Here is a 144,179-nt window from a genome sequence, read left to right as displayed (position 1 = left end):
CTTCTTTTAGCCAATTCTAACTCAGGACCATATAGATAAAATTTTCCAGCTTTACTCAAAATGACATGTAAACCACTATGTTGAATGAATAAACAGATTGAGAATGATCTCAGTGTGCAGTTAGATTACTGGGCTAAGTTAATACTCGGATCTCCTTATCATTCAGGCTTTTTAATTTTATCATTTTTAATGAAATAAATATTTTTCTTTAAGTCAACTTTTTAAAGACATATGTGGTAAAATGAACTAATTTCACATATGTATTTAGATGAGTTTGGCCAATGTATAGACTCATGCAACCACCACTCCCCTCAAAATACACAATGTTTCTATTATTCCAATTTTTTTTCTCAAGCTTGTTGTAGCTGACCACTACTCCACTAGACCTAGACAACTACTGACTGCAGATTAGATTTGCTTCTTTAACAGTTTCATTAAAGTAGAATCATACAGTATGTATTCTTTTCTCTCTTACTAAGCATTTTGTTTTAGAGATTAATCTATTATGTTTATCAGTAGCTTGTTTTCTTTATGACTAATAGTCCATTATTTGAATAGACCACTTTTTATCTATGTATTCACATATTGTTGTACATTTAGATTGTTTCTAGACTTGACCTATTATGAATAAAGCTGCTATAATATTGGTGCTCAAGTCTCTTGGTAAACACATGCTTTAATTTCTCTTGGTAAATATCTAGGAGTATAATGCTTCATTTATATGGTAAATGTTTAACCTTGTAAGAAACTGCCAAAATATTTTCTAAAGTGAATGTACCATTCTAAATTTCATCATCAATGTATGAGAGGTCTGCTCCACTTCTTTGCCAACTCTTGTTATAACTCTTTTTAATGTTAACCTTCTAATAAATATGTAATGTTAGCTCATTGTAATTTTAATGTGCATTTTTCTGATGATCAGTGATAATGAGGCATCTTTTCATATGGGCATTGGCTATTTTTATATCTTCTCTAATAAAAAGTTTAAGTCTTCTGCCAAATTAAAAACATTACAGGTTTTTTGAAAAAGATTTTATTTATTTATTTGAGATAGAGAGACAGAGATAGAGAGCATAAGATTTGGGGAGAGGGAGAAGCAGACTTCTTGCCTAGCAAGGAGCCTGATGCCAGTTGGCTCCATCCCAGGACCGTGAGATCATGACCTGAGCCAAAGGCAGATGTTAATTTACTAAGCCACCCAGGTGCCCCCAAAATATTATTGAGCTTTAAGAGCTCTTTTTGTTTTTCTGGGTACATGTTTAATGTCAGAAATACAGGATATATTTTTTCCCACCCCATGGCTTGTCTTTTCATTTTCTTAATGGCAATATTGGAAGAAAAGAGCATAATATTCAATTTAATAAAGCCCAATTTATTGCTTTTTAAAAAATGATTCATAGTCTGTGTTGTGTTTTGTTTCATTTACAAAATCTGATTAAGATTCAAGAATATTTTCATTTACATTTTCTTTTAGAAGTTTTATAGTTTGGACTTTTATGCTATGTCTATGATCCACTTTTTTAAACATAATTTTTGTGTATGGTTTAAGGTAAGGGTTAATAGTCTTTTCTTTTCATTATGGATATCCAGTTGTTTCAGCATTAGTTGTTGAAAAACTACCTTTCCCCCACTAAATTATTTTAGCATCTTTTTTGAAAAATCCAGCAATAACATGTTTGTAGGTCTGTTTCTGAACTCTCTATTCTATTTAATAATCTTTATGTTTATCCTTATGCCAATATTGCATTGCTCTGATTACTATAGTGTTACAGTAATCCTTGAAATCAGGTAATGTAAAGCCTCAACTTTGTTCTTTTTCAAAAATGCTTTGGTTAATGTAGGTACATTTTATTTTTATATAAATTTTAGAATGAACTTTAAACTGCTATTTAAAAAAAACAACAACTAAAACTAATAACCAAAGCAGACAAAAAAAAAAAGCCCCAAACCTTTCTGGCATTTTGAATGAGATTATGGTGAATCTATAGATCAGTTTGTGAACAGGTATCTTAACAATCTTCAGTATCTCAATTCATGAGTATGGTATATATATCTCCATTTATTTAGGTCTTAAGTTCTCTCAGCAATGTTTTGTAGCTTTCAGTGTGCAGTTCTTGTACATCTTTTCTTAAATTTATCCCTAAATATTCAGGTGTTTAGGTGCTATTATAATTTATTAATATGCATAATATATAAGAATATATTGTGTATATAAAATAGAACACATATGGAATGTGTATATATTCAAATTTTATTTCTTCATCTTTGTTGGCATATGAAAATATGATTTTTTCCACATTGACCATGTATTTTGCCATGTTGCTTAACGATAGTTCTTTTGGGAATTCCTTATAATTTTTTTGTATGTGATCATGTTGTCTCTAGTTTATTATTAACTATTAAATGCAAATATTCAGACCATTTACTTTTAATCTAATTTTTTAATTGTTGGGTTTAAATATACCATTTTCTTATTTTTTTATGTGTTCTATATGCTGTTTGTTATCTCTCTTCTTCTCCTTTATTGTCTTTTTATGGATTAAGTGTTCTTTTTTATCTTCTCTATTGCCTTACTTGCTGTACCTCTTTATTTTATTAACTTAGTGGTTACTCCAGGGTTTATAGTCTGCATTTTTAAATTATCACAATTTCCCAAATAGCATTTTACTACTTCTTAGACATATGTTTCACAAGTTATTTCCTTTAATCTTATATTTTACTTAAACATTTTTTATTATTTTAATTACAAGAATTAAACTGTTGATTCTTTTTTTAAAATGAATTGCTCAATCTTGCAATGTTTTGCTTTTCTTTCACTATTTGTCTTCGGGTGTGTTTCCTATATACACAATCACCTCTTACTGTGGGTCTCTGTTGTTTTCAGGATGAGTCACCATCATTCCTACCAGACTTTATCTAATCTCTCCCTGAAGTGCTGCAGATGTTAACTTGATCATCTTCTTTAGCAAGTTTATTTCTAAGATCATCTGCTCAGACTTTGAAGAAGAGGTATGCTATTGTATTTACTCCTTTTTAGACAGAGGGTACCAAACCATTTTTATATTATTATTTTTTTTTCATTTTTATATTATTTGTCTGCTTATTTGATTACCAATAAAGCTGCTACTGATGGGGAGACCCTTCAGCAGTGTGCTGTTGTTTTGTTTTTTGGATTGGTCCCTGAGGAAACTTGAAGAGGTTTCTCAGAGTCTTCTGATGTTGGACATGATACTCAACAATATTAGTTTTACCATATTCACTTCTGATTGAGGAAAACCTTTCACCTGATGTAGTCTTCAAAACAAAATGCCCCCATTCTATTACAAGGTATCAACACAGAGGCTTTTTCTGTTTTAACTTTAGGATGCTTTGTTGTTATGTGAATAGTGGTAATTTGGAAGAAGATAATGCTGAGTTAAATAGTTCAACATTGTGCAAAGTTGTTTTTCCTATAGGCCCAACCTTGGAATATTTGTATTTTACATATCTGATTCATCATACGGTAAATACTTAACCTGCATAGTATTTTTGTATGATGAGTTTTGAATTTTAACACATTAGCTAGGTCACTTTGGGATATAATTTAAATCCTCCATGCCTTAGTTTTTTCTTCTGTATAGTGGTGGTGATGATAGGATCTACCCCATTAGGTTGTTTTGAAGATTAAACAAATGATTATATGTAATATGTTTGAAAGAGTGCCTGACCTACAGTTACTACTCAACATATGTTAACAGTTATTATCTACCTATTATTATTTTATAAATATTATTTAGTAAGCAAGAAAGAGAAAATAGAAAATAAAAGAAGCCTAACCTACCTTGTTAAGAGAATAAAATGAGTCAATAAAGGAATTTTGTGGGATATTTATCAGGAAGGGCAGGAAATAAAAATGTATAATTGTTCTGCTTAATGGAGAAAGTCTGTCACAATACTTTTTAAACAACAGTAACAACAACAACAATAGCAATCTAAAATCAAATAATCCCTTTGGGAAGCTCAAGTTATTAATAGTTGAAAGTCAATTTGGATTTTCTTTTTGAAACAACCCCTTTACAAATATTTGATGTTCACTTATTTTCATTAGTTACACAATTTAACATTTATTTGCTTTTTACAAACAACAGGAAAACAAATTCTATTCAGTTTATGCTTATCTCTGTCCCACATCAGTTCTTTCCAATTTTCCTTTATTTGGAGTTTATAGTAAACTTCATCAAATAACATCTTTATTGGTTTGCCACCACTTGCATTGTTACATTTGGTTTTATTTTTCATATAATGAGAGTTTTTGGCTACACGCTCAAATTCATTTGTTATAGTAAATTTCCTCTTGTCTGGAGGATGTCTTTGTAGGTTTTATAATGGTAACCTTTCATGATGAAGATGGTGTAAACTTCCTCTCCTCTCTTACCAAATAAGAGATAGGCTGAGTCTGAGACAGCCCAGTGTAATGACCAGATGGTTAGTATAGTCTACTTGGGTTTAATATTTGCTTTTAATACATTGAAATTGTTAACGTGGATGTATGATTGGTAGATTTTTGCTTAAAGGTTATTAGTTATAAGAGCATTTATAAAGAGTATACTATAAATTAAATAAAATATATACTTCTAAATTTATCTTGTAATTTCAGAGGCTGTTTTTGATCACTGATTTATTCTCACTACTCTCAGGTATATGTTTTTATACTTCAATAAATTCCAGAGAGGTTTTGAGGATGCTGGTTACTTGAATAAACATAAATATGATGGAATCATTAAAAATGGGTTAAAGAACATAAAATAAATATTGAATTTGAGGTTTTAAAATGCTAAAAACCTTTCATTAAAAGTAATTACTGGGACACCTGGGTGGCTCAGTGGTTGTGTCTGCCTTCGGCTCAGGGTGTGATCCTGAGATTTGGGGATCGAGTCCCACATCGGGCTCCCTGCGAGGAGACCTGTTCTCCCTCTGCCTATGTCTCTGCCTCTTTCTCTTTGTCTCTCATGAATAAATAAATAAACTCTTTTTTTTTTTTTTTTTTAGGTAATTACTACATCAAAGTGCTCAGGTCAGCTCTGAGCTTCCTAATAAATGAAGCATAAAAGTACTCAAGAGAGACATATTTTTCTTAGAACATAATCTAAAAGGAATTTGCTACGTGGATTTAGAGGCATTGATATTAGCAGTAATTTTACTGAAGACAGAGAAATATTGATCATCTTGATACATAATATCCATACATGTCTTCCCACCTCCTGTTTGTTTGGTGAAGTTTTAATGAAATGTAACCTATATACAGAAAAAGGCACACACACACAAATCATAAGTATAAAGCTCCATAAATTTTCACAAAGTGAACACATCCATGTTACCAGCTTCCAGATCATTAAAAAATAGGATATTAACCAGTAGTCCCCAAAGCCCCTATTGTGCCCACTTGCCATCACAGTCTGCTTTCCCCAGATAAACTATTGTGAATTCTAGCAGTATATATTAGTATTGCTTATGTGCTTATTTCTTTATATAACAGTTATCAGGCAGTATGTAGCCTTCTGTGTCTAACTTCTTTCTCTCAACATTATGTTTGTGGGTTTTAGCTGTGTATTTGAGTGTAATTGTAGATCACCAATTTTCATTATTGTGTAGTTTTTCACTATATGAATATAACACAATTTATATGTACATTCTACTATGGATGGATACATGGGTAATTTCCAGTTTTTGGCAATTTTAAATAGTGCTTGCATTATAAATAATGCTGTAGATGACTGTTTGTGATGTATGTGTACATTTTTGTTGAGTTTTTATATCTAAGAGTAGAATTGCCCCATAATAGCATGTACATATACTCAGTGTTAATAAATACTGACAAGCAGTTTTTTATTTTACACTCTTCAGACAGTATCTGAGAGTTCCATTTGTTTCACATGCTTGCCAGGACTTGGTATTGACAGTCTTTCATTTCAGCCATTTTGGTCATGAGTGTCAGGTAGCATTTTTAGTTTCTGTTTCCTTTATGACCAATGATGTTATCTTTTGTTATCTTTTTTGGATGTTATCTTTCGTTAAGTGTCTGTTCAAATTGTGCCATTTTCTCATTGATTTATTTGATATGGTTCTTTATTAGCTGTCAGTTTGAGTGCAGGGCCACTGAAGGATCTTCACATACAGGAGTTCTACGCTCTTGATTACAAAGCAAGACATACAGTTTAGATATCAGGCAAAAATACAGAAAAGTTAATATTTTATTTTCAATATTGATGAGGCTGATATAAATTACAACCTAGTAGAGGGTTCTGTGTTACCCAGGTATAGGCTTAACTTGGAGAAATAACTATTCATAAAGACAATTCCATTCCAATAAGAATAGGTTGAGGCTTGGAAAAGGAAATTTCCCATAGGGCTGGATGGTATGAGTTGGCTACAAAATATGCTCTTGATAATAAATTACCTGTTGAATGGAGTTTCCTGTTGAATGGAGTCTCTTTCTTTCCTTCCTTCCTTCCTTCCTTCCTTCCTTCCTTCCTTCCTTCCTTCCTTCCTTCCTTCTAAATTACTTGTTTCAATAATGAATTTTCTGTCAAAACGATGATTTTGGCATAGATGATATGTAGATATTGAAGTAGATTGAGACCAAAGGCCTGAGGTTTATTAAGGTTAAAAATACCATGAAGGTTTGAAGAGATAATCAGTTTTGATACCATGTTGCTTACAATTGGCTCTTATCCTTTTTATGCTAAATGAATTAACATAATTAACATATGCTAAATATACACAAGAGTGTTTGGCACTTAGTATGCCCTGAGTATATTTTGATTGTTGTCATTATTACTACTACATTCTGTTTCTGCTGTTGCATCTTTTGTTCTTGGAGCTTGAAATTGAGTCTAGTTTGTGAACTTACCTGAGATTGTGTAACTTAATCTTCTGTGCCACTTTTGACATCTTGTAGGAAAGCGGGTCTCTGGTATGCGAGGTGATGTGGAGTCTCCTCCTCTTGCCTCCCGTCTGCTCCTGATCCTTGTATTTGACTTGCCATGAGACAGCCAGGGCTGGCGTCTGCCTCTCTCACTCTTGTATGTCCAGCATCTAGCCAGCACCTAGCCCTAACAGGGACCTAATAAATGTTTGCTGGACGTTTGCTCCACTGCATCTTTTATTGTGCTATCTGCTGCACTTGAGATGTGTGTGCATCTCATGATTCTAGGCACACACGGCATTTGGAGAAACTTGGCAGAATGGAAAAACTGTAGGTTTAAGAGTCACGTGAGTGTCACTTGGATCCCAGTTTGTCCTCTTTCCCTAGCTGTGAAACCTTGGAGAAATCACTTAAACCCTCGGAGTTTTAGTTTCCTCATCAGTTAAATATAAGTAAAAAATTTGCAAACTCCAAAAATTCCTGTAAGGATTAGGCATAAGCCATATAACAGATCTAGTACGTGCACATGCCTCAATAAATGGTACTGTGACTATCTTATAACTGTCATTTTAAAATTACTCAAACCCCTGCTTTGATCTTCCCAATTTCCTTTCTATTCCACATCCTTAAAACTTTTTTTCTGCATTACATTATTTCAATAAGTACTTCAAACTTGAATGTCCACAATATATTACATGATACTGATACCTCTTTGGTTGTTCTTTCTTACACAAGTATGCAGTAGGGAATGGGATAATTTTTAATAACATGGCTATTCTATCTTACCCTATAGGCTTCCTTCCATATACATCTAAGAGAGTTTTACCTTGTCCAGTTAGGTCACTGGGTCTCTTTTTTTAAGATGTATTTATTTATTTGAGAGAGAGAGAGAGAAAACATGAGTGGGAGGAGTGGAGGGAGAAGGAGAGAGAATCTCAGGTAGATTCTATGCTGAGTATGGAGCCCATCTCACTACCCTGAGATCATGACCCCTGAGCCAAAACCAAGAGCCAAATGCTTAACTTACTGAGCCACTCAGGCACCATAGGTCCCTGGATCTTTTGATGCAGAATCAGGACAGCTGGTGATGAGAAATAGTAGGGTGGCTATGAATTACCCAGAATTTATTTATTATGTATATGTGTTAAAAAACTTCTTTGCTATGCTTATAATGGTTTCATATGTATAGATCTCATTCCCTTAACAAATTGTGAGACTCTCATGAATCTGTGTCTATAATGTTTATTTCTTTTTTTGTCATACTCAGAACCTGGAATGGTGTTAGGTTTGTAGCAAGCATTAAAAAATGTTTGTTTATTTGAAATATTTAAACATACATTTATTGAAGAGATGTTTTTTAGTAGAATGAAAAAAAATGTTCATCTCTGCTTAAGGAAATAGTTTATCTCATGTAGAGCTCACTAGATACCACATTCAGAATGTTTCAGATACTCTTTGGTTATTGTCGGGGAGTCCAGAGCTAAATAAAGCTGAGCAGGGGAGAGCAGCTGCCAATCCTTTTTTCCTGCTTTCACTCTGACCTTTTACATATTTTTATACACATTTATTTATTTTAATTCCAGTGTAGTTAATATATGGTGTTACATTAGTTTCAGGTGTACATATAGTGATTCAACAATTCTGTACATTGGGTGCTCATGACAAGTGCACTTTTTTTAAAAGATTTTATTTATTTATTCATGAGAGACACAGAGAGAGAGAGAGAGGCAGAGACACAGGCAGAGGGAGGAGCAGGCTCCATGCAGGGAGCCCGATGTGGGACTCCATCCCAGGTCTCCAGGATCACACCCTGGGATGAAGGTGGCACCAAACCGCTGAGCCACCCAGGCTGCCCGACAAGTGCACTTTTTAAAAAAATTTTTATTTATTTATGATAGAGAGAGAGAGGCAGAGACATAGGCAGGCTCCATGCACTGGGAGCCCGATGTGGGATTCGATCCCGGGTCTCCAGGATCGCGCCCTGGGCCAAAGGCAGGCGCCAAACCGCTGCGCCACCCAGGGATCCCACAAGTGCACTTCTTAAACCCCGTCACCTATTTCATTTATCCCTCCATCCACTTCCTCTCCCGTAACCATCTGTTTGTTCTCTATAGTTAAAAGTCTGTTTTTTGGATTGTCTCTCCTTCTTTCCTTTGTTCATTTGTTTTGTTTCTTAAATTCTACGTATGAGTAGAATCATATGGTATTTTGTCTTTCTCTGATCGGCTTATTTTGCTTAGCATTATACTCTCTAGATCCATTCATGTTGTTGAAAATGGCAAGATCTCACTCTTTTTTTGTGGCTGAATAATATTCCTCTGTGTGTGTGTGTGTGTGTGTAACATCTTCCTTATCCATTCATCTACTGATGAACACTAGGATGCTTCCATAATTTGGCTAATGCAAATAATGCTGCAATTAACACACAAGTACATATATCCCTTCAAATTAGTGTTTTTGTATTCTTTGGGTAAATACAAAAATAGTGATTATTGGATCATAGGGTATTTGTAATTTATTGAGGAACCTCCATAATGTCTGCCACAGTTTTTGTACCAGTTTGAATTCCTACCAACAGTGCACGAGGGTTCTTTTTCCTCCACATCCTTGCCAACACTTGCTGTTCCTTGTGTTTTTTATTTTAGCTGTTCTGACAGGTGTAAGGTATTATTTCATTGTAGTTTTGATTTGCATTTCCCTGATGACGGGTAATGCTGAAAGCCTTTTTGTGTATATGTTGGCCATCTGTGTGTTTTCTTTGGAGAAATGTCTATTTATGTCTTTTGTCCATTTTAAAATTGGATTATTTGTTTTATTTGGGGTTTTTTTTGGTTGTTGTTGAATTGTATATTTTTTAAAATATATTTTGGATACTAATCCTTTAGCAGATCTGTCATTTGAAAATATCTTCTCCCATTCAGTAGGTCATCTTTTAGTTTAGTTGGTTATTCCTTTGCTATGCAGAACCTTTTTATTTTGATGTAGTCCCAATAGTTTATCTAGAAACATATTATTATGACTGATGTCAGAGAAATTATTGCCTGTGCTCTCTTCTAGGGTTTTTATGGATTCAGATCTTACATTTAGGTCTTTAGTCCATTTTGAATCTATTTTGTGTATGGTATAAGAAGGGGTCCAGTTTTATTCTTTTGCATGTAGCTTTCCAGTTTTCCTGCCATCATTTGTTGAGGAGACTGTCTTTCCCATTGCACATTCTTACTTCCTTTGTTGAAGATTAATTGGCCATATAATTGTGGGTTTATTGCTGAGCTTTCTATTCTATCGATCTATGTGTCTATTCTTGTGCCAGTACCTTACTGTTTTGTTTATAACAGCTTTGTAATATAACTTGAAGTCCAGAATTGTGACACCTCCAGTTTGTTTTTCTCTTTCAAGACTGCTTTGGCGATTCATGATCTTTTGTGGTTCCATACAAATTTTAGGATTGTTCTAGTTCTGTGAAAAATGCTGTAGGTATTTGCATTAAATCTGTAGATTGCTTTTGTTAGTATAGACATTCTAACAATATTTGTTCTTCTGATCTATGAGCGTAGAATATCTTCTCATTTCTTTGTGTTGTCTTCAATTTCTTTCATCAATGTTTTAGTTTTCAGAATACAGGTCTTTTGCCTCTTTGCTTAAGTTCATTCCTGTTTATTTTATTATTTTTGGTGCAATTTTAAAGGGATTAAAAATTTTCCCTTTCTGCTGCTTTATTATTAATATATAGAAATGCAATGGATTTCTGTACATGGATTTTGTATCCAGTGACCTTACTTAGTTCATTTATCAGTTCCACTAGTTTTTTTTTGGTGGAATCTTTAGGTTTTCTATATATAGTATCATGTCATCTGTTAATAGTGAAAATTTTACTTCTTCCTTACCAATTTGGATGACTTTTATTCCTTTCTCTTATCTGATTGCTGTGGCTAGGACTTCCAGTACTATGTTGAATAAAAGTGGTGAGAATGAACATCCTTGTTTTGTTCCTGGCCTTAGGAGAAAAGCTCTCAGTTTCCCCCCCATTGAGTATGATGTTAGCTGTGAGTTTTTCAGATAAGGCCTTTATGATGTTGAGGTATGTTCTCTCTGAACCTACCTTGTTGAGGGTTTTTATGATTAATGCATGTTGTACTTGGTTGAATACTTTTTCTGCATCTACTGAAATGATCATATGGTTCTTACCTTTTCTCTTATTGATGTGGTGTGTCACACTGATTGATTTGTGAATAGTGAACCACCATGCATCCCAGGAATAAATCCCACTTGATCGTGGTGAATGATTTTTCTAAAAAAGATTTTATTTATTTATTCATGAGAGACACACAGAGAGAGGCAGAGACATAGGCAGAGGGAGAAGCAGGCTCTCTACAGGGAGCCTGATGCGGGACTTGATCCCAGGAGCCTAAGATCACGACCTGAGCCAAAGGCAGATGCTCAACCACTGAGACACCCAGGTGCCCCTGAATGATTTTTTAAATGTATTGTTGGATTAATTTTGATACTATTTTGTTGAGGATTTTTGCATGTATGTTCATTAGAGATACTGGACTCTAATTCTTTTTTGTGGTGCCTTTATCATCTTTTGGAATCAGAGTAATGCTGGCCTTGTAGAATGAATTTGGTAGCTTCCTTTCTCTTCTATTTTTTTGGGAAAGTTTGAGAAGAGTAGGTGTTAACTCTTCTTTAAATATTTGGTAGAATTCTCTTGTGTAGCTATCTGATCCTGGACTTTTGTTTGTTGGGAGTTTTTTGATTACCAACTCAATTTCATTGCTAGAAACTAGTCTATTCAGATTTTATATTTCTTCCTGCTTCTTTTTGGCAGGTTATATGTTTCTAGGAATTTTTCTATTTCTTCTAGATTTTCCAGTTTTTTGGCATATCATTTTTCATAATATTCTCTTACAGTCTTGTGTTTCCGTGATGTCAGTTGTTATTTCTCCTCTTTCTTTTCTAATTTTATTTCAGTCATCTCTCTTATTTTTTAAATGAGTCTGGCTAGAGATTTATCAATTTTGTTGATCTTTTCAAAGAACCAGCTCCCGTATTCATTGATCTGTTCTATTGTTTTTTTAAGTTTCTTCATTTATTTCTGCTCTAATCTTTATTATTCCTTTTGCTGGTTTTGGGTTTAATTCGTTCTTTTTTTTCTAGCTTCTTTATTTGAGATTTTCTTGCTTTTTGAGGTAGGCCTGTATTGCTATGAATTTCCCTCTCAGAACTGCTTTTGCTGCATCCCAAAGATTTTGCACCATTGTGTTTTCATTTTCATTTGTTTCTGTGTATTTTTTTGATTTCTACTTTGATTTCTTGGTTGACCTTTAATTGTTTAGTAGCATGTTATTTAACCTCCATATATTTGTGCTTTTTCTAGGTTTTCTCTTGTGGTTGATTTCTAGTTTCATAGTGTTGTGATCAGAAAAGATGCATGATATATAACTTAAATCTTTCTGAATTTATTGAGACTTTTTTTGGCCTAATATGTGATTTATTCTGGAGGATATTCCATGTGCATTTGAAAAGAATGTGTATTTTTCTGTTTTAGGATGGGATGTTCTGAATATACCTATTAAATCCAGCTGGCCCTGTATGTCATTCAAAGCCATGGTTTCCTTGTTGATTCTCTCTTAAGATGACCTGTCTGTCCATTGATGTAAATTGGGTGTTAAAGTCTCCTACTATTATTTAGTATTATCAATTATTTCCTTTATGTTTGTTACTAACTCTTTTGTGTATTTGGGTGCTCCCATATTGGCATGCATATATATTTACAATTGTTATGTCTTTTTGTTGGATTGTCCCCTTAGGATTGTATGATTGGATTCTACTTTGTCTCTTGTTAGTCTTTATTTTAAAGCTATTTTGTCTGTTATAAGTATTGGTACTGCAGCTTTCTTTCCATATCCATTTGCATAATAAGTGTTTCTTCATCCCCTCACTTTCAATATGCATGTGTTTTTAAGTCTAAATGAGTGTCTGGTAGGCAGCATATAGGTCTTATTTTTTTATCCATTCTGTCACCCTGTGTCTTTAGATTGAAGCATTTAGTCCATTTATATTCAAAGTAATTATTATTATTTTTTTTAAGCATCTCTTTTGTTTTTTATTTATTTATTTATTTATTTATTTATTTTTATTTATTTATTTTTTTATTGGTGTTCAATTTACTAACATACAGAATAACACCCAGTGCCCGTCACCCATTCACTCCCACCCCCCGCCCTCCTCCCCTTCTACCACCCCTAGTTCGTTTCCCAGAGTTAGCAGTCTTTACGTTCTGTCTCCCTTTCTGATATTTCCCACACATTTCTTCTACCTTCCCTTATTTTCCCTTTCACTATTATTTATATTCCCCAAATGAATGAGAACATATAATGTTTGTCCTTCTCCGACTGACTTACTTCACTCAGCATAATACCCTCCAGTTCCATCCACGTTGAAGCAAATGGTGGGTATTTGTCATTTCTAATAGCTGAGTAATATTCCATTGTATACATAAACCACATCTTCTTTATCCATTCATCTTTCGTTGGACACCGAGGCTCCTTCCACAGTTTGGCTATCGTGGCCATTGCTGCAATAAACATCGGGGTGCAGGTGTCCCGGCGTTTCATTGCATTTGTATCTTTGGGGTAAATCCCCAACAGTGCAATTGCTGGGTCGTAGGGCAGGTCTATTTTTAACTGTTTGAGGAACCTCCACACAGTTTTCCAGAGTGGCTGCACCAGTTCACATTCCCACCAACAGTGTAAGAGGGTTCCCTTTTCTCCGCATCCTCTCCAACATTTGTTGTTTCCTGCCTTGTTAATTTTCCCCATTCTCACTGGTGTGAGGTGGTATCTCATTGTGGTTTTGATTTGTATTTCCCTGATGGCAAGTGATGCAGAGCATTTTCTCATATGCATGTTGGCCATGTCTATGTCTTCCTCTGTGAGATTTCTCTTCCTGTCTTTTGCCCATTTCATGATTGGATTGTTTGTTTCTTTGGTGTTGAGTTTAATAAGTTCTTTATAGATCTTGGAAACTAGCCCTTTGTCTGATATGTCATTTGCAAATATCTTCTCCCATTCTGTAGGTTGTCTTTGAGTTTTGTTGACTGTATCCTTTGCTGTGCAATAGCTTCTTATCTTGATGAAGTCCCAATAGTTCATTTTTGCTTTTGTTTCTTTTGCCTTCGTGGATGTATCTTGCAAGAAGTTACTATGGCCGAGTTCAAAAAGGGTGTTGCCTGTGTTCTTCTCTAGGATTTTGATGGAATCTTGTCTCACATTTAGATCTTTCATCCATTTTGAGTTTATCTTTGTGTATGGTGAAAGAGAGTGGTCTAGTTTCATTCTTCTGCATGTGGATGTCCAATTTTCCCAGCACCATTTATTGAAGAGACTGTCTTTCTTCCAATGGATAGTCTTTCCTCCTTTATCGAATATTAGTTGCCCATAAAGTTCAGGGTCCACTTCTGGATTCTCTATTCTGTTCCACTGATCTATGTGTCTGTTTTTGTGCCAGTACCACACTGTCTTGATGACCACAGCTTTGTAGTACAACCTGAAATCTGGCATTGTGATGCCCCCAGATATGGTTTTCTTTTTTAAAATTCCCCTGGCTATTCGGGGTCTTTTCTGATTCCACACAAATCTTAAAATAATTTGTTCTAACTCTCTGAAGAAAGTCCATGGTATTTTGATAGGGATTGCATTAAACGTGTATATTGCCCTGGGTAACATTGACATTTTCACAATATTAATTCTGCCAATCCATGAGCATGGAATATTTTTCCATCTCTTTGTGTCTTCCTCAATTTCTTTCAGAAGTGTTCTATAGTTTTGAGGGTATAGATCCTTTACATCTTTGGTGAGGTTTATTCCTAGGTATCTTATGCTTTTGGGTGCAATTGTAAATGGGATTGACTCCTTAATTTCTCTTTCTTCAGTCTCATTGTTAGTGTATAGAAATGCCACTGACTTCTGGGCATTGATTTTGTATCCTGCCACGCTACCGAATTGCTGTATGAGTTCTAGCAATCTTGGGGTGGAGACTTTTGGGTTTTCTATGTAGAGTATCATGTCATCGGCGAAGAGGGAGAGTTTGACTTCTTCTTTGCCAATTTGAATGCCTTTAATGTCTTTTTGTTGTCTGATTGCTGAGGCTAGGACTTCCAGTACTATGTTGAATAGCAGTGGTGAGAGTGGACATCCCTGTCTTGTTCCTGATCTTAGGGGAAAGGCTCCCAGTGCTTCCCCATTGAGAATGATATTTGCTGTGGGCTTTTCATAGATGGCTTTTAAGATGTCGAGGAATGTTCCCTCTATCCCTACACTCTGAAGAGTTTTGATCAGGAACGGATGCTGTATTTTGTCAAATGCTTTCTCTGCATCCAATGAGAGGATCATATGGTTCTTGGTTTTTCTCTTGCTGATATGATGAATCACATTGATTGTTTTACGGGTGTTGAACCAGCCTTGTGTCCCAGGGATAAATCCTACTTGGTCATGGTGAATAATTTTCTTAATGTACTGTTGGATCCTATTGGCCAGTATCTTGTTGAGAATTTTTGCATCCATGTTCATCAGGGATATTGGTCTGTAATTCTCCTTTTTGGCGGGGTCTTTGTCTGGCTTTGGAATTAAGGTGATGCTGGCTTCATAGAACGAATTTGGAAGTACTCCATCTCTTTCTATCTTTCCAAACAGCTTTAGGAGAATAGGTATGATTTCTTCTTTAAACGTTTGATAAAATTCTCCTGGGAAGCCATCTGGCCCTGGACTCTTGTGTCTTGGGAGGTTTTTGATGACTGCTTCAATTTCCTCCCTGGTTATTGGCCTGTTCAGGTTTTCTATTTCTTCCTGTTCCAGTTTTGGTAGTTTGTGGCTTTCCAGGAATGCGTCCATTTCTTCTAGATTGCCTAATTTATTGGCGTATAGCTGTTCATAATATGTTTTTAAAATCGTTTGTATTTCCTTGGTGTTGGTAGTGATCTCTCCTTTCTCATTCATGATTTTATTAATTTGAGTCTTCTCTCTCTTCTTTTTAATAAGGCTGGCTAATGGTTTATCTATCTTATTAATTCTTTCAAAGAACCAACTCCTGGTTCTGTTGATCTGTTACACAGTTCTTCTGGTCTCGATTTCGTTGAGTTCTGCTCGAATCTTTATTAACTCCCTTCTTCTCTTGGGTGTAGGATCTATTTGCTGTTTTTTCTCTAGCTCCTTTATGTGTAAGGTTAGCTTTTGTATTTGAGTTCTTTCCAGTTTTTGAATGGATGCTTGTATTGCGATGTATTTCCCCCTTAGGACTGCTTTTGCTGCATCCCAAAGATTTTGAACGGTTGTATCTTCATTCTCATTAGTTTCCATGAATCTTTTTAATTCTTCCTTAATTTCCTGGTTGACCCTTTTATCTTTTAGCAGGATGGTCCTTAACCTCCATGTGTTTGAGGTCCTTCCAAACTTCTTGTTGTGATTTAGTTCTAATTTCAAGGCATTATGGTCTGAGAATATGCAGGGGACAATCCCAATCTTTTGGTATCGGTTCAGACCCGATTTGTGACCCAATATGTGATCTATTCTGGAGAAAGTTCCATGTGCGCTTGAGAAGAATGTGTATTCAGTTGAGTTTGGATGTAAAGTTCTGTAGATATCTGTGAAATCCATCTGGTCCAGTGTATCATTTAAAGCTCTCGTTTCTTTGGAGATGTTGTGCTTAGAAGACCTATCGAGTATAGAAAGAGCTAGATTGAAGTCACCAAGTATAAGTGTATTATTATCTAAGTATTTCTTCACTTTGGTTAATAATTGATTTATATATTTGGCAGCTCCCACATTCGGGGCATATATATTGAGGATTGTTAAGTCCTCTTGTTGAATAGATCCTTTAAGTATGATATAGTGTCCCTCTTCATCTCTCACTACAGTCTTTGGGGTAAATTTTAGTTTATCTGATATAAGGATGGCTACCCCTGCTTTCTTTTGAGGACCATTCGAATGGTAAATGGTTCTCCAACCTTTTATTTTCAGGCTGTAGGTGTCCTTCTGTCTAAAATGAGTCTCTTGTAGACAGCAAATAGATGGGTCCTGCTTTTTTGTCCAGTCTGAAACCCTGCGCCTTTTGATGGGGTCATTAAGCCCGTTCACATTCAGAGTTACTATTGAGAGATATGAGTTTAGTGTCATCATGATATCTATTCAGCCCTTGTTTTTGTGGACTGTTCCACTGAACTTCTTCTTAAAGGGGAATTTTAAGAGTCCCCCTTAAAATTTCTGCAGAGCTGGTTTGGAGGTCACATATTCTTTCAGTTGCTGCCTGTCTTGGAAGCTCTTTATCTCTCCTTCCATTTTGAATGAGAGCCTTGCTGGATAAAGTATTCTTGGTTGCATGTTATTCTCATTTAGGACCCTGAATATATCCTGCCAGCCCTTTCTGGCCTGCCAGGTCTCTGTGGAGAGGTCTGCTGTTACCCTAATACTCCTCCCCATAAAAGTCAGGGATTTCTTGTCTCTTGCTGCTTTAAGGATCTTCTCTTTATCTTTGGAATTTGCAAGCTTCACTATTAAATGTCGAGGTGTTGAACGGTTTTTATTGATTTTAGGGGGGGATCTCTCTATTTCCTGGATCTGAATGCCTGTTTCCCTTCCCAGGTTAGGAAAGTTTTCAGCTAGAATTTGTTCAAATACATATTCTGGCCCTCTGTCCCTTTCGGCGCCCTCGGGAACCCCAATTAAACGTAGGTTTTTCTTTCTCAGGCTGTCGTTTATTTCCCTTAATCTATCTTCATGGTCTTTTAATTGTTTGTCTCTTTTTTCCTCAGTTTCCCTCTTTGCTATCAACTTGTCTTCTAGGTCACTCACTCGTTCTTCCACCTCGTTAACCCTCGTCGTTAGGACTTCTAGTTTGGATTGCATCTCATTCAATTGATTTTTAATTTCTGCCTGATTAGCTCTAAATTCTGCAGTCATGAAGTCTCTTGAGTCCTTTATACTTTTTTCTAGAGCCACCAGTAGCTGTATAATAGTGCTTCTGAATTGGCTTTCTGACATTGAATTGTAATCCAGATTTTGTAACTCTATGGGAGAGAGGATTGTTTCTGATTCTTTCTTTTGAGGTGAGGTTTTCCTTCTAGTCATTTTGCTCAGTGCAGAGTGGCCAAAAGCAAGTTGTATTGGGAAAAAGAGAAAAAGAGAGGAGAGAAAGAAGGAAAGAAAAGAGAAAGAGAAAATAAAGGGAAGAAAAAAAAACGAAAAAAAAAAAAAAAAGAAGAAAAAGAGAAAGAAAAAGAAAGGAGAAAAAATAGGGGGGTGGGGGAAGGAAACAAATCAAAAAGCAAAACAAAACAAAACAAAACAAAACAAAACAAAAAAGAACCACGGGGGAGTATCTTCTGATTCTGTGTACTTTAAGTCCCTTGGCTTCTCCTGGAAGTTGTCCGTCTAGCTGGTGTTCTGGGGGAGGGGCCTGCTGTGCTGATTTTCAGGTGTTAGCAGTTGGGGGAGCTGCTGTGCCCCTCCTGGTGCAGGGCTCAGTGGGGGTTGTTTACCCCGTGAGGCCGCAGGAGGAACAGCCCCAGTGGCGGGGCAGCTCTGGAAACCTGGATTCAGCTCCGGCAGGAACTCCGTCTGCAGGGCCTGGAGGCTCCGGGGCGGGGCCGCTGATCTGCTCAGCTGGGGCAGGAGCGTCCTCGCTGTCCTGGGCCCTCCCGGCCTCTGCCTGTCCCGGGGGAGGCCTGATCCTGGGCTGTGTCCCGGCGCCCTGTGCTCCGAGGTCTGCGCTGTTGGATTCGCGCTCCCGGGCCGCGCAGCCCCCTCCGCGGAGCCGCCGCCCGAGCCCCTCCGAGCTGCTCCTGGAACCGCGCAGCCCCCTCCGCACGGAGCCTCTTCCTTCTGCCCGAGCCCCTCCGAGCTGCTCCGGGTCCCGCCGGGTCCCGCCGTGCGCGCTGCAGCCCTTAGGGAGCTCGGCGCACTCTCCTGGGCGCGCAGTTGCTGTTACTGTCCCGGGGAGCCCGAGGGCATCCCCGCCCTCCTGGGTCCTGCTCCAACTCCCCGCGAGCCCCTTTCCGCCCGGGAAGGTCGGTGCAGCTCCTGCTCCTCCGGGACGGGGCTCTCCTGTCCTGGGGACACTCGCCCCGGCCTCAGCCCGGCTCCTCGCGGGGCCCCTCCCCCTTGGAGGCCTTTGTTCCTTTACTTCTTTTTCCCCGTCTTCCTACCTTGATAGATGCGCGAACTCTTCTCACTGTTGCATTCCAGCTGGTCTCTCTTTAAATCTCAGGCCGAATTCATAGATTTTCAGGATAATTTGAAGGTTTTCTAGGTAGTTTGGTGGAGACTGGTGATTTGGAGACCCTGCTCTTCCGCCATCTTGCTCCTCCCTCTTCTATTCAAAGTAATTATTGACGGGTATGTATTTATTACCATTTTGTTACTTGTTGTGTAGTTTGGGTCTTTTCCTTTCTTCTCTTGTTCTCTACTCTCACCATAAGTTGGCTTTCTTTATTGTTATACTTGGATTCTTTTTATCTTTTCATATCTCTTACTGGTTTTTGGTTTGTGGTTACCTTTAGCTTTGTATATAACATCTTGTACATATAGCAGTCTATATTAAGTTGATGGTTGCTCAAGTTTGAACCCATTCTTTACTCTTCTTCCCACATTTTAAGTATATGGTGTCATATTTTATATCTATTTATTTTGTGAGTCCCTTGACTGATTGTTTACAGATATACTTAGTTTTATTGCTTTTGTGCTTCCTACTTTTCTTACTTTTACTTATGGTCTTTCCTTTCCACTCAAAGAGTCCCCTGTAACTTTGCGTGTAGGGCTGGTTCAGTGGTCATGAACTCCTTTAACTTGTTTGTCTGGGAAACTCTTTATCTTTCCTCCTCTTTTGATTTCCTATCTTTTAAAAAACTCTACTACTAGGCATGTGTGCTTTACTACTAGCAGAGTGGTAGAAGAAAATTTATTAATGCTTATTTTTAGGCATTTTGCCCTTAGAAACTCTGATGAGATGGAAACAATTTTATTCACTTATGACAAAACATTGAAAAAAACTGTTCTTTTTTTTGGTGTAGGTGTAATTGGAAATTTTCTATTTTTAGTTAGACTAAACAGTAATTTTGAATTAATGTCCTCCTCGACCAAAATCTAACCCTCACCCTATGGCTACACGAAAGCCAGCTAACTAAGTGTATAGTTATTTCTTGTCTGAGGTGTCAGCTGTGTTGGGTTCTGTGACAGAATTGTGCTCTTGTCCTGGTCTCCACAGCCATACACTCTTTGCATAGTCAACTGGCAGTGAGGGGAAGAAGGGAGCTACATCACAAAGCAGGAGGAAAGCGGGCTGCTTACTTTCCATATTTCACTACAAACCACATGGTAGAATAATTCAGTGTCAACATAGCTCTCTAGAACCTGAGAGAAAACCAGGTAGCCTGAAAAAGGGCAGTGGATAGTGATTGGCTCCCATATGATGGATCTCTCATTTTGTCCTATATGAATTTAGATCAAGGGACCCATAGCTGTGTAGCTTTATACAATTGTAGGGATTTGTGGGGGGAGTGTTGTATACACTGTGGCCCTAATAATGGTATTTTCAAGATGCTTAGAGTCTTAAATGTAATAATTCATTAGTATGGCTGGAACATGTCTATATTCAGGATTCACTCCACATAAAATGCAAACATCTAGGACACAGTTTTAGACTATCATTTATTTTACAAATTCTAGAATATAATGCTCGAGCAAGAGATTTATAGTTCTCATTATAGACAGTCCCCAAGTTAGGAGGATTGACTTTAAGTTTTTCAACTTTATGATGTGGTAAAGTGATAGCCATTCTATAGAAACTATACTTGAAATTTTGAATTTTTATATTTTCCCAGGTGGGTGATATGTGGTATGATACTTTCTCATGATGCTGAGCATCAGTAGTGAGCCACAGTTCCTAGTCAGTCATGTGAACATGAGGATAAACAACTGATACACTTATGACCTTTTGTCCCCATGCAGCGATTCTGTTTTGTACTTTCTGTATAGTATTCAGTAAATTACTGAGATATTTAGCACTTTATTATAAAATAGGCTTTGTGTTAGATGGTTTTGCTCAAGTGTAGGCTAATGTAAGTAGTCTGAGCACATTTAATGTAGGCTAGGCTAAGCTATGATGTTTGGTAGGTTAGGTGTATTAAATGCATTTTTGACTGTGATGGGTTTATCAAGATATCAACCCATCATAAGTTAGGAATATCTGTATACCACTCTTTGCAGTTGCACAGGTAGATCAGGAAAGGATGCAACAAAAAAAATCTTCCATCATCTATTCTTTTACTCATCTAACAAATCTTTTTAGGTGCCTACAATATGCCACATAGAGGCAGGATGGCTCTGAATGATTGTGTGATTGTGAAAGATATGTATTGTAGTGAAGTTTCCTCACACAATGATTACATTAAAACTGAGGGAAAAAATCATATAATTTACAATATGAAGGACCTAAAACTTCTTTTTGTTTTCAAAGACATTTATCATGTTAAACATAATTGTTTCAAAGTGCTCAAAGACATAGCACAATAGTTCCTTTAAGTGGCAGTTACTTTTAGAAGGAACCAGACAGACTGGCAATCTTGTTTTCCTAGCCTAAGCAGAATAATTTAATAGTTAAATGATGGTAGAAATAAAGGAGACTAAATCTTGGTGAATCAGACTCCATAAGCCTATGGAAGGCACATAGTTATGTGATGGAAAATACACAAAATAGCCTTGGGGGCTTCATGGAGGCACATACCAGGGTCAGCCAAGCCATTGAAGGGAAGATGCTAGCCAAATTTTAAAATTAATTTTAAAATGAAGTGGGTGCTTAACTTACATGGGATAAAGAATTTATACATTTAGATGACAGAAAGCATGTTAAGGTATATATAGATTTCTTTTTCCCTGTTTTTTCTTGTATCATTTCTATGTATATGCTACATTTATCTACTTCAGAATGATAATTCCAAAATAATATCTTGGATGAAACATAAACATTTATTTCATTATATAGTTAGTGCCCTATTCCCTTGTCCCCAGAATTTTAGCGATCAGTGCCTATGCTTATATTGTAGATCTTTAATTGCAGGGCAGATATTGTTTCAGAGAGTAACTTAAGATAGAGCCATCTAGTGGCAACTAACCTGATTTACAGTCATGTGACTTCAATCCATAGAAGCTGGGCTAAGGAGTTCAATTTCCTTGATTTCCAAATTACTTGAATATCATAGGAACCTGTACATTAATATTTTGTTTAAACACTGTTTGGAGACATTTACTGGGAAATATAATATAGGGGCAATAAAAGCATTGCTATTGTGTTACACGTGAGCTTTCTATAGGCCATTGGGAAATATTTGTTCAGTGTTGTTTATTTTGGAAATATTCATTTCAGTTAAAGGTTATGTACTTAATCACTGCTCTGTTTGAATTTTTTTCCTTTTGATGTAATAAGCCATTCAGCTCAATGAAATTTATTTTTAATTTAACTAGACAGAGACTTCAAAGAAAAGAGGGTGGAGTTGCAAGCGAGTGAGAAAAGATGGCCAAGTTGATACAAAAAGTAGCAAAACAATGTAGGAAAATATCAACATGTCTTGCACAATCAGTCACTGAAAATGTGTCAGTAAGAGTGAAGTCATCTTGAAGCGGTACAAAAATAGCTGAAATAAATAATAAAAGAAAATGTGGTGTAACTCCTAAGCCCAACCTATTTCTATAGGAATGAGGTACGACCTCTAGTGTCTGAAAATTAGTTCAAATTACAATAAAGCAAAAAGTATTTGTTGTAGTCAAATATTTTCAGTAATAAAATTTAGCCATCTGGAATTATTTTTAAAGGACTATACTATTAAATCTTTTGAAATAAAGAATTTTCTTTTTAATGGGAAATCTGTATTTGATTGTAAAGATGGAACGCTATGTCCTTGGCCTGGATGTTCTTGAGTTGTAGACTTAACATATAGTAGAGGCTGAGATTCCAGTAAATTTATTTCAGGCATGAAATTCTGGAGGAATAAATACATACATGTGAAAAGAGGGGTGTAAGAATGTGATATCTACTTCTATCATAATGAATTCCATGTAAGTGATACCATCAGACTCCTTATTTTGTTGCTGTGATGCTGCGAAGATGGAGTAAGTAAATGATTCCTGTAATTAGCTATTGGCAAATCAGACTGTATAATAAGATGCAAAAGAGCTCAGTGGCAAGTTTATACAATAAAAGTCTGCCAAAGGACAATATTTTGCTTTTTTCAGCAAAGGAAATTCTGTCTCACTCTGAGACAACATGAACCTATAATACATGGAACAAATTTAAAAGGAGAACCTAAAATTCAAATAGAAGCCCGCTATATTTTAAAGGGGAGTCTATTCTGACTTTTTTGTTTAGAAGTTCTTCAAGAGGTTAGTAAGTGATGGTGAGTGCTGGTATGTCTTCACCTAAGGTCAAAGGTTTGTAAGATAAATCAGAAAGGTGGCATAGGACTTATGAACACTGATAAGATGAAGATTTGGTCTTTGGTTATAGAGTGTGTGGACTTTTTAGCTGTACCCACAGACAATGCCTCTCCTCATATCTCATTGCTGACATTCTGGCAGGGCTGGTGACTTTTAAAAGAATGAAGGATTGGAATGGGAAATGAAAGGTTGTGAATGAATTGCTTTTGGAATTTTCTCTGGTAGAAATCTCTAAAGGTTTCATTCTTTTTTTCCCTGTAGGATCCTCAGCATTTTAAAAAATATTTATAAAGCTTTTTGCTTTCTTTTTTTATCAGTAACGTTAGACAGCTGCAATACCTGTGATGGCCATTGAGAGAATAGGAAGAAGTTGGGCGTGGTACTATGGGGGAGTCACTCATATCTATGGTATGTAAGTGAAGCCAAACATTTCCCAATGACTGCCTAATTAATATTTGTAATTACTTTTTTCTGTTTTTAGAATTTTAATTCCAGTGTAGCTAACATATAGTGTTATACGAGGAGTTATAAGATGGCAGAGGAGTAGGGAGGTCCTAAGCTTGTCTCATCCATTGAACACAGCTAGATAGTTATCATTTTGAACACCCAAGAAATTAGTCGAAGGTGTGAGAGAACAAGAACTGCAAGTCTTTAAGTAGAAAAGCGATTACATTTTGGAAAGGAGGTGTAGGGAGTTGACTTGGGGGAAATATAGCTGTGGGTATAGTGGCAGGGAGGGGGGAGCCTGCTTATGGAGCTACCACAAAGTATTATAAGCAGCAAAGCACAAAATCTGAACTTTTAGAAGTCCACTATGGTGGGGGACATGCCTAGCTTAAAGGTACTCAGGTGGCAAAGAGGGGCAGAGTCCCAGGAGTGACAATGTGGTCTGAGGATCTCTTGGGTTGCAAGAAGAACAGGTGGTGCCTACGTGCTCCACTGTTCCCAGGCATAGGAGCATGGAAGCTGGCTGAGAGCAGTAAGTCTTGGTGCCGACTTTCTGCTCTGTTTTGCCATAAACCGTGAACTACTGCATGGTTGTGTGACCACTCTACTGGAACAGGCTGGTAAATGGCAAAAGTGCAGAGGGATTCCCTCTCCCCAGAGGATCAGTGCAGGTGTGCACTGTGGGAGTTCCTAAAATTTGGAGTTTTGAAACTCAGTCACACACCTGAGATAAAAAAGCTCAGACACAGGCAGGGTGAACACAGAGTTCTGATGGAAACTGGGAGCACAAGAAGGGTGATTGACTTCTCTTCTGTGAAGGCTCCCTGAAGAGTGGGGGGGGGTGCACTTTCAGCTCCAGGACTAGAGAGTGGGGCACCACCATATTCATCACACTCCTCAGCACTGAAAGCCTTCAGGGTACAAAACAATGCCACCTACTGGAGACTGGAGCCGCTTACACAAAGCCCCCCCTCTGTGCCTTGGAGGTGTGTTTCTACTAGGGCAAGTTCACCTGAGAATCAGTGTAACAGACTTCTTCTGCACAAGACCAACACAAACAACTCACTTATACCAAATCTACTGATCATAGAGTGCTGCAAAGCTTCAGTTATAGGGGAAATAGGATCTAGCTTCCTTTTTACTTTTATTCTTTATTTTTTTATTATAAAAATTATATTTTTTCATTTTCCTTTTTTCAATTCATTTTAAAACTTTATTATTTTAAATTTTAAATTCATATATAGGGATCCCTGGGTGGTGCAGCGGTTTAGCGCCTGCCTTTGGCCCAGGGCGCGATCTTGGAGACCCGGGATCGAATCCCATGTCGGGCTCCCAGTGCATGGGGCCTGCTTCTCACTCTGCCTGTGGCTCTGTCTCTCTCTCTCTATGTGACTATCATAAATAAATAAAAATTAAAAAAAATAAATTCATATATATTTTTTACATTGTGTATTATTTTGTTGTTTATTTTTATTTCATTTCATTTTATTTTTTATTTTTGGATCTAGATTCTTTTAACAAACCACACTCAGGATCTAGGGTATTGTAGGGTTTTTTTTTTGCCTTTTTTTCTTTGTTTGTTTGTTTTTCTTTTCTGGGCAAAATGATAAGACAGGGAAATTCACCCCAAAAGAAAGAATAGGAAGTAGAACTCACAGCCAGTGATTTAATCAATACAGATATAAAAGTAAGATGTCTGAATGAGAATTTAAAACAATGATTAGAAGAATGCTAGCTGGGCTTGAAAAAAAGCAAAGGAGACACTAGAGAATCCCTTACTGCAGAGATAAAAGAAATAAAATCTAGTCAGGCTGAAATTAAAAATGCTATAAGTGATATGCAAATCCAAATGGAAGCTATAAAAAACAAAGATGGACTAAGCAAAGAATGGTAAGTGATATAGAAGACAAAATTATAGAAAATAATGAAGCTGAATAGAAAAGAGAAAGAAAGTTAATGGATCACAAAGGTAAACTTAGGAAACTCAGTGACTTATTAAAATGTAATAACATTCATATCATAGGAATCCCAGAAGATGAAGAGAGAGAAAGAGGGGCAGAAAAATTTATTCAAACAAATTATAGCTGAGAACTTCCCTAATCTGGGGAAGGAAACAGGCATTTAAGTTTAAGAGGCACAGAGGACTCATCTCAAAATCAACAAAAACAGGTCAACATCAAGATATATCATAGTGAAACTTGTAAAATACAGTGATAAAGAACTCTGAAAGGAACTAGGGACAGAAGGTTCTTAACCTACAAGGGTAGACACATAAAGTTCTCAGCAGATCTATCCACAGAAACTTGGCAGGCCAGAAGAAAGTGGCAGGAAATATTCAAAATGCTGAGTGGGAAAAATATGTAGCCAGAATTTTTTATCCAGCAAAGCTGTCATTCAGAATAGAAGGAGAGATAAAGTTTCCCAAACAAAAACTAAAGGAGTACATGACCACTAAACTAGCCCTGCAAGCAATTTTAAGGGGATTCTGAGTGGGGACAAAAAGATCAAAAGCAACAAAGACTAGAAAAGATGAGAGAACATCACCAGAAACACCAACTCTACAGGTAATACAATGGCATTAAATTCATATCTTTCAATAATCACTCCGAATGTGAATGGGCAAAATCCTCTAAACAAAAGACAGAAGGTATCAGAATAGATAAAAACCCAAGATTCATCTATATGCTGCCTATAAGCAACTCATTTTAGACCTAGTGATACCTGCAGATTGAAAGTGAGGCGACAGAGAATCATCTATCATGCTAATGGATGTCAAAAGAAAGCTGGAGTATCCATACCTGTATCAGACAAACTAGATTTTAAAACAAAGACTGTAACAAGAGGTGAAGAAGGGGATTATATCACAACTCAGGAGTCCATCCATCAGGAAGATCTAACAATTGTGAATATTTATGCCCCCAATTTGGGAGCACCCAAGTCTACAAATCAGTTAATAATAAATGTAAAGAAACTCATTGATAATCATACAATAATAGCAGGGGACTTTAACATCCTACTTATAGCAGAAAGATTAACAGACAGATTAAGCAGAAAATCAACAAGGGAACAATGATTTTGAATGACACATTGGACTGGATGGACTTAACAGATATATTCAGAGCATTGTATCCTAAAGAAGCAGAGTACACGTTCTTTTCAAATTCACATGGAACATTCTCCAGAATAGATCACATCCTGGGTCACAAATCAGCCCTCAACAAGTACAAAAAGATCTAGCTCTTACCATGTGTATTTTCAGACCACAATGCTATGAGACTTGAAAACCACAAGAGAAAATTAGAAAGATCTCAAATACATGGAGGTTAAAGAACATCCTACTCTCCTCCAAGTACTAACCAGGCCCAACCCTGCTTAGCTTCTGAAATCAGACAAGATTGAGCATGTTCAGGGTGGTATGGCCATAGACAAAGTACACCCTACTAAAGAATGAATGGGTTAATCAGGAAATTAAAGAAGAAATTTTAAAAATACGTGAAATAAATGAAAATGAAAACAAAACAGTCCAAAACCTTTGGGATGCAGCAATAGCAGTGCTAAGAAGGAAGTATATTGCAATAAAGGTCTACCTCAAGAAGCATGAAAAATCTCAAATACACAACCTAGCCTTACACCTACAGGAGCTAGAAAAGGAATAGTGAATAAAACCTACATCATAAACTTCTAGCCAAACTTACCAAAAAGAAAAGAGAAAGGACCCAAATAGATAAAATCACAAATGAAAGAGGAGCGGATCACAACCAACACTGAAGAAATACAATTATAAGGGAATACTGTGAAAAAGTATATGCCAACAAACTGTGAAATTCAAAGAAATGGAAAATTCCTATAAACTTACAAACTACCAAAACTGAAATAAGAAGAAATAGAAAAATTTGAACAGACCCATAACCAGCAAAGAAATTGAATCTGTAATCAATCTCCCAACAAACAGAAGTCCTGGGCCAGATGGGTTTCCCAGAAGAATTCTACTAGACATTTAAAGGTGAGTTAATACCTCTTCTTCTCAAACTGTTCCAAAAACTAGAAATGGAAGGAAGACTTCTAAACTCATTCTGTGAAGCTAGCATTACCTTTTCCAAAACCAGACAAAAAACCCGCTAAAAAAGAGAATTACAGGCCAATACCTCTGATGAACATGAATGTAAAAATTCTTAACAGTAGCAAATTGAATTCAATAGTATATTAGATGAAAAATTCACCATGTTCAAGTGGGGTTTATTCATGGGCTGCAGAAGTGGTTCGATATTCACAAATTAATCAACATAGTACACCACATTAATAAAACAAAATATAAGACAAAACAAAAACTAAAGGAGTACATGACCACTAAACTAGCCCTGCAGGATGCAGGAAAAGCTTTTGACAAAGTACAGCATCTATTCTTGATAAAAGTCCTCAACAAAGTAGGGATAGATGGAATATACCTCAACATCATAAAGGCCATATAAGAAAGACACACAGCTAATATGCTCGGTGTGGAAAAACTGAGAGCTTTCCCCCTATGGTCAGGAACTAGACAAGGTTGTTCATTCTCACTAATACTATTTAACATAGTGCTGGGAATCTTGGCCTTAGCAATCAGACAATAAAAAAGAAATAAAAGCCTTCCAAATTGGTAAGAAGAAGTCAAACTTACACCATTTGCAGATAACATCATACTATATAGAAAACCTGAAAGATTTCACCAAAAAACTGCCAGAACTAATACATGAATTTAGCAAACTTGCAGGACATAAAATCAATGTGCAGAAATCTGCTTCATTTCTATACACCAATAATGAAGCAGCAGAAAAAGAAATCAGGGGATTTATCCTATTTACAATTGCACCAAAAACAATAAGATACCTAGGAATAAACCTAACTAAAGAGGTAGAAGATCTGCACTCTGCAAACTATAGAACATTTATTTATTTTTTTTAAATTTTTATTTATTTATGATAGTCACAGAGAGAGAGAGAGAGAGGCAGAGACATAGGCAGAGGGAGAAGCAGGCTCCATGCACCGGGAGCCCGATGTGGGATTCGATCCCGGGTCTCCAGGATCGCGCCCTGGGCCAAAGGCAGGCACCAAACCGCTGCGCCACCCAGGGATCCCCTATAGAACATTTATGAAAGAAATTGAAGAGGATGCAAATAAATGGAAAAACATTCCATGCTTATGGATTGGAAGGACAAATATTGTTAAAATGTCTATATTACTCAAAGCAATCTACACATTTAATGCAATCCCCATCAAAATACCACCAGCATTTTTCACAGAGCTAGAACAAACAATTCTAAAATCTATATGGAACCACAAAGACCTTGCATAGCCAAAGTGATCCTGAAAAAGCAAAACAAAACTGGAGGCATCACAATTTTGGATTTCAAGCTATATTACAAATCTGTAGTTATCAAGACAACATGGCACTGGCACAGAAACAGACACATAGACCAATGGAACAGGATAGAAAACCCAAAAATGGACCCACAACTAATGGCCAACTAATCTTCGACAAAGCAGCAAAGAGTATCCAATGGAAAAAAGACAGTCTCTTTAACAAATGGTATAGGGTAAAATGGAGAGCCACATGCAGAAGAATGAAACGGAATCACTTTCTTACACTATATACAAAAATAAATTCAAAATGGATAAAATACCTAACCGTAAGACAGGAAACCATCCAAATCATAGTTAAGAGCACAGGCAGAAACTTCTTTGACCTCAGCCATAGCAACTTCTTACTATGTATGTCACCAGAGGCAAGAGAAACAAAGCAAAAATGAACTATTGGGACTTCATCAAGGTAAAAAGCTTCTGCACAGAAAAGGAAATGGTCAACAAAACTAAACAGCAGCCTACAGAATGGGAGAAGATATTTGCAAATGATATATCTGATAAAGGGATAGTATCCAAAATCTATAAAGTATTTATGAAAATGAACACCCCAAACCAAATAATCCATTATTAAATGGGCAGAAGACATGAGTAGACACTTTTCCAAAGACATACAGATGGCTAACAAACACATGAAAAAATGCTCCACATCAGTCATCATTAGGGAAATACAAATTAAAAGTACAATGTGATACCACCTCACAGCTGTTAGAATGGCTCAGATTAATAACACAAGAAACAATGGGTATTGAGGAGGATGCAGAGATAGGGGAGCCCTCTTCACTGTTGGAGGAAATGAAAACTGGTGCAGCCACTCTTGAAAACAGTATGGAGGTTCCTCAGAAAGTTAAAAATAGAACTATCCTATGATCCATCAATTGCACTACTAGATATTTATCCAAAGGGTACAAAAATACAGATTCGAAGGGGTACACACACCCCAATATTTATAGCAGCATTATCAACAATTGCGAAACTGTGGAGAGAACCCAAATGTCCATCAACTGATGAATGGATAAAAAAGATTTGGTAGATATATACAATGGAATATTACTCAGCTATCAAAATAATGAAACCTTGTCATTTGCAATGACGTGGATAAAACTAGAGCATATTTTGTTAAGTGAAATAAGTCAGAGAAAGATAAATACCACATGATCTTACTCATATGTGGAATTTAAGAAAGAAAACAGAAGAACATATGGGAGGGGGAAAAGAAAAAAAGGAAAGAGGGAAGGAAACTAACCATAAGAGACTATTAAGGATAGACAATAAAGTGAGGGTTGATGGAAGGAAGTCGATGGGGGATGGGTTAGATGGGTGGTGGATACTTAAAAGGGCACTTGTGATGAGCAGTGGGTGTTGTATGTAAGTGATGAATCACTGAATTCTACTTCTAACACCAATATTGCACTGTATGTTAACTAAATACAATTTTAAATAAAAAATACAGTTCTATATTAGTTTCAGATGTACAATATAGTTATTCAACAGTTCTATACATTACATGGTGCTCCTTAAGATAAGTGCCCTCTTTAATCCCCATCAGCCATTTCATCCATCCCTTCATCCACCTCCCCTCTGGTAGTCATCAGTTTGGTAATTCATTTTATAAAAAATTATTTTTTGATAGTTGTAATTTTAAGCTTGACTTTAAGCTTAGCATTTTAAGCTTATCCATGGATTGGAGTTGTTTGTAATGCTTTTCTAGTACTCATCATTCTTATTAAATATCTATGCATGTTTTAAAGTCATAGTATCAAGGAATCTTAAGTAATATTGTCTGTCATACTCTGGTGAAAGGGTTAACTAACTTGTCAAAAATCATGCACACAGAAACTATAAGTGTTTCTGACTTAAAGAGGAAATAGAGAAATAGCCATGAATTTCCCAAAAAGTTCAACATTCAAGTAATAGTTTTGTCAGAGACTTTGCCTAACATGATTTTAAAACTTCACTCACATGTATCTAGCTTTTACTGACTTAACTTTAAAAGTCTGGTTGTGGAAATGAGTCTGATATTTCAGAAATTCAAATATCTTTTTAGGATTAAAACAGTTCCATGAAAAAGAATATGAGGCAACATTAGAAAAGAGACTATTAGAGCTATTTTAGAATGAAACACAAGTCTTGTAATAATTATTTAGAAAGTTTAATGATTTAGTTATTTAGAAAGTTTAATGCTTCTGATAACATTTCCTTATATGATAAAACTATTTAGACAATGTCATATCTAGATAGTATTCAAAATATTTTTAAATGTAATATTTTTAAATTCAGTTCTATTGTAAGAAAATAATCACATTAAAATTCAGAACAAAGTTGTTGTGGGGAAAAAGCCCATTTTAGATTCTAGGCCTAAAAATTTAAGTGATACATTGAGAAATCTACATTACATATTTAAAAATTATTATGATGAAACTGTTTATGGCTTTATTATTTTGCTAATTTGATATCACTGCTCTAACAAATTGCCACAAACTTAGTGTTGTTATGCAAATTCATTTTCCTATGGTTCTGGAGATCAGAAGTTAAAAATGGATTTCCAATGAAGGTGTTAGCAGGGCTGTGTTTCTTCTGGAGGCCCTGGGAAATCATGCTTCTTTGACATTTCCAGCTTCTAGAGGCTGCCCGCACTTCTTAACTTGTGATCTCTTCCTTCCTCTTCAAAGCCAGCAATGGCAGGTTGGGCCTTTCTTATATCAAATCACTGTGACTCTGACTCTTCTTCCTCTCTTTTCTCGCCTCCTTCCAGGACCCATCTGATTATATATTGAGCCCACCTGAGTAATCCAGGATCATCTTTCTATTTTAAAGTCATCTAATTAGCAACCTTAATTCCATCTCCAACCATAGTTCCTTTTTGCCATGTAAGATAACATATTCATAGGTTCCATAGGTTGGGATGTAGAGCTCTGTGTGTGTATGTGTGTTGAAGGGGGGGGGGTCATTATTCTGGTGACCATGATTATTATCAATTTAACTTTTCTAGTTCATGAGATAATATAAACTTCACTTAGGAAGCTGAGAGGGTGAAATAGAAAATGAAAACCTGTATACAGTTGGGTCCGTTATGAGATTAGAGGTATGTAAAATAAGAAACACTGATAAAGTAGAAGAGATGAACTGGGCTGTAGTCGGCTTGTGCTCCTAAGGGCTAACTGGTCTGTTTGATCTATTGGACTACTAATAATGCTCACCAATAAACTGTAGATCCAAATGCCATCCCAATCAAAGTTCATATTTTTTTCAACTCAGTAGTTATAAAAATGCTACCTAAAAATCATGCAGTAGTTTTAAAAATGGAAGTAAAATTTTCTCTCATTTTGGTAAGTTCCTTATTGATACTGGTGCTCGGCCTATTTTCTTCTTAGATACTGTAGATAAAATATAAAAGGATAGGTTGCAGTGGTATAATGTCAGTATTTCTTAACTTTATAATTTGCTACATTTGAGATACTAGACTTGAATGTTGTCTCTTTTGGCCAACTTGATTATTTAGCAAATGAACTGAAAGCCCAAGGCTCAGCCACATCATGGGAGAGAGGTAGGACTATGGTTACATTTCAAAATGCCATGAGAAAACTTGCATTTACCAAAGTAGGAGAGAAAGCAGGATTTTATTTTATTTTATTTATTTTATTTTATTTTATTTTAGAAAAGATTTTATTTATGTATTCATGAGAGACATACAGAGAGAGGCAGAGACATAGGCAGAGGGAGAAGCAGGCTCCCTACGGGGGAGCCCAATGCAGGACTTGATCCTGGGATCCCGGGATAATGTTTTGATCCAAAAGCAGATGCTCAACCACTGAGCTACCCAGGCATCTCAGAAAGCAGGATTTTAAAAAGTGATGGAAACAAAAAGACAAGGAAAAAGTGAGTAAAAACAAACATGTAAACATGTAGTGTATTGGTATATGTCAACAGAAACAATGGAGCAGGAGAAAAAGACACAGAAGGAAAATGAAAGTTATGCAGAAAGTGCAGAAACTTGAGAGTTTGAGGAAAAACAGATGTAGGAGAAAAAAAAGTACAAACACCCAACATTGGGCAATGCAAGAGAAAGTCCAGTAAAATGGTGGAGAAAATGTGAGCCAGAAATACAACAAAGGTTAAAATAATGTTTGCTTTGCTGAGCCTTAATAACAGGAAAGGGACTTACCGCTTTCTTATAGTTTTCCATCCAAAAATAAAAATTCGTGTCCAGTTCTACAAAGCCTAAGATAACAAGAACTAAAAATTTCTACCGACTCAAAAAAACCATATAGTAGACTTTGTCATATGGAATAGTTTTTTAGAAGTTCACTATTATGTTTATGTGTTTATTATTATGTTAATATGAGAATAGTATTTTTTTTTAAGTGAGTAGAGATGAAAGTTTCCAAATACATGAAAATACCATGCAATGCACTCTCCCTGCTAAGAGATGGACACATACAGCTTGGTAGAAAACTTGGCCAAGCACATTGGTTGAGATGGACTGGAAGCAGTGAGCACTGTCTGCCAGTACAAAGTGGTGATATTTCCTGTTTGTAGGCAGAGAGATGAATTAAACGACATTTTTTAGTCCTTTCTGGTCTTAAAATGACCATTAAAATTACAATCTGGAAACACTCCACCTCCCAGCTGGTGGGCCAATTAGCTATTTTCTGCTTTGAAAATAAAGTTAACTTTCAATTATCTGCACTAATTAGGGAGAAGTGGCATGGGATAGATGAACCAAAATGATAGAAAGTCCTAAAATAATTTTATTTTTCTTTGAAGGGGTTTTGTAGTTTACATGTAAAGTGGTGTTTAGAAAGTTCTGAATACATGCAACTTTTCAGACAAAATGAGCTCTTTGGTATCAGTGATCTTCTTTGTATCTTTATCTTCTTTTAGAGGCTGGTACAGAGTCTTACATACCTTCAAAAAATGTCAAATTGAAATTGAAAATGCACTGCCAGACCTGACCATGGAGCTTCCTAACCTTGCATCCTGTTCAGTCCCTCTCCTGCTTCCTGTTCCCAGTGGGAAAGGAACTATGTATCCTTGTTCATGGATGGAGCAGTTGTGACTAAAAACACAGTAAGCTCCACTACCAGCTTCTCTTCCAGTGTTTGCTGTTCCTCAGACATGCCAAATACATTCCTTTTTCAGTACTTTTTTACTTATTATTTCCCTTTTCTGGAAAGTTCTTTCCTTGGATATGTATATGGCTTTCTTGCTGACTTTCTTTAGGACTCTGTTCAAATGTCACCTTCCTTAAACTCTCTTACATAATAGAACTGTACACACCCCAGTCATTATCTCCCTCACTCTGTTTTATCTTTCTCCATAATTTATCATCATCTGATTATCTAACATGTTGTTTACTGTTTTTTTTTTAATTGTCTCTATACATTAGTATAAGTTCTCTGAGGCAGGAACTCTATTTTGATCTCCTGTATATTGATGGTATCTAGAGCAATATATACAATAATAGATAATCTACAAGTGTTTGTTGAGTAACTAATTCAAGATCTTTATATATGAAACAGAAGTGAAAAAAGTACTGTTTATTAAATATACTGCTTCCCACTTACAAGGGACAGGGTGAGTCAGTGAGGAGCATGGTCCATTATCTTCATGTTGAAGTCAAATAAACTGAGTATCAAAGATGTTTAAGTTGAATGTCATAGAGCTGAACCAGAAACTCAGAATCACATTTGTCTGGTTCCTAGGTGCTATGCTTATGGTATAAATTTCTTTTTTTCTTTTCTTTTTTCTTTTTTTCTTTTTTTTTCTTTTTCTTTTTCTTTTTGAAGTCTCTTTGGAGTGCATGAAAATTCTGGCAAGAGTTTGGGAGAGCAGGGTGGGGTAGGGTGGAATGGCCCCAGGATGATGTGAGGCAGCATCATGAAAGGAGATTCTTCCTGAAGTAGAGAGGCAAAAGTCCTAGCCCAGCTTGTAGTAGTGTCATCATTCAACAGGCTGACAATAGAGGCAGATATGAAAAGGAAATCTAAGGAAGTATAAAAGGGAAGTATCACATGACGGGAAGATGCCAAGGACAAAACAGGGCATTAGTAGAGGCTGAAAACAATGTCAAAATATTAGAGGCCAGTTTCTTAGTGCTAATGTGTATGGTCAATGGTGAATTTGAAGGTTTATGGATGGTAGAGAGCCAGATATAGAATTGTCAAAACATTCCTTTGGAGCATTAACTCCACGTGCATTCTATGACTAGTGATGCAGCTCTCTGCCCCTTATATAAACATATTGTTTTTTCATGCTTTCTCTGCTGGCAGTGAAGGTCTATACAACCAGTCTATCTGTGATTCCTAATGTCCAGAGTGGAGTTGTATCACTGTTTCTTATTTTTGCTCCTCTGGTTACCTGGAGGGCTGGGTTCTGACTAGGCTTTGCCATAGTAAAACATTTTCTTCAACCTAAAGGTGTTTTTTTCTTCTTCTGATTTTAAAAGAAATTAAAACATTTTTTTTTGTGAGGCCCAGGCACTATGTCTACAAGTGGCTAGTAAATAAGACAGCCTTGGTTTATGAGCTACATGCTTGCTTTAAAATATAAAATAATCATGTGACATCCTTGGTTATAGCAATACTTGTACATTAGATTCTCTGATCATAAGTAAAACAAATGTACACAGCATTACCCTATATGGCTACAGTAAATCTTTTTCAGTACAGAGTACTAAAAATACTAGAGAGGGTCTCTTAGATTTCCTGGGAAAAGGTGAAATTTCTGGAACTCATTAGATTGTGAAACCCTCTTTTAGTTCTCTTTATGTTTATGGCTTTGTAGTGCCAGCAGCTTGATTGATAATTTCATGCAGGAAAAGTAAGAAACTAAAGCTAACAGAAAGTTTTATTTCTGGAAAATCTGGGAACTGCTAAAATGAAGATTACTTAAGAAGACTTTAAGATTCCCTATAGTTGCTGGATGGTATAGTTGTAATAACAGTGATATAATTAATCATCAGCATCATATAACCACCATATACTGAGTTCCTACTATATTTGAAGTACTAAGTATTTATTTTTTTAACAAATAAATCCTAACTGGTAGTTACTATTATTAAAAATGAGGATTATAGAGGTTAAGCAACTTTTTCATTGTTGATATATAGCAAAACCAGGACTCAACTAATTTTGTATGATGCCAGCAACAGTGCTTCTAGCCTCATTTATGACTATTATCTTTCCCATAGCTCCTCAGAACTATTGGAGAATTCTTTGGAATTTTGCTAATTTTTGGATGAAGCCATGATGAGAGGTGTGGGAAAAACCCCAATGAGAAGGGGTGTTTAGTCTAGCAGATGCTTGGGAGCATTGTGGGAACTTGATCAAAATGTGATGAGTTCATTTGACCTCTCTCCACTAATTGTGGGTTCTCTGAATAAGAGAAGGAAGAATGTCCCCTTTTCTTTCATTGCTTGGCCTACCTCCAAAACCATATTTCTGTTAAAAAATGAGCTCCTTTTCAAATTAATCTTTTGGAAAGTATAACAAGAAATATTTCCCCAAATATATGGACAATTGTTGTTTAGACAACATGTATTTAGTGAGAGTCAATTATATGCATGATTCTGTGTGAAATGCCAAGGGAAATCCCTGGGTTACAGTAATGTTATTATGCTCTAAATCTGCACTATTCATTGTAATGTAATTTAAGAGTTTCTAGTAATCACCAAAAATAAAGATAAACAAAGGAAATTAATTTACTGATAAGTTTAAACCAGTATGTTATCATTTTGAAATGTAACTAACATGAAAATTATTGAGATATTTTATATTCTTTTTTCATATGAAGTCTTCAAATTTTAGTGTATATTTTACATTCAGAGCATATCACAATCAGAATGCCAAATTTTCATTAGAAGTACTTACTATAAATTTACACTTCATAAAATTAATAGTTGAAAAAGTAGATTCATGTGCCTAGGTTGTTTCAAACATACTTGCCATTTTTTAATTATTGAGTTGAGTATCAATTTTCAATTTCATTTAAGTGAATTTAAATTAAATAACAAAAAATTTGCTTCCTCATTTGAAATAGTCACATTTCAAGTGTTCAATAGTCATTTGTGGTTGGTGGCCATTGTATTGGACAATGCATTTCTTAGAAATTCTATATAGCCTATAAATTTTAAGTAAATCCCACTTACAAGGACTCATTCCATTTGCTTTTTTGCAATTTGAACACAAAAGCCATTTTCTTTTTTTTTTTTCAAAAGCCATTTTCTTAGTGTATTCAGGGTCCCACTATGCCATCCATTTGATATAAATCAGTTAGATAATTTTGTCTTGTATCATATTTTGTGTTTGCTTAGATAGCAAAAGATAGTTCAAAACAAAAGTAGCCATACTTCAAAAATTAGATTTATTTCGACCTTGTTTGAATCGTCTACATTTCTTCTCTCGTATCCATCCTTATTTTTGCTAGTTTCCACATTCAAAAATAGAACATGGGCAGGGTTATAAATCAGAGTAATTTTAAATACTTTCTCTATTACCCTTAAAATCTTTGAAATGCCATTGGCAATCTCTAGTTATTAGTAACATAAATATTATCCATAACTAGAAAATGAGATAACTGAAAACATTATTTTCTTAGCTATTATTCTTTTGGGCTTTGACAAATGCTATTTTTGGGTTCTTGGAGGTGACATTACTTTACGGATGTGTTTACCTTTTGATTAATGCTTCTGGTGACTAAAATTCCCTGGATGGTATTTAATTGAATCCCATCAGGGTTGTTAGATGCTGGACATGGAATGCTGTGGTTTTATGGAAAGCCAGACATTGAATGATAATAGCTGAATAGTTAATATCAAAGTGCTATATGGGACATTATATGATGTACAATCCTATATATACACTGAACAACAATCTGACGGTAATGGCATGAATAAGCAAACTGGAACTGGAGTATGACTGATGCAGTTTACATTAGCTCCAGTCAGTCATTGACCTGCCTTTAGTGTCTTATATTAGTTTACCCTTAGCTGGGAGGATTCTATGTATTTGGAGTGGTCCTAGGATATTTTAGCTGTCTGGTTGGGTTGAGGCATCCTGAAGTCACCTCAACTTATATGAGGACAGCTAGAAGGACCACAGAAGTATGTCTATCTTTTATTTGGGGGGGGGCAATTAAGATCAAGGACAAATTAAAAGTCTAAGATAAAGGACAAAAGGGTCTGATGACTTAGACTACTTAGTCTGAAACTTTGCCTATGAATTTGGGTGATGCTGTAGTGGCGAATATGGTTGTGCCTTGCTGCTTTCTATCTTTTGTCTTCTCAAGAAAGGCAAATCTCAGACTAGGTAATTAGGAATTTTTTCAGTCAGGATTGTTGGGAATAGTTTTACTGCTCCCCTCTCACTCTTACCCTACTCCCTGACTATTGATGTCACTGTTGTGACCACCGAGAAATTTCTTAAATTCTTCTCTGGAATGAGATTTTCTAAGAGTGACAAAATAAATAAGATCAGACACCAAAAAAAAAAAAAAAAAAAATTCTTCTCTGGAAGCTCCATCTATTTATCTTGAAAGCCTTACCTGAAGTTTTTTTGTTTGTTTGTTTTTTGATATTTAGTCTACCATAGGTGGAGAGTACTCTGTTTCTAAGCACTCATTTCATAACTTAGAAGTCCCTTAAGGGACTTAGAAGATTGGACTATTTGATGTGCTAGTGTGTTCACCATTCCCTTCCACTATGAGGACATTTAGGTACTTCAGTTGTTGTATAGTCTACCTTTGTTGATTTTAATGTAATTTTTATATTAATGCATTCTTGTAACAAGAGGTCATAATATGACCCTCATTTTGTTTTAATGGAACTGAGCAGATGAAGCCAGAAACATGGTGGTAGAAGTAGCCTTTCTTTGGACACTGTATGTCTCTATATCTAGAAAAATGCAATATTATCTGGTTTTTAAGGATATGAATTGTAATTTTCATTATTTTTTGATAGAAATGTTGGTTGATTGACATCTGCTATTAGTGCAAGTCTAAAATTTGTCCCTAAAATTAAGAAAGCATGTAAGAGTAATGATACCCAATGCATGAAGTTAGAAGACTGATCTGTACTAAAAATAACAATTCCAGTAAATTTCTATAATTACAATGTGAAATTTTAATTTTGTCTTCATGTAGCTATTTGAAAGGGATACTGGCATAAATACCAGGAGGACATTATTATATAACATGCCCCTGTATAAGTTATTAAAATGCTAATATTTCTTAAAGGCTTAAAAATTTAATTTATTTCATTAAAGAAAGCTAGATTGCAGAATATATGACTGAAGAAATGATGGAAATGTGACTTAAGTAATTAAGGAAATGTAAAAAACTACAGTCAGTTCGAGATATAAATACAGTAATGACAAAGATACCAAGAATGTGAAATTAAGAGAAAGAGGGGAGGCTAAGTGAATGGATATTTATGAGATGGGAGTTTTTCTTAGTACCAAATATTAAGAACATATTGGAAAAGACTTTTAGCATTACCTAATTTCTATGAAAGTAATTTCTAATTTAGGGATACAAAACAGAAAATGCAGATATACTGATTAAAGTACAGAGGAGAGAGTGCCAAATCCATTTTGGGGAAGATTATTCTTCTCAGTACTGAATTTTTATGCAGGAATTTTATCCAGTTTTAGCTCACTGTGATGGTAACTTGCTCATGAAATTTCATCTGGGTTTCCATGAAAAGAAGTACTTAACTCTATGAGCATGGGCAAAGTGGAAATCTCTGTTCTTTATAAATGGAATGATGGGACACAGACATTATTGTGGTTTAATTTTACCACATGACCATAACAAGTACTGATGGGAAAGAAAGATTCTAGTGGAATTGGAGAAACCCACTATAGTGTTCCCAGCATCTGATAAGTAATCATCACGGGGGATTTTATCTCAAATGCTAACAGTGAAGCTGAAATGTGGAGAAAAGTCATCAGATTCATAGAATTGTAGACTTAAATGGCAGAGGTCTTTTAGTGTGTAGAAAGTGTGCCAAAATCAATTTGAATTGACTAGCACCATCTTTGGCTTGAGCATGAGAAAGAGAATGGCTGCTTAAAGGCTTCTAAGTAGAGCCTTTTAAAAATTGGGTGTTACAGCTTTATAATGGAAAGGGAAAGCAGTCCATATATGGTATTGAATATTAGATTGTCCACTGCTTGACATACCAACTTCTTAGAAAAATGGGTGAAGGACTGAATCAAGAGCAGGTCTCTGCGATACAGAGAAAACATTTTGTGAATATCCTTGAGGATAAAGACATGGACAAAAAGTATCTGAAATAACACTATGAGTGGTAAGTCACCATGAGAATAAGTGATCTTTGAAAGATCTACCAGAAGATTACAAGCCGGCACAAAGGCATTCAAATGAATGATTGATCAGAATGATTTATTCAGCTGTTAAAGCAGTGAGCTCCCTGGCAACGTGTCATACCAGAGCCAGATAAAAGGGGGCTTTTATGGTAGTTTGTATAGTGTAAAAAAAAAAATCAGGGAGGTACAACATTTGTGAGGAAGATTCTTAATATCGACCACATTAAGAGAAAAGTAAAGAGCATTTATTGATCAGTAAAGAATAAAGATTGAATCACCCTTATCAATAAGACATTCTGGGGATGCCTGGGTGGCTCAGCGGTTGAGCACCTGCCTTTGGCTCAAAGTGTGACCCCAGGGTCCGGGATCAAGTCCCACATTGGGCTCCTTGTGGGGAGCCTGCTTCTCTCTCTGCCTGTGTCTCTGCCTTTCTCTCTCTCTCTGTCTCTCATGAATAAATAAGTAAAATCTTTAAAAAAAGAAAAAAGAATGTACATGCTGTGGGGTGTCTGGGTGGCTCAATCAGTTAAGTATTTGACTCTTGATTGAAGCTCAAGTCTTAATCTCAAGGTTGTGAGGTTAAGCCTGGTGATGCTGGGCGTGGAGCCTACTTTAACAAAGGCCTATGCTTGGTTGGGGTGTGTGGGTGGCTCAGTCAGTTAAGCATCCAACTCTTGATTTTGGCTCAAGTCTTGATCTCAGGGTCATGATCTCAGAGTCTTGAGATCAAGCCCTGAGTTGGGCTCCATGCCTGTGCAGCCTGCTCAAGATACTCTCTCTTTCTCTCCCTCTGCCTCTCCTCTCTCTCTCTCTCTCTCTCTCAAACAAACAAACAAACAAACAAACAAACAAACCCCCCAAAAAACCACCATTAAAGAATGAACATCCTGCTCTCAGAAGTATGAAGACATTAACGCTCTCATGAGAGTAAACTTAATCAATGAGATATAGGAGACAATGGATAAATACTTCTAGTCAATTCTTGGGTGGACAATTCTAAGGGCATTTTATAAGCTTTTTAGAAGTTGCAAAGTGGGAAGAAGCTCTGTTGTCCTAGTTATTTGCAGTGACATTGGGTAATGAATTCTTTGATAGTGAATTGGTCTTTCTTCATTCTTCCCTGGGCCATTTTTCCTGGTCCTTGGGATTACTCCCAGATAAATAGCCTATAAAAAAACTTTGTCTTGGACTCTCCTTTTGGGCGGAACTTTGGTAAGGCAAGGCCTTTAATCTATGTCTTATCCCACTTTATCAATATCACCTCTAAGGATTTTTAAAAACTATTAAATAATAAGGTAAAGCCTACATTAATCAAGTTCTGCAATGCATTAGCACTCAGTTATGTGTAGCAGTGTCCAAGTAGTGGCTGAACAACCTCGAGACAAAAAAAAAATATTGATATTTGTAGGGCTTGAGGAGCCCAGCTCAATATAGTCTGGGAAGATGATGGAAGGATCTTTCATGCCTCTTACTGTTATCTTTGGTGCCTTTACTTCTAATAGTCAGCTTTGGCTATTTCACTCAGGGAAGAAAAATGCCTGATGAATTCTTTCACTGTGCAATGTAGTGACCCGATCCTAGTTGTTTTTTTAAGAATGTTTGCATTGCAAAAGAGATAAGGGAGAGTGGGTCTTTTGGGGTGATATTTCAGTCACAAGTGAGGGTACTGGTTTTCCCAGAAATTCTTAAGCTACACCACACAGGCCACTTACTCTTTTACCTGTACCAGAGTTGTGCCTATGGCCTGGATCTAATCCAGGCTCTTGGAGAAAAACAGAAACCTATTGTATGATATTAGTCAAAAGATAAATAGACAACATTAAAACAGGTTTTTGTTTTGTTTTGAAGAAATCCTTAAGTTCTTTAACTCTCCTGAAAGTGCTGAAAAAATGTTATCTTGATACAGCCTAGATAACCTGAGCTATTTAAGTAGAGTTGGAAGGAAGTGATAGAGGGCTGATCAGAGCAAGCCACCCCTTGGCCATATGAGTCCTGGCTGAAGATCACTCCAGTTATGATCAGCTGACTCTGCCATCAGCCTGGGCTTCCAGACTGAGGGCCTTCCAAGGGTGTGACAGAAAGCTGGTTGGTTGTTCCAATGACACAGAAGATCAGCATTGCTAAGGATTGGTGTTAAAATTCCATTTTTGCATTCTTTTGGTACTTTCCTAGGATTAATTCCCTGCTGGCCACATAGAACAACCCAGGAAATGTTATAGCAATGCTTTGTGTCATATTGTTCTAGATTAACTGTTGGCATTAGTGGAAGACAATTCTGGTTTTTTTTTTCTTTCTTTTTGTTGTTGTTTTGTAGCATTACTACTTTGGTTAAGGGATTCTGATTATGGTTGGAAAAAACCCTGATTATTGAAAATTTTCACACTATCTTCTATATCCCTGAAATGTATTGACTTGTCTTTTCAATTCCAGCTTTCTAAGGGAGTTACTGAGTAGCTATACAGATTCTAGAATTATTTCTTTTGACCTCAAAGAAACTCCTTTCTGAAGTACTTTCTTATGGCAGTTTAAAAGTGAGTCTGCTTAAGGTTGCTTTGAGTATATGTCTAAATGCATTTATGAAACTGAGTTTATACAGAATGCTAAAACAATGAAAAGTTTAGTTGTAATACTTTAAAATCTTATAAAAATATAAACTTTTATGTGAAAAAATATATCAGGAAAAGCTAAAGGGATGTGGGAAAGTGTATCTTTTTGATGGCTTCAAATGGATAGTTAAATACTATAAAATTTTGAAGAGAAAAATAAAATGCTGGAGTGCTTTACTTTCATTCAATTTATACTAAAAATTAAATGATATTTTTTTCTTGAACGTTCTACTTATTCTGGCTTTTGTAACTTACTTTTTAAGGGTGTAAACAAATGTTTCTTAGAGCATTTATTGTTTCTGAGGCACCTCTATAATCTCTCTTATGTAAATTATTTTATTTTAATAAAATCTACCTGTGTAGATTATAATCTATCTATGTAGATTATTATCAAATTTCAATGATAGAAAATGGCAAGTCAATTAATGAAGCTCATGAAGCTCATGCATTTAGCAAGGGCATAGTGTGGAGACAAATCCTATTTCCTGTTTTCTAGTCCAGGCTTTTTGAAATACACCATACCTTCCTGAACTAAATTTTAATGTCCAAATTCTGCACACTGCATGCCTCTGAAACAGACCTGAGATTTGTTTGAGGACCTTTGTGTATTTTTGTACACAGAATAATGGCAGATAAATAGTGAAGATACAGACATGAGTGGAGTGCAGATGGAAAGTTTAACCTGAGCCATGAAACCATGTTGAGCATGTTAAGCTCCAAGTTATCTTGGTGTTCAGGTGGGGGAGATAGAGTATAGATACACCTGGAAGGAGACAGAGGGAGCCAACCATCTCAGGCTTAAAGCAAAACATGGAGAGAAACTAAAATTCGATTGAGGAGGTCTAATGAGCATCTGACAGCAGACTAGAAAGGGGCCTCCTGGTGGCTCCATATGTGCAAAGAAAACACTTCAGTAAGAAGGTAATTTTGTTTTTTTTTTAAGATTTTATTTATTTGAGAGAGAGAGTGAGAGAGAGCACAAGCATGGCCAGGGGCAGAGTGAGAGGGAGAAGCAGACTCCCAGGTGAGCAGAAAGCCCAACATGGGGCTGTATACCAGGACCCGGGGATCATGACCTGAGCTGAAGGCAGATGCTTAACTAACTGAGCCACACAAGCGCCCTAAGAAGGTAATATTTGAAGCAACATGGAAACTCTAGAATCCGGCAGCAACAGTGTTCCGTCAGGAAGAAAATGAAGTATTGTAGAGATTTTGAATAAAAGCTAACAGTATGCCTGGAGAGATAAATGCAGCAGGTAGGAGGAATGGAAGTAGAGAGGGGAAGCAGGTTGAAATGACTGCATTGTTGACTTTGGGATGAGCATGTTGAAGGTTAGGACAAAGTTTTAAGAGGCCTAGAAAATACTGAGGTACCACTTTATACTCTTCGGATATATAGAGTTACACCTTTTGAAGTTGTCCAATAGGTTTTAGAGTCTATTTTCTAAATTTTTTCTCTTTATATTTCAGTTTGGGAAATTTCTGTTCATCTATCTGCAAGGTCACTGAATCTTTCTTTGGCTGTGACCAGTCTGCTGATGAGATGTTCTTCATTTAATAGTGTTTTTGATTTCTAGTATTTTCTTTGGTTCTTTCTGAGAGTTTCTACCTCTCTGCTTACATTACCCATCAGATCTTGCATGATGTCTATTTTTTTTTCCATTAGAGCACATAATATAACACAACACAATATAACACAGTTATTTTAAATTCACTCTATGGTAATTCCAAAAACTTTATCATATCTGAGTTTGGTTCTGATGCTTGCTTTGTCTCTTTGGACTGTATCTTTTCTTTCTTTTTTAGCGTGCCTTATAATTTTTGTTGAAAAATGGGCATGATGTATTGGGTAATTGGAACTGAGTAGAAAGGCCTTAATGTGAAGTTTTACATTAATCTGTCTTGGAGTTGGGCCGTATTTAATGTTTGCTGTAGGTTTAGGTGCCAGAGGCTTCATATTCCTCCAATATCCTTATTTTTCTATTCTCTGTTGTCTTTGGGCTTCCCTAAGAATTCCTTCTTAGATAGAGCCTACGTCTTGCAGTTCTTTCAGCTGTACCTCACTGTTATTGTTCTGGAGTCCTGTGGGTGTGAAGGTGAGGTGTGGAGGAAGGGAAGTATAGAAGCTATACAATTATGACGAAATCTCTCATATTTAACTGGTCTGTGACCCTTGCAAATACTTCATAGCTGCTTTCGAGCCTTAGGTGGAAACTACTGGGGCATATATTATGGGAAATTCCCTCCCTCAGGAAGGATGAATCTTTGATAGTGTCATTTAAATTCTTTTCCCCTGTCATGTGGAACTTTGTGATGGAGAACACTCTGGGCATATTTCATAGTGGATAATTCTCCCCTGTCTCTATTAGAGCCACGAGGGAATCTGTCTTGGCTCTTCACTGTGAGAACCTGATGCGTTCCAGGAAGTAAAATCCATGAAAATATGGAGCCATCCTCCAACTGTGGCCTCCAGGAGTTTCTTAACCCTCATGCAAGTCCCTCCTTGGCTTCTAGCAGTATTTCAAAATCACCATTTAAGTGTTCCTACCACTTTATGGTTCCAGTGGCTTCTGTTCTTGATTAGTAGATATTGACTGTGACTCTGGATTTTTCTGTCTCTCCAGATTTTGGGCTGGCAGTTTGCCCTACAATCTCCATTCTCTAATAAGTCTAAGAAAAGTTGTTGATTTTTAGTTTCCCCCTCCCAGCTTTTCTCTTGTAAAGTTGAGACTGACAACTTCCAAGCTCTTTACACCTTGGAGCTGAAGCTGCAAGTTTTCTCACCACAGACATACCAAAGATAAAATTGAAAAAGATGAATAATATCAGGTGGTATGACATTGTATGACATAAGGATATAGGAATTCTTATATGGTACTATAGACAGTATAAATGGGTACAGTAATTTTGCAGACACCATCAGTTTTATTTGCTGAAATTGTCTGCTTCAGCTCTGTGAATCATCATTGTTACTCCCAGGTACATAATCTACAGGAAAGATAGTTTTGAGGATGTTTATTTTGATGTGGTTTATAGCAATTGGAAATTATCAATATAGGTATTCATCATTGGTGGAATGGATAAATAAAATATGACAGATATATACAGTGGAATACTGCATAGCAATTAGAATCAATGTGGATAGATATTAAAAAGAGTGCTGAAAGAAAATTATATCACATAGTATTCATATAAATGAAAGAATATATAAACAACACTAAGAATTTTATAAGCATATATGAATATTTAAGAACATATTTCAAACATATTACAATTGATATATTGCAAAGGAAAAAGATGAAAATGGAGATGGATAAGGAGAAAAGTAAAACAAACAAGAGAACAGCCTTGCATGGCTGATAAGGATAATTTGCTGCTGAAAAACATGATTGACTCAACCCTTTATAGTTGAGTTTTAAAATACCAGCCAACCAATCAATCAACCCCATTCCCCACCAACAAAACTAAGTAAGTACAGAATTGAAGGCAAAATCTAAAATAAATTTAGTGGTGTGAAGCTGGACTCAAATGTAAGGACTATATATTTCTAGATATCAGCAAAGCATAAGTATTTATGGAACTTGAATTTGCCTGTGGATTGGCCAAGAATTTATACAGCTTATTTTACACTGTGTGATATGGTTGCCAAGTTTAAAACTGTTTGAGTGATGAAGGAAATAACTTTATTTACTTGTTCATTTTTACATTCAGAATATATATAATAGGCATAAGTGGGATAGCCCTAAACTGGTTCATCTAATCCCACTTTGGCCAGAGGTAGAATTTCCTTTAATGTCACCATTATCCTTCACGGAAGGCAAGTCTTTCATTGTCTATACAAAGGACTTTCAAGTGTTTTACTGGACTGCTGTCATTCAAAGGAGAACACTACATTAATTAAACAGCTATGCCTTCACTGAGAAGACTTTCCCATCTTCCAATACTGAGATTTTGTTATTCCTTTCCCTCTGGTTTATGTAGACTCTGTATCACTTTCTCTTCTCTTCCTTAGTTGGATTTCTTTAAGAACGGAATAGCTCAACCTGCAGTTCCTTATGTAAACTTTTAATTTTGCACAGTCTTTTGCTTTTTTTCCACTGTTGGTGACCCTCTATTCTGAAGTCAAGTGGAGAAGAGGACCAAGAGGGAGAATTTGGGGAACTGGAGGGCAGGGTAATGTTAGGAGCAGGTTTGAAGCAAGTTAATACTTGGAATTATCATCTCCATACAAATCTAAACACAAATATGAAAGGCCTAATGAGATTTACAAAATGAATGAAATAACTTTGAGGAGGTTACAATCTAGTAGTGTTACTCATTCATTTCCTCAAGCATAGAGTAAACATTTATTGAACATTTACTTTGTTCTAGCAACTGTGCCAGGAATATACTGCCTGCATTCAAAGAACTCAGTCTGTTGAGGGTGTCAGTCATGCATAGAAATAATTTAAGTAGAGCATAGTAAATCGTGAATTAGAGGAAAATAAAATATTGTGGAAGTTTCAAGAAAGAATGTCAAACTTCTAATCCTTAGAGGTGGTTGATGGAGGTTGGCATGAGCCAAGAGAGGAAAGAATAGGAAAATTTAGGGAGATCTTAAGTAGATAGAAACTTTTTTTTTGTATTTCACATGATTTCAAATTATTAGTACATAAAGAGGAAGAACATATGAAGGATTCATTTAGGTGAATGTGCTTTTGAAAGGTATAGCCTTTTAAATGTCATTAATTTATTCATTCATTTATTAATTTATATAACCAATGTGCTAGACTCTGTAGGTTCAGATTTTGAAAACAACAGTAAACTCCCTCCTTCAGAAGACTCACAACATATCTAAACTTTACCAGTGGTTGAAGAGGTATTCTATGTATAGCTGTAGGATATTTTTTAGGTAGGGAAATTACTGGTTAAAAAATAAGTTAACTTTCTTAAAGCAGCCACTATTTTCCAAGCATTCTGCTCTGTGCTTTTCACCAGTGTTATCTTGTTGCTCTCAATGTTTTGATGAAGTAGATCTTATTATTCCCACTGTACAGATGAAGACTTAAAATGCAGCTACAAAATAATAGAATCAGAAATCTCTTTACCTGAATCTCCAACTCCAAAACCCATATGGCATATATTTTTTCTCTGCTGGTCTGCTTCTATTTAGTTATTTAAAAATACTGATTCCCCCCCCTGCTTATAAAAGTAGAATGTATAGAAAAGCATCAATATAAAGACAGAAACCTGCCATATCTGACATTCTTGAGGTATACTATTCAATATGGTAGTCCACTAGCCACACGTGGCTACTGAGCACTTGATATGGGACTAGTCTGAAATGATTTGTGCCATAAATGCAAAATATACATCAAATTTTGAGGACTTGGTATGAAAAAATATAAAATACCTCATTAATAATTTTATATTGATTATATATTGAAATGGTAATATTTTGAATATATTTGGTTAAAACCTATTATTAAAATTAATTTCACCTGTTTCCTTTTATTATTTTAGTGTGGATATTATAAAATTAAAAATCACATGCATGACTTGCACCATATTCCTACTGGACAGCACTGATATATAGGATATATGCCAACTCTTTTTTCCCATGCATTTACATAAAATAAGAATTATGATTGTATTATACTATTTTATAACCTGCTTTTTCACTTAATAGAATATTGAGAACATTTTCTAATACTGTTAAATGTTTTTATATTACACAATTTCAAACTACTAAACTACTAAGTAGTGTTCTATCACATTAGATGTAACATTTATTTAGCAAAATCCTTATTTTTGAACATCAAGGTCATTTTCAGTATTAATTACACAATGAATACTATTGTGTATAACTATCTGCATTTCAGTTTACTTATTAGGAAAAGTTCTTTGGGCAGCCCGGGTGGCTCAGTGGTTTAGTGCCGCCTTCAGCCCAGGGTGTGATCCTGGAGACTCAGGATGGAGTCCCATGTCAGGCTCCCTGCATGGAGGCCTGCTTCTCCCTCTGCCTGTGTCTGTTCCTCTCTCTCTCTGTGTCTCTCATGAATAAATAAATAAGATTAAAAAAAAAGTTCTTAGAAATAGAATTATTAGAGGTTTTCAATAGAATGTAGAGGTTTTCAACATTTTTAAGGCTTTTGATAACTATTGCCAAATTGCCGTCCAGAAAAGCTCTACCATTTTATTCTCCCAATACTAACGTTTAAGAATGCTTGTTTTTGAAGATATTTGCAAATGACATATCTAATAAAGGGTCAGTATCCAGAATATATAAAGAACTTATACAACTCAAAACCAAAACCCAATTAAAAAATGGGCATGAGACATGAATAGATATTTTTCCAAAGAAGACAGACAGATGGCCAACAGATACAAGAAAAGATGTTCAATATCACTCATCATCAGGGAAATTCAAATCAAACTCACAATGAGATATCACTTCACACCTGTCAATGTGGTTAAAAGCAAAACACAAGAAACAACAGATATTGGTGAGGATGTGTAGAAAAATGGAATCCTTGTGTACTATTGGTGAGAATGCAAATCAGTGCACCCACTGTGGAAAACAGTATGGAGGTTCCTCACAAAATTGCCACTAGATCTACCTTGTGATCCAGTAATCACATTACTGGATATTTACTCAAAGAATATGAAAACACTAATTTGAAGGATATACACCACCATGTTTATTGCAGCATTATTTACAATAGCTAAATTATGGAAGTAGCCCAAGTGTCCCTCAATTGATGAATAGATAAAGAAGTGGTGTATATATACAGTGGAATATTACTCAGCCATAAAAAGAATGAAATCTTGCCATTTGCAACAACATGGATGAATTTAAAGAGTACAATGCTAAGTGAAATAAGTCAGAGAGGGATCCCTGGGTGGCTCAGCGGTTTGGCGCCTGCCTTTGGCCCAGGGCGCGATCCTGGAGACCCAGGATCGATTCCCATGTCGGGCTCCCGGTGCATGGAGCCTGCTTCTCCCTCCGCCTATGTCTCTGCCTCTCTCTCTCTCTCTCTCTCTCTCTCTCTGTGTGTGACTATCATAAATAAATAAAAATTAAAAAAATAAGTCAGAGAAGGACAAATACCATATGATTTCACTAATACGTGGAATTTAAGAAACAAAACCAATGAAAAGAAAAAAAAAGAGACAAACCAAAACAAACAAAAACCACAGCACAGATTCTTACATATAGAGAACAAACTGATGGTTACCAGAGAGGAGGTGGGTGGGGGGATGGGTAAAATAGGTGAAGGGGCTTAAGAGTACACTTATCATGACTTATCATGATGAGCACTGAATAATGTATAGAATTGTTGAATCACTATATTGTATGCTTGAAACTAATATAACACTGTTAACTATACTGTAATAAAAAAGAAGAGTGCTCATTTCTCTCAGTGGTGTACTTCATTTTTGCTAAGGAATTTCATTCAATTCCAGAGAAACAGAATGCTACATAATTTCTTTTGAAAAATGAAGGGCTATTCTTTGGAAATAATTTATATTTTCTGCAAATCTTTTAGTCTACATGAGGCTTAGTTACTCTAAGTTATCATGTTGCTTAACATTGTTTTTTTTTAACATTGTTTTTAAGCTGCGTCTTCTAAGTGAATAATGGGTTAACTGTATACTTTCTAGGAAAGCAACAAAATACAATTCCATATAAAGGATCCCATTTGATGGCCACTAAAAAATATTTAAAATAACAGATTTTTCAAAGGTGTATTTTTGATTTCAGCAACTGCTTTCTTTTCTTTTTTGTGTCATGTCTATTCAGTGGTTAAGTTTTTTTCTCTAGAGCAAAATTGTCAGAAAAATCTCCCTCTGTTACGTGCAAAATAAACAGAACTCCACTGGAGTTCATGGGCTGCCTGACTGGTATTTACACCAATGGGTTCATTGAATAGCAGAACATGCTGTTTCTGTCATATCAAACTTGGGTCAATCTGATAAATATGCCTAACAGCTCTGCTGTTTCAGTGACTCTGAGTTACTCTAGTCCACATTTCTCATAGTCAAGACAAGAAGATACATCACAGGTGTGACTTGGCTCTCCCAGTCCCTCTCCCTGTTGGTTTGCCTGGAGTTCAGGCTTCCAACCCGAATACTGTGAGCCTCAGTTGGCAAACACGTGCTAGTGGTGGTCCATCTGAACTCGATCATCACAGGACGGAAAGAGCAAGTGTGTGCCATGCATTACTCTTGTTGGCTTTGTTTTCAGTTTGACTGCCTTTATCAGTGTTCTTGTTTATCTGGGACACTTGGAATTAAAACTGTCCTTTTAAGGTAGGGTTATGGGAAAAGGGACAATCTTTCTAAAATAACGTTCTAGCGACAAAGGGGATTTTTAAAAATAGTGTGGTTCACTGGGGTGAGTGTGTGTGTGTGTGTGTGTGTGTCTGCGTGTGTAATTCCAACCAACTTATGATGGGTTCAACTGGTTTGGGGTTTCTAATGATTTTGTTGAGACCAGATGAGAAGAACAAATATTTTAAGATATACTTTAGCTAAAATTAAAGTTTGTGATGTAAAGTTTAACAGGGAACTGAAAACCACATGTGAAAGAAATGTTGATTTCTTTAAGTCTCAACCACTGACTGATTATCTAGCACATAAAACAAGGCTGTCATATTTGTTGCCTACCTAATTTGTGGTCCTTCATAGTATTGTGACTTACTTCTCTTAGGAATTAATTTTGTCTATCGGGTTATGATTTTTCTCTATGTGCTGTCCTTTTAAATACATGCTGATAACCAAAATCTAGGAGAGAAAAATGTGTACCATGTCTCCTTAGCTATTAGCATAGGAAAAACTAATTGAGGTTATGCGTAGGATAAAATTGGTGTTTATGCAGTAAAGAGTAGAGGGATGGTAAAGTCTAATTAGCAAGTAAGAAAACTTTCCATATGCTAGTAGGAGAGAGCTCTTGTCGGTGATGTTGCAAGATTCTTAGAATGTCAGGGCCTCTTATTTTCTCTCTTTGCTTATGGTTGTTAACTAATTATTTCTCCAGTCCAGTCTTTGAGCAAAGCACTTTTTTGGGATGATAAACATGGAAAACGTCTAGCCTTGGAAGTCAGTAATATTGGCAAAATCCATAAACACATGGATTCTTATATCCATAAACACATGAGTTCTTATATCCATGCCCTTAAGAGTTTTTCTTTAGTATATATGTGGTAGGGGATGAGTGAAAACAGTAGATATTTTTGACAAAGATGGTCAATAAATTTAGACTAGCTGTACTGAATAAATTTTAACAGGAACAGAAAAAATGTGACAGCTTGAATCATCTGAAGTGGGGTATAGAGTTAAACGTTTCTATTTTAATTAGTAAAATAGACTAAAGCCCCGAGAAACTTTTAAAAATTAGTACAATACGTTAATAAGGACTAGGAAGATGTAGAATTTCTTCCTGTTTCTATGAAAAAAGATACTCTAACAACAAATACATTTTGTGTCAATTTAGTTGTTTATTTTATTATGTATCTTTAAGATTTTCAGATGTGATTTATAACTTTTGGGATTCTGTCAAAACAGGGATAACAGAGGGATTATAAAGTGGGGATATGATTTTTTTTTCTGTCTAACAAATGTAGCCTAGGCAAGTTTTTGGTTTAGTGACTAGATCTTGCTTTCTAGAAACCAGTGGTTTCTCTCAGCTTATTTTTTAAAAAGGCTTTATTTATTCATGAGAGACACACACAGAGAGGCAGAGACATAGGCAGAGGGAGAAGCAGGCTCCATGCAGGGAGCCGGATGCGGGACTCGATCCTGGGACTCCAGCATCATGCCCTGAGCTGGAGGCAGATGCTCAACCACTGAGCCACCCCGGGTCCCATTTCTTGGTAGTAGACTGTTCTGTTCAAGTCAATGCTTATTAAGTGCCAGATGCTCATTTTGTCCATTCACATCACAAAAAAGTGGATATTGTGTGCTGATTAACACTCTCAATTTCAGCAACGGATGTAGTTAGAAGCAAGTTGTTGTACCTTCAGGGGATTTGCGATCTCAGAGAGAGAAGACAACACAGGGACTGGATACTACTGAAGTAAGTTAAGACAGCAGTGGGAGAATTGGTGAGCAGGGAGGAGGAAGAAACTGCTATGGGTTGGGCTGGTCAGAAAAAAACAAGTTGGCAATGGAGGCATGACATTCATGAGCAGCTCTGCATAACTTCCATAACATCTATGAATAGTTGGTTCTAGAATTCCTCTACTTTGATCCTCTTATTTTACTGATGAGGAAATTGGGGCCCAAAGAACATAAGCAGCTTGCCTGAGGCGCAGTCAGGCAGTAGTGGACATGGGGCTGGACCCCAGGTTCTCAGACCACTGGTCCAGGGTGCAATTTCAGAGATGGGCTAGTGGACCAGCACAGACGTTTGCTGTTAATCTTTCTTTTGTTGATATTCCTTCTCTCAGATTTGCAAAATTTTGAGTTCAAGGTTTGTATTTCTGATTTATTGTTCACAACTGCTGTGGTGTCTACTGTGGAAAGACGTGATCATTTATGTGCCATTGAAACCACTTGGAAGCATGAGGCCGGACAAAAATAAAAATGGCTCTACTAAGGCCTCAGCGAAGCCTGATTTTAAAGTGACTTTTCCTCTCTTGCACAAACTTCCCACCCTCTCTTCTTAGCCTTTTGTTTCAGACACCTGGCACCACACTGAAAATGACCAATGAGGCTGACCGCACATTTCCTGTTGAAACCAGCTAGATCCTGTATTTCCCAATGAAACCCCCCAACCTCTTCCTCTGAATGGGCTTGTGAGGTTTTTTTTTTTTTTTTAATATTTTATTTATTCATGAGAGATGCAGAGAGAGAGGCAGAGACACAGGCAGAGGGAGAAGCAGGCTCCCTGTGGGGAGCCTGATGTGGGACTCGAACCCAGGACCCTGGGATCACACCCTGAGCTGAAGGCAGACCCCCAACTGCTGAGCCGCCCAGGCATCCCGGGCTTTCGGTCTTTGAAGGCCATAGCCTGTGGTCCTTCGTCCTGCAAAACGATAAAGCTTTTGTTCCTCTTTATCCCAAACTCTGTCTTCACATTATATTTTGACTCTGTAGCAGGGAGGTCAGTTTTCGACAACACCGTTTTGCTGTCCTATGAGAGTGATTTTCACGGAAGATAGCCTGAATTTGCAATTTAGAGTTAGGGATATGTAAGACAAAATGTTTTTTGGGTTTGTGATGCCCTACCTTGATCCTTTACCTCTTCTGGCCCTAAATGACCTCCATTTTCCCCCTCCATAAAGAAATCTTTCAACAGCTCTCAGACATGCTTGTGTTTGTGTGTGAGGGATTTTTTTTTTCTCACAAAGCCTACCAAGAAAGCACTGTTTGAGAAGTTCAATACGGCTTCCAATCTCAGGCTTTATCTTTGAAATTTTGCACACTGAGTTAAAATATTGCTACATTTGTGGCCTGGGATCGTCCCTGCTAATTCCATATGAAACAAGAGTGCCAAAGAACTCTTAGAACTCCCCTTGTGAATTTGCTTGGTGAGCAGTTCTGGACTCGGCGTTTTAATCTCTCCATCAGGATCACCGTGATCCTGCGTTAAAGCCAAGGTCAAGTGGGATAAGCAGTTGAACTTTCTCCTTTGTCTTGCGTGGCTCGTTAAAACATGTAACCTTTCTAGGCTTGATTTCTGCTTGGAGGGGAATCTCAAGTCCAAGCAGATGTTTCTTTCCTTCTTTTGAAAAGCTCTTTTCATTTTACTAGGCATCGTGTCAAAGAAGCAATTGGGGGTAGATTAGGTAGGTGGAAGGTCAGTGTTTTCTTTGTTAATATTGCAAAATAAGAGGTTTTTGTGTTTGTTTATTTTTAATTTCTGCCAATTGGGCCACCAAGAGTAAGTTGTTGATTCTGAAGACATAGATTTCCTTCATGGGTCAGCCATGGCTTTGGAGTCAAGATAGTGAAGAAGACAGGGCTGTAGCCATATGATTCCTCTTAGTTGGCAGAAAATAGACCCCTTAAGCAATGAGCTGCCACCTTTTTAGGCTTTTTTTGTCTAACGCAGTCAATGTAAGTGACTCACTCCCTTCTCCCACAACATGCTCTAATTTTTTTGCTGTTGTTGTTAATAATAACCAAGAACAAAACAGTAGATAAGCTGGTGTTCTTCTGTTGCAGTACTACGTTTTCGTAAATGAACCACCATGGACGCATTATCTTTAATTACAAGCGACATTTATGGTCAACTTTATGGCCCCTGTCATTTCACATGGCTCACTAACAAGCCCCTTAAAATAACTATCCTTTAACGACCTCAAGTGGTTCGCCTTCTGCTTCAGAACAGAGTGTGCGACAACCTATCAACGGGCTGTGGTGTTTGACAGCAGAATATCATACACTCAATTCTGCCTTTTTCTACTCGGATGTAGTAGTCTAAACCTCTAATTCATATTTTCTGTCAAGCCTGCGGATAATGACAAATCATTCTCTGGCTAATTTCATGAGCATACACACACACAAACAAACTGCAACAAATTATGCAGGGCACATATAAAGATTCTAGAATATTATGGTTGGGAAGAGATCCTTGCAAGAAAATTGCAAATGATTGTTAGATACCATGGCCAAAAATCACTACCACATTTGGGGAAAAAAAGAGAAGTGTGCCTGAATTATTCTGTTAATCATTTCTTCTTGTCTTGCCCTTGTCTAGTAGCCAAAATTAGCTTTCCATCCTTTTGTCATTAACTGGGGAGCACTACTAACTTTTTGACTGATAGATGGTATAATGTGGGTATTAGACAAAAGATGGATTCTAAATCCTCATTGACCACAGGAAATACTGTTGTCTAAGCCCCAGTTCCCTTTCTTCTGATTGAATTGGTCTTGGGTTGAGGGGAAAGAGGAAGACATTGATTTCTTTTTAAAAGAGTCTTAGATTATTCTCATAGACCACAGCTGAGAACCATAGTAGCTAGAGGCCCTAGAAATTACTATACCTATGTTAGGGCATTCTAATTGGCAAAGATAAGTTGTCCTTTCAGGAAAAAAAAAAAAGGAAAACGATAATTTCTTTTTCACTATATTTTCAACTGCATAGTAACTTATTGAAAAAACTAAAATGAAGCCTGTGTTTATTCTTCACAAATAAAAAGTGTGTAGTGACATAGATAACTGTTTTCACTGAGAGTTTGCTTCTTGGGTCAGGATTGCTAGTTATAATGTTTGTGGAGAATTTTTATAAATATGAACAAATAAATTCCCTTTTCTGCCTAGCGTAATTTGAGTTGCTTCTGTCCCTTACATTCATTAGATCCTTATTCAAATGTAGGGCAGACAAAATGTTATAGTAACTATTACAATGTCATTATTACTTAAGGCTTCAGAGGTTCCAAACATCTTTCTCTTTTTTGAGTGTTTTATACTTTTTAAGTGTTTTTGAGTTGAGTATATAGATGTTTCCTGCTATCATTTGGAATCATGTATTTCTAGATGAACTATAAGTTCCTTGAAAGTGATTTAATGTCTTTTGATTTTTTGTTTTAATGCCTTGCAATGTGTAGCATAGTGCTTGGCCCAATACTTCTCAGTTGACTTGGCAGACCAAGGAAGAAGAGAATTAAATAGCCATGTAATATAAGATGCAGAACTAGTGCAGCACATATGAGTTGAATGTGGTCTTCATAAGGCTGGGGACAATTAAAAAAAACAGAATTATCCCAAAATCTTATTATAGATTTAAGGACTGACAGACAAAAAGATCTAGAATGAGGTAATGAGCTGAATAAGATGCTGAAGAAGTATAGGAAATTCTGATAGTTTTAAACTCACTTAGCTAGTTTTAAGTGCAAACTTTACAGTCTTTGGCTGCCTGTGAGTGATGGCAGTGCAGCCTGGTGCCAAAAGCATGGGCTTTGGACTCAGAAATACTCAGGTGTCAAATCCTACCTCTGCCATTCATTGGCAAGATGACCCTGAATAAATTATTTAGTGATTTTCAGAGTCCATTTTATAATGTGGGGTTGTTATAATTCTGCTTTTAACATTGATGTAGAGAGAACATGCTATAGCCATAAGAGTATAGAGATTGGCATCCGATGCCCGGTGTCTAAATCCCAACTCTGTCACTTACTGTGTTCTGTTGTCTTATCTGCCAAATATGGGTCATAACTTTCTGTTGGTCTACCTCTCGAGGTTGCTATGGGCAGTAATGACAAAGCCAAGGAGAAATCGTAAAGGCTGCCCAAATGTAATCATAAAAAGAGAGAGCATTCCATTTTTCTAACTTAGAAAGTCTGCAAATAGGGAGGCCTAGGGTTTAATCACTTCAATTCAGTCCAGGGATGGTAAGCATACCATCGTAGATGGGATAGAGGAGGTACCATTCACTGTAATCTGTCTTTATCATGGGGTTAGCTCTGGGAATAAACATGAAGTATAAAAGTATCTTTGGCTGCATAGAAATAGGGATGACCAAAACATTCTAGAAAGAACATTATGATCTCATAAACGACATCGAAATTCTCACTTGGACATTGTGACCCAGCAAATTATCCTTTTATTTGAAGGTAATTACCTACCTTGTGGCTGACATGTTTATAAAGTAAACCCAAAGGATTTAGTTGCCATTTGTTTTTGTTTAGGTTGGTTTTTCCACTGTCTTGCCCTGGGTCTAAAGAAAGCCTGCACATAATAGGAATGGCATGGAGCTATTTTAAAAAATGTGGCCAGAGGAGCTGGAGCTGAACTGCCACTGCAGAAATAAACAGTATCTACTTGTACAACTTGACTTTAACAACAGTGGGGCCCAGGGAAGGCCTCCCACCTGCTACAGGCGTTACTGCCCCTTGTCCAGCGTCCTGTGTTAATCCCCCACCCAGGGTACCTGTTGCCACATCTACTTCTAATGCCGGCAATGTTTACTTTTCTTCCCTTGCACAGGTTTGGATACACTTTCTTTCTGGAAATATATCAAAGTCGGCCTCTAGCCTGCGGTCTAGAGTGCAGAAGAGTTTAGTCATAGTTTGGTCCAACTTCTGAACAATGATATTAAGCTTATGATTTCCGAAATGTTTACGTTAGCTCTACCCATGCTGTTTACTGCGATTGTTGACACTAACACTGTTTGGTCCAGATGAGAGAACAAGATCAGCAACTGAGATTGTTTTGTGTTGTAAATTCTCCTTGCAGATGTCCTCAAACTAATGAAAGCCAGAGTGTATTTCTTTCTCTGATCACATGATCGGAGAACCAAGGTTGCTGGGGACATTCAGAAAGCTTTACTTTCCAAGGTTAACAACTTACTGGGGGAAAGTAATGTGAGGCCTCTTTCAGCTTTTTCTTTCGGGATTAAGAGGTAGCTTGCTTTCTTGGGTAGATTTTAGAGTCCCCATCAAAGCCTTGTATGTGGAAAGGAGTATGTATTTTAGTTGTGTCTATTTTGCTATTACTTTTTAAACTGCAAGGGTGTGAGTTGTTTTTGGTATGTAAAACAAGCATTGAATTCAAGTAGTTTTCAATCAGCTAAAAGGCTGCTTTATTTTTTCAACAATTTTGGCTCTGTGGACATGGTTTTGGAGCATACACTGCCTGGTCTTAGAAATATGCATAGAAAGAACCTTGCTCCATTTTTCCTTTTGTTTTCATTTGTTTAATATTATACTAATGGACAAGTTGGGCCAACTAAAGAGACAGAAAAAGAGGCAAGTTAAGAGAAGGGTGATTTTAATTAACGAACTCTTTTTAAAGCTGCTGAAATCTGCCCCTTGGATTGGCAATGCTTTACCATTAGAACCAGACAGACCCTGAGAAATCTTAAACTTTTCTTTCACTGAAAGTTTTCAAAAAGTAATTTCTTGAGGAAGAAAGGGATGGTCTTTTAGGAGTTTTCCCACATTGCCCTGGGAAGATAGGTGTAGTTTTAAATCTCTACTTGAAGATATTAGTAAACTGCGTAGTCTTTACTTCATGATAGAAAACATTAATACGATAGGAAGTCTGGACACAACTAAAAAATTTTTCAACTGGTACACCATGGAAGCTGTATGCTTTGCAACAGGAAAATAATGCAGCAAAGGAATTTGGATAGCAGCTTGAGGTTTGCTATAATGGTGTTTGAAATGCCACTGTCTAAGGATTTTGTTCTAAAACACTAAGCTTGGATCCTTGGACATTGAAGCCTGAAAAAAGCCTGCTTGATTCTTTTTTATTACCATAGTAATATTAAAAAAAATATGTATATAGTCTTTTGTTTGGAACCTTGTTTGATATATCTAGTCATTAGGTGTAAAGGTTTTTCTCACGAACATTTTGCTATTGTTTTTTTAATTTTGAACATGTATGTGTTTCTCTAAGCCACATAATGTACACAGAAAAATGTTTTCACCTGTCAATGAGGCTAGTATTTTCTAAGCTGAATGTCTTCACTGAAGATAAACCTTATTAATAATGGTGATAGCAAAAAAATAACCAACATTTGTTGTGTACTTACTACATGAAAGGAAGAATGCTGTGCACTTTACATGCGGCAGAGTGTTCAGTTTTCTCTCATCCTGTTTCCTCTTCTTCCTGGCAACCCAACATATACATTTCCATACTCATTTGTAATTATGTGTGGCCATGTGAATTACTTCTTGCCAATGGAATAGTAGTGAGATGTACCACTTCTAGGTCTAGCCCATAAAATCGTCCCACATGTGATGCTCTGTGTCCTTTTCTTTTCTGCAGGCTTGATGAGGAAAGCATGACAGTCTTAGAAGTGATATGTTGAAAGGGTGGGGTTACAAGGTGCAAAGAGCCTTGGTTCCAATGTCGCTGATTGGAGGAGAGCCCCCCGACAATCAAGAAAACCCATATAGGATTGTATGTGTATGAGAAGTAAATTTTTGTCATGTTCCAGTTGTTATAATTTGGTCACTTATTTGTTGTAGCAGCTAATATTACTTTTATGAGTATGTATTTACTACTTTGCTCTTTGAGATGAAAATTCTATTTTACCCATTTTAAGGGTAAGGAAATTGGCTGATAGAGAAAGAAAAAAACAACACCTAAGTGAAGAGTTAGCTCCTAAATGGTAAAGCTGGGACCTGATCCAAGTTCTCTTTGTAGATGCCTCTTTCTCTTAATATAGTTAACCGTAAGAGATAAGACAATTCTGTAAGTTTCATTTCTTATACTTTGCACTATGCAGCTCAACCCTTTAGAAAAACTGTTGTTTGCATACTAGACTCTCAGTAAATTCCAGTATTCACCAACCTTTGTCTTTAAAGTGTAGTCTGCACTCAGCAAAATTTTTGTGCAAATAATTGGGAATGTTTTTAAAATTGAGATTTATTTAAGTTATATTGCACTAATATTTTAGATTTAAAAGAAGAGTTAAAAATTTTATCACTAGTGGGGCACCGACCTGGCTCATTTGGTGGAACATGTGACTCTGGATCTCAGGGTCATAAGTTCGAGCCCCACATTGGATTACTTCAAAAAATTATATCACTAGATAATATTGATTATGAAGAGTCATGATCAATATTATCAGATAATACAAATCTATAGTGTACTTTTTTCAAATCACTTTTTTTTAGTTTAAATTGATTATTTGAAACATTGACAGTAACTGCTTTTGTTATTTTTTAATATTTTGCTCAAGTTATTTTCACTGAATTATTTCGTGGTTTTGATCTTAGGAAATCTTCATAATCATTTTAAATCTGAGGTCTATATTTTTAGATCCTTGTGTCTCATTGTCATTCAAGAGTGTGGGCTTTCCCACATCTATGGAGGGATAGCACTGTAACTGTATCATGTTATTTGGATCATTGGAAAATATGTTTTGAACTGTTGCCATAATGTAGACACAGTCAAGTTAATAAGCACAGTAAATGCATCACAGGATAATATGTCTTTAAATGTAGAGACTTTTCATGCTTATTTAAAAAAAAAAAAAAAGGAAGACAGAAGAATCAATTTTTAAAGTCCTGGAAGTAAGTACATGCCTAAAGAAAAAAAGCCTATTGGTTAGTAGAAAATGTGAACATCAATTAGATTTAAAGAAAGCATTCTTGAGGCCCAAAACAAGTAGTGAAGTACACGAAGGCATTGAGGAAGCTCACAATTTGTATAACAAAATGCTTGGAATACCAGAGGAAATACACTTTCCCTATTGTTTTATGAAATAACATATTTATTCATGGTTAATAACTAAGTATAACATTCCATGCTAAGGACCAAAGTCCTTCATTTTCTTGTTGAGACATTGGAATGGTTTTCCATAATAAAAAATGAAAAAACAAAAACAAAAACAAAACAAAAACAACCCTTGCTTCTCAGTTACAGAAGATGAGTTTGTTTCACTGGAGAGTGTTGTTTGGCAGGTTTCTCTTTATCTAGCTAAGGCTCCCACCTAATTCTCAGCATTATCTGTTACTCTTGACCTCAAGACTCTAGGAGTAGAGTCTAGTTTATGGGTCAAACTTCCTAGAGGAACACCAGGTCCTACTATTTTTGCATATAAAGCTCCATTTAGTCCTGGCAACGCAAGGCTTTCTGGTTCAAAGAGAAGAGTCTTATAAGACTTCTTGGACACCAAATAACTCTTACAAAACAACATTTTGATGAATTAAGTGTAAATGAATCAGAAACATATGGATTAAATTTCCTTTGAAATATGCATGCCTTTTCTGAATTAAGGGGGAAAGCGTTTGGCAAAATGTATTTTGCTGAACCCAAAACACTAGAATAAAACTCAGAGTTTTCCTGGACCCCCAAATTATGCTGGAGTCTCTTTTCTTTTAAAATTAATTCATGTTTAGGCTTAATATTGTTTATTTTTTTATATTTGAAAATGGCTTTACTCTGATCTCTAATTTCTTCCCTGGATTTGTGCTTCCCTTTGTTCTTGATAAAATCCCTCACACTCAGAAGTATGCATCCAACTTAGAAGAAATGCATTCTGCTTCCCTCAATATAATTGTGCAATCTTAATTCAAACTTAAAAGTACTGTGTAAGTTGTCTAGAATTTTCCCCATGCTGTGATGATCATTTGGAAAAGGCAAGATCCTGAAGATACAAAAGAAAGAGACATCAGCTCCCAGTTTTGTAGAGGTAAACATTGTGACACCCAGGGAGAAAGCTTGTTGTGTGGTAGGAGTGGTTCTATTCCTGTTCTGCTGCTGTAAAGGTTATTATGTCTACTCCTCTTCCACCTTCCTCATTATGGTGTTAGAAGAGGAGATGAATACAGTTGTCTTTTACTAAATTTTAGTATCCTTTTGTCTTCTTTGACTTAATTTACCTCTTTTGGTGGTCTTATGCTAAAGGGGGCAGTAGAGTAAATGCTTAATGAATTAACTCTGCTCTATGCATTGACAGTTAAGATTCTACTTTCCTTTTCCCTGGAACTCTGGATTGGGAATGCAGGACTTATCACCTCTCTACTCTGCTTCTTTTCTTCACTAAACCTCAAGCAAACAAGTCTTCCTCATTTTCTCCCTTCAACTAAACTTTCCCCTTTCCAGGGCCTTTGCACATGCTGTTCTCTGAGTTTGGAATTCTCCCCTACTTCCATCTTCCAGCCACTCCCATGGCTAATCTGACTCAGCTTTCAAGTCACAGTTCAAATGTCACCACTCTAGAGAGGTGGTTTGTGAATAGCCTATCTCTAGTGGTTCCTTTCCCTTCCAAAGTTATTTCTTTTCCCTTTAAAGCATTTAAGATCACAGTTTATAATAATTTTACTTATATGTTTGTTCCCCTATTTCTCTTTCTTCCAAAAAAGGCAAGGACTGTATTTGCCTTGTGTATGTTTTTTTTATCTCAATGTCTAGCAAAATACCTGGTACACAGCAGGCATTTAATAAATGTCAAATGAGTGACATGCAATTTCTGTAGCAAACTTGTTACAGAAATAGAATAGATAGTAGATAAAATGGGCTGAGGGGGTTTGCTGGGACATTACTAGTTTGTGTGTGTTGTCCTGATTTAAATTTTTTTTTTTTAATTTATTTATGATAGTCATACAGAGAGAGAGGGAGAGAGGCAGAGACATAGGCAGAGGGAGAAGCAGGCTCCACGCACCGGGAGCCTGATGTGGGATTCGATCCCGGGTCTCCAGGATCGCGCCCTGGGCCAAAGGCAGGCGCCAAACCGCTGTGCCACCCAGGGATCCCCCTGATTTAATGATTAGTAGTCTCCTTCACTTTCAGCAATATCCTGGTTTGGATTATGAATTATATGGTCACTCTAGCTATCTAATATTTTGGATTTTCTTTACTTCTTTTATGTAAAGACCGTGTCCCCTGCAGCTGCATATAGGTGTGGTGCTTTGTTTGGATATCTCTTAGGAGGACATATGACTGTCCATCTGAAAGGCAGTTATACTGCCTTTAGAGGGAAAAGAATATTGATTCATCCTATGCAGTCAAGATGAATGATGGATTTAAAAAAAAGGTCATGAAGTTGTATATTATTTGGCTTCTGCGCTTACATACAGCAATGATCTCAAGGAGACCTTTAGTATGAATGTAAGAATAGACAAATTAAGATTAATAACTCAGGCAGGAAAAGGAAAACCATCATGACATGTACCATCTTACCTGCTGAGGTTATGGAGATGCATAGGGCTTTCTTCTAATCATTGAGAGGCTGATTGATAATCTGCTTCAGAAAAAGAAACATACACAAGAAAATGTAAAATAGACCATGTGCACAATGTACAGAGAAAATGTGCTGTAGGGCCTTAGAAGTTAGGCCCGGAATGTTTGGTGGCCAGGGACTTACGAGAAAAGAGCTGTGGTAAAGTAGTCAGAAATTAGGCTGATAAGGTCGGGCCAAGTTGTGAAGAAACTTTTTGATTGAGAGATGTAATTTGAGTATATTAGGATGGAGAGGAAGGAGAGTAGCCTGAGTAACCCACCATTTGAGTAACCTAGAAATAAACTAACTTAAAAAATATGAAAGTCCAAGATAGTAAGCTGTCCTTTTTTGAAAATTCCTGATGCAGACACTTATAAAACATTGGAAAAATTTTTTTTAAAGATTTTATTTATTTATTCATGAGAGATACAGAGAGAGAGGCAGGGACATAGGCAGAAGGAGAAGCAGGCTCCTTGTGTGGATCTCCATGCGGGACTTGATTCAGGTCCAGGATCACGACCTGAGCCAAAGGCAGATACTCAACCACTGAGCCACCCAGGTGCCATAACATTAGAAAATTCTGATCTCACTACTTGTCCAAATATTTTCAAGGGTACAACAATTAATTCTGTAAATTTCAAGGATGCAACATTTTGAAGGATGCAACAATTAGCTGTGTAAATTTCTAATTCATTTTCATGTGATGCTTTTATTTTGTAGATTCACATTTGCAGGATAAGTTTTAAGAGGTGGTTTGTTTTTTCTTAAGGACCATATCTGGAATTTGGTAAACTTGGCACTTGGTTTGTATTTCCCAAAACGTGTTCCGTAGACCATTACTTCTGTGGGATGTTATGGGTGTTAAGAGGAAAAGGGGTTCGTACTCAAATTATTTTAGGAAGTGCTGAGTAAATGAAGTTCAACAGATGTTTTTTTGGAAGGATTCTTAGCAACTTTAATATGTTAATTTACCTTGTAATTTTAAGAAAAGGATTCAAGATGCAGAGTTTTTAGCACTTTAAAAAAATTAAGACTTTTTTTTTTAAGAGCAGCTTTAGGTTCATAGGAAAATTGAAGAGAAAATGCAGAGATTTCCCATATGCTTCCTGTCCCCCCACATGCACGGCATCCTCCAATATCAACATCCCCCACCAAAGTGGTACATTTGTTACAATTGATGAATCCACATTGACCCAAAGCCTGTAGTTTCTATTATTAACTTATTTACATTATTATTATTAACTCTTGGTATTGTATATTCCATGAATTTGGACAAATGTAGGACACGTACGTACCCATCTTTATGGTATCATACAGAGTATCTTTCCTGCCTTAAAAATCTTCCTGTTCAGCCCATTCATCCCTCCCCTACAAACCCTGGCAACCACTGATCTTTTTACTGTCTCCATAGTTTTGCCTTTTTATAATGTCCTATAGTTGGAAACATACAGTATGGTTTTTGGTCAACTCTGACAATCTCGGTCTTTCAATTGGTGCATTTAGACCTTTGATGTGTGAGGTGATTGCTGATATAGTTAGATTAATATTATATTTGTTACTGTTTTCTATTTGTTGCCATTGTTCTATTTTTATTTTCCACTGATTTTTCTGCCTTTTGTGGTTTTAACTGAGCATTTTATGTGATTCCATTTTCTCTCTCTTCTTACATATCAGTTATACTTTTTTTAATTTTACTTTTTAAGTGGTTGCCCTAGAATTTGCAAAATATATTTACAGCCAATTCTAGTTCATTTTCAAATAACACTAAGTAATTTGAGCACTTCATGGGAAGTGTGAGTACCTTATAATAACAAAACAATTTTAATTCCTCCCTAACACCCCTGTATCACTGTTATTCATTTCATTTATATATAAGCATACATAATATATATAAGCATACATAAGATCTACACATAAGTATGCATAATTAAATATACATTGTCAGTATTATTTGAACAAACTGTTATCTGTTAATTAAGAACAAGAAAAATAAAAGTTTTTTAAAAATCTAGACTTACTCTTGCTTTGATGTTCTGCCTTTATATAGAACTTGATTTACCTAAGTTCTATATTCTCTCTAAAGAACTTCTCTTAATATTTCTTGCAAATAAAGTCTATTGGCAACAAATTCCTCAATTGCAGTTTGTATGAGGAGGTCTTTATTTTTTCTTCACTTCTGAAAGATAATTTTGTATAGAATTCTAGGGTAGTGGCTTTTTTTTTTTCTCTAAACACCTTAAATATTTTACTCCTTTCTCGTCTTACTTGTATGGTTGAAGGAGAAGTCGGTTATCTTTGTTTCTCCATAGGTAAAGTGTTTCTTTCAGGATTTTTTCTTTATCTGTAATTTTCTGTAGTTTAAAAATGGTATAGAGATAGATATAGGGTATCTATAGATAGATATAGGGTAGATATAGGGTATTTTGTTTGTTTTTTTTGAGTTTTTTTTTTTTTTTTTTCATTTGTCCTGTTTGGTGTTCTCTGAATTTCCTGGATTTGTGGTTTTATTTCTGACATTAATTTGGGGGAAATTCTCAGTCACTATTGCTTCAAGTATGTCTTTTGTTCTTTTCCTTTTCTTCTCTTGGTATTCCCATTATATGTATATTATACATTTTGTAGTTGTCCTACAGTCTTTGGATATTCCATTCTGATGTTTTTTAGTTTTTTGGGTTTTTCTTTGGTTTTTGTTCTCTTTGGTTTTTAGTTTTTAAGGATTCTTTTAATATAGCCTCCAGCTTAGAGATTCCTTTATCAGCTGTGTCCAGTCTACTAATTAGCCCATCAAAGGTTCTTCATTGCAGCTATAGAGATTTTTAACCCTAGCATTTCTTTTTTGGTTCTTCATTAGGATTTCCATTTCTCTGCTTACATTGCTTTTTTCCCCCTGCATTCTGTCGATTTTATCCATTGGAGGCCTTAGCATATTAATTACAGTTGTTTTTAAATTCCCAGTCTGTAATTCCAACATCCCTGCCATGTCTGGTTCTGATGCTTTCTCTCTTAAAATTCTGTTTTTGCTTTTTGATATGCTTTGTGTTTTTTCTTTCCCCTTATACCCAGACATGATGTATCAGGTAAAAGAACTACTGTAAATAGTCCTTTAATAATGTGTGGTGAAGTGTGGGGGGAGGGAAAGCATTCTATAGCCCTATGATGAGACCTTGTTCTTTTATCTATGCTTCTAGACTGTGAACTCACAAATGTTTCACAAATTTTTTTCTTTTTCCTCCCTTAGGTGAGACAGGGTGGCAGAGTAGGCTAGAGCTGAGCATTTTCCTTCTCCCACGCAGAAAGTTAGAGAAAGCTGGATTTGGGTATTTCTCTTCTTCCAAGGCAGGTAGTTAGGCTCTGACAATACCTCCACTGTGGTTAATCCAGTCTCTGGTTAACCAGTTCCTCCTGTGAGCAAGACTTATTAAGAAGATTGGAGTGTGCTCCTCTATTTCAAAATGGTTCCTTCTATCCTCCCCTGCTCGAAACACAAGGGGATATTTCTTTGGTATTTACTGTAGGGATTTGGTTAAGCTCCTGGAGGTAAATATCACAGTCCTGTGGGTGCCTCTCTATGATTGGGTCTCCCTGGAATTTTTAACTCTCAGAGTTGTCCATACTGAACCACCAGCAATTTGTTGGTTAAACAGGAGTTTTCTTCCCTGACATTGGTTTCTGTGGAGGTTTCTGCTTGCAGATATCTGCTCTGGTAAGTTCTGACTCTCTGTATTTGCCTCTCTGTCTCTCCAGTGTTAGTGGCAGGTGGTTTGTTCTGTGTCTTCCCTTCTCTTATGGATCCAAGAAAAGTTGATTTTTCCCCCCAGTATTTTTAACTTTTTACTTGTTGTTACGTGGAGTGGTGACTTCCAAGCTCTTTATGTGCAGAACTAGGAACATTTGTAGCTCTTTTTGAAAGATAGGAATTGTTTTTTAAAAATAAGAAAATAGGAAGCAGAGACAGAGATGAAGTTAGGAGTGTAAAAGATTTATTAGTAACACCCTTGAAAGGAAAGGGGCAAATGTGGCATTGCAGAGTGGGAGCCCTCAGCATGAGGCAGATCTGTCAAAGTCTCTGCCAGCCCCATGGGACCTGTGGAGCAGGGATTGCTCACTGGAGGAGTCCCCAGTTGGACAAGAATGGCCAGAACCTTCTACCAGAGACTTGCTCAGTCTTTGGTGTGTGCCATCCTCAGAACCCTGTGACTTTCTTCTAGAGATTTTTTAATACTAATTTTAGCTTTTGCACGCAGCCTTTGATCTATTTTGAGTTAGCCTTTGTTTATGGTGTGAGGTGAGTTAAGGTTTGAGAGTCTTTATTTTGCATATGGGTATTTGTTTCAGTCCATTTGTTGAAAAATTTATATAGATAGCCATTTGACCTTGCCATTTGCTATGTTGATTGCAATCCTGGCTTCTGTGTTTAAGTACCCTCACCTAGTCTCCTCTGCACCAGAGCCCCATCATTTTCATTGCTGTCAGTGAGCCACATTCTCTCACGGCCTCTCCTGCCATCAACTCTGATCTGTAGAGGAGAGCCACTGTGAGCTTCTTTTCTTTTAAAGATTTTATTTATTTATTCTTGAGAGATGCAGGGAGAGAGGCAGAGGCATAGGCAGGGGGAGAAGCAGGCTCCCTGCGGGAATCCTGGTGCAGGACTCGATCCCAGGACCCCAGGATTACGAACTGAGCCAAAAGCAGATGCTCAATCACTGAGCCACCCAGGTGCCCCCACTATGAACTTCTTAATAATGATGGTGCTCCTCTCATGGAGGTGCTCCTGAGGGCTTTGATGAATGGTGTGCTCTCTGGATCTTCTCATGGCCTAGAATCCTTGAGTGGATTGTCAGGTCTTACATAATATAGCTGTGCCAATGTACCTGACTCCAACATAAAAAAATTCCTTTTCTGTACTATCTGCTATGGTAATTCAGGTGGTTCAGTTTGCTCAGCATGAGCCATCGGTTTCTCCAGGCTACTTACTAGGAACCATCCCAGCTGCTCCTTGGGCCCTTTCTGGAGCATTCCTCCTGACTGTCTCCTGACATCAGTTAATACTTGATAAGTCCAGACTTATGGTGCAGCCTCCTTGGTTAAGCATCCTCAAAATTGAGTCACTATATATTATCCATCCTTGTTAATATATGTTGACTGATTCTTACATGTCTTTTTGGATATAGTCCCTGTTTCTTAGGACCGGATTGCCTTGGCTGTGTTATTGCTGCAACTTAATCCTATTTATTGGTGACCTGGCATAAGGGGAGGTGAGGGCAGATCCTGAGCAGAGGCTCTTGTTGCTTAGCAGGGCAGGGGGTTCTACAGATTATTCTTATATGGGAAAAGTGATAAGTCTTAATAGGTTTGGATCACTTTTGTAGGTTCTCTCTCTTATTTTATTTTATTTTATTTATTTATTTATTCATGAGAGAGAGAGAGAAGCAGAGGGAGAAGCAGGCTCCATGCAGGGAGCTCGATGTGGGATTTGATCCCAGGACTCCAGGATCACGCCCTGGGCAGGCGCTGAACTGCTGAGCCACCCATGGGTCCCCAGGTTCTCATTTTAAGAGTAATCTAGAGAGAGAATCTTCACAGGCTTCCACCCAGATGCTCGCTCCCACTTCATGTGTCTGGGCCTCAGGTTTTCCCACCAGGATCCTAATCTTGGCATAACCTAGTTCAGCTGAGTATTCAATCTCTTTTGAAACCGGGAGACTCTTATTATTAAATCCTGAGTTTGGTCTTTCACTTCTCCTGTTGTCATACTTCAGGGAAAAAGGGAATAAAGGCCTTTTTGTAAACTGCCAAAGAGGCCCTCTGGCCTTTCCATTTTGTTTTCAATTGTTTAACTGTCTTCACCTTGTCATCATCCCTTATAGGAGTCAATGTAATTTTATAACTATCAGCTACTTTCACTGGCCTTGTATGTATTGTCCCTCTTCACCTTTCAGACCCCTGAATCCTTGAGAAGGGACTACCTGTATCATGCACACCACCTAGAATGGGATTTTATTGCCAGCCAGCCAGTAACTTGTCCAGCCCCAGTACCTCATTTTACTGCCTGCTCTCTTGGACTGAATTGTCTACTAGGTGACTTGGATTCTCTGATGAGCATAAGGTGAACCGGAGTTGGGATGCAAAAAGTTTATTGGGGGTTAAGGCTTTGAAAGGAAAAGGGAGACAATAGGATCAGGCAGGAAGTGGGAAGTAGGATTATTATGCAGATCTGATTGGTCTCTCAGCTCAATGGGAAACCTGGAGAAAGATGCTGGTTTTGGAGAGATCTCATATGGTGTATTATGTGTGGCAATGCTCTTTAGATGGTCTTGCTCAGCCATTGGCTGATGGTATTTGAGAAGGGCATGACCTGGGTGTAAAAACAGGCAGACAGGAAGCAGTTGACATCCCCTAGGCTGACAGTTAACTGTACTTGTTGGCACTGGATAAAGAGTGCCTTCTTGAAAGGGAGTCTGAGTGGCACATCTCCATGTCTCCAGCAGGATGTGTTGGTGGTCTGGTTTTCTATGGGACACTTTCATCTTGGATTTAAGAAACTAATTCTATTAATCTCCTAATTATAATGACAGTAAAACAGTTTTGTAATAGAAAAGCATACTTATTGATGGGTATTAACAACCTAGCAATATTTAAATAATTGTATAAGTTTAGGTACAACTAGATGCTTTATACCTACACTAAACTTCTGTTTCCTACTTAGATTTCATACCTGGAATAAAATTGTCTGACTTTCTCCCTCAACTTTGGAACGTAATAAATTAGGATTCCTGGGTTCATTCATGACTTCTGAAGACCCCCCCCCCCAAGTGGATGTTTAACAGTGGTGCTTTTTTTTACTTAGCTTTGTCTCTTATCTTAAATACTAGAGTAATTCTCTAGATTCTGTACAGTACTTTCTTCTTTTCCTTTTCTCTCTGGCTTTGAAGAGAGAAATTACAATTGCTAGGTAATGATTGTGAGGTTTTGATCCTACTCCATGGTAGCTCACCAGGGATCTTCCAGAGGAGAGTGTAGGAAAATGGGGGTTGTCTCTCACTCCAACTAGAAGTCTGCAGGAGACTTCTCCTAACTAGTCATTCTTTCAGCAGACATTCCTGAACACTTTACCTCCCTGGCTACTCCCCCATCTTTCAATAAGGAGCTTATATTTAATGCTAATTCATATTTAAGATATAATTTCTTTAATAGAATGTTAAGGTTTGTCCTTTCATTTTTTAGAAACATACATTTATTTATTTATTCATTCATTCATTCATTCATTCGAGACAGAGAGAGAGACAGACAGACAGGTAGAGGGAGAAGCAGGCTCCATGCAGGGAGCCCAACATGAGATTCAACCCTGGGTCTCCAGGATCACACCCTGGGCCGAAGGCGGCGCTAAACCACTGAGCCACCCAGGCTGTCCTTTATTTTATTTTATTTTATTTTATTTTATTTTATTTTATTTTTTTTAGATTTTTAAAATTAATTCATTTATTCATGAAAGACACAGAGAGAGAGACACAGAGGGAGAAGCAGAACATAGTTTTAAAGAAATTTATAACCTTTCTGGGAAAAGAAAATATTTAAAAGAAATTCAGCATTTTGATTTTTGGATTTGTTTCATTAAAAATTATGATTTCGGAACCTTTGAATTAACATCCTTGTCAACAGAAATGCACTGTGCAAAGAAATGGGGAGTGATTCTGAATTTGAGCAGTGCTTAGAAAGAAGAATGAGAAAAAGTATGAGATATAACATTTTGTTTTTGTCTTTGCACATGGATGTTTTCCAAGACAATAAAAATGATATATAGCCAAGGTCAGACTTTGATACTAAGCTGAGAATCATAAATATGGACAGGAATTTTGAAATGGGAATTGAAAGTATTAAAGGAACTGGATAGAGCGATCCTGTGTGTGTGAGATCATTTCTGCCTTTGGACCTGCATTTAGAATTTCTTATCAGAGGTTATTTATTATACCATTGGGTTTTGTCAGGGCATCTACTATATCCTTTTGATTGACACTCATGTCAAAACAATTATTGCCCCAGTTTTAAGTTGCTTTTAAGATTATTGGAAACAAAATTGGTTCTATTTTATACAACTCAACTAAAAAAGGTGATAGGTATATTCTTGTCTCATAGCTAAGGAAAATAAAAAACAGATTAAGGTACTATCCCAAAGAATTTATAGGAAAATTAGAATTAATAATCATAATTCCCCAGTTTCTATTTTTTCCAGATAACACACTGCATTTTAAAGCTCTTTTTTTTTTTATTTTAAAGAGTTTATTCATGAGAGACACAGAGAGAGAAAGAGGCAGAGACATAGGCAGAGGGAGATGCAGGTTCCCTACGGAGAGCCCGATGTGGGACTCAATCCCAGGACTTCAGGATCGTTACCTGAGCCAAAGGCAGACACTCAACTACTGAGCCAGCCAGGCATCCCTCATGATATTTGCATTATTTTCTTTCTAATTCTTGTTCAACAACTTCTATTGCAATTGTGTTTTTTAAATTAATATTTTATTTTTAAAGATTTTATTTAAGATGGAGTGTGTGCTGGAGAGAGTGTGTGTGGGGGCTTTGGACAGTGGGAGGTGGAGGGGTGGGGGTACAGAGGCAGAATGGGAGGGAGAGGGACAAACAGACACTACACTAAGTGCAGAGCCCCAGATAGGATTGAATCTTAGGAGCCTGAGATCCTGACCTGAGCCTACATCAATAGCCACCTATTGAGCCCCTACTCAATGTAATTTTAAGTATAAGATGGAAGTTATTAACTAGCGGTGGCTTGCTAGAGAGTACACATTTAACTTGTTTAATAAAAGCCTCTATTTGACCTATTTAGAATTCATGTAAAAATCACAGTGCTATAAAAATTCTAAGTCTAATTCTTACCTTAACTCTAGCCTTAAAATAATCCTTAATGTATTGAAAATGTATTTTAATTGCATAAATATTGACCATTAGATACATAAAACATGATTTACTTTTCTTACACTTAGAATGATCTAAATTATGGAATTCTATCTACTAGACCTTAGAAAAAGGGAAAGCTATGAGAGATTTTGGGAAATTCACAGTTTTCATTGTTACCAGAGTTTTCTATTTATCAAGGCAAACTGTCATGCTCTTCTTCATATCTAAACAATCACTTTCATGTTGAATTTCTTTCTTTTTTTAAATAATTATTTATTTATTTTAGAGCAAGAGAGCATGCATGAGTGTGGGGGTTTGGAGGGGGGTAGAAGGAGAAAGAGTCCCAAGCAGACTCTGTGCTGAGTGTGGAGTCTGATGTCGGGATTGATCCCATAGCCCTGAGATTACGACCTGAGCCAAAATCAAAAGTCAGATGCTCAACTGGACTCTACCACCCAGGTGCCCCAATATTGGATTTCTTAAAGCAGTTTTGACTGGCATTTTCTGAAGTTTTTGTGAGAATACATAATCTCTTAGGCTTTGAAGAAGAGAAAGCAAGCATTTGTCAATGCAACCGTCCTTTCAGAAGGATAATATATATTGTGGTAACTTTTATTTTCTAAGGAGCCCTCGATTACTATTTGATAAATGAATGGATTGTTAGTAGTCAATTTCTCCATATTTTTCTGCAATTTAAGGACAAAACACAGATAACTCCTTTATAAACACCTCTGCCCTATAGATACAAGTTGAGTTGTGTTAATTTTCTGTTTTATTAAAAGGAAATGCAGTGTATTGATCAGGGTAATGGAAGCTTCTTTTTGTTAGTACTTTTTCTGTTTTGCTTTTCTTGTTAGGGTCTATGAGGCACTTCATAAGTTGTTAGCTTGTCAGGAAACCAGAGACTGAGGAGATGTATATCATCTTTGAGGTTATGTCCAGAGTTTTACATGAATGATAAGAGTATTTCTGATGCCTAATTTATAGCTGAACCTTGATGAATCACAAAAGTCCTAGCTTTTTCACCCGTGGTGGCTAAGAGCTTCCTTAATTATATGTGTGATAGTTATATCTGGGCCTACTGAGTTTCTAGGAGAAATGGTACAATGTATAAGAGAATGGAAGAAGGGAGTTTAATATATATTTATTTAAACCATTCTATAATTTGGAGATGAAGCCTATTTAAGTGTAAACCATCTTCAAAGAATCATGTTTTTTAAAGTCTGTTTTCCCCACTGAGTATTTCTTAATAAATAAGACTATCAGAAACAAATTTAAATGTCTCTGTGGTGACGCTATTGCAAGGAGGTTTTAATGACTAAAGTGAAAGTGTTTTTTTTTTTTTAAGAAACCATCTTATTTTTCAATAAAACACAAATGTGGTTTTTGCACAAATTATCACTATCCAGTAAAACACAAGTATGATTCAACTTTATGTATTTGTGAAGTGGTAATTGATAAACTTTTACTCTGATCTCAGACATACAGTAAACAGAAAAAAAAGATTTTATAAGACCCTGTAATAAACAGAATTTTAAATGGTTAGGAATATGTGTGATATGTTTAAATTAAAATCTTAAGGGATACCTGGGTGGTTCAGTCTGTTAAGCATCTGCCTTCAGCTCAGGTCATGATCCCAGGGTCCTGGGTTCAAGCTCTGCATCGGGTTCCCTGCTCAGCGGGTGTCTGCTCCTCCTTCTGCCACTACCCCTGCTTGTTTTCTCGCTCTTCCTCTCTCTCCTCTGTCAAATAAATAAAAAATAAATGAATAAATAAATGAATAAATAAATAAATAAATAAATAAATAAAACATAAATTTATGTGTCTGCCTCGATCCCAGTCCCAGATCGAGTCTCATTTTGGGCTTCTTCCATGGAGCCTACTTCTCCCTCTGCCCGTGTCTCTGCCTCTCTCTCTGTGTCTCTGATGAGTAAATAAATAAAATCTTAAAAAATCATGAAGTACTTATTAACTATTAATATTTTTACTTAATGACACTTACTACTATATAGATTTTGCTGTCTTAGGTGCCAGTGTGTTTATTAAATCTAACTTGAACCATAACAAATACAAAACACTTTGGATTTATCTTAACTTCTCATATCATGTAAGATGTCTCATAAAGTAGATTATATTTTGTGATTTATAAGTTCTTTCTCCTTAATATAAAATTGATTGTATAATTCAATTTACATGAAACATGTTGCATTCATTCAAAAACATTTTCTAATCTCTTTTTCTGCTTAGTAAGATCTCTGTAAATATTTATGAGTTTGCCCTTTAAAACAAAACAAAAAAGAACTTTTAAAATTCAAAGCAAAACACAACAAAAGAAACAAATTAGGAAAGTATTTTTTTTCTTGGCAAGAGATCTTTTTGTGAATATTTGGCTTGGGATACTATTGAAAGTTGCGACATTTTATTCTTCTGGGGCGAGGGCTTCCCTCTCACTCCCTTCACAGTAATTCTGGGCGCTGGTTGTTTTCTATTTTAATGCAATGGTGACAGCACATCTTTATGTTGACCAGTTATTGACAGAAAACATCTTTTAAGTGAACTGTGACAGTTGTGCCTGCAAATCTGTTTCTGTTCTGTACCTTTTATCTACCACGGCAGTCTCTTTGGCACTATCTCTCAAATTTCTTATTTGCTTTTAACATTGTCCCACTTCCAAAGTATTAACTGTAGTTCTTGTTAACTGTTACCCTCTTGGGAGGTGTGTTTCTTCCATCAAATGCTGGAAGACAGAGGAATTTATACCTACCATTCACTTATCCTTTCAACCCCTAAGATCCTAATTCTTACCCAACTGGATATTCCCAATGTCTTTTTATACATGGCCCTGCAACATGCTTTTCCCTTTTGGAAACATCAGTGTAATCAATGTCTCTGCTGAACTGGTGTGTTAGCTTTGTATTGCATCGAGTCAAGAAAGTATTTGGAATTTTAATGACATGTTTAGTCATGTTGACCTTTTGAAGGCATAGGTACAAGGTGCTTGCTTAGTACAAGGTGCTTCCTCAGGGGTAAAGGGGTTTACTGAAGAGGAAAAATCATGTGAAACATTTTTGATTTTTACATTGTGCTCATGTGGGTTAGCATGAAAGACTAGAAACCATAAGTCAGGTTGTTGACTAACACGAGACCTATTCATTTAGAGTGGGGAACCTCAAATTATGATATCTTAGAAGTAGTATATAAGCATTTATTGTTTATGAAAGATTTGTAACTTCATGAAGAAATTGCCCTGCTAATGAAGTTATGAAGCATTAGAATAACTTTGGGAAAAAGAGTTAGCATAGAAGGGATTTTCATCTTTCTGAAACTCAGCACATACAAAAGTAGGCTAGAAAAATTCTTTTAGACATTTGCCATATTTTTACCTATTGCTAATATATAGTAAATGAAGGATTCCTGGGTGGCTCAGTTGGTTAAACATCTGCCTTTGGCTCAGGTCATGGTCCCCAAGGGCCTGAGACTGAGCTCCACATTGGGTTCCCTCTGCCTACTGCTCTCCTTGCTTGTGCTCTCTCTCTCTCTCCTCAAATAAAAAAGTATTTAAAAAAATTACTGTAACCATTTTGAATAGTTTCAACTCACTGGGATATAAATGTGGATTTTTTTTCCCCACTGTTACTATGCTGGTCCCCACTGACTCAGACTCTCCCGACGACTCTGGCATTATATGATATGTGGTATGCTCTTCTGATGACATCCCTGTTTGATTTCATGAAATTTCACTTTCAGGGCCTGAAACATTACAGACTTATTTCTCTCTCCTGTGCTTCAAAGCTTCCTCCTCCTCCCACTCTGTCCTGCATTCGCCATCAGCATAGGCCAAGCTACTGGCTTGGAGTGTGTCTGCTTATCTTTCTCAATCTCCACCTTTGCTCCCATTTCCTCCCCTGTCTCTACCTCTGGTGTCTGGGGTGGGAGGAAAAGGACAGTTTCCCCTTGCAGGATTTTGCATGGTGATATTTTATTTTCCTTGGTGGGCTATTGCTTTTAGGATTTTCTATCATGTTGTTGGTGACTTGGTAGGAATGGATGGTGGTACCCTTAGTCCCATTAACAAGGAACTTAAGGCTTGAGGGGCTTTATAGACTTCAGGATCTTTAGTCATGTCTTCCCACTAACTCCCCAGCTAATAGTCCTGATTTGGGGACCTCTTTCTTCATCTTCAAAATAGCCTGTTGAACTTCAAAATTTCACAATCTGATTTACCTCTAGGGCCTCAAGGCTGGGATACAGGCACATGCCAGCTATTTGTGGCCTGTCAGCATTGGAGGAAGTAGTAACTTTTTTCCTTACAATGTGCTCCATATGCTATAATGCCTGCATTATTTAACTTGGAAAAGCTATCAGTTAGTGTTTCATCCCTATAGTACTCTAAGATCAGGTAGGCACTAGAGAAGAGAGGATGACTTCATATTAAAAATTAATCACTTTAGAGCAGCCTGGATGGCTCAGCGGTTTAGCACCACCTTCGGCCCAGGGCGTGATCCTAAAGACCTGGGATCAAGTCCCGCATCGGGATCCCTGCATGGAGCCTGCTTCTCCCTCTGCCTGTGTATCTGCCTCTCTCTCTCTCTCTCTGTGTCTCTCATGAATAAATAAATAAAATCTTTTAAAAAAATTAATCACTTTAAAAAAAGTACAGGAAAGACAGTTAAGGTTTCATTCCAATGTATTCCCTTACTTCCTTCTTTCAGCCTTTCTCTGAAGTGATTGTATTTATTTCTAGTTGAGCACTGCTTCCCAGAACTTGTTCTGTTTTTGTCTTGTGCACTGTTGTATCCTACTTTTGCCAGATCTCCACAAGATGCACAAGATCAGGTTTTAAAATGGCCACAGATTTTTTAATTCATCCTTCTAAGCCAAATTAGTTGATGTATAGCTGCCTAAACTTAGGTTTGCAAAGACTTATTAAGATTTGGAAAATATTAATAACTATGTGTGTCAGTAGTTATTACAGACAATCTTTATTCATTTTAATGCTTTTTTCTTCCCCTGAGTAAAAACTCGAGATGATTGATTTGGAGGAATAGTCACATTTACATGAATCTTATCTTACTAGAGACAATTTGTATAAACAGCTCAAAATACACAGGATTTTCTGTATGGGGAATGCATTTTCTTCCTGCTTTTTATTGTTACCTATGGCAGGAGGGCAAGAAAGCTTAGGGCTAGAATTCAGATACCCAGTTCTAGAGAAAAGTTTTCTCAAGAGGAATTGGATGCCTCACTGAGTAAGTCTGTAGATGTCTAGGATGAGGAGGCTGAGCAGAAAAGATGAAAATCCTTTGTCTAGAAGTAGGATGGGAAGATGGCTAATTTGAGAGAAAATCTGCCAGAGTGGTCTAGCTCTAGAGAAGATTTCAACAATGCACAGGATTCAGTTTTATAAGGTGACCTAGGTAACAGGTATAGTACCTGGAGTCACCATGGGAGGGACGTCAAAGCCAAAGTCCAGTGGGCCAATGCGTGACTGAAGAGTAGGGGTTCTAGAAGGGTTTAAACATATGCCAACATGAGGCTTAGTCACAATGCTTTCTGGTGTAGTGGATAGGGAGAGAGAGAGAGCTTAGAATGCCCTGGCAGTTCAAGTCTGTGAAAGGTGACCTAATTCCCATCCTGATTGATATCTTGGGCTCTGACTGGTGATATTATTCCTGTCCTTAGAATGGCCCTCAAACTAGATTTAGGCTCATGGGGAAATCTGAGGGGTACTAGGGAAGGCAAAACCAGGAAAACAAGTGTTGTATTACAAAGATGAAATTCTCTTCCTGGGTTTTGGTTTCAGGGAATACAACTTAAGGATTAAATTTTCAGGATAATTTTGCAAATGCCTGAAATTAACGAATGAGGTGTTTAACTGGTTATAGAGTGTAAATTGAAACATTATTTCCTCAGAGAAAAGCAAAATTCAAAAGTAGGTAGACACTCCTGGATAATTTTCAGAAAAGTCTTAGAGGACAATGGAAGGTCAATAATTTAAAGCAATTAGTCTGGTAGGAGGTCCTAACACAGGAATATAGTTGAAAAAAAAATGACACAATATTTATTTATTGGTGGGAAAAGTAGTTTCCTTAGTGACTATCTTAGCTTACTTTCATTTCATCTTGGATAATTTTTGACTATACATTTATACAAAATTTCCCCACAACTCAGAAGTATCTGTGTTCTTCTTTGCTGGCGGAATCACAGGCACATTGAAATTTACTAACTTGTCTGATTTGGTAAATAATTAGATAAAAGCCATTTAGAGTGTTGTTCCAATATTTTATTCAAAGAAGATGAGTTTTTTTCCTTTAAAAATAAGCTGTGTAAACTTATAGCTTTTAATTATTTTAGGAGATTTGCAATACCTCCAGTTTCATGCCATGCCTGTCAAAGATCCTACTTTAGTTCCTATTAACTTCACTGGGCTCTGAAAACTGCTTATACCTACAGGTTCATTTCATTGTTTTTATGCACCTAAATGATCATCATTTGGAAGACCCTCAAACTGAAAGATTTAAGTTAGCTAATGCCAAGTTGTATGTTGGCAAATTCCTAGGTGTGATGATGAAGTCTGAAATTTTAGAATATAATGTTAAATTTTATTTTCTTTTTCTTTATTTTCTTAAGGATTTATTTATTTGGGGGGGCAGAGGGGGAGAGAGAATCTCAGACTCCTTGCTGAGTGTGGGTCTGACATGGGTTAGATCTCACAACCCCAAGATCATGACCCCAGCCAAAATCAAGAGTTGGATGCCAACTGACTGAGCCACCCAGGGCTCCTAGAATATTATGTTAAATTTTAAAGACAAATGGAGAAAAAAATATATTTGCCATGAAATTAACTTAAAAAGGCAGGCTAGAATTAAACCGTTTCCCTAACCAATAATTATCTTCTAAATTTAAAGAATAATTAATGTTATACCAACTCAATTACTAGGGAAGCATGAGGAATGGAATTCAGAAATGCTATAATAAAGTAGTGCTGAATAGTGGTTGGGGTTATAGAAGTCTAAGTGGGTAGAAAAATAGGGTTAAAAACTATATTAGCTGATTTTTTAATAAGTTAATTCAGTACTAGATAAAAGTAAAATTCAAAATAAGTTTTTGGAAAACTAGAAAAATTGGCATCTTTTTTTAAAAAAAAGTTGCGGGAGGGGCAAGATGGCGGAAGAGCAGGGTCCCCAAATCACCTGTCTCCACCAAATTACCTAGAAAACCTTCCAATCATCCTGAAAATCTATGAATTCGGCCTGAGAATTAAAGAGAGACCAGCTGGAATGCAACAGTGAGAAGAGTTCGCGCTTCTATCAAGGTAGGAAGACGGGGAAAAAGAAATAAAGGAACAAAGGCCTCCAAGGGGGAGGGGCCCGCGAGGAGCCGGGCTGAGGCCGGGGCGAGTGTCCCCAGGACAGGAGAGCCCCGTCCCGGAGGAGCAGGAGCTGCACCGACCTTCCCGGGGGAAAGAGGCTCCAGGGAGGTGGAGCAGGACCCGGGAGGGCGAGGATCTCCTCGGGTTCCCTGGACAGTAACAGAGCAACTGCGCGCCCAGGAGAGTGCGCCGAGCTCCCTAAGGGCTGCAGCGCGCACGGCGGGACCCGGCGGGACCCGGAGCAGCTCGGGGGGCTCGGGCAGAGGAAGAGGCTCCGTGCGGAGGGGGCTGCGCGGTTCCAGGAGCAGCTCGGAGGGGCTGGGGCGGCGGCTCCGCGGGGCTGGGGCGGCGGCTCCGCGGAGGGGGCTGCGCGGCCCGGGAGCGCGAATCCAACAGCGCAGGCTCCGGAGCACAGGGCGCCGGGACACAGCCCAGGATCCCGCCTCCCCCGGGACAGGCAGAGGCCGGGAGGGCCCAGGACAGCGAGGACGCTCCTGCCCCAGCTGAGCAGATCAGCGGCCCCGCCCCGGAGCCTCCAGGCCCTGCAGACGGAGTTCCTGCCGGAGCTGAATCCAGGTTTCCAGAGCTGCCCCGCCACTGGGGCTGTTCCTCCTGCGGCCTCACGGGGTAAACAACCCCCACTGAGCCCTGCACCAGGAGGGGCACAGCAGCTCCCCCAACTGCTAACACCTGAAAATCAGCACAGCAGGCCCCTCCCCCAGAAGACCAGCTAGACTGACAACTTCCAGGAGAAGCCAAGGGACTTAAAGTACACAGAATCAGAAGATACTCCCCCGTGGTTCTTTTTTTTTTTTTTTTTTTTTGTTTTGTCTTGTTTTGTTTTGCCTTTTGATTTGTTTCCTTCCCCCACCCCCCTTTTTTTCCTCCTTTCTTTTTCTTTCTCTTTTTCTTCTTTTTTTTTTTTTTCGTTTTTTTTTCTTCCCTTTATTTTCTCTTTCTCTTTTCTTTCCTTCTTTCTCTCCTCTCTTTTTCTCTTTTTCCCAATACAACTTGCTTTTGGCCACTCTGCACTGAGCAAAATGACTAGAAGGAAAACCTCACCTCAAAAGAAAGAATCAGAAACAGTCCTCTCTCCCATAGAGTTACAAAATCTGGATTACAATTCAATGTCAGAAAGCCAATTCAGAAGCACTATTATACAGCTACTGGTGGCTCTAGAAAAAACTATAAAGGACTCAAGAGACTTCATGACTGCAGAATTTAGATCCAATCAGGCAGAAATTAAAAATCAATTGAATGAGATGCAATCCAAACTAGAAGTCCTAACGACTAGGGTTAACGAGGTGGAAGAACGAGTGAGTGACATAGAAGACAAGTTGATAGCAAAGAGGGAAACTGAGGAAAAAAGAGACAAACAATTAAAAGACCATGAGGATAGATTAAGGGAAATAAACGACAGCCTGAGAAAGAAAAACCTACGTTTAATTGGGGTTCCCGAGGGCGCCGAAAGGGCCAGAGGGCCAGAATATGTATTTGAACAAATTCTAGCTGAAAACTTTCCTAACCTGGGAAGGGAAACAGGCATTCAGATCCAGGAAATAGAGAGATCCCCCCCTAAAATCAATAAAAACCGTTCAACACCTCGACATTTAATAGTGAAGCTTGCAAATTCCAAAGATAAAGAGAAGATCCTTAAAGCAGCAAGAGACAAGAAATCCCTGACTTTTATGGGGAGGAGTATTAGGGTAACAGCAGACCTCTCCACAGAGACCTGGCAGGCCAGAAAGGGCTGGCAGGATATATTCAGGGTCCTAAATGAGAAGAACATGCAACCAAGAATACTTTATCCAGCAAGGCTCTCATTCAAAATGGAAGGAGAGAGAAAGAGCTTCCAAGACAGGCAGCAACTAAAAGAATATGTGACCTCCAAACCAGCTCTGCAAGAAATTTTAAGGGGGACTCTTAAAATTCCCCTTTAAGAAGAAGTTCAGTGGAACAGTCCACAAAAACAAAGGCTGAATAGATATCATGATGACACTAAACTCATATCTCTCAATAGTAACTCTGAATGTGAACGGGCTTAATGACCCCATCAAAAGGCGCAGGGTTTCAGACTGGATAAAAAAGCAGGACCCATCTATTTGCTGTCTACAAGAGACTCATTTTAGACAGAAGGACACCTACAGCCTGAAAATAAAAGGTTGGAGAACCATTTACCATTCGAATGGTCCTCAAAAGAAAGCAGGGGTAGCCATCCTTATATCAGATAAGCTAAAATTTACCCCAAAGACTGTAGTGAGAGATGAAGAGGGACACTATATCATACTTAAAGGATCTATTCAACAAGAGGACTTAACAATCCTCAATATATATGCCCCGAATGTGGGAGCTGCCAAATATATAAATCAATTATTAACCAAAGTGAAGAAATACTTAGATAATAATACACTTATACTTGGTGACTTCAATCTAGCTCTTTCTATACTCGATAGGTCTTCTAAGCACAACATCTCCAAAGAAACGAGAGCTGTAAATGATACACTGGACCAGATGGATTTCACAGATATCTACAGAACTTTACATCCAAACTCAACTGAATACACATTCTTCTCAAGCGCACATGGAACTTTCTCCAGAATAGACCACATATTGGGTCACAAATCGGGTCTGAACCGATACCAAAAGATTGGGATTGTCCCCTGCATATTCTCAGACCATAATGCCTTGAAATTAGAACTAAATCACAACAAGAAGTTTGGAAGGACCTCAAACACGTGGAGGTTAAGGACCATCCTGCTAAAAGATAAAAGGGTCAACCAGGAAATTAAGGAAGAATTAAAAAGATTCATGGAAACTAATGAGAATGAAGATACAACAGTTCAAAATCTTTGGGATGGAGCAAAAGCAGTCCTAAGGGGGAAATACATCGCAATACAAGCATCCATTCAAAAACTGGAAAGAACTCAAATACAAAAGCTAACCTTACACATAAAGGAGCTAGAGAAAAAACAGCAAATAGATCCTACACCCAGGAGAAGAAGAGAGTTAATAAAGATTCGAGCAGAACTCAACGAAATCGAGACCAGAAGAACTGTGGAACAGATCAACGGAACCAGGAGTTGGTTCTTTGAAAGAATTAATAAGATAGATAAACCATTAGCCAGCCTTATTAAAAAGAAGAGAGAGAAGACTCAAATTAATAAAATCATGAATGAGAAAGGAGAGATCACTACCAACACCAAGGAAATACAAACGATTTTAAAAACATATTATGAACAGCTATACGCCAATAAATTAGGCAATCTAGAAGAAATGGACGCATTCCTGGAAAGCCACAAACTACCAAAACTGGAACAGGAAGAAATAGAAAACCTGAACAGGCCAATAACCAGGGAGGAAATTGAAGCAGTCATCAAAAACCTCCCAAGACACAAGAGTCCAGGGCCAGATGGCTTCCCAGGGGAATTTATCAAACGTTTAAAGAAGAAACCATACCTATTCTCCTAAAGCTGTTTGGAAAGATAGAAAGAGATGGAGTACTTCCAAATTCATTCTATGAGGCCAGCATCACCTTAATTCCAAAACCAGACAAAGACCCCACCAAAAAGGAGAATTACAGACCAATATCCCTGATGAACATGGATGCAAAAATTCTCAACAAGATACTGGCCAATAGGATCCAACAGTACATTAAGAAAATTATTCACCATGAACAAGTAGGATTTATCCCTGGGACACAAGGCTGGTTCAACACCCGTAAAACAATCAATGTGATTCATCATATCAGCAAGAGAAAAACCAAGAACCATATGATCCTCTCATTGGATGCAGAGAAAGCATTTGACAAAATACAGCATCCATTCCTGATCAAAACTCTTCAGAGTGTAGGGATAGAGGGAACATTCCTCGACATCTTAAAAGCCATCTATGAAAAGCCCACAGCAAATATCATTCTCAATGGGGAAGCACTGGGAGCCTTTCCCCTTAGATCAGGAACAAGACAGGGATGTCCACTCTCACCACTGCTGTTCAACATAGTACTGGAAGTCCTAGCCTCAGCAATCAGGCAACAAAAAGACATTAAAGGCATTCGAATTGGCAAAGAAGAAGTCAAACTCTCCCTCTTCGCCGATGACATGATACTCTACATAGAAAACCCAAAAGTCTCCACCTCAAGATTGCTAGAACTCATACAGCAATTCGGTAGCGTGGCAGGATACAAAATCAATGCCCGAAGTCAGTGGCATTTCTATACACTAACAATGAGACTGAAGAAAGAGAAATTAAGGAGTCAATCCCATTTACAATTGCACCCAAAAGCATAAGATACCTAGGAATAAACCTAACCAAAGATGTAAAGGATCTATACCCTCAAAACTATAGAACACTTCTGAAAGAAATTGAGGAAGACACAAAGAGATGGAAAATATTCCATGCTCATGGATTGGCAGAATTAATATTGTGAAAATGTCAATGTTACCCAGGGCAATATACACGTTTAATGCAATCCCTATCAAAATACCATGGACTTTCTTCAGAAAGTTAGAACAAATTATTTTAAGATTTGTGTGGAATCAGAAAAGACCCCGAATAGCCAGTGGAAGTTTAAAAAAGAAAACCATATCTGGGGGCATCACAATGCCAGATTTCAGGTTGTACTACAAAGCTGTGGTCATCAAGACAGTGTGGTACTGGCACAAAAACAGACATATAGATCAGTGGAACAGAATAGAGAATCCAGAAGTGGACCCTGAACTTTATGGGCAACTAATATTCGATAAAGGAGGAAAGACTATCCATTGGAAGAAAGACAGTCTCTTCAATAAATGGTGCTGGGAAAATTGGACATCCACATGCAGAAGAATGAAACTAGACCACTCTCTTTCACCATACACAAAGATAAACTCAAAATGGATGAAAGATCTAAATGTGAGACAAGATTCCATCAAAATCCTAGAGAAGAACACAGGCAACACCCTTTTTGAACTCAGCCACAGTAACTTCTTGCAAGATACATCCACGAAGGCAAAAGAAACAAAAGCAAAAATGAACTATTGGGACTTCATCAAGATAAGAAGCTTTTGCACAGCAAAGGATACAGTCAACAAAACACAAAGACAACCTACAGAATGGGAGAAGATATTTGCAAATGACATATCAGATAAAGGGCTAGTTTCCAAGATCTATAAAGAACTTATTAAACTCAACACCAAAGAAACAAACAATCCAATCATGAAATGGGCAAAAGACATGAAGAGAAATCTCACAGAGGAAGACATAGACATGGCCAACATGCACATGAGAAAATGCTCTGCATCACTTGCCATCAGGGAAATACAAATCAAAACCACAATGAGATACCACCTCACACCAGTGAGAATGGGGAAAATTAACAAGGCAGGAAACAACAAATGTTGGAGAGGATGTGGAGAAAAGGGAACCCTCTTACACTGTTGGTGGGAATGTGAACTGGTGCAGCCACTCTGGAAAACTGTGTGGAGGTTCCTCAAACAGTTAAAAATATACCTGCCCTACGACCCAGCAATTGCACTGTTGGGGATTTACCCCAAAGATACAAATGCAATGAAACGCCGGGACACCTGCACCCCGATGTTTATAGCAGCAATGGCCACGATAGCTAAACTGTGGAAGGAGCCTCGGTGTCCATCGAAAGATGAATGGATAAAGAAGATGTGGTTTATGTATACAATGGAATATTACTCAGCTATTAGAAATGACAAATACCCACCATTTGCTTCAACGTGGATGGAACTGGAGGGTATTATGCTGAGTGAAGTAAGCCAGTCGGAGAAGGACAAACATTATATGTTCTCATTCATTTGGGGAATATAAATAATAGTGAAAGGGAATATAAGGGAAGGGGGAAGAAATGTGTGGGAAATGTCAGAAAGGGAGACAGAGCGTAAAGACTGCTAACTCTGGGAAACGAACTAGGGGTGGTAGAAGGGGAGGAGGGCGGGGGGTGGGAGTGAATGGGTGATGGGCACTGGGGGTTATTCTGTATGTTAGTAAATTGAACACCAATAAAAAATAAAAAAAAAATAAAAATAAAAATAAAAAAAAGTTGCTATTGAAGGGAACTACCATAGCATTTTAATCTAAGATTCAACTTAATTCACTAGAAAGCTTTTTGTCTATGGATGGTTTCTTTTAACTCAATTGCTCAATACATGTTACTGGGTCAATTTAAAATTGAGAAATTAAAAAAATATTCAAATTATGGTTATTCTTTAGAGTCCTCTGCCAAATACCTCTAGATTATGTTGACTAAATTAGCGTTTAGAATTTCAAATGGCCACTTATAGGCTTGTTTTGCTTATTTTCCCTTGTTCTAACCCAATTATTTAATTCTCCTATAGGTAATATATTCACATGACTAAAAATTCAGAGAATATAAAGGGAGTTGAGAGAAACACTTAACCTCTTATTTCTGAACCTCAGCTACTTCTCTTCTTCCCACAGACAACCAGTATACTTCCCTTAAGAAATGTTTCATGTGTAACATACATCCCTCTACTCACTTTTTCCTCATTTTTTTTCTTTTTCCTCATTTTAAAATAAAATTGGCAGGGTTCTGTACTGTTTTTAAGCTTAAAAGATCTTGGAGATCTTCACATATAAGACCATCTTTATTATTCTATCGCTGCATTTTATTCCATTGTATAAACCTATTATTTGTCCAGTTCCTTATATCTCTACATTTAGATTATTTCCAAACTTCTGCTATTTCAAAACCCATAGCAGCAAGTAATTTCATGTATGTCATTTATTTTCTCTATACACATATATCTGTGAGATAAATTCTTAGAGGAGCAAGTCGTGGCTTAAAGGGTATGTGCACTGTAATTCTGATGCATATTGCTTATTGATGTACAAATTTACATTCCTAGCCACACTTTTTGAGAGTAACTATTTGAGATCATGTCTCGAATTGATGAGGAAATGATAGATTATTCAGCAGATGGTGTTGAGAAAACTGGGAAGCTGGATGAAAAAAATAAAATTGGATCTGTACGTAGTACCTTATACTAGGAGTATATTCCAATTGGGTCAAAATTAATATATAAAAAAAGAAGTCATAAACCACAGAAAAGACTAGTAAGTTAAGCCATATAGAAAAAAAATACCCCATGGGGAAACCATAAGCAAAGTCAAAAGGCAAATATTAAATTTGAAGAAAATATAGCTTGTGGAAGAGCTAATTTCCCTAAGATACGATCTCCTACAAAATGATAAAATACAGAACAATTGAAAAAGAGTAAGCCTAGAGTTCATAGAAGAGGAAATAAAAGTAGCCATTAAAATAGGAAATGATGCTTAACCTTAGCTTTTATTTTTTTCTTTGTTCTTATAAGCACTATTTATTTGTGTATATTAGTTTTGTATCCTACAACTTTACCAATTTTCTATAGCATTTGTGATAGTTCTTCAGTGATGGTAGTTTCAGTTTTTTCAAACCTGAATCAGATTCTCAAGTTATCCAATCATATTAGCCACACATAGTAATCTTTTTACTCTTTTCTGATTTTACATATGAGTTTTTTTCCCCTTCCTTAATTTTGTTGGGCAGTGGTGAGAATGAATATCCTTTTCTTATTTCTGCCCTTAGTGGGAATGCCATCTGCTGTTTCTCCATTAGATATGGTGCTGATTTTGAGGTGGAGTTATGAAATCTTTCCATTACTATTTTATTGAGATTTTTAAAACCTAATGACATTGACTATTATCAAATGCCTTTCCAGAATTTGTGATGAAAAGTTTTTTTCCCCTAGTATCTAATATTGAAACATCCTTACATTTTCCTCGCTTGTGGTTTCATTTGATATGACACTGGATTATATTTCCTATTTTTAATAGATTTTTTCTCAGTATTCATATGTGAGATTTGTCTATAATTTGTACATCTTTTGTTACACAAAGTTATATTCATATCCTAATACATGGGTGTTCTTTTTAACTTTTTGCTATGCTCTAGAAAAGCTTAAATGGCTTTGGAATTACTGGCTTTTTAAAGGATTCATAGACTACCTCAGTGAAACCATGTGGAAATTAGCTCTGAAGTTTTCTCTATTTCTCCAGTGGTAATTTGTCTGTTTAGATTTTCACTGTCTTACTGATTCTCTTTTGTGGCATGTAGAAGGAAAAATGATATAATCTCTGCACAGAAGAAATTAGCAATTCAAAACGATTGATGTTTGTGATGGACTATTATAGTACAAGATGAAATGAAATGCCATGCAAGTAATACAAAACTCTGTTGTATACTGAGAAAAGAACAAATTAGAAGAACTGGAAGAAAGCATCCATAGTGCACCAGAGTCTTGGGGGAAGAGTCTATTTTTTTCAGAAAATCTTGCAAGTTTAAAAATACATTTGCAGCTACAAGGAGATATCACTCCACACCTATTAGGATGGCTATTATCAAACAAACAAAACAAAACAAAAAAGCCAAAAGTAGGAAGTGCTAGGATGGAGAACCTGAAGCCCTGTGCAATTTGGAACAGTTTCTTGATTCTCAAAATCCTTTCTTTTTGGTGAATTTTAACTTCAAGATTTTTTGCCCATATTGTATTAATTGGTATGTCTTTTTCAGTTGAAAGAGTTCAATATTGTGAATACAAGTCTATTGTCAGATAGACATATATTGAAGAATAAGTTAATTTTGAAATGCATTTTATCTGGTTTTGATTATGGTTTGTGTTATTTTGTCCTACATAAGAAATCTTAGTCTAATCATAAGGTCACAATTGATATTTTTAACTCTTTCAGGTGTACAATCATTTTGAGTTGATATTTTCTTTCTTTCTTTTTGTTTTAGTATGTTCCAAGGTAAAGTTATTTTTTCTTCTTTCCTGCTTCCCTCTCTTCCTTTTTTCTATATATTAAATTCTACTAGCACTCTTCTTTGAAAAAATTATCTTTTCATAATTGGACTGCCTTGGCAACTTTGTCAAAATCAATTGGCCACGTTCGTATGGGTCTATTTTTCATCTCCGTTCTGTTTTATTAATTTATGTCAGTTTTTAAAAAGATTTATTTATTTTAGAAAAAGCCGATGGGGAAGGAGGGACAGAGGAGAGAGTCATGAGCAGCCTGTGCTGAGCATGGAGCTGTCCTGGGGCTTGATCTCATGACTCTGAAATCATGACCTGAGCCAAAACCAAGAGTCAGACACATAACGTACTACACCACCCAGGTGCCCCAATTGATGTCAGTTTTGTGTCTATTGGTAAACATAAGTATTGTAAAATAACAAGGCCGCAGAATCTATGGCATCCTTTCTTCCTGCCTCTCTCTCTGCATAATAAGCCCTACTCCCTTTTCTTAGTCTGTTTGATTCCTATGAAATCTTTAAGACCTGGCTCTCTGTTGTTCCCTATAGGGAAATAAGTGCACATCACCCATACCTGCCCTTGCTGCTTTTCTGATTTCCTCAGTACTCCAGGATTACTTGCTAGTAATGGACTCACCACTTTGTACTGTAATAATTATTTTATTACAAAATAGGAAAGAGGCTCCTCAAAGGCTAAATTCATATTACGTGTAACTACTTAGACCTTTGGAAAGTTCTTAATAAAGTTTGTTGACATAAACTCAGCAGACTTTTCTTATCCCCTTTAACTTAGGGCAAAAATGCTACTCAGTTATGACTACTTTCTTCATCTTCTTGATTATCTGTCCTGTGGGTGCCACCTGAGGTTGAGTACTCAATACATTTTATTTGGACTATTTCAGAGCTCCATGTTCCAGCCTTTAGGGATTCCCACAATCATACCTTCTTATCGCATCTAATAAATATATGGTTATATTTAATATCATTAATGTTTTATGTTACATAATGCATATAAATATATAATTTCTGCTTTAAAAGTTTTTAATGTTTCCTATATGTAATAAAATATGAACCCTGTAGTCTTATTTCAGGACATTTTCTGATTTGCCCTGATTTTTCAGCCGTCTTTCCAAAGGATTCCTCTTCAATTCTGTATCCTTATGCAGCCTGAACTATTAACTGTTTTTATTAATGAAATCTTTGAACATCCTTACACCGCCCTATGTTTGTAGAAACTTTTTCCTCTCCTTGGGATGCCATTTCAGTCATCTATACTGACCAATATCCCATCTGCATATCTAGCTTCAGTTCTAACGTTGTCCTCTATCTTTAACATAAAGGCAGTAGGGGTCACCTCCTCGCCCCAAATCCCTGGTCAGTATGGATGCTTCCTTCCTGGTTCTTCTAATTTGCTCTTTTTGAACATACACAGGGCTTTGTACTATTTGCATGGCATTTCATTTCATCTTGTATTATAGTTCATCACAAGTGTCAGTGTATCCTTTTGAATTGCTAATTTCTTATGAACAGGAATTACATCATTTTTCCCCTCCACTTGCCACAAAAGAGAATAAGTAAATATTGATTATATTAATGAATAAAAAATGATTAACATCTTAAAATCTTAGAGTTCTATGTTTTTCTTTTTTTCATGCCAACCTGAAGACAAAGTAGATTCTTTAACATAGTATTTCCTTGTTTTCATCCATGCATAATCTTCTTAATAGAGATTGAACTCCAGGTGAATGAGTGTTCTTTTAAAGGAGGAATTTTATTCTTTCAAATTACGTAATCCTTTAGTACACCTAGACCTTTTTGATTTTTTTTTTTTTGTAGTTTTCAAGTATTATACATGTGATTATTTTTTGTTGTTCTTTAGAAAGGTCAAACCATAGATTTTAGGTACAAAGGGGGTCTCTATTCCGTTTTTTTTTTAATTTAAAATTTCTCTTAAAAGGATCTGTTCTATCAGTTCAAAAGATTTACTCAAAGTGTTTATTAGAAAAACATTTCCCTAATATTGAACTTTGCTATTGGACTAACATTACAAAATATTTTGGAGAATATGGGCAAGGAAATTCTTCAGTTTCATTGTTATCACTATAACCATGATAGTAGAGTTAAAATGGTGTTTCCTAAAATTAAAAAAAAAAGTATGCCATAGATTCTGCGGCCTTGTTATTTTACAATCCTTATGTTTATCAATAGACACAATCAGCTTATATGCATCTCTTTCTTTACAATCTGCCTAACAGCATTTGAGGAAATAATTATTTTTTCCATGAGATCAGTGATGGAATCAAAATATGTTCTTGGCTTTATGTAGAACTTCACCTTGGGCTAATTTATTTCTATTGTTGGAACTCTTAGGAATTAATTCCAGGTAAAACACTAAGGAATTACTTGTTTATCCATTCCATTTTATTGAAATGACTGAGTTTCAGGGGCGTCGAGTGTCCAAATCTAGCTTTTGGCTCAGGTCATGATCTCAGGATCATGGGATTGAGCCCTGAGCTGGGCTCCTCACTCAGTGTGGAGTGTGCTTGAGATTCTCTCCCTCTCTCTCTGCCTCTCCCCCTGCTTCCTTGCTCTCTCTCTCCTTCTCAAATAAAGTCTTAAAAATAAATAAAATGACTGAGTTTCCATTAGATCAATACACTAGATCTTTTTGACTTAAACATTATAACATTAATTCCAACATTAAAATCAAAATAATCTTACATACAAAATCTTCCTGGACCTGAAACTTTTTCTGGAATCTCCCTTAAGAATTGTAATATAAGCTAACTGTATTATAAATAATCATTTAATTTAATTCTTATAATGTTTCCATGAAGTAGTTTCTATAAACCTGTCATTTTAAAAAAGAAAAAAAACTGAACAGATAAGTTGCCTGAGCTACGAAGTGGAAATGTCAGAAATCAAATCCTTTCTGATTCCAGAAAGTTAAACTCCTTGCTGGTAAAGTAACTTTTTCTTTCTTCTAGTTTTGCGATGTTTTAAACTTATCTCCATGTCAGTAGACTCACTATGCATATTCTCTACTTCTGCTATGGGGAATTGCTGGAAAGTTAGTAGTTTAAATGACACAACTTAATATTTCAGAAGTCCAACATGGATGTCACTGCGCTACGATCAAGGTGTCCCCATGGCTGTGTTTTTTTCTGGAGGCTCTGAGCAAGAAGTGATTTCCTTGACTTTTGGAGGTTCTAGAGGCTACTCATATTTCTTGGTTCTCATGCCCTCTTTTCCATCTTCAGAGTTAGCAATATTGCATTTCTCTGACTATTCTGTAGTCGTATTTCCCTCCCATCACAGCCAAGAAATCTTTCTCTGCTTTGAAGGACTCAAGGGATTAGTTTGGGGTCCTCCAGATAATCTATAAAATCATCTCATCACAAGGTCCTTAATTATTAGATCTGTAAGGTCTCTTTTGTTATAGAGGGTAATAGAGTCACAGCTTTTGGGAATTAGGATGTAGAGATCTTTGAGAGGTCCATTATGCTGCTCACCATACTTAGAGAAAATCTGTTTTAGCAAGCAGTTTGACAAACACTGATTTGCACTATAGCCAAAGTGAGGGAAAAATAAATTAAGCGTCAGAGTGAGCTCATTAACTTCAATACCCTCTGAATGACTTTTTTGCTAGCAGCCAATTTCTTTAGCTCTGGACCTGTAGATATAAGCTAATTCATACTGAGTCTAATGTTTCTTTGTTTTTGCCATAGTCAATTAAAAAAGTACTTTATTGAAATATAAGTTGCATACAATAAAACTTCTCCATTTTAAGTGTACAATTGAATGTTTTATCATACAATTTTTTTCATATTTAAACATTTTAAAGGTTAATTCAGCTATGATATACATACAGAAAAGTAAACATGACCTAAGTATATAGCTTGATGAATTTTCACAAACTGTACTCACTGTAACAATCGGATCGAACCATAATGACTTTATTGTGGTCAGCTTTGTTGTATAATTTACATACAAAAAAAATTAACCACTTTTAAGTATACAATTTGATGAGTTTTGACAAATGCATATAGTCATCTAACCACCACCATCATGGTGATACAGAACATTTCCATCATCCCCAGACATTCCCTCATGCCCCTTTGCAGTCAGTCCCTTGCACCTATGGCTCCTGAAACTACTGGTCTACATTTTTGCCTTTCTAGAACTTTATATATAATAATTATATGATTATGCAGGTTTTTTTTATTATGCAGGCTTTTGTATTTAGCTTCTTTAAGCATAATACTTTTGAGATTCATCCATTTTGTTGCATGCATCAGCGATGGGTATCACAATTTGGTTATTTCTTCACCAGTTCAGGGACACTTGGGTTGATTCTTTCTAGTATTTGACTATTATGAATAAAGCTACTCTTAACATTCCCATGAAAATTGTTGTGTGGACATAGGTTTCTATTTCTCTTGGGTAAATATCTAAAATTATTCAGTCATATGGAAAATAGATGTTTAACTTTCAGAAATACCAAACTGTCTTCTAGAGTAGTTATACTATTTTGCATTACACCAACAGTGTATCAATGTTTCAGTGACTTTTCCCATCCTCCACAGCATTAGGCATTATCAATCTTGTTAATTTTAGCTATTCCAGTGGATGTGTAGTATCTCATTGTGGTTTTAACTTTTACTTTCCTAATGACTAAGCTTGTTAAGGATTTTTCCCAGTGCTTGTTTGTCATCAGTTTATCTTTTTGGTGAATTCTAACTTCAAAATTTTTTGCCCATGTTGAATTAGTTGGTTTGTCTTTTTCAGTTGAAAGGGTTCTTCAATATTGTGAATACAAGTCTATTGTCCGATAGATATATATTGAAGAATAAGTTAATTTTGAAATGCATTTTATCTGGTTTTGTTTATGGTTTGTGTTATTTTGTCCTACATAAGAAATCTTAGTCTAATCATAAGGTCACAAAGACTTTGTCTTATATTTTCTTTTTAGATGTTTCATATATTTTTCTAGATGTTTGATATTTTGAACTCTTTCAGGTGTACAATCATTTTGAGTTGATATTTTCTTTCTTTCCTTTTTTTTTTTTTTTTTTTGCTTTAGTATGTTCCAAGGTAAAGTTATTTTTTCTTCTCTCCTGCTTCCCTCTCTTCCTTTTTCCTATATACTAAATTCTATTAGCAGGGCAGCCCGGGTGGCTCAGGGGTTTAGTGCCACCTTCGGCCCAGGTCATGATCTGGGAACCCAGGATGGGTCCCGCATCAGGCTCCCTGCACGGGGCCTGCTTCTCCCTCTGCCTGTGTCTCTGCTTCTCTCTCTCTCTGTTTCATGAATAAATAAAGTTTAAAAAAATAATAAATTCTACTAGCACTATTCTTTGAAAAAATTATCTTTTCATAGTCGGACTGCCTTGGCAACTTTGTCAAAATCAATTGGCCACGTTAGTATGGTCTATTTTTCATCTCAGTTCTGTTTTATTAATTTATTTCAGTTTTTTAAAAAGATTTATTTATTTTAGGAAAAGCCGATGGGGAAGGAGGGACAGAGGAGAGAGAGGCATGAGCAGACTGTGCTGAGCATGGAGCTGTCCTGGGGCTTATCTCATGACCCTGAAATCATGACCTGAGCCAAAACCAAGAGTCAGACACAGAACGTACTACACCACCCAGGTGCCCCAATTGGTGTCAGTTTTTATGTGAATATCACACTTTCATTGATAACTGTAGCTTTATAATATTTAAATCAAGTAGTTTAGGTAAGTTTTTTAAACTTAGACTTTTTTCTATTTGTCGAGTCTTTGTGAGTGTATGTGGACATGCATGTGTGTACACTTGCGTATGTTTAATAGACTTTATTTTTTATAGCAGTTTTATGTTCATAGCAAAATGTACAAAGATTTCCCCTATATCTGCTGACTCACACATGCATAGCCTCCCCCATTATCAATATGCTTCACCAGAGCGGTATATTTGTTAAAATTCATTAGAGTACATTGGCATATCATTATCACTTAGGGTTCATAGTTTACATTAGGGTTCATTGTTGGTGTGTTAGGGTTCACTTTTAGTGCTTGCTTGAGGATTTGTGGTATACATCTTTAACTTAACACAGTCTACCTTTTAAACAATAGAGTACTTTATATATAGAGAGAGATCCTAGAATTCACAGGTTGTGAACTATTCTTATGTTTGGGGATGGATTTTTGTGTTTCTCTATTTTTAGGCTTTGTTGTAGGATATTGAATTACTTGGAATTATTCAGATCTTTCCAAGGTTTGTTAGTAATATTTATCAGAAGATATTTGTCTAGAACAGCCTTTAGTTAAAGTATAATTTGACCCTATCTGAACCAAAATTTTCTTTTTGTAATTTTTTCTTTCTGTACTTCTGTTGAGATATTTTTCTATGTCTCTAAATTCACTAATCCAGTTTTCTGTTTCTAGTCTGTTAAGTCTATATAATGTAGCCTAACATTCAGATAATGTGTTTTGTCTTTCTAGAATGTTCATTTTAATCTTTTTATAGGTTTTAATCCATTCTGATTGTTTTCCCCTCTTAAATATATTCGCCATGGTTACTTTTTCTTCTTCTTTTTTTTTTATTCATGAGAGACATAGAGAGAGAGGCAGAGACATAGACAGAGGTAGATGCAGGCTCCCTGAGGAGAGCATGATATGGGACTCAGAGGACCCCAGGATCACAACCTGAGTCAAAGGCAGATGCTCAACTGATGAGCCACCCAGGTGCCCCTCACCATGGTTATTTTGAATTGCTCCTCTGTTGACACTAGTACTTGAATCATTTTTTCTGATTGTATTTTATCTCAATTATTAGAATTTTTTTTACTGATTTTCAACATGTTTAGTAATTTTTGATTGTATAACTAACATTGTGTACATGTTGTACCTGCATTGAATTATGTTCTGAAGTATGCTAAATTTTGTTCTAGTTAGGGAGTAAAATTACTTGTGGATTACCTTCATCTTACCAAGGTATGCTAAGCTTTGTGAGGGCAAATCTACTTTAGTTTTGCTCATGGCCCTTATACATAGGGAGAGACTTTTACTCCATATCCTAGAGGTGTATCTCTGGGATATCAAATGGATGCCCAGTCTCTAACTCCTGGACCCAAACTCTGTGGCTTTGAAAATCTCTGCTCTATTCTTCATCATCCCAGTGGTTATCTTGGGTAGATTTCTAAATCTTTGCCCTTTATATGGGTATCTTAGAAGATGACTAAAGACTGAGGGGAAGTTTTACACAAGTTATTAGGACTCCTTATTTGTAGTGTTTTTTTTTTTTTTCTTTTTTGTCCCCCCTCTCAGGGACTCAGCTACTCCACTTTAGTTTTCTTGGCTGCCCAGAACACTGATCTCTGTTTCTGTTCCCTAACAAGGCTATCGTCTTGACTTAGGCTCTATTTCCCTGAGTTTGTGGTTTGGAAAATGCCCCTAGGAAGAAATCTGGGGTTTGTGTGACATTTATTTTATTTGCCTCTTTTCTCTCAAGGACCGTAGCCCTGCATTGGCTGCTGTCCAATGCCCACAAATAGTTGTTCTATATGTTTTGTCTGGATTTTATACTTGTTTATAGCAAGAAGTTAAGTCCAATAATAGCTACTCCATCATAAATGAAACTAGAACATGCCTTGTTAGTTTTTATTTCTTCTTGTACCATCTTTTGCTTTCAAAACACCTTTCTTCTTACCATCTCAGTGATGAGGACCTAATCAGGTTTTGCTTTTCCTTCCTGTCATTTTTTGACCATTCACATCTATAGGTTCAGCTTTTGACTCTACATTTGTGGCAAGTGAGAAGTATGAGAGATCACTTAATAAAGACCCTCAATTGCCATGGAATAGAATTTACCTATGTTCTTCTAAACTTTTAGCCATTACTAGCTTTTTTTTTTTTATTTTTTATTTTTTATTTTTTTATTTTTTTTTTATTTTATTTTTTTTCATTACTAGCTTTTATTTCTACTATTTCCTACTATTCTTCATTGTTAATCTATTGGATTCCACTGGCTATGATTAAGTCACTGGCTTTCTCATTCCTACTTGATTTCCTAGCTGCCGGATGTTTTGGTATTAATCACCAACTGCATCTTGTATAGAAACTACCCCACTTAAAGCTCCTGTCTCTTCTGTAATACGCAAAGTGACCCTTGTTCTAATGTTAATAGAATATAAAAATTAGGTAGGAATTCATGTTACAAATTACACTTTTATCAGAACAGATTTTTTTTTTGGAAATATTTGTCATAGACAATTTGGGCTATTATAACAAAAACACCATAGACTGGGTGGTTTAAACAACAAATATTTATTGTGTCTGTTTAGAGGCTGAGAATTCAAGATCTGCACTGGCAGATTCAGTGCCTGGTGAGAGTTCTTTCATTGGTTTGCTGATAGTCATCTTCTTGCTGTGTTGTGATATGATAGATATCATGTCTCTTCTTACAAAGGCACTAATTCCATTCATGAGTGCTTCATCTTCATGACCTAATTATCTCCTGAAGGCCCCACTTCCAAATACCATCACACTGAGGATTAGGGCTTTAGCATATGAATTTAGTTTTGAGGGGAAGAGGACACAAACATTGAGTTCATAGCAGTATTTAACTTTATGTGTTGGTTTTGGTAGAATTCTGTATTTACACTAGCAAATTATATGGATGAGTATTGAAAAACCACCTAAACTACCTGATACTATGTAATTGTTAATATTTAGGAGAATCTGTGAGGATGTAAGTAATTAGGTTAATAATTTTTTTCTTTTTGTCTGATAGTGGATAGATAAGGAAAGATTATGCCCATTTGCTATGTCACAGGAGAAATAAAACTGATAGGAGACATACTAATTTAGCTACAACTATAAAAGAATAGATTACTTTAAACATTTAGTCTTAAGGCCTGTGTCTATGCATTTTTTCTATTTCATTAAGTCTTCATAAGTTAACATAAATATGGGAAAGTTTCCAAATACAAACAATGACAAGATTTTGGGGACAAAAGAGCCAATCAAAAATGATGGGTCAGGAATATTAAATTTGGAACTTTTTACTGACTCAAAACAACTTGCTGCATAACATTTACTTGTCTTTATGTATTTTCCTCTCTAGCATTATAGGAGATCATGGATCCAAACCAAACTCGGATATGTATTTAGGTTGTGTTTCTTCTGTCAACTTAAACAATAAAAGTTTGAATCATATAACTTCTGTCACTTTGTTGGATGCTTCCAATAAAATTACAGAGATAGGTATGTTTTTGGGGAAAAGTTAATTTAAATTCTGATGAGAAGTTTAGATGTATGTTTAAAGACCATGCCTTCACCAGAATGTGAAGCTATTTTGTCTACTTCTCTATTTATTTTCCTTGTATAATACAAGGCTCATATTTGTGAACTATAGTTCCAAATGTCCCACTAGTGTGTTCTTATGAGTTTATTTTACATTAGAAACAAAAACAAATGCCTTTAATTTGGGAATATTAATCTCTTTCTCTGTATTCTTATTTTTAAAGATTCATTTATTTTAGAGAGAAAGCACATGTGTGATGAGCATGGGTTGGGGGAGAGTGAATGTAAGGAAGTAGAGAGAGGCAGAGGAAGAGAGTCTTAAGCAGACACTGTGCTGAGCTCAGAGGCTAATGCTGGGCTGAATCTCATAACCCTGATATCACAACTTGAGCTCAAGTGTTAGACATTTAACTAACTGCACCATCCTTTCTCTTTCTCTTTTTAAAAGCATACTTGGATTGAGGCACAACTGAATTGGCATCCTTATGTTGTTAAGGCTTTAAAAATTTGTGCATTAAAAATTTCCTTCAGTTAGAATTGTCCCTACCACTACAGCCCTACTTTTTGCTTTATCACATTTTTAGGACTAAAAATATTTGTTTTTAGAAGATATATTAATTTTCTCTAATAATGTAACACAAACTGGGTGGCTTAAAAAGGAAATCTATTCTGGGAGCTAGAAGTCTGAGATCAAGTTATCTCAGGGTTGGTTTTATTCTGAGGGCTGCCAGAGAATGCTTCATGGCTCTTTCCTCGTGTCTGGTGGTTTTCTAGTAATCTTTGGCATTCCTTGGCTTTTAGAAGTATCACCCAATATGACGGGTGTCATTGGATTAGAGGCACTTTAGAAACCTCACTTGAACTTGATTACCTCTGTAAAGACCCTATTTCCAAATAATGTCACATTCTGAGATACTGAAAGTTAAGACCATATGAATTTTGGTAGAACACAACCAATAATAGAAGGAATTTTAGAATATTGTTAATGATAGTATAGGCTTTTGCTGAGACGTTTTCATTTTTTTTCTTTCAGATATCAGGGTACCATTTTGTAAACAAAATTTTGTAATGCTCTCTTACTGAAAGACCTCTTTGTCACATCCAGAAGCTAAGTACAGAGGGCAGAAATAATACCTGTTTTCTTTGTTCTATTTCTAGGACCTAACAAAGTCCTAGTAAGTGCTTAATAAAAATTTGCTCAGTAAATAAATAATTCTTTAAATACACAAGGGAACTGTAAGAATGGAGAAACTTATAGAATGTGAACTGCCATAGGATGATTTAAAAAAATGGGTTATTCTGTGGCATTGTTAAATACTCTATTGACCAATTATAATTGTCTAAAGTTTTGACTAATTTTAATCTTTTAAAGAGCAATTCTAGGGGTGGCTCAGTTGGTTAAGTATCTGACTGTTGTTTTCAGCTCAGGGTTGTGAGATTGAGCCCTGTATCAGCTTCATGCTGCTGATCATGGAGCCTGCTTAAAATTCTCTGTCCCTCTCCCTCTGTTCTTCTGTCTCTCCATGTGCACATGTGCATACATGCCCCCCACATTCTAACTATTCAATGAAACATTAAGTACATCATAGAATACTTGTATTCAGATGAGGAAGAGGAAGAAAAAGGAAACTGCTCCATAAATGTACACATACATGCATGTATACACAGGTTGCAGGAAATCTTAGCCACTGGATCTATTTGTATGTATGGGCTCATTCAGATGTTTTGCTGCTCTGATTCAAACATCCTTTTTAGAAGCCTGTCTATCCACCACTTATGAGCCTTGTATTTTGATCTTTTTGTCTATGCTTTCAGATTGAGGGAGGGAAGGGATTTATGAGGGGTCTACAGTCTAGTCCTTCTCATTGTAGCCATTGTGGTTGAAGCAGCTATGGTGATTGGAGGAAGCCATGCCTTGAATTAGGAGTTTCACAGGCACACAGAGGGCTCAGTTATTAGGCATGTGTGCCATGAGATAGGACTTGGAGGCCTGATCCCTAAATCTGACACACGGCAAATGTTGCACTTGCTTGCACACAACATATATATTGTTTCTATGTAAATCTTAGCATGTGCCTAGAAATTGGGATTTTAAAAGTTAGCATCCTCTTCCTATATATCTTTGAGAAAAATGAAACTTCACTTTTGGTTTGTTTTAAGGAAAGAACTTCTGACCTCAACAAATTATTGACTCTCCCAAAAGATGATGTAATGAATATGTGAATGCAGAGAGGATGGTCTACTAGGCTTGACCCAAGGACTGTTTGCAAAATAGAAATCTTGGGGATGTGGCTCTACTTTTAAATCCATGATTCATGGGAAAGCCGGATGGGAATCTAGTAGTTCTTGATGGGTTGTTTTCCTGTTTCCTTTTGTAGTAGTAGGCTCTAGAAGTAACCTACAGGTTGTTTTGTCTGTGAGATCTAAGGAACATAGAGCACAAAGGTAGATACAGATATTCGAAGCTTAATATTACACAATGCTATGGTCCTTATGTTTATGAGAAACTAAAAAATGTAAAGAATCTTTAAGATTAGGATCCAGGTTCTAAGGATATGAAAAAGTCTTTTTAGAGAACATCACAGTTTTAGACTTGGCGCTTTAGTTTTTATGGCAAGCTGGTTGAAAATGTAGTACTGTTCTTCATTTAACCATGAGTATTTGACATTTAGAGGACTGGGTGACAGGAGATTATTTTTTATGTAAAAATTGCCTCTCATTAAATGTGAACACTTTGGTAAGTGGCTTATCATGAAATTTGCCAAACCTCTGAAAAAACAGCAGTTCAAAATGAGGTTGAAAGAGTAACTCTGACCAGGATGTCCTATTTTGTTGGTTTGGCTGCTTTGATTAAAACCTTCTGTGAGGCAGTGGCCCTTGCGTGATAGGCCCAGACACAAATTAAGACGACAGTATGTTGACCTACTAAACAAAAAGCACAACAGCTTGGTAACTATGAACAGATACTTTACTGCTTAAAAACCTGTTTCAGCAGTGACTTCTTTTGGGCATATGTAAATCCCTTCATGGAAAGTTACAAAACCTTGGGAAATCCCACCTGTGAATGATTGTAGTGTTTAACCCTGAGGTTAGTTTCTATAATGCTCATTTCGTGAAAAGCAGCCCCCCCTCCCCATTTTTAGTGGTTAGTTTGTGTAAGACAAGCTCAAGACTGTAAACCTGAAAAACCACAATTTTCTCAAACAGGCAGAATTTCCAGTGAAATAGTGTGAAGGTGACAGGGTTAACAGGTTAACCTCGTAAGTCAGAAAAACTTCGAATCTCCTCGAAGTCTGATGTTCTAGGGCCATGATAACCTTGAGGTTCTTTGAATGAGTTTTCATATGTGACCTATATAATTGTATATGTGATTAGAGTAGTCATTAATCTGTTTCTGGTATACACTTTCTATATTTATATGTATGTTTTAAAGCCCCAAACACCGCCTTTGTCTCTGCATGAGACAGCTTGAGTTGCTGGTATAAGGACATTGCAGCATTCTGAGGGTCACATGTTTGGCAATTTACTGAAGAAAAGTTGGACACAATGTTTTTTTCATTATCCCTATTTCTTTTTAAACCATAGTTTTACACAAAGCTGTTTAATCTGTCTTCTGGTGGTACAGTATTTACAACAGAAAGGTTGTATGTTAAATGGTTGACTTTTCAAGCAACTCAAACACCTGGTCAGCATAAATCTTTTAATAGCAATGCCAGTCCATTAACTCCTTTGTTACCAGAACTTTTGAAAATCCCTTTGCTAAGGAGTTGGAGAGTGGTCACAGAAACCCCAAATACTGCATAGTCGTGAGAATTAATAAGTACTGTTTGTAGTAGTATATGAGAATTTATAAGGAACAAAATCAAATTGTTTCTGGGCTTCAGGTTATTAATCTCATTGTCAAAAAGTCTGTTTTGTTTATGGCTTCATTTTCCCCTTTCTGAATTCCATATTTAAGTGCACTAATGATTTCCATATTGTTAGTAATTTCTTGGATAAAGGAAAATAGCTTTTCCCATTATAAAAAAAACCAAAATAATAAATATGGAAACTCAAGGAAGAGATACACCTTGAAAAGTCTTGCCTTGGGAAATAGTTATTCATGTTCTTACCTTCTATTTAAAAAATCAAACTCTTTAGAGCTAGGTTGAAATATGAATGTATTTTTTGTATGGCCTGTTATATAATATTAATTAAATTCAGTCAAGGTTTTAGTCTCTTAATGATGCTTATCTGCTCTGTTGTAGAGATAACCACTTTTGGTTATAAAATGTTAAAAGGGGTGAAAATTATTCTGATGAAAGTTTAATGTTACTGTGTTTTTTTTAAAGCAGAATTCTGTGCAAGTGTATGAAATGTATATTTTCATAAACATTGATCTAAGTATATATAAAATCGGTAGAGTCTATGCTATAGTAAGATCCGTAGTTCTTTATATTCATTTAATGAGTATCTTTGTTTTCAACATAGGACTGAGTTTTGGAGATGCCAAATACCTATCAAAGGAAAGTGGTAAGGCCTACAACACAGCTTAAACTCTGATCAAGATGATCAAGAAAATCTCCCCTTTGTGACTGATTCCTGATACATCATCAACTCTGTCATCACTTCTGATCTAAAACTTTCTTACACTTCAAATTTCTGTGTACATTTTGCAAAAGCTTACTAATTAATTTATACAAGATACATTCAGAGTCTTCTCTATGCCAAATATCATATTAGATGTTACAATTCTTTGCCAAACAACGCATTGAATATATCTTGTTAAAAGTAATCAACTTCCTTGGTCAGAAATGTGCAGTTCTTTAAGTTAGTGGAAGCTTGCAATTCTTGAAATAATGTGTTTGCCAGTAGAATGAGGGCCACAGACATGTAAACGAATAGTTACAACGTGATGTGAAAAGAGCTGTGGCTGGTCTATGAACTTATGCATAAAGCATATGGTATCTAACTCTGAGGGTATTAGGGAGGACTTTACACAGAAGATAGTGTTTGATCTGGGATTTGAAAGGTGAGGATCAGTGGGGGATGCTCAAGGCAAAAGGGTTAGCAAATACAAAGGCCCAGAGGCATGAAAATTAACAGTTTGGGAATTGTGAGTAGTTTAATGTGACCTTAGCAAAAGTGGTTTCAAGAGGAGTAGTTAGACAGCTATGTTTCCTCCTGAGTCAGGGGCTGTCCCCTCAGCCCGCACACTAGCTCAGTTTTTGCCAGTTCAGTGCTATAAAGGGCCAATAAATGGTCAGATGACACTCTCAGCTGCTTGTTCAATAGAACTTTTGTTGTGCTTCCTGTTCCCTTTTGGAAGTGTCCTTCCTTCCTCCCTCCTTTTCTTCCTTCCTTCCTTCCTCCTCCCTCCCTCCCTCCTTCCCTCCTTCCCTCCCTCCCTTCCTTGTATGTGTACTAATATCTTTTTTGAACATTTTTAAAAAGATTTTATTGGAGAGAGAGTGCAGGCATGAGCAGAGGGAGGGACAGAGGGACAAGCAGACTCCCTGCTGAGCAGGGACCTCCCCCCAACTGGGGCTTGATCCCAGGACCCTGAGATCCTGACCTGAGTTAAACCAACTGAACCACCCAGGCACCCCAAATTTTTTTAAGCTAATAAACTCCAGAGCCTCAAAGATAGAGAAACATAAATTACAAACATGTCCTTTTTTGAGAAGCATCTCACTTCCACCTTTTGCTTTCTGGACTCAAACTGCTTGTTACATATACATCTCCTCTTAGGGGTCAGATTATAGCCTTGCAGGGTCTTGTTTTCAAGCCAAATCTTGTCTTCTTCATTATTTAAGAACTTATTCTTCAAGGAATGTGTGTGTGTGTGTGTGTGTGTGTGTGTGTGTGTGTATTTACCTGGTACACATTTGATCTATATGAGTAGATTTAAAATCTATGAATGTAACTCATTCCCAACCCTTTTGGTCAGTAGTCTCCCAATATTGTTTTTCATAGACTTGACTGTTTAATTGAACCTTTACCTACCAGCCAGAAATCCATATACAGATCTGTTCTTCAAACCGTGTACTCTAACTTCTCTCTGCTTCAGAACCAGTGTTCAGTTGCACTGCATGTCCACAGCAGGCAATTTTCAGCTGTGGTCACAGATAGCTGGTCCAATTTTATGGCTAGATTCAGAAAAGACTGCTAGTTTTCTCCCCAAACTTATTCTCCCCCTTCTCCTATTAACTGTTTATCTGGGCATATGGCTGCTTTTACTAGAGAATATATTTTTCAATCTCCTTTGCGGCTAATATGGCTATGTGTCTAAGGTTTTGCTAATGGAATATGATTGGAAGTGGTTTTATTTTACTTATTGAAACAATTTACCTGGACCTTTTCCTTGCCACTTTCTATAGGCTGGCATATGGGCATGCTGTTGAGTTCTCCCATGAAGATGAGTATATGAATATTCTACTTTAGGAAACAGTGAAGAAATGAGACTTAGAGAAAACCTTCCAGAACAGAGCTACCTCTTGGCTGTGGATCACATCTAGATACCTCTAGACACCACTGGATAATTAATTGTGAGAGAAAATGAATCCCTAACTTTTGGGCATCTCTGTTATAACAGCTTTATGTATTCTATTGGATATATCCAACTTACTCTTGGCAGCTCTGATCCTCTGATTACTTAGTGTCTCATAGTGAGGCATTGATACCCATCAGGGCCCAATGTTGAGTCAGAAGATGTTTTCAAAGGGAGAGTGCATAGTTGCAATCATTGTATTCTGAAGGAGGCATGACTTTGCTCAGCAACCTTAGAGGCTTTGCTTTGGCTCACGATTTATACCAGGTGACACCTGCCATATGATCTTTTCCACACTTTGAGTATCATTGTATAAGATGTCTGTGTTCTTTGTTGCAAGCCAGAGAAAATAACACTGGTAAAGTTAAATAGAAAGTAAATTTATTTGAAATCTACTGGGTGACTCACACAAAATCAAGGGAAAGGTAGGAGAATCAGGCTCAGAAAATGGGTAGGTGAGGAAGCAGAAACTAAAACAATACCACATTTGCAGGAAAATATCATTACAATGTCATTGTTCTCCAGTTGCTGCCCTACTAGACATTTGATGTAATTATTGTCATGGAAGACCGCCACCTAAGTCATTTTAAAAACTACCCCAGCATCTTGGGTGCCCTGCTCATATTCCTCCAGTATTACTGTCGTGGTTTGCTAAGGTTGACTTCTAACTATCAGTATCTCCCTGCTTGCCTGAGTACATTCTCTGAATTTACAAAGGCTGCTCAATTTGTGTGTGTGACAGACTTTAAGTATTAGCAAATCGACTTTTTCAGTTCTCAACCAATGACTGATGAGAGCCAGGATATAAATACACAAGTCTTCTCTCTTCTTAGGTGGAATTACTGTAATATGTTTTATTTTATACCATTTGCCCAAGGAAGTGAGCTCTGGTTGCCTCTCAGTGGTAGCTGGCTTAATAATGGCCTCATCATTGACTACCTCTTTCTTTTGTTTTACCTCCCCTTTCCTCTTGGTGCTCTTGCATTTTTCAAATAGACTTTTGGTTCTTGAATACTTCTTACAGAGTTTGCTTCTGAGGGAATCCAACCTAAGATAGCACTACTCACTCAAAATTCAAATCCCAGCTGAGAATACCTGACAGGCTGAACCCAGGTCAGTTGTATGTTGGGTGGGAGTGGGATGTGGAAGTATTTGATACTTTGGTTTCTATAGCATGAGGTGAGTCCTTATCTCTTCCCATGACTCATAAAATGTAGAAGTCTTCAAAATTTGGAAGGGGCGTTTGGTGCTACAGATCAGAAACACTAACCTATCGCAAAGATTTTTCCCCCTAGAATATTGCAGTATTTTTCTAATTGGTTCACCTTCCTTGAAGTAGGAGAAAGAAAGGGAAGGTTGAAGTATGGGGAAAGGTGCCTCTAAATTAGATAGCTATAATACCCAGCCTCACTCTTTGACCAAGCAATGCCTTACCACTTCATTATTTCATTCTATATCACTTTAACCAAATATAAGAAAGCCATTTTTTTGAGCAGTTAATTTCCAAATTAAAATATTGGACTACTAACATTTTATATTCTACTTTTATCAAACAGCAAACATTATACCTTGGAAAAATATGGCAAGTTTTTGAGAAAGCTGATTAAAATTTTATGTGCCAAATAAGTCTTAGAAAATGCAGTGTTTGAACAGATTAATGGAGTAGATAAAATGTTGGCTTCAGAGAATTTTTTGTCTGTTTTTTCACATGGATGGATTTCAGTGTCCCAGCACCCTAATATTTCTTCTATATTAAACTCTTGATTTTTGAGTTTTATCATTTTTATTGCTTTCCTAAATTTTATTTGACCTGAGGCAGTATCTACCTGGTGTGAGTATGTGCAACTGTACTGTGTTCCTGTCAAGAAAGGGTGACACCTTCTGACTGCCCAATTTCCCTATAAGGTTATAACAAATGTTCCCTCAATTCACTTCTTTCTTCCTCTTCCTTGGGTGTGAGGTTAGGGGGGAGATGCTATAGCTAAGTCCTTAAGCTAACAGTAGATTAAGATGGATGACTAGGTGGTATTACAGGAAGCAGACTTCACCAATCCTTCTTATTTGGAGTCAGCCCCAAGAAAATTGCTTGTGGGAGGTCTTTCAATGTGTGGGAGCTTCTAGCACCTCAAAAATCACTTCCAGAACCTTATTTAGGCACCATCTTTCACCTGGTATTTATCTACAACTGTTCTTTTCAGGAAAATCAAGTCATTAAGGAGAGGATGGGAGTGGGACGAGCCTACAGAGAACCATATGTGGGATGCATGTGTTTAGCATTTGTTTTGAACCAGAGGGAGCCAGGGATTCTAGCAAGGCTTGTTTTGATAATTCTGTGTCTAAAATGTTCATTTATTCATTTATTTATTCTTCTATTTATTATAGAATGCTCACCATGGCTTAGCCATTGTGTGAACTACTAAAGATACAAATAGCAATCATAAGGTCACCCAATTTATGTACTTTTCTCACATTAGAAACATCCCTACTGAGAAGCAATACTACTTAAAGGTAATTTAAAATTTTTACATGACATAATAGAATGCTCTTAGTTTACATTTTTCAAACACTATTTGAATACTGTCCATGTTTAATAACAAACCCTATATATATAAACAAAATTTGAGGTAAGGGAAAATTTAGAATTCTTTTCTCTCATTCTTCTAAGATGACCATCAATTTAAAGGCCAGTGTCTTTCAACTTTTTTTTCCTCACAGCAGTAAGAAAGAAGTTAAGGTAGGCAAGATATGAAAGAGAAGAGGAAGCAGAAGTGTCTTCCATGAGGAATTTCACCTGATGAGAACAAGTGTGGAAAAAAATATTTGCCAGAGAATATCAGTAGTAATACTTCCATTTCTATTTTTTGCCTCAAATAAAGGAAGGGATAGTTCAGGCCATACATATGTTACATAATTTTGGTAAAGCTTTTGTATTAGCTTGATAGGATTCGATCTTTAATGAATGCTACTCAAATCTTTGTAGAGGAATTCCTACTGGCTTTCCTAAATACTGACTCCCTGACAAGTGCCATAGTTAACGTATGATCTGCTAGAGGTAAGACTGAAGGAACACATTCAAGTCTACTCCCATTGATTGAAAGCAGTAGATGGCTTCCACCCATGTGTTTTGAGAATGGCTGTACTCTTCCTGGTTACTAACAGTTCCCTTTTCCTACTTGTTTTCTCATTTTATAATTGTGAATCTCAAATTGACCTTGTAGAAGTTATAGCAAAAACAGTGTAGATGTGAATGTTTACCCTTGTGCTAATGGCTCAGCATTGGTGAGATTTTGGTAAGTTGGCTCTTGTTTAGAAAAACAATGGAAGGGTTAAGGAAGCATGTGCAAGAACAAGGTCATGGGCTCAGAATCACTTCTGTCTTTCTTATGAAAATTCCCTGTGGACTCTGAGAAACTCAAAAAATTTGGACTTACGGAATTGGGTTTCTGTGTAGAGCTCTGTGCCTCCTGGGAGTTTGTAGAAAAATGAAAAGAAACTGGTCTCTATGTAGGGAAAGCCATATACCAAAATAAATCCATTTGGAAATTTGGTACTACATAGTTCTCTGGCTGCAAAATATTTAAGTCTGTGATACCCTATTGTTTCTTCTCCTATTGGCATATCTTTCCCCTGTTATGTCTGGTCTCTTAGATACATAATAACAGGAGATAAAAATGATCCCTTTCAATCTGATTTTAATGAATAGAAAGGCACCTGCTTTGCATGTGTTGTGTGGTGGGAAGGGGTGGGTATAAATTCTTGACTATGACTGCGGTCTCTAGTTACGTCACATTTAATAAATAAGAACAATCTGTATCCTTGGACCCTCCTCTTAGATGGTTGAGCAGATTGAGTGGTATTGCACATTCAAATTTAACTGAACACAGTAAGTTATTATAGATTTCTAAATTGAGTAATGGGGAGAAGTTTTAGGAAAGAGTTTTGAACTTGAACAAATGAAGGCTTGATTATTTAAGATTTTTATTTTCTACTTCAGTTATATACTTTGATAAGATTCAGAAATGACTGTTTTTTGGATAAAGTACAGGTATAATTTTTACAAATATAATTTTATGACCATTATTCTGTATTTTGTAGTTGTTTTATGTCTTACCTTTTGTGGAAATACTGCCTTTTTTCATTTTGAAAAAAATTGAAGTGAACAGATAAATCTCTGAAGAATGTGACTCATCTCAATTTAAATGTTGTAAGAGAACTCACAAGTTACTTCAGTTCACCTCATTTATTGATATCGATACTATATACTTCATATTGTTTTTAAGGGAAAGGTTGAGAATGCTTTATTATAAAAATGCCCCAAATACATCAAACCTGGGGAAATTTACTTCATAAATCTTGGACATGTCTGTTTGACTTAAACTCAACTAATTTCTATTTCTTTTTGAATGTAAATTTTAGGGTTGTTAGTGGTGTTTATTTGAATTTATGGTCTGATAGAGGATCACAGCTTACCTTCCCTAAATAAGTCAACTTGCTTCTGCTGTTAGGTGTTCCAAATTGTTAGCAGTTGAGTTTTTATGAATATGGATAAGCATTTTAAATAGTGTGATTTATTAATTTTGAGAAAAATGGAAACTGTTTCCCAGAATGTCTATAATATTCATAGACTCAAATCTAAATGAGAAACATTTCAGTCATTGGTACATTACTGAGTCTCAATCTCATTCACTTTTATAATATTAGAAATTCATGCAGAGCTAAATTTTGTGGATTATACAAACATAAGTTTATATTTAAGAGGCCAGGCAGAAATGTAATTGGGTGGATCTGGATCAGAATAATTGTTTTACATGAGCATGTGTTTTTAGCTGTTTTAAAATAAAAGTGAGCTCATATTGAGTTATATAGGAACCTACAATTTAAATTGAGAAATGAGATGCATGACGTAAACACAGTCATGGTTTATTTTTCCAAACATAAAGCATGAGGATAAGAGGTTAGTTTAATATGAATATGAATTTTTTCTCTTTGACTTCTACATTGACCTTTATGGTTTAAAGGAAAATACATAGGGGAAAGATGTGGCAGTGACTGTAGATCCAGCAGCATATATGAGCATCTGCTATGTGCTAGGAATTGGGAAAATTACTTTTCCTATAATGTATCATACTGTCTTATAAGACTCCAGTGAAGATGATAGACCCATTCTATGAATGATGAAACTGAGGCATGGTGAGGTCAAATCTCTCTCATACAATGTTTTCCACTTCTGCGTAGAAATAAGTAGAGTGGTTGGAAGTAGGAAAATCCAAGTAGTGCTAAGTGGACCAGTAATGGAACAAAAGGATAAACACAAAGAGGTAATAGCTGATGAATCCAGATTAGAATTTTAGTTCAAGGAGAACTACCCACTGTCCCTTCTGCTTGATCTTGAGGTTCTTGGAAGAACCAGGGAGTGTTTTGATTTTTCTTGATCCAGTGAAGCCTTCCAGAATTCTTGACCATAATCCCTAAAGCTGTTTTCTAGTGCTGGCCTAGAATTTTGGGCTAGGGATTTGCATCCTGAAGTGGTGAGGTCAAAGTCCTATTTTGAACCTGCTCAGAGGGGAAGTATGAACTCTGATGCCCAGGGCAGGTATCAGAATGGCTTGCAACATGCTGCTTTTTTTGGCACAGCTTCTCTGCAAATATGAGTGTACAGTGGGTTGGCCCTTTCTTTCCTATCTATCCTTCCAATTTACCAGTTTTGGCTTCTTTTTGGTAAATTCTATTAGAATTTTGAGTATAATTAAGAACAATTTTCTGGCTGCTGTCATGTGATAAATAATGTAGTTTGAGTGTTCACTCCATATTTCTGGGACAGTCTACAGAAAGGATTCCTTTCTATATTGCTGTAGAAAGAGAACTGCCTACATTCTTTTGCCACAAGGAAAGAATCACCACAATGGGTTGGGCAAAACATCCTTCAAAATAACTTAAAGGCAATTTTGATACTGTAAATGATCCAGTAAGGTTTCAACAATATATATAGCTTCACTGAATTTTATATAAGGCAATGGTTTTGACTTCTGTTCTTGGTTCCTCTTTGCTTATGGCATCTATACCAGATGAAAGGAGATGTGAACTCATCACACCAAACTCAACCAGAATTCCTGACACTGCAAGATGTGTGTTTTTGTTTATAACATATATGGCTTTTCTGTATAATACCTATTACATCATCATTGAGAAAGAAAGCCCTTATAAGTGAAAAGAGGAGTACCATGTATATTGTGGAAAAGAGAAGAAAGGAAATTGTAATTCATTGAATATTTATTAGTAAGCTAACTATTATGTGATGTGTTTGTACAGATTCTTTTAATTTTCATTTAAAAACTATGAACACACATCTTACTATTTCCATTTTATGGATAAAAAATGAAACCCACAGGGTTAAGTATCTTCTCAAATCCCAATTTACATACTGAATGGATGTACCAGAAAATGGACTTTTTTATTTCTTTTTTTGTTTTGTTTTTTTTTAAGATTTTATTTATTCATGAGATACACAGAGAGGCAAAGACATAGGCAGAGGGAGAAGCACATTCCTTGAGGGGAGCTCAGTGCAGGACTAGATCCCAGGACCCTGGGACCACACCCTGAGATAAAGGCAGACGCTTAACCACTGAGCAACCTAGGCATCCCCCTATTTCTATTTGTGACAAAACTCATGATTTTTCCACTGAGTCATACTACTTCTCTTTTGTATAATTTATTCACAAAGATTATTCACTACTATTTTGTACCAGATTCTATGTTAAATTCTAAGGAGAGAGAAAAATTATCAGTATATATTTTTGAAAGATGACAATAATGTAAAATACTGTGACTGTTCAAAGGGAGGAGAACTCTTTTCTCATATTACTGTATACAAATGTAAGAATTTTACTATGCAGTAAAACTTAATTGACAATGGATTGTGATGGTTTATAAAGCCTTGCTGCACTGTTATGTGTTCTAGGAGTATCTGATGTGGACTTCTATATAGTATGGATCTAGTTTTCATTTAGAAATTCTGATTTTCAGACTATATTTAAAAAATAGAACTTCTGGGAGAGCTGTATTTGGATTTGCTGCAAATAAGTTTGAATTTTGGTTAGGCAAAGAAACGCCATTTTTAATGGAGATAGGAGTGGGAAGTAGAAATCTAGGTACTGATTCTCACACTTGAACATGTCTCACAATCTTGTTAGAGGGTTTGTTAAAATACAGATTTCCAGGCCCGATCAGAGTTGATTCAAAAAGTCTGGGGCAGTGCTTGAGAATTTACATTTCTAACAAGTTCCTGGGTCATACTGCTACTACTGACCTGAAGACACACCTTGAGAACCACTGCTTTTTTTTTTTTTTTTTTTTTTGAGATTTTATTCATTTATTTATCAGAGACAGAGAAAGAGGCAGAGACATAGGCAGAGGGAAAAGCAGGCTCCCTGTGGGGAGCCTGATGTGGGACTTGATCCCAGGACCCTAGGATCATGCCCTGAGCCCAAGGCAGACACTCAACCACTAAACCACCCAGGTGCCCCAAGAACCATTGTTCTACATGAAAATATTTTCTTATCCTTCTCATGTAGAATGGGCAAAATATGGAATATTTTTCTATATTCCTTGGACCAGCTTGTTTTAGCAACCACCAATTACTGCTTTGGATTTACCTTATAAGATCTGGTGATCCACCACTGTATGCATGAGGATTTAGATAATCGACAAGATGAATACCATTTAGCTTTGTTTATAAAATCATTAAAAAATGTAAAGTTACTTTTGCAGATACAAGTTAAGAGTTCATTTAAGTATTTACTAAAATCAAAGGAAACATTAGGGTCCCTTGTTGAATGAGAAAATATGTTAAGACAGTTATTCCTGTGTTTTCTCATTTCTAAATACTAACCAGTTGCACTAAAAACACTTTGAGGCAGCAGGTAGGTTAAGGATGATTTGGTGCACATCTGTTGTACAGTGGACATCTTACTTACTTCAAACAGAAGTGAACTCTGGAAAGAGACACCTCTGCATATTGTAGAGGAGCAAATTGTATTTTTTTTTAATTGTATTTTTTTGTACCTGGCATTTAATCCAACCATCAAACCCAATGGGCATGAGTTTCTCTAACTTGAGTGAAGTGATAACTAAACATTTCAACCTCAGACTTGAGTGTTTTGGTGTAACATATAAAATGCACTCAGCCGAGACCCTAATCCACAGTATTCATTTTCCCCCCTTGATTTATGTTTAGTACTTTGTTGGAAGGTTCCCTTTTCATCTGATTCCACATGGATGCAATGTTTCCTGTCTCACAGCCAAAGTCAACCTTTTAAGGCCTACAGGGGTGTCGTAGACATATAAATTAACAAAGCAGAGAGAAGGCTGGATTCCAGGACCACCTGGATTGCCAGCAAGAGCTCTAGAACCACAAATGTTGGTCAATGTCCAGAAGGTCAAGTGAGAAGTACATAGGGAAGAGCCTATGAAACCTGACAACAGTAAAGCTTGTGGAAGTAACATTTTTTATAATGTAGGTAAAAGGAGATTCAATGTAATCAGTGTAGGTTAAACAGACCTGGGATATATTAGTCATGGATCTTTAAAAAAAAAAAAAAAAGTGCTTACACTACTTGAAAAAAGAGATTTCTGCAACTTTGTTTCTAAAGCTTGGCAGCTGTAGGAGGTAAAGGGGCTAGTTCATAAAACCAGAAATTTTATGCAAGCTTTTCTAAATTGTTACCTGTGCTAGGGGAGATTGGAATGTTGAAGCAGTGTGTGGAAGAGAAATTCATATGTTTTTGGATTCAAGCAAGTGACTCTCTGGGTTTATGCAATCACTTTCCCCTTGTACTTATGAATAAGATTATTGCTAAAGAGCTAAATTATAAAAATCCTCTGGATTTTTTGATTATATACTAATTAGATCTTCCTAACATGTCCAAGATCTCCAGTGTGTGCTATGTGTAATAGTTTATATACAATCTATTATTGTTGATATAGAATGGGACAGCAGATGTGTTTGATAAACAACTTTAACACTTTTGAGAAAAGAGCTTTCTGTAATACAAGTCACAGCAACCAAAGAGCAAAAATTTTAGATTTGATGGAAGTCATGTATAGTCCAAAATAATTATCTTGAGTGTGCATGATTTTGCCTAAAGAATCATTTAATTTTAAAAGAAAAAATGCCTTCTCTTAATTTGTCACCACCCTTTCTCTGTTCCAATCAAGAATCTTGGGATCAAAAACAACAAAAAAAAAAGAACTGGGTTGTTTACTATAATATGTCCAAGAATTTGTAGGGTCTTACCAAAGGCAATGAAACTGTCAACATAGTTTCTTATAAGTTTATTATGCATCTACACTCTGGCATGTGTTGTACATTTGTTGGAAGAAGTTTTCCAATATTCACTTCCAGGATTCCTTGGCTGTAAACAGCTGGAGAAGTCAAAACTCCGTGAGCTGAACTGGACTTCTTATTGATCCATCTGGTGTCAACAACTTAAGATTGACTTTGCACCTCCAACTGATCACACAGTTACTGTTTTAAAATTTTTCAGATCTTGTATCTTTTTTTTCCTGTTTACTTGGAAGTCTCAGAAACTCCTTTTAAAGATTTCAAAATTTATGTTTAAGAATATCAGATGTAATGGAATATGCAATTTTATTTTGTGAGCACTGTCAGGGTTAACCTCCATTTCCTGCTCTGTGAATTTCACTTCCTCTACCTGTACTGTATTCACTGGGGAAGTTGATATCTTCCCCAGAGACAGCAGTCTTAATGAGGATAATGAACATTTACTAGTTTAAATATATTCATTCTAGGCAAAAGTAGCAAGTAGAGGATCTTCCTTTCCCCCCTCAGATAAATTTGTACTATTTTATCATTAAGTATTCTCTTTTGTTTTCTAGGCTTAGTACCTGGGTTTAATCTCCTTGCCATAATTCATTTAATGGAACAGGTCTTAGAGTTTTCATGGGCCAATTCTGTTGGCTCCATTTTGTCCTGTTTCCTATGTTGCCCCACTCCTGGTCTAGCCCTTCTTTTGGTACAAGTAAACATCTAAGGCACCATTTTCTCTTTTAGTGATGGGCTGGGAAGAGAAGGCTAATGTGTGGACATACTCTCACTTAGAGTGTGTTCTCTGTAAAGTAAAAAAATTCAGTAGGATGAGTCCTATAATAAAAAAAAATCACTTTAAGTGGAGAGAATAGAGTATAAATATGTGGTGTCCAAAAATATTTATTGAATAAGTTTTCCTACTTGATGCTCAAGAGAATTCACCTTACCTTGGAATCCAACTCAGATATTTCAAACTATTTAGACAGGATGGGGAGTGTCATGGATCTGCCATGGAAGTGGCTTTCAAGTGGGATGAGGAGTGAACTTTTCATTAGACTGCCTAATCTCTTTTCCAGTATATTTTAACAGCAGCCTGCTCTTGTCTAAAAATTATGCCAAGAGAATTTTTATTATGGCATCCAACCCCTATTCTTAGGAAGTCAGATATTATACGATATTAACAAACTAGAAGCAAAACAAAAAGAACACATGAGATGTTAGAGGAATGAGTAGCAGAGAGATCTCCTCTCTTCTGGGGTAGGGAGAGTCAAGGGAAGCTTTCTGAAAAAGAAATGTCCAGACCGATACTTGAAACATGAGTAGATATTAACTAAGGGACTGGAAGAAATCCTGTATTGCTGAATCACATAGGTCAAGGGGGTATGTAGTTTGAGATGAGGCTGGAGAGGCAGACAGGAAGCAGGGAACATGGGTTCTTTTTTTTTTTTTTTTCTTTTTTTTTGTGGGGGGGAACATGGATTCTTAAGAGTTTTGTACAGGAGTCCATTTGTCCTAAAGGAAATGGGGAACCGTTGAAGAACATTCAGCAGGGGCATGATATGATTTGATTTGTATTTTTAAAGGCAAAGGATGGAGGCGGGCCAACATATTTTTGCTGTTATAAACCCTTTAATGCCAATTAACATGTAGTCCTTTCACTAACATACATTGAATTATTAAGAGGTAGCAAATACTGTGTAATGACTGGAAAAGATAAATGATAGACTCTGGGGTTATCATGAGCATCATGAGATAAAAGATATGTGGAAAGAGGGAGACACAGAATGCTGTATTTAGGGAGGAGAGAAGGGAAAGAAGGAGGGAAGGGGAGAGGAAGACCAAACTAGGTGCCTTCACATATGTGTGCAAACTCATTTAATTCTCACAATCCATTTGCAAAAGAGAAAACTAAAATTTGGAGCACTTGAGAGTTTGAGATGTTAATTTGCCCAAGATCATATAGCAAGTGGCAGAGTTGGAATTTTAATTCTGATTCTCCTATTGTATGTTCAAAACTCTTTCTCATAGAGCTTCTTGTCCCTGAAGGAGGAAACACGTAAGAGTTGAAGTTTCATATATCCTAAAGTATAGCTGGCAGACAGGACTTACCCTTTGTCATGATTCTGCTACTGGGTGACCTCAGTGAATAATAGGTATTCAAAATGAAATACTTCCATCCCAGTGGGAGATCTATCTGATGCTCTATAGTGGATGGATGTTTGTATGATTTTCAAGATGAGATAATTAATATTTCATTGTTCTCTTCCAGGGATTTTCTTTTCTTTTTTTTTGGGGGGGGGGATTTTCTATATAATACTAATGTACATTGTCAGTTGCTGAACCACATATAAAATTACCTTCTTGTATGCAGCAGGGCTTTGTCATTTTCAAATTTATTTAAAAACTTGATTCATTATTTGTTCATTTCACAAATAATTATTGTGTCTAATAAGTTACTGGCACTGTTCAAGGTACTGGGAAAAGTGAACAAAACAAACTTTTTTGGTCTCATTCATTTAGTGAATTTATGTATTTTGGTTTCTAACACCTCTGTATTAAACAGTAACAAGTTTCAAATTGATTTAAACTGTCTTTTCTTAAATTACTGGGGCCTGCATTCAGCCTCTATTTCTCTTCCCTCTGCTTTAGTTCTAGAATATTGAAACTGGCAAACAAATACATGCTATCTATGAATACTCTTGGGACTTTAAAGATTTTTGATTTTTCCCTTCATAGCCTTTATTCCAAAGAAAAGAGCAGTGAAGCTCATTTTTTGATTAAGCATACTATGGCCCTCAGCAAATATTTACTCTCTGATTTCATACTTATATAATATTGTGCTTGTACTCAAATATAATATTGTTCTTCCTGATATTGTGCTTGTACTCATACTTTTTAGGTAAATTAGAGATATTTTCCTACCTTATTAGTTTTTTTTTTAATGTGCATTGTGTCTGCATTTGTGGCATGGATGATAGAGGATTAAAGCCAAATCTTGGAATTTGATGAAACATTTTTCTAAACCATGTAAATTCATTTTCAGGGAGCTAATATAATCTCAAACACCTGTGATTTAGACAAGAGGAAGTAAAATATTCTAAAGGATACTTACTACAGCCAAAATACTTTAACAGAGATGAGTGTTCATGATGGTTTCATTCTCTATGCCCTATCTAAATATCCACACTGTAACATTTGCTTGTTATTGATTAGCCCATCACAAAATTTCTATCTTATATCCAGGAAGGAGGATTTAGACATTGAGATAATGTTGAATTGACATGTTTATCTATGCTACCGACTCCAACTACCTAAATAGTTTTTTGAGGGGATTAGATTATAGGTTTTACAGAATTAGAAGACAGCAAACAGAAATGACCCCTTTCTTTGTATTCATGGGTCAGTTAAATTTGAGGGTAGCTCTATAACCCTCAATGCTAGTAGACAAGGAGGGGGCACCAAGCTAGCTGTTAACTGGACTTCAGGCTGTAGGAAAAGTTCTAGATTGTTCCCATTGGTGGCTAGTTGATTCATTGGTTAACATCACAAATGGGAAGGGAAACCAGAAAGTAATATAACCACAGAATACAATATTTTAGGAGAATACTTTTTTTGCTCTCCACTTTTGCTGAAATATTGTGCTAATACTTTGTTGGACTGGGAATTGAAGCCATATTCCTGCTTGTAGACTAAGAGAGGAAGTACCATCCAAGGCATTTAGAATGGCATCTTTGTGGAAAGCAGTGCTTACAGAATAGTATTTTTCCAGAACTGCGCACGATAATCCTGGTGAATCTGTATTATGGTTTTATACAAGGGCAGGAAATTTTTTTCATTTGATTTCCCAAACTGAACACCTTTAATATTTTTATTTATGTTTATTTGTCTGTAACAACACACTAATCATGTATCTGTGAAGAAAGCATGTCCTGATGCCCAGGTCTTTATCCTGATATTATGGAGTTCAATACATTTATTGGAGTTGAAGTTTTTATTCCAAGAACATATTGTTTTAGATACATCGTTCTGAAGTTTATGTGCTTGGTTTCTACAGATTCATGTGATTTTCTAAAACTAATTTGCAACATTTCTCTTATACACACTGGGGAAGGAGAGGAAAGAATGAAAACATTTTAAGAATGGAAATTTTCAGAGATGGTCAAGGTTTATCCCCATGAAAACTGACTAATTGAACCTTTTTTAAATTAAGACTTGAGAGAGGAAAGATTGGCATTTAAAGCAAATTCAGCTCTCACACCACTCTTTGGTATCAAAATCCAAACGATCTCCTGTGAAAAACTGGCTGAGTTGATGAGCCTGTTTGGGGCAAGTTCTCTCTACTCCACTTCTCAATGAGGCTGAATCTCAGAGATAATGCTGCTAGAATGGGCATAGCTGCTACTCAGACATGAGAAAGCATTAATGGCTGAGGCAGCTGTCCCAAAAATGAAATCCTCAGGAAAACTTCTGGGGCAACTATATCTAACTGATGAGCTTGGATTATCTATCGTTACCCATACGCTGCATATCCAGTGAGAAGCTCTTCAGTGGAAATTAAGTTTTGTCAATGAAAGTCTTATTGGGGGGATTATTTAGGGTCCATTTTCATAGCAGTGGCCAGTAAAAATATACTAAAATCCTGTTATCACAGCAAGGATATTTGTGTGGTTCTTTATTCTATATTTGCATATTTAAACTATCCTCTTTAGTTTTGGAATTAAAGTCGGTGTTTAGTTTTGTTTTCTTAACAATGTAATATTTTACATTACATTGGAAAGTCCATCTAATCTTATTTCTATCACACTCCATATACCTCTATTCATTCAAGTTTTCATGAATATTTTCATGTAGATATATTCATGAAATGTTGCCAGTTGCATATTCCCTTCTTGCCACTCAGAAATATTTGGAATATGGGGCAAGTCTTCAAGGCAAAACAAGTCTACTGGGAATTATCATAAAAGCTATAGTATAGTATATAATAAAAAAAGTATACCTGTGTTTAACCTATGTGTCAGACTGCAAAGATACTGAGACTTCCTGTGTAAGGCGTAAGGACATACTGAGAAATAATCCATTCTTTGCTAGCTGCAAATCCTGCGTTTCCTTTCCCAGGTAAACCCAGAGAACCCTGGGGTGTCCTTTTTTCTGCCTTTCCCTGTCAGACTCCTAGGACTCCAGAATAGATGCTGAATCATGGACAAGAAATGTGTCTGTCTCATCTTAGGGAACTGGTTTCTCTGCTTCATGCTCCTGTTCCTGCTTCACTCATAGCTAGGTCTGACTTCTCTTTTGGAAACCACAGTTCATATAATGGTCATGGCTTGGTTACTCTACTAAAACTGAAGCAAACTCCTCTTCCAAAGGATGTGAATCTAATTACTAGAATGTCATCATAGTCTCTTATGGTTTTGTTTTATCTCATGTAGCCTAGAATAACAGAAGTAATCACCCTGATCTGGTCACCTCACACAACTCCAAGGAAATTGTATTTTTAAAAATAGGGATGGTAAACTGGAGTGGGCGCAGAGGATAGTCACAAGAATGGGCAGCAAACGTGCCATCTTCTCTCTTGGGAATGGTTGAAGGAATAGGATTGATTAACCTAGAGAAGCAACTTGTGGTTCCTTTTATTTATCTGGATGGTTTTCATGGAGGGGGAACTACAATACCCTTGAGTAGAGGACAGAATTAGGACAGAGATGACAATTACAGAAAGTTTAATTTGAATGCATATGAAGAAAATGTTTCTATTTACTTGAATTGTCAAAGGATGGAAAAGATGGTCTTGAGAGAATGGCCTGAAACGAGTATATACCTTCACTCATGCTGGCTGACCACTAGGGCAGATGGTGTTGAGGATCCCTTGAGGTTGGACTAGATAATATCAAGGATCCTTTCCAACTCTGATATTGTGTGAGTTTATGGTTCAGTTATTAGTAATTGAAACAAGATACCAAGGGACCTGAGAGACTTATTTTGTGTACACTTAAAAAAGACACTTTGCGGGCAGCCCAGGTGGCTCAGCAGTTTAGCACCACCTTTAGCACAGGGTGTGATCCTGGAGACCTGGGATCAGGTCCCCCGTCAGGCTCCCTGCGTGGAGCCTGCTTCTCCCTCTGCCTGTGTCTCTGCCTCTCTCTCTCTCTCTGTCTCTTTCTCTGTCTTTCTCATAAGTAAATAAATAAAATCTTTTAAAAAATGACACTTTGCTCACAAATACCTTAGATGTTCATCTGTCTGGAGCAAAATATTAAACAAAAGGATCTTATAAGGCTTCCTTGAAGGAAGAATGTCTTCTGTATTTAAAGGTGATTCCTTTGGGCAATATTTATAAAATAAAAGGTAAGTTTCAGGCATTCTGTTTTTCAGTCGTGGTCATGAACAGCTTGCTTTTTGTCAAGTGATACTAGCTCCTTCCTTAAATTGTGTATCTTGCATTGTGGTCAACATAATCATGAAATAAGCCTTTCCTTCTTTAGAAACTTCACACTACAGAGCCATCTGTTCCTTTTTACCTAAACCACAGTGGTCCCATGGCTTCCAGCTGTAGTCTCCATTGCTAAATCATTCCTAAGGAGATTGGTTGGCTAAGTAACTGTAATAGTCCTCGTGATCGTTTTAGACTCTGACTTCTTAGGATCATACAGTTTTCTCCAATCCATGTTTTAATTTTTTCTGGTAGCCTTTCAAGCTACCTATATTCCTAATTTCCAGATAAATTGAACGTAATTTCTTTTTGGTTTTGTAGATATGTATATTTAGGTAACTGGTATTTCACTTCATTCTTTTTTTTTTTAAGATTTTATTTATTCATGAGAGACACAGAGAGGAGAGAGAGGCAGAGACACAGGCAGAGAGAGGAGCAGGCTCTGTGCAGGAGCTCGACATGGGACTTGATCCCGGGACCCCAGGATCACGCCCTGAGCTGAAGGCAGGTGCTAAACCACTGAGCCACCTGGGCTGCCCTATTTCACTTCACTCTTTATGGAACAAGCTCCATTCTTCTTATGGTCCCCCTAATTGAAAAATTAAAGCCAAATATTTAGGCAGTTTAAAATGATTATTTTAGTTGTAACATTAAAAAGTGCACATAAGGAACAGTAGTGCCTTATAATAAATTGAATTCTCCATCTCCCACAAGAGGCAACATGCAACATTGGCTATTCTATTGTCTCTACTTACTGATTGGTGAGCAGTTATGATACCTTTTGGGGGAATTTCTGTTATCTCTTGGTGTTTTACAATTTTCCCATTTTAATATTTGAGTGTGGATAACATTTATTTTGCATAGTTCTCAGTGACCTTAATAATAGAAAGCTCAGCTATTGGACATTTTATTCAATTGTTTGCTGTATTTTGTCTTCCCCTCCATTCTGTTATCTTCCCTGGGAATTCCTATGAAATGGATAATGTTTACACTAAGACATTGTGATTTCTCTTGTATTTTCTATTGCTTGCTCTTTGAATGATCCATTTTTAGTAAATCTTTGTATGTGTAATAAGTACTTAGGTGTGTGTTAATGTTTAGAAATGAGTAGATGTACAACATGTTAACACTAACTTTGGAATTATGGAATGAGACTTTCAAGTTTTACCCTATTTTATCTGAAATTGAAAAAAATGCATTTGTGAATTATCTAACAAAATTGAAAGTATTTAAAATATGCACAATAAACTAAAAAATCAAGCCTATTGATTCTGTTATTAAAATAATTTCTGATTTAATTGTTTTAGTTGCTTACTGTAACCATTTGGGAAGGTGTTTTAAAGTTGAATACAATGTGTTTCTAATGTACTTGCTTTAAATTAACAATATTTTGGTGCATATATTTTTCTTGGTATATTACATACCAAGGGCTTAGAATGGTGTCTAATATTTATTAAGTACTCAATATATTTTTACTGATTAAATGGCTGAGATGTCCAGAAACTACCGATTTCTAAATCTTAAAGATACATTAAGTTCCTTGTCATCTTTTATTTGGAAATCTGTTTAGAAGATTTTGTACCAATGGAAAAACTAGAGGCCTGGGCTACTCTAAGGGACATGGGTACGACTCTTCCACAGTTCTTTAGTTAAAAGCTCTGTCAACCCAAAACTTAGTAGCTTGATCTTATTGTCAATGATTTTGGCATCCTTGATTCTGTTTAGAACATTCATAGTTTTCCCAGTTATCTTTGGTTATTTCATCAATCTTGTTTCATCTGTAAATCATCTAAAAAGTTCTTAATACTACTGTTTGCTAGTGGCATCCTTCTTGAGTTGAGCTCCATCAACCATCTTGAATCAGAAATTCCATTAATCCTTTTGCAAAAGGAAAACTCCTTCGGGTTAGGTATGCTTTCTTCTATTATATCCTTGAATATTTTATTTTGTCTGTACTTTCTAATCAACAAAAACTAGCTACATGTTTCAGTTCCACTGAGTATTTTCCATATAGACATCTATTTTTATTTAATCTATGTGTACCCTTGTTCTGCAGTCTGTTTTCCTTAAGTCTTTCACATTGAATCTATGATACTTATTCAGTTTTCTAGGTTTCTTTTCCTAGGTTATTTTCTAAAGACTTTAAAAAATTTGCTCTTGCATTACTCATTCACTTAAATGTTTGACATTTTAGTTTATTGCTCTTTCTCATCTCTGATCTAGTTTTAACAGTTCCATGCAGTTGTGATCTAACATTTTTGTCCCTTTTTCTAGGGGGAAAGATAGTTCAACATAGGGCCAAGTGTAACTTTTGTATATTCCTTCTTCCTCTTCTCTTTTTCTTTTGTTTTCTTCTTTTCTTTTTTCCTTTCTTTTCTCTTTTCTTTTCTTTCTTTTCTTTTCTTTCTTTTCTTTCTTTTTCCTTCCTTCCTTCCTTCCTTCCTTCCTTCCTTCCTTCCTTCCTTCCTTCCTCCTAATAGTTCCTACTTTTTTTTTTTTTTTTTTTTTTGTCTTTGAGGGAAGCATTCCTTGGCTTGCTACTTTCTCCAGGATCTTGTATTGGCTTTTCATTGGCTCCCTGGACTATTCCTATGGGTAGGACTAACTTTGTGGGCTTGTGGCCAGTGCCATAGTCTCATGTTCAGGGAAGTTTAATGCTCTACAATTGTCATCATGATATTCTTAATTTTGTCTCTGAATTTGTGTTTTATAAGTTAAGTCCAGTGGGACCATAAAGCACATACATCTGGGCTTTCCTGTCTTGGTTACCTGCTCCCCACTCTGTAAAGGTCAGTGTCCATCCAAAGTCAGATGGTGTGTAATGTGTGGCTTCCGGGCCTGGGGAATGGAAGTGCCTGACCCCGATCAAACTAGCAGCTTCATGTTTGGGGAGCCATTCACTGGGTGAATTTCTTGACCAACTCTAATCATATACCTAGTTGCATCTCCATGTGCAGATTACAATCACTTTGAATCACTACCTGCAATGGGTTGGGATGGCAAGTCTGGAAGGATATTGACTTCCCCACGGTAGGCTGGGGCACAACATGTAGATTGGGCAGCTGGCAGAGCAGGGAAATCCTGCAGTAAATAAACCATGCATCAGGAGGCATGGAGTGAGTTCCCCAGGGGCCTGTGAGGGTCTGAGCTAGCATAGATAATATACTTGAGCTCCAGAGAGCATGATACTAAGTACCCCCCCCCCCAAAAAAAAAACCCAAACACCATGATACAGTTTGAGAGAGAGAGAGCATTGAAGAATAGAAAATGTTTTATATTTTAGTACCTCTAATGGCACTTTTTCCTTGCTTTTTGAACATAGCCCCACATTTTCCCTTTTGCACTGGGCTCTGCAAATTACATACCTGGCCCTGCTTGTAGGTATTCTTCAGATTTCTCCCCTTTAGAACTCAACCTAGAACATTGGTGATATAGGTTTAAAGCTATCAGTATGGTCATTTATCTGACCAAATGTATGCATCACAGGAGAAATGTTGAAACCACTGTAGTATGGACAAACTTCATTACATTCAAGGAATTTTACTAAGCAATGGTTTAAGGAAACAGTGATGTTTTCATTAGAAATTTGTAATTGCTTTTCATTTTTGAGATGAGTTTATCATGGTAATATTACCAAAGTTAGGGAAAATTTCACCACCATTGTGGTTTTGGGTAGTGAGACAGAGGTACTTTTTCTCTTGATGCAGCTCTTGATATTGTTGGCATGTGTCAGTGGGTCTAAGTAGATTCCACCCTCTTCTGTCTTTTCTGTGGCCTTCAGAAACACATTTTCAGATTAGGGGCTGAGTTTCCTGTAGGAGAAGCCACAACAGCTATTCAGGAACTGGGATCAAAGAAATCTAGGGCATTTTGACGCTGTTTTCTCTTCTAAATATGCTTTGTGTTTTTTTTTTTTTTTTTTTTTTTTTTTTTTTTTTTTTTGCTGTTCACATAGGCTTTCTTGCTATAAATTGGAGCATATTGAGATTCAACACGTTTCCTTTTGCATATTTTCTGAAATACTACATTATATTCTTTGAGAATGCCAGTTTGGTTTAATTTGTGCTAGATATGGAACAAAATCACTTCAAAAGGGTAAAATACATAGTTGACACAATTCTTTACTATTTCTTATGATTTTTTTCCCTTGAAATTTTGTTTTGGATTATCATTTTCTGTTAGGGGGGATTATAAGCCTTAGTTTGTTGCTGTGTTTCCTAGTAGTCCTATCTCTATCAAGTTATGCAAAACTCCATAAACATTAAGCTAAATGGCCGTATAACATTCTAATATACCTTAATATACTTAAGTAATCTATATTGGACAGTAGTTTGCTGATTATTTTGCCACTGCAATTAATGTAGTAAACATTTTTGAGAAGATATGTTTTTTGTTGCATTCCAGATTGTTTCAAAATAAATCCTCTAAATTGGAATTATACACATGAAGCCTTGGTATATATTACAAATTGGCTTATAGCAATTTAGATTTCTACCAGCAATCTAAAGTTTGCCTACCTGATTAACCCTGGGTATTATCACTTAATTGAAAACACTTCTTTTTTTTTGGTAATTTTTTTATTGGAGTTCGATTTGTCAATATATAGTACAACACCCAGTGCTCATCCCGTCAAGTGCCCCCCTCAGTGCCCATCACCCAGTCACCCCGTCCCCCCACCCACCTCCCCTTCCACTACCCCTTGTTCGTTTCCTAGAGTTAGGAGTCTCTCATGTTCCATCACCCTCTCTGATATTTCCCACTCATTTTCTCTCCCTTCTCCTTTATTCCCTTTCACTACTTTTTATATTCCCCAAATGAATGAGACCATATAATGTTTGTCTTTCTCCAATTGACTTATTTCACTCAGCATAATACCCTCCAGTTCCATCCACATTGAAGCAAATGGTGGGTATTTGTCATTTCTAATGGCTGAGTAATATTCCATTGTATACATAGACCACATCTTCTTTATCCATTCATCTTTCTATGGACACCGAGGCTCCTTCCACTGTTTGGCTCTTGTGGACATTGCTGCTATAAACATCGGGGTGCAGGTGTCCCAGCATTTCATTGCATCTGTATCTTTGGAGTAAATCCCCAGCAGTGCAATTGCTGGGTTGTAGGGCAGGTCTATTTTTAACTCTTTGAGGAACCTCCACAGAGTTTTCCAGAGTGGCTGCACCAGGTCACATTCCCACCAACAGTGCAAGAGGGTTCCCCTTTCTCCACATCCTCTCCAACATGTGTTGTTTCCTGTCTTGTTAATTTTCCCCATTCTCACTGGTGTGAGGTGGTATCTCATTATGGTTTGGATTTGTATTTCCCTGATGGCAAGGGATGTGGAACATTTTCTCATGTACTTGTTGGCCATGTACTTGTTGGCCATTTGTATGTCGTCTTTGGTGAAATTTCTGTTCATGTTTTTTGCCCATTTCATGATTGGATTGTTTGTTTCTTTGCTGTTGAGTTTAATAAGTTCTTTATAGATCTTGGGTACTAGCCCTTTATCTGATAGGTCATTTGCAAATATCTTCTCCCATTCTGTAGGTTGTCTTTTAGTTTTGTTGACTGTATCCTTTGCTGTGCAAAAGCTTCTTATCTTGATGAAGTCCCAATAGTTCATTTTTGCTTCTGTCTCTTTTGCCTTCATGGATGTATCTTGCAAGAAGTTACTGTGGCTGAGTTCAAAAAGGGTGTTGCCTGTGTTCTCTAGGATTTTGATGGAATCTTGTCTCACATTTAGATCTTTCATCCATTTTGAGTTTATCTTTGTGTATGGTGAAAGACAGTGGTCTAGTTTCATTCTTCTGCATATGGCTGTTCAATTTTCCCAGCACCATTTATTGAAGAGACTGTTCTTTTTCCAGTGGATAGTCTGTCCTGCTTTGTCGAATATTAGTTGACCATAGAGTTGAGGGCCCATTTCTGGGTTCTCTATTCTGTTCCATTGATCTATGTGTCTGTTTTTGTGCCAGTACCACACTGTCTTGATTCTTGATGACCAGCTTTGTAGTACAACTTAAAATCCAGCATTGTGATGCCCCTGGCTCTGGTTTTCTTTTTATTCCCCTGGATATTTGGGATCTTTTCTGATTCCACACAAATCTTAAGATTATTAGTTCCAACTCTCTGAAGAAAGTCCATGGTATTTTGATAGGGATTGCATTGAATGTGTAAATTGTCCTGGGTAGCTTTGACATTTTCACAATATTAATTCTTCCAATCCTTGAGCATGGAATATTTTTCCATCTCCTTGTGTCTTCCTCAGTTTCTTTCAGAAGTGTTCCATAGTTTTTAGGGTATAGATCCTTTACCTCTTTGGTTAGGTTTATTCCTAGGCATCTTATGCTTTTGGCTGCAATTGTAAATGGCATTGATTCCTTAATTTCTCTTTCTTCAGTCTCATTGTTAGTGTATAGAAATGCCACTGATTTCTGGGCATTGATTTTTGTATCCTGCCACACTGCTGAATTGCTGTATGAGTTCCAGCAATCTTGGGGTGGAGTATTTTGGGTTTTCTATGTACAGTATCATGTCATCTATGAAGAGGTGCCAATTTGAATACCTTTTATTTCTGAAAACACTTCTATTTTGTTTTGCATTTCTCTGACTACTACAGAGATAGGAAGTTTCTTTAAATGCTTTATTTTTAAACTCTATTTCCTTTCAGGTTTTCATTTGAAATGAACAACAACAAAAAACTTCAGAGCTAAATAGCTTTGAGAAAACATTAAATTGTTTGTGATTTCTTCTATGAATCTCATGTTTAAATAGGGAAAAAAGGTATCTTAGTAGGGATGACTTTTGTGGTTGTCTGGAATAGCTATAGCTTATTAATTCTATTGAGGGTAAATGGCTGAGGCTAGCCAGCTGCCTAAAAGATTTAACCAGAGATAGACAAAAGAGCATGTGTAGCTTCATTCGTAACTTCATCAACTCTTCCTACTGCCTATATAGTTTCTTAAAAGTTGTTTAAGGGTTTATATCTCCCTGAAGGTATAAACCTTTTCATCAAAGGTTCATTTAGAAATTAATATTTGTTTTATAGTTCATATACATTGTCAGAACTGTTACTCAGTGTATCTTTTTTGAGATGGAAATTTAATTAGGTGTGCATTTGTGATGAAATGTTTAAATGACTTAGGAATATGTACAACCACATGCACATGATATTTAATCAAGTGTAAAATAAGTAGAATGTAGAAATAGTAATCTCTTAGTGCTAAGACTGAACATATTTTCAGTTGAGCAAGGAAAATTAACCTACTTATAGCTATGGTATTATTTGCTCTGGTGATTTAACCCTACAAATATTTTACAAAATAATATAAATAGAAGCATATGTTAAGTGTGGGCAACTGTTACCATGTCACATTCTCTAAATAACCATGAATTGATGAATAATAAAACTTATGTGTTTATAATCTCTAAATATGTACTTCAAATATAATATATGTTTTGTTTAAACCAAAAAACTAAAAATTTTTTGGCAATAGTGATTTCTTTTTATTGAATAAAATGAGTTCATGTGCATAAAAAGTGTTACAAAGCCATAAATTGCTAGACAAATGTTAGTTGTCACCATTACAAATGCTTAGTAAGAATTCCAAAGAGAAAATAAGTATGACTCAGTCGAACAAGTTTAGGAAGACGTTCATTCAGTAGCTAGAAGGATTTTCTTGACAAGAACGCTCTTATCTAGAATCTTAAATACCATACTGAATTGGGAAAAGACATTTTCATGATGGGTAATTATAAAACTTAGTTAAAATGTTAAGGTAATAAATAACTTAAAAAATTTCTATGTAAAAAACTATTTTGTTTGGGAGTGAACAAATAATCACTAAGCTTTCCTGTGCTAGATGCTGTTCTAAGTATTTGGGACAAGTCAGTTAATAAACTAAAGATTCCTGCCCTTGTGCTTACCTTCTGGTAAGGAGACATAGAAAATTAACTAGAAACATGATTAATATGCTAGTTGTAATGCAGGTTAGAAGATAAGTGCTTTGGACAGAATAAAAATTAGGGGGATTAGGAGCCTCTGGGTGGGGAGAGAAGGGAGAATTTTTCAGTAGCCCTTGTTGGGATAGTAAGTTTTGAGCAAAGACTTTGAAAAGATGAGGGGCTAGTCAAGAGGTTATCTGAGGAGAGAGTATGGCAAGCAGAAGGAACGGCTCGAGAAAAGCCTACTGTGGGAGCATGCTAGAACCAGCTGGGAGGCCAGTGCCTGGAATAAAGTGATCAGAAGACAGTGAAAAAGATTGTTTCAGAGAGCTAATGAGCAAGGGACACAATCACATAGAATCTTATCAGCTACAATAGGACTTTGGGTTTTATGCTGTGTAAGATGGGAGCCAATGTAGAGTTTTGAGCAGAGGAGTGATTTTAAGCTGACGTTTATTTTAGAGAGATTTTTAGCTTCTGCATTAGGATTACATTATAGGGGATAAGGTTAAAAATCGAGGCAAGATATGATAGATGCTTGGGCCAGGTGAATGTGGTAAGTAGTAGCCAATTCTGAACATATTTTGAAGGTAGAACCAATGAGATTGCCAGTTTGTTGCATAGGATGTGTGAGGAGTAGTTTGCATGTTGCTAGACAGTTCCATATACTCTACACCACTAAATTTGTTCTTGATGTTGAGGGTTCCTGACATCCTTTTTGGTTTCATGAGTCCTTGTCTCTGGTCATTTCAGGTTCCAAGGAATCATGCTTGTCTGATTAGTACTGATGCACCTCCCTTTCGAACTGTTCACCTGGTTTCAGATGTCCAGCTCCATCACTTAAACCTTATCCAAATCTAGCCCTCTGTCATGCCCATTCTTTGTCCTGCTTCCTATTTATCTTCTAGCTAGTCATTTTGTCCTGAGATCCTTACCCTGGAATCTATTACGAGCTGCTACCTATTGGTAGCAGTGCTAGCTATAGATGCAATTATTAATTCATTAGTTAAGGTACAATAAAGAGAATGGGTCATTTAAGATTATTTAAGATTTAAGAATTTATCTTAAGTTATTTAAGATTAAAAAAAAAAGGAACAGAATTTTGATTTTATGAATTCCTGGCTAAGCAAGACCCTGTCTTGGCATCACTTTAAGCTGAATACATTGTCCTTGCAGAATAAATATATTCAAGGTTTTCAATATTTATGACCTCCTTCTTCTTCTATAGGACCAAAAATCCTTTTGGCTATGGAAATGATGTTGAGTCAAAATTCTTTAAGTCAAAAGCATTTTAAATTCAATGTTTTTTAATTTGGTTAGTGGACAGTTGAGATATTTAAACAGTTACAAGTGAAATAAAACTAATAAATTTCTTATGAAAAATAGCTCTGTATAACAGTCACCTTTTGTCACCTTGATGGAGAAGTTTGGGGTTTGCCCCATTCTTACAGTTTAATGGTGCAATCTCATCTGAACTCCATTTGACCTCCTCTTACTTGAAATGGACTGTATAGGAAAGCAGAAAAATACTTTCAAATAAACATCTCCTAAAATGCATTTTAACCTTGGATCTGGAAATCTATAAAAGAATACCTTTTTTTTTCCAGTACATTGATAACATGGAGAGAATTCCTTACAGCTGAAAATTATGGTATTTAAAGGTTTCAAGATGTCTTTCCAGGTTTTGAATTGGCAGCAAGCCAGTGACTGAATGGTTACATTTTAAAAGCCCATCTTGCCTCCACTTCCTTTAGGTTTTCTTATTTTTCACATCAGCTTGCTCCCAGACAATATTTAATATATTCTTTAAAGTTCATTCACTTTTCTATTACTCTAGATACAAAGTTTCCCTCAAAAAAATCTTCAAAAAATTAAGTAAAAGATGTAATAAATCCCAGCAAATCCTAGAGAACCTGACCATCCTCAAATACATAAGCACAAACATTTTGGCTTAGTTCCTTATAAAACTTAAGTAAATGTTTACTTAAGAATCTTAGTATAGTATCATTATTTTCAGATCCATTTCTAAACTGGTTTGTAACAAACATATCTTTTTTGTGTGTGTGGCTTGCTAAGCAATCTTAGTGGTTTAAAGCATCTGTGTTACATGTAATTTAAATACCTTTGAATTCTCCTTCCATAAACCATTGATTGACCACATAATGGGAGACTTCCAAACCCCATTCTTTTGGCCAGTGCTCCATGTCCTATTGTGTGAACTGAAATGTGGCATATCCTATCCAGTAGAGGATTTCACTGGCTAACCACAGGAAAGACTCAATGTAAAAGCTCTGAGAATTTGACCATGAAAGGGAGAGATATTTGTAACATTTCACAAAAATGCTTTTTTGTTGTCTGAATAATCCTCTTCCAGTATCAATGATTTCTTATTTTACTGTCAGCCCTTGGAAAAGAAGAAAAAAAATCTTAATTTTTGTTTCTTAGACTGTCCAAGAATTTTAATGACTGTGAAAGAACTTGCCTCCTGTGGTCATTTGCAAAGGAAATCTATTGCAGAAGATGTGTGTATAAACTGGCCTGGCGACCATTTATATGAAAGTTAATAAAGTCTGTTAACTAGCCTTCATGGCCTTAAACAAGCAGAATCAAAGATAACTGCAGAACATTTAAAAATGAGGAAAAATGGAAACAAATATATCAGGTACTTTGGAAATAGAGGTTACCTTAGTATATCAGAAAACTTAGGTACAAAATTAGGGGAATGTATATCCAAAAAAGCCCAGTGTTTGTGTGTTGTGTTGGATTTAGTTTGTGTTTACAGACAGTTACCACACTCCTGTTAGGTTAACTAAGGGCTGGACTTGATGTGTGTTTTTACATGTCAATTCCTTTGCTTAGGAAAGCACCTCTCTCAGATATGCCAGTCCATGCCCTCTTTTAAACTTTGGCTTGATTTTCCCTCTTTCTCAAATTCTTGTCAAGCTGTTCTATACTAGCACATGCTTCAGTATTATTGTAGTACAGTTCTACATTTGTTGACCTGTCTTCTACTCCAGGTATTATATGTTTACATAATTTAACTCATAGACCAAGTTCACTGGGAGCAGATAGCATTCTTACTTTTCTTCTATTTCCTTTTTATGACCCAGTTCAATAATCTGCCCATAGAAATATTTAAATGTGATGGCAACAATGTTAGACAATTCATCCAGGCATATTGTTTCTCAATGGAGCACTGTGGCTCTTTGGATGGGACAGATTTTTGTTCTGTGGAACTTCTACCCCTGCACTCCCATACAAATCTTGTTGTAATACCCTTAATCCTCTTACTAAGTGCTGGTAGTCCCTTAAATTATTTGACAACCCACGAGGCCTCCTAGAAAGCTGTTGCTGCCCCAGTTGAGATTTGGTCCCTTCCATAATACTTAGAACAGTGTGGAATTACTTTATTAGTTGCTTTGTGTCCATCTCTTGCGCTAAAACGAAACTGTAAGAGCACAGGTACATGTGTTTTTCTATTTCATCCATTGTATTCTCAGTGCTTAAACACAATGCCTGGCACATGGTAAGTGCTCAATTTATAGAATAAATGTGTGCCCAGGCCATTGAGCCTGCACAAACTATTTCTGGCGGCAAATAATTTTAGTGACAAGTTACTAAATAGCCTGTTGATGGTCTGAGTTAAAACAGCATCCACTAGTTCCAAACACAGATTAGTTTAGATATTGGCAAAATGTGGCTTTCATTAAATTTTACCACTAACCTTAGTAGGAAACCTTGGAAAAGTCAGATTCTTTTTTATACCTGGCCTCTCTTACTATGTAATAAGATAATTAGTAACACTTGCCTTTTACCTATGATAATGACTGTTAGGCCAACAGTAATAATTCTTATCAAGATACCAGAAAGAGAGGCATTGTGTATGTAATAAAGAAAATCTTAAATGGCCATTAGCATGTAACAGTGTTCGGTAGTGCCATCTTTTGCTTTTGAGACAATGGAGGTATCAGTATCACTTTCAATGATCAGTTGAATGATTTCCCAGCTAGCTAAAGTCAGAGCTGATAGTGGAAAAGTTATAAGCAAAATGTCTTAAAATCACCAATCAGGTATAATGATGGTTATCAATCTTACCACATATATTTGGCCCTTATCTTTTTCTTTGTGACTGGTTTCTCAAATAATCTAAAATCTATGCTGAGGAGTTAAATCAATGTATCCCCCCCACCTTTTTTCTTTTTTTTTTTATATCACCTCTGTCACTTTGGACCATAAAAAGTTCTGTTCTACAGGCACTTTTCAAAGATTTATCCAAATATAAATTTTTCTTTTGATTTTTCTGAGGCAGGACTCAAAAACTTGCCCAAGGTCACAATTCATTCAAGATGCATTGGTCTCTTTTTGAGCATTAGTTTAATTTCCACCAGTTGTGCAGATTCTAGGAGTAGCAGTATGAGTTTCCTGGTAGCTTGGCAGTGTTATTTTCAGTGTTTTATTGGGCTTACTATTTTGCTGAAGGCTTAGCAGGCTCATTTTCAGATTCTTAGTCAAGAACAAGTTTAATGATTGAAGGTAATTATCTCCAGATTAGAAGGGCTTTTAAAAATTTATCAGCATTCCAAAATTTAACAAATAGCTCTCTGATAATCTAATTAAAATCCTGCTTTTGCTGCCAGACTGTTTCAAGCCAGATACTCATTCAGCCAGTATCAAACCATTATCCATTTAAGCTGTTTCTGACAATACAAGATGCAGAAGTTGGTCTGTGGTAACAGTCATGTTGTTCCCTGGAGGAGGATGTTCTGCAAGGATCAGGTCTACTTTCTTACTGATTTTTTTAAAGGGAAATAATGTTAGTTTTCTTGGTTATTAAGGGGCTATTTCTGTCATCCTGAAGTAGAGAGCCCATTGGATGTATGATATACCTTTGTATGCAGAACAGACAAAATTATTTCCAGCAGCAAATCTGAATCAGCTGCTTTGCATCATAATAAAAGGCCTTTCACTTTCCGTTAGATTTGCACCTTAAATGGTAATTAAATTTAGGAACCATATTGTAAAGGAATTTGGTCTAGTTTAGAACTATGGAATTTTGATGGATAATTAAACACATGCAGAAAACCCCACACAGTTCATGGGAGCTGTTTATATAAGCTAGGGGCAAACTCCATTTTTTCATAGTTCTGAAAATAATTTGGACTTCTTGAATAAGCCTTATTTACCCAAAGATGTACCTTAACCTCTTAGTAACTAGCTGATGGTTTTAGAACCAACATAAATACTGTATTCTAACAATGAGATTTCTGTGCCTTCAATCAACCAGACAGGCCTCAATGGTGGCTAACTGCAGACTCTAGTGGCACAATTTGTCAAGCGTCCATGTTATTTGTTTTCATTTCTATTGCTCCCCAGAAAGTTTTTGTTAGTCTCTTCTTGCCCTTAATACTTTTCCAGGGGATTTGGTGGTAGCACTGAAAGTGGATGAAGTGGTGAGACAGGCAGCATGGCAGGAGTTTCGGACCTCGTCAGTGTATAGATTTATGTGCTTTCAATTATCGATGTGTGGGAGTTTTGTCAAAAAAAGCTGGGCTTGTGGTTCCTTTTGTTCTTTAGTGTCTATTGTGGTTTAGGTTTCAAATGGGATGCAAATGTGATTTATAATGCGTGGCATGATGCAGTTAGAGAGGATTGGACTTTACGAGGCAATGCAAACTTGAGCAGGGAAGGGCTGCGCGTGAGCAACGTGTTCTTGTGGGTGATGAAGGAACAATCCAGCATGGCTTATGGGGAGGCTGGGGAGTAAACAACACATGAAGATGGCTTCCTTCCTTGTGGTCTGGGAGAGCAGAACAAATGCCATCTCTCACAAGGGCTCAAGGAGCTGTTAAGGAGCATTCCCATGCTGTTGAGAAAAGAACAGACACAATAACAATGTTTCCCCAGTGGGCAGAACTGTATACCCTCATTCTGTCAGAGACTAAGAAGTTAATTTATCACCATTCCAGATAGCCAGCCACATGATTGCAATATCTCGAGTAGTGCTTTTTGATGCCATGTTCCCAAGGACTTTTAAAGTTCTTACCAAATGGCTATGTTGTATGATTACCAAATTATGCAGGCTGAACATCCTTGAAGGGTGGATTCCAGTGCAATAAAGTTTGCCAAATAAAAGTTCCTATGGATGTTTAATGACATGAAATCAAATTATTGAAGCATAAATCATCCAGTCACTCCACAAATCTATTTGCAGCACTTTCCACAAGTAAGTATACATCAACATAAAAAACTAAAAATAATTAGCATATTTCTAACTTAAGAAGTAGAGCAGACCTGAAAAGAACTGGGTTTTAGTCTTGGCTCCTTGGTTCTGATAGTTTTGTAAGCCTTCTTTTTTGTTTGTTTGTTTTTGACAATTTAAATATTGTAACTTCCAGTATTTGAAAACACATTCAACACATCCTTAAAATTAAGCCATGTTTAAGACAGTTTCTTATATTTAGGCCATCCCTTTTTAAACTTTAAGATGAGAGAATTGGATTCGTATTGGCTTTAGGGGAAATAGTTGGGTTTCAAATCCCATTACTGCTATTTAAACTTCCTAGGAGTCTGAAAAATTGGTTTCTCAAGTTTTCTGTTTGTCCATCTTCAAAAGAGCCACCTACTTTATAGGGATGCTATATGGATATTAAAAAAGGGATGCCATGAAGATGAGCATTACTCAGGACACCTGGGTGGCTCAGTGGTTGAACATCTGCGTTTGGTCAGGTCATGATCCTAAGGTCCTGGGATTGAGTCCCACATCGGGCTCCCTGAAGGGAGCTGCTTCTCCCTCTGCCTGTGTCTCTGCCTCTCTCTCTCTCTCTCTCTCTCCTCTCTGTCTCTCATGAATAAATAAATAAAATCTTTAAAAAATAGAAAAGATGAACGTTACTTCATTGCCCCTTCCCACTGCTGAGTTAGATGGTACTAGAACCCCTGTGAATAAATGTTGCAGTTCCCAACGTGCAATGTCTGGATCTGGATTCTAAGAATATTCAAACAATGAGAGAGCCTTGGTCATTCTTCAGAGAAGAGAAGAGAGAACTTAATTTTTGGCTCATTATTAGTCTAAGGACATGGATGCTACTCTTTTGGGTTTTAGTATGTAGCAAGCCAACAACTATGTGGAGGCCTTTGGTTATCTGGCAGCAGCTTAAAACTGCCCTAAAGGAAAGGGGACAAGAGCAAGGGTATTCGGGAACAATATGGGAAAAATCAATTTTCTAGAAAAGCACAAGATCTAACGTAGGCAAGTCATTTTGCAGGCACCAAGCACTAAAGGGTCAAAGTATCTGGTAGTCGTGGATGGAGAAGGAAGGTTAAAGTAGAATAAAAAAAAGTCACTCGGCCTGAGTGGCAGGATGTAGAGCTGGAGAGTATGTGTATTTTGGGGGTGGGGATGTCACAGAGTGAGGCATAGGAAGAGTAAGTGCCAAAAGCAAATTTTATTTACTCCCAAACTTCGCCTCTGGTCCCCTCCTCCCTAGATATTTTTCCCAGTTTTATTGTTTTTAATTTTTCCCTGTTTGGATTAATGAGTCAGGGGAGGGACAGCTTTAGTTCCACTGTGTCCCTGAGGCAAAACGGAGACCAGATTGGGAACTTGGCTGGGTTTTAGGTTGGTCTGTGCTAGTACCTCTGATTAGCTTATTGGGCATGTGGGGCTGGTAGGTCATCCACTGTGGAGTTCAATTCAGAGGTTACCTGTCCATCTGGCTTCTGCATCTGGATCCTCACCTCACCTTGGTACAGAAGGAAGCCATTTTATCCAATTGTATATTAAAAAAAATTCTTTGATAGCAATTCCTGGTAAGTTTCAGGAGACTCTTACTAAAGTTTTATGTATTAGGGTGGGGATGTGGGGTAGGCAGTGGAGCTGAACAATGTGTATACCTGGGGCATAGTTTATAGGAAGTGATCACAGAACAGTACATAAGATTTCACTGTATTAGTTGCGGTCCTCCAGGGAAACAGAACTAGTAATGTAGAGATATATGTATAATAGATTTATTATGAGGGATTGGCTCGTGCAGTTACAGTGGCTAAGTCCTGTGATCTGCCCTCCACAGGCTGGGGACCCAGGAAAGGTGGTGTAATTCAGTCTGAGACTGAAGGCCTGAGAAGCAGGGGAGTCAGTTATATAAATCCCAGTCCAAGGGCAGAGGAAGATGAGACGAGATGTCTCAGTTTACTCAGTGAGGCAAGGAAAGGGATGAATTATTCTTTCTTCTACCTTTTGTTCTATTCAGGACCTCAATGGATTGGATGATGGTCACCCACACTGGGGAGGGCAGTCTACCCAGTCTGCTGATTCAAATGCTAATTTCACCCAGAAACGGTGTTTAATCTGGGCACCTGTGGCCCATTCAAGTTGATACATAAAATTTGAACCAATTAAGATGATGAGCACAATGTTGTTATTGTTTTCATGTATTTTTCCCCATTAACTTCTTCCTTTTCCCGTATACATTAGTCTCCTAGTATTATGCATGGCCTTTTACCAATCTTCTTTTCATATTTTATTGAACTATATCTGCCAAATAAATGCTGAATTTACTTGTGAGTTTTTGATAAACATTTAGTCCTCTAAAGGTAAAGATTTTTTTTTTAAGCGAACATTTTCCCACCACTCACTCTTATAAAGACTGTGTCTTCTTTTAACATACATATCACACAGGACATATAACACATGATGAACATTTGGCTGTTACAATGAGTTAAATTCAACTACTATAAAATCTACACTGAGTATATGATGAATGATAAAAATGATAGTTGGTGTTTTCTTGAAAATATAGTTCAATGCTAGTATGATAGCAATGTTAGTGTTAGAGAAAATAAGTTGGTTTGTCCCTGACTAATGATTATTATAATGACTTTTAAATGATGACTTCCAGTTTGTGTGCTATTGACTGTATGCTTTGAAACTAGTTACTATGAAGCAAGAGGCGTAGGGAAAGGACACCAAAACCACAGAGATGAGCTATGATAAAACCAGAGTCACTGAAATGCAACCAAAAAGAAATGGGTAGCAGTTTCATAAAAAACATTCCCAGACATGATACTACTCAACTCTTTCTACAGGGAAAGCTGATAACTGAAGGGCACACATGAAGAATACAATTCATTTTTTCTAATTTTTCTTTAGCTATTTTTTAAAAATATTTTGTTTTTAGGTAATCTGTGCATCTAATGTGGAGTTTGAACTCACAACCCCAAGATCAAGAGTTGCATGTTCTATCAGCTAAGCCAACCAGGCCCCCCTCCTTAGCTATTTTTATTGTTTTGTATTTATTTTTCTTATTATAAAATAAGATGATCTTCTCCTCTAAAAAACAATTCACACTGACTTTACTGAATTTAGAAAACTTGGAAGGCTTTAAAGGAAAAGATCAGTCTGTAGTCATCTTACTATCTATATAAAGTTTTTGAAAAAAAAAAAAAGTTTTTGTTTTGTAACCACCCAAATCCAAACTCTAATGGCTGAAAAAAAAAAAAAGAAAAAGAAAAAGAAAAGCAGTAATTTAGTTCACAATTCTGTAGGTTAGCTGGCTGTATTTCTGTTCTGAGCTGAAGTGGTCACCTGGTAGTTTGGCTGGTGGTGGCTGATCTTGAGTAACTTTGCTGTTTGGCAGTTGACTGGCTAATTGGTCAGTCTAGGGGGCCTCAGGCGGGGAGGGCTTGTCTGTTTCCCATGGCTTTCCCCTTTCCTGTGGGTTATCCCAGGCTTCTTTACATGGTAGTCTCAGGGCTCCAGAAGACAGCATGCAGGAGTACTCCCACATGTGGGTGCTTGTTAAGCCTCTGCTTGCTTCACATTAGCTGATTCCTAATTGGCCAAAGTAAGTTTTATGGCCAGGCTGAGTCAGAGGGGAGGATGCTACTTGAAGAGTAGTTGATAGGAAACCCACTTATCACGGCCGTTTTTTGCAAACAACATTAAAAAGGCCTTTGGACCATAATTTATTTTCAGCATGCTGTCATGCATTTTTCATTTACAAAAATTACAGTATGAGAATTTACCTATTAAATATTCTCCGGAAATATGATTCTTAATGGCTACATAATACTAAAATATGTGATTGTACTGTAATTTGTTTATCCAATTGTATATTAGAAATAGCAGACAGCTTTTAATATTTCTCCATTCTAAAAGCACAACAAATAACATAACTTTCGTGAATATTTCTGGATTGGTTTTTGTAAATAATCCTGAAACTCTTGATAAAGATTGTCAAATTGCTTCCCAGAAATTTGAAGCAATTGTATTCTCACCAGTAATGTTTGAGAATATGAAATTTACTACCATGTCATGGACCTAGGCTGGTATATATTTTGAAAATCTTTTTCAATTTCATAGGTAAAAAGGTATATTTTCAAATTTATAAGCTTTTATTAAATGTCAAACATGAAGCATTAAAAAAACAAGCTAGTATTTTCTTCTGTAAGCTATTATTAGTAATTTTTTATTAACAAAATACTTTTTATGTTCATTAAAGATAAATTTGGGATAGAAGATGTTTGAAAGGAAAAGCACATATTCAACTATCTTTTTATTCTATAATAGTAAATGCAATGTTGGAACTTTGAAAATTTTTTATGCTTGCTGGAGAAGATAGGTCAAATACTGTATATTTTAAAGAAGATTGAAATGAAATGGTAAAATACTGCAGTAGCATAAAAATCTGACTCTTCAAAAATTTATTTTAGAGATGGGGGTAGGAGGAAGAAAGATCCTTTTACGTAAGGGACTCAAAACACCCACTTTTAATTAAGCAGTTACCTAGGAGCAACATTAGAGCGACATTTGAAAAAAATTGTCTACATTTTTTGTGTTGGACAAAGGGGCAGTAATTGTAAGATTAACTTTAATGCTGTGAATCCTAGAATTTTGTTTTTAATTTGAATGTTGAAGTAACAGATTACATTTTAATAGAAACATTGGATGTCATAGAATGTCTTAAGAACAACTCCCCAACACTGGATTCATATAATATTTTCAATCACAAGTTAGGTGATAAAGACTCAAGCTTAATTTATACAATCCCTGCAATATGTGTGAGTTAGGGGTATTGTGGAGACTTTAACTTGGCACTTCCTGACTTTTTTTTTACTTGTATAAAGCAGTTTTTAAAAATATTTTTGAGAGGCACCTGGGTGGCTCAGTCAGTTAAGCATTTGCCTTTGCTCAGGTCATAATCCCAGGGTCCTGAGATCCAGCCCTGCATTGGGCTCCCTGCTCAGTGGGGAGTCTGCTTCTCCCTCTGCCCACCCCCCACCCCCCACTGCTTGTGCTCTCTCTCTCTCTCAAATAAATAAATCTTTTTAAAAAGGCATTTTTGAATCAGAGCTTGAGAAAAATGTTTTTGAGGACAGGACATATGACAAAAGGAAAGTAGAGGAGAGAAACTTACTGATAGGAAGCAAAGAGCACACTATTGGATATGCTTCTGGTTGGGGCTGATGATGTGGGGAACAATTTAGACTCTGGTAACTTTGACCAATTTTTAGACCTAAAGGCTGATGAGATGCTTATCCCTCATGAGCAGTTGGCAAGTTTTAAACACATGTCTCTAAATGGGGAAAAGGAAGAAAGAAGAGAATTGGGATTGAATGCAAGAGAGAAGGTAATTTCTTCATGCTGTTGAAATATATTGATTGTGACTCTTGTGATGAGAAAGAGGATGCACACTCTAGAAAATAAACCACTTGTGAGATATTAGCAAGGAAAAAATTCCAATGGCAAAAGACTCCCTTCCTATAACAAATCTCTCTCCTATGGTCCCTAAAAGGAAAGCTTCAGCCTTAGGATAAGTACGGCTTTTGTATGCTGTATTGTTTCTTTCCCTGATGTCTTTTACTTATTCAAAATTGTTTGGAAACATTTAATTCATGTGTTACAGTTCAAAACCATGCCCCTGGAGTTCACATGCCGCCTCATTCCCCACCCCTCCCCAAATGTTACAGGTATTTGCAGTTTCTGGATATAACAATTATATTATTTCTATTTTTACTTGGAGGACCAAAGGATGTTTGAGAGGTGAATGTCCTGTTTGGACAATGGGAATCCGGCTGGATTCTTTGGTCACAAAATGCTGATTAAAACTCTGATCACCGCATTCTGGATAGGTTTTTGTAAAGAAAATGTTGTAGCTCTTTGGGAATTACTTTTTTGAGTAAAATAATTCTATTAAACTTTAATTTTGACCCTGATAGTGTTGGTTTCTCAAGTGTTCCCTAAACAAAATAGCAAGTAACTCCCTCTCCACAGTAGTAATAAAACAAGGAAAATGAAATATTTTTTTCTCAATGCAAAAATATTTTTTGAACATTTTTCTTCCCTATTTCCATCTTTTACTTGTACAATGGTGCTGAAAAGTAGATAGAATAATAATGGCTTCTGAGATGGAGCACTATCCTCCAAAAGAAACTTAGGATAAAAGTGACAGCATAAGTAACCTTGACCGTATACCATACAAATAAGGTCTAGAAAATACTACAAATTATAATAACATGATTGTGTTCAACCCTTAAATCATTATCAGTAACTTGGTTATATCTTTAATGTTATTGCCTTCCCACTTTCCCACTCCCCAGGATCATTTAGCGAAAAGAATTTAACTTGATTGTATCAGTTAGGATTTAGTTCCACTGCATTTAAGAGTAACCTTAAAATGACTTGGTCAAGCTAGAGAGTTCTCTCTCAAGTGAAAGAAGTCTGCAGATAGTTGAGAATTGGCATGACAACTCTTCAGGGCCTAGGGTCTCCTCTTATTTTTCCATTCCACTTTCTTTTACATGTGGATTCTATTCCTGAGGTTTCCTGACAGTTTATGGTGGCTCCTGGAAGTCCATCTGTCACATGAGCTTTCCAGCTAGCCAGCAGGAAAAAAGTGGGCAGGGCAAAGATGGGCATGTTTTAGTTCTTGGTCGTCCTTTAAGGGAGCTTCTGTAGAAGACCAAGGTTAAATTTTTTACTTAGATCTCACTGGCCAGAATTTAGTCACAAAAACAATCCTTGATTGCATGTGAGGCTAGGAATATTACCAGTCTGGATATACTGCATTCCTGTTAATAATGAAAGAGTAAAGAAGAGGTATTAAGCAATTAGCTAACACTGCCTGATACATCTTTTCTAAACTCTTGGAAGAGAAGAACATGTAATTCCAAACACATGATACACACTCTCCATGTATTTGTTCCCTGACAGATTGCAGCAGCCCTGCTAACATTACTTCTTTATTTATCCACTCCCACCATTAACCTCTTTGCAAAACTTCCTCCTTGTAATTCCTACTACTGGATGCACAGTGCTTATCTGCTTCCATGGGAGAAAGATTATTCAGGAGCTCTTGGAAGCAAAGAAATGGAGTTTGAGAATTTAGAATCTTTCCAATATGAAGTGTGACTTAACCAGATAAATAGAAGTATATCTGGAATAAAAAGTGGGTAATGAGTAGATCTGCTAATGAGAATGGCAGAGTAGATGATAAGAGTAATAAGGGGAGGCAAGGAAAGGATTTTTGTGAATACCATTGACGAATCTTGAAGATCAAAATGGAGAATTTTAAGGAAACATAAATTGAGCTGAAGATAGTTGGGAGACTTTTATTCTGAATTTTAGTTATATGATACATTTATTTTTATTTAAATCCATAATACATGCAGCTACCAAAATCATCAGCTTCAGGACATACTTCTTCAAAACATGTTGAGAACTTTTATTACCTGTTGAATCTCAAGTCTATACCTTATATTTAAGTTCTTTCACCAAATATCTATATTTCAACTATATCCTTGTTGCTTCAGAATATACTCCTGGAGTACAGTTAATCATATGTTGTTACCTCCTGCATGCATTCATTGTTTCTAAAATTCCTAAGTATACAAATGTTTCATAATGATCTACCTAGAAAACTTTTTTCCCATTGTTTTGGGAATAAAAGTACTTATGTGACTCTCTGAAACATGCTCCTTCTAGTATTTCCTGCCATGCAGCAATGGAACTCTTGACGGCAATACGAATCTACTTTGACACTGACTCAATCAGTACAGAACTCAGGAAGGTTACAAGGCTTAGTGTAGACCCTTTTATCTAATTCAAGCCCCTTGTCCTCTGTAATATCCTTTGCAAGATGCCAAAGCCACTCTCAAAACCCTCCCTAGATCTTCCTCTACGCAGGAGTTAACTAGACCTTGTGCTTAATCCTCTTCTGATTACTGTTAATCTATTTACATAAAAATGTTCTGTATATAATAACAAGAAATGGGATGTGTTATCTAGGTAATTAGGAATGGTGCATGTGTAGGACAGTCTTAACCCGGTGTCTACTTGATAGATTCTCGACTTCTTTGTTCATGACACTCTCAATTTGTAAGAAAGTAGGTACTATTTAGTCTCTTTGTTACTGTATTTCACAACCCTACATTGTCTGCTGAACTCTTTGGGTTTTTCTGAATTCTTTGCCTTAACATATTCTGCATCTACTGATCAACTCTGATAAATATCACAATCACCCCCACTCAGTGCATGACCTCTCAACTAGATTCCTTCCTTCTTTCTTTTCTTTTCCCTTTCTCCCTTTCTCTCCCTTTCTCTCCCTTTATCCCTCTCTCTCCCCCTCCCCCCTTTCTCCCTCTCTCCTTTTCTCTCTCTCTCCCTTTCTCCCTTACTCTCTCTCCCTTTCTTTCTTTCCTTTCTCTCTCCCTTCCTTTCTTTCTTTTCTTTCTTTTCCTAGCTTCCTGCCTTCTCTCTCTTTTCCTCTCTCTCTCCCTCCCTCCCTTCTGCCCACCTTCCCTCTCCCCTCCCTCTCTTCCTTCCATCCTTCTCTTGTAACTAGATAGGACTATGTGATTTAGGTTTTGTTCCTTGGAATATTATCAGGAATGAGGTCCTCTTAAAGCAGTTGCTAGTACCTTCTTTTCCCCTCCTGATGGGTGGAAAATAGAGATAACTAGACACTTTTTAAAAAGATTTTATTTACGAGAGAGAGAGAGAGAGGACATGCACAAGTGGGTGGAAGGGCAAAGAGAGAAAGATAGGCAGAGAATCTCAAGCAGACTCCATGCTGAGTGGAGAGCTTGACATGGGGCTCAATCTCATGATCCTGAGATCATGACCTGAGCCAAAACCAAGAGTTGGATGCCTAATCAACTGAGCCACACAGGTGCCCCAAGAGAGCTAAACTACTGAACCAAGAATTGAAAAGTAGATTTTGAGGATGCAAGCCATCCTGCTAGCTGAACCATGTACTCTGGATTATTATATGGGAGAAATAGATTTGACCTTCTTTAAACAATTTGTTTTGTTTGGGGACTAGGAGGAAGAAAAGGGGAAAGTGGATCTCTGTCTTAGCAGCATTGCCTTCATTCTAACTAATACACTGGTTTAATTTCACTTCCATCTGATTTGGCAAGTTACATAATCTCTGAATTTTTTCAACGATAAAATAAAAATAACACTTATTTTCAAGGGTAGTTTTGAGAGTCAAATAACATATAAAGTTAAAGAATTATGGAAGCAAAATTTTACACTCATAGCATAAGTATGACACGATCTTGGTCATCTTTCTTATTCTGAAAGAGCTGGATCTTTGAGTAAGGAACCATGACTACTTTAGTGTCCTCAGAATAAATATATTTGGAAGCCTAGAGAACTCACTATATCGTACCATAATAAATCTTCAAAAAAGCATGGTTAATATAAGTTACTTGAAAACAGATAGTATTAGGAAAGAATGTCTGGGTGGCCTAAAACCCAGGATGAGAATCTCAAACAGAAAGCTTGTATCTGGCATTTTAGAGACCCG

Source organism: Canis lupus, chromosome 4, assembly GCF_003254725.2.
Source record: "Canis lupus dingo isolate Sandy chromosome 4, ASM325472v2, whole genome shotgun sequence".
NCBI lineage: Eukaryota > Metazoa > Chordata > Mammalia > Carnivora > Canidae > Canis > Canis lupus.
Note: the sequence above shows the minus strand (reverse complement) of the source record.